The sequence below is a fragment of the Pholcus phalangioides genome, unplaced genomic scaffold (assembly GCF_987345545.1).
Source record: "Pholcus phalangioides strain wild (caught in Gottingen) unplaced genomic scaffold, Ppha-v1.0 ptg000041l_1, whole genome shotgun sequence".
Classification (NCBI taxonomy): Eukaryota; Metazoa; Arthropoda; class Arachnida; order Araneae; family Pholcidae; genus Pholcus; species Pholcus phalangioides.
In genome coordinates, this window is record NW_028301627.1 from 3,490,246 (window position 1) to 3,634,424 (window position 144,179).

Genomic DNA, 144,179 nt, shown 5'->3' on the forward strand with positions numbered 1-144,179 from the left:
GATCAATTAACGTATTTGTACGTCGTTAGAAAGCGTTGCAAACTTCGTAAATTGAAGGTGAGTTCATTTTTCTTTCCCCGATCGAAAATGTGGGGAATTGTGTTAATTTTTGTGGACGAGGTTTCTTCAACACATCCAATTCTGATATACTGCCATCTGTGAGTTAAAAAGTATGCAAACATTTGGGACTGAGTGTGAGAGATTGTTTCGATGAATGTGATAAATCGGTTATTATACATGTGGTTGGGTCGTGTCGCGAAAGTATTAAATCAAAAACATACTCATTGAATCAAATACATTCTGACTCTTGCGTTATCATGGGTGGAGATGGGGGGGGGGGGCATGGAGTCGCCTGTTCTAATGTATATATTATATGAATTGCCATCATCATCATCGCCCCCCCCCCAGACTTCCAAGTCTATCCCCGCCTATGTGCGTTATGTGCCGCTTCTATACTTTATTCAATTATTAAGCATTCAAACATATTTTTTAAGAACATCTTCAATTAAACTCATAAATCAAATGAATTTGGATTCCATTTTGCAATAATGCAATAATGGAATCCTTATGCCGTTGTGGTGGTCGAGTGGTCATAGTGACGGAATTGCATCGCGGGGACCCGGGTTCAAGCCCCCACCGTCACCACAGTGGTGGTCGGCTGAAGTTGGTTTTCTGTGGTTCCCAAATTCGAGACGCAACCGAGAGCTGATCTCCCCTAGGTTGCCACAGATATCAACAGGCGTACAAATATTCAGTCATTACACTTCATTCTCTTCTGAAATATAGATGGCAGCGCTGCAGAATCAGACGCAACACCAGATACGCACTCAGACTGTTAGGTACACACACTTCCGGTACAACTCAGTACGTAGTAAATTGCCTATGGCGAGAGAATTGGGTTGTGCTCGGTTTGAAAAAAAAAATAGCCTCCCTATAGAGAAGGCAAATGTATGACAAAAAAAACAAAAAAATAGCCCTTTCCTTCAGTTCTCGATCAGTTTCTTTCAGTTGATCAAATTTAAATTTCTTTTTCCGAGAGACTTTCTCAATTGATCCATGGAACGTATTATACAGAATACATCGTAGTTCGTAACATACATTAGACAGTTCCTTTCTAACACCTCACAATTTGGCTGAATAAAAAAAATGCAGGACTTTTACTTAAAGGGGTAAAAAAGTCCCGTTTCAGAAAAGAATGGAAAAAAGTGAAACCGATTTCGAACATTTTGTCGGAAAGAAAAAGAGTTGTTTCGTTTTTTCAATACCCGTTTATAGCATACGTCTCATTCGACAAAAACGCGGGATGTATGGTCACTTTACGTGAAAATGCGACTTTTTCGGATATAGTTGTCATTCGGTTATTGTTAACGGAAACTCCGGGTCCCGATGTCATCACATTCAGGGCCGTATTCACCGACGTGGTTTAAAGCTGTAGTTACAATTTTCGGATAAGAGGTCAACATAGATTGGTTGAAACCCTGAATTTAACCAATCTGTGTCGATCTCTTATCAAAAAATTGTGACTATAGCTTAAACCATGTCGGTGAATACCGCCCTAAGCGGCATGGAGTGTTGAATAAAAGCTGATAAAACGATAGGATAATCTCCCAAAAGCCACTCAAAATTAAAAAAAAAACAAAAAAACTGGCAACAGAGAGAGTCACCCACCATCATCCCCTGTCCTAGGGAGCCCCTTGTAGCCCCATTTAAAAGGAAATCAGGTCGGTTCGGCTTAAGAGAGCCAGCCGTACCCTAAAAGTTGCCCCCAAGCAGTGTGAAGGGTAGCATGGATCTTAGATACCCTTCAGAAAGTCGCCGAATGTTGCACCTTGCAACGTTTGTTTATTTTCTCTGTGCATGCCTGCTTCATGGGCGGAGAGACGGGGGGGGGGCACTGCAATGGGCGGAGATACTGGGGGGGGGGGCACCCCCAGCGTCAAAGGTGGAGTCGGCTGATCTAAATTACATATGTATAAATGAATTGACATCATCATCATCGTGCTCCCCGAGCAATAATGACCATGCCCCCCCCCTCAGACGTCCAAGTCTATCCCGCCCATGGCCTGCTCCAACTGGACTATACTGCTTTTTCGGCTCTGCTAGGGCTTTAAATCTGCTTAGTGAAATAACGCAGCGAAACCTGTCTAAGACGGACACTGTATGGGACGGAAACCTGTCTTAAACGGAATCAAAATATAGTCTGTTCAATGAGCCGCTGTGGTGGTCGAGTGGTCATAGTGACGGACTCGCATCGCGAGGATCCGGGTTCAAACCTCACCGTCGCCACAGTGGTGCTCAACTGAAATTGGTTTTCTGCGGTTCCCAACTTCGAGGCGCGAATGCGAGCCGATCTCCCCTTTAAAAAAGGGTCGCAGCAGAGAGCAATAGGCCTACAACGGTATAAGTTATTCAATCACTACGAGTTCAGAAAAACACGTAGTTAAAAAAATAGATTGCAGATGGCAGCACTACACATAACAAGCATTACAAAGAAACAAAATTCGCGGAAGGTTCACTATACGTGCACACACATTCCAACATGCGCCAATTCATTAGAAGTTCTGCGGAGGAATATGGACGAGGCGCATGTCTGGTTTAGTTGTAATCTGTTCAACGATTAGCGCCTTTATACAACGGAAAATTATTTCCAGGGCCCCGTCAGAGCACCATGAGCCCCTACCTGGCAAAGTCTCGAAAAACTCAACTACTTTTCATTATTCGAAGGCCCTCTTCTCTTGAGGTGCCCGGGTGGACCCATGCGTAAAGACGGCACTGATTATTTCAGTCTGTTGACGTTCCGTTTCGTACAGGTTTCACTATTAATAACGGGGGCGTTATAAAAAATTACATTTTCTTTCTGATTTAATAAAATGCGGTTCAGGTGCATCAAGTGGACAATAATAACGGCTCGAGAAGCTGGGTTCTGCTATTATGCACTGATTCACAAATATTGAAATGTTGTAGTATTTGCATTGCGATAAGCCGTAGCATTTCTTATTCGTTTTTTAAAATTATTATTTATATTCGGGGTGGGGGGCGCTGAGGGTTCATGACAAAGCAAAATCACATCTATGGTTATAGCTAGGAACTTCACAACGTTCCCCTAGTCGACGTAATAACACCACCTACAGATAGGGTGACCATACGTCCCGTATTTCCCGGGATGGTGCCGGTTTTTTCTGTCTTTTTGGCTGTCCCGACTTTTTTTTGCAAAAATGTCCCGGTTTTTCATGTAGTTTCAGCGAAGCCAACTTGATTTGTTTTTTCTTCATTTTATCCTTCTCAAACCAGCTATTAAAATTATCTTCCAAACTCAGCAACTACATAACGATAATCACGATTACGAATAAGAATATTCATCTTGAATACGTGGTTTTTTAAATTCACAGCAAATTCCAGAAGCGCTGCATTTCACGCGATTGGCTACTTTTCTGTGATTTTAGCATGATTTGGCGACTTTGCTTACTTTTGACATCAGTTTTTGCGATAATTGGCGATGAACCGCATTTTGGAAGTGTCCCGTATTTTCCTTGAGCAAATATGGTCAGCCAACCCTTATGTCTCATTTGTATATTCGCAAGCACTTATGTAAGCGATTGGGCGAAACGTTTTCTGTACTATTGCACTGTCGAACTTAGTGTCATGGTGCTGCATATTTTGCTCACAGCCGCGTTTCAGCACTGATCCCCTCCCCCTTATTATTGAAGGTGTTAAACTGCTTCTGTTGGGCCGAGGCCTAGCAACTTCGAATCCCGCGGAATTAATTTTTTTCTGTGAATTTTAATTTCGCATTTTCGCGTTTTAATTCGGTAGTATCAGTGTACAGTCCGTTCGATTCCGTGTGGATTATGGGTTATTACACGTGTGTATTAACCTCTTCGAGTACAAACTGTTGGTGTAAATAGAGCATTTTTGAAATTTTCGTGCCATAAATGCCTATTTTAACATAGTTTTAAGTTTATTAGTGAATTTCAGAGGCCATTATACGTAAAACATGGATATTTTGGGCAATCACAACTTCAAAAGAATTGCTGTTTTTTTAAAATTTTTCAACGCTCAGTATTAATATATCGTTGGTAATTATAATCGTTGGTAAAACGAATACAAATGGAAATTTTTCATGGCGCTCGCTCCGGGGTATGACCGACAAGCTTCCAAGTCGGGGGCCCTATGTTTACAGGTTTCATTTTGGGGGCCCTGGATGAATCTCATTCTTTTCTGTTGTAGAATTTGCAACAGCCGAAGCCCGAGATAAAGCCAGTCTTGGGCCCCACCAAAAGTATGCGAATTGGTGTCCCGGGTAATTGGTTGGGAGCCCTTTATTTTATTCGTTGGTAAAACGAATACAAATGAAAATTTTTCATGGCACTCGCTCCGGGGTATGACCGACAAGCTTCCAAGTCGGGGGCCCTATGTTTACAGGTTTCATTTTGGGTGCCCTGGATGAATCTCATTCTTTTCTGTTGAAGAATTTGCAACAGCCGAAGCCCGAGATAATGCCAGTCTTGGGCCCCACCAAAACTATGCGAATTGGTGTCCCGGGTAATTGGTTGGGGGCCCTGGATTTTATTCGTTGGTAAAACGAATACAAATGAAAATTTTTCATGGCACTCGCTCCGGGGGATGACCGACAAGCTTTCAAGTCGGGGGCCCCATGTTTACAGGTTTCATTTTGGGGGCCCTGGATTTTATTCGTTGGTAAAACGAATACAAATGAAAATTTTTCATGGCACTCGCTCCGGGGGATGACCGACAAGCTTCCAAGTCGGGGGGCCCCATGTTTACAGGTTTGATTGTGGGGGCCCTGGATGAATCTCATTCTTTTCTGTTGTAGAATTTGCCACAGCCGAAACCCGAGATATAGCCAGTCTGGGGCCCCACTAAAAATCTGCGTATTGTGTCCCCGCTACTGGATGTGGGGCCCTGGATTTTATTCGTTGTAAAATTGATAAAAATGAAAAATTCTCACAGGGGGGTGTCCGACAAGCTTGCAGGTCAGGGCTTCATGGAAATGTTGGCAGGTTGTAATTCGGTGCCCCTGAATGTATCTCATTGATTTTTGTGGTTTCACATTGTAAAATTTGCAACACATCGGTAGCCCAAGATATATCCAGTGTGGGGCCCCACTGAAATTCAGCGAATTGAATCTGGGGACCCCCATGGGGAAGTTTTCTGGGGATACTTGATGAATCTCATTTGTTTTTTGTTGCTTTATTATTATTTTCATTAAAATTCGCTTCTTCAGTAGGCTGGTGCTTTCACACGTCCCTTTCCCCTTTTCCATAGCACGCTGATGAAGTGGGACGAAATAAACAAGATATGTCCGGGAGAGAAGTGGGGGAGGGGGGTTGGCCGCGAAAGACGGCAGGGGGGCAGAGCCCCCCCAGTATAATATAAATATATATAAATAAACTTTAACGTTGACACACTGCAACAAGTTGCAGTGTGACAGCTCCGGCCCCATTTGTGGGATTGACTTGACTTGACTTTATTATCCAGGATTTTCAGCATCTAAGGCTGTTCCTGAAAGTTATAATTGATAAGAAATCCGCATGCCATTTTCTATTATAATTTTGCCGGAAATACGGCACAAGATTTCCAATGTCAACTGTCACAAAATTGGTGATTACGTCATAACTTTGCAAAGTCACCGATCATTGCTGGAATTCCAAAAAATTACGGAGTGGTGGGGAAATGAAGGGCTACATTAAATAAATGTAGTTTGGGGGGGGGGGGCGGGGATTTTGAGTAATACCAACATCTCTGTGAAATCGGATTCCAAATTTGATAATATTCCGGGACGGAATTTGAGTAATATTTCTTTTAATTGTATTCTAAGTGTTCTGGAACTTTGCCCAGGTCACTCATGTGATCTGTAAATATGTCATCACTCACTCGCTCTCATTTACTTACTTGTTCACTCATACGGTCAATCACTTGGTCATTCGCTTGATCACTTACTTGGTCACTCATACCGTCAACCACTCACTCATTTACTTGATCACTCAAATGGTCAGTCACTCGGTCACTCATACGGTCAATCGTTTCGCCACTCATATGGTCAATCACTCGGCCACTCATGCACTCAATCACTCACTTGGTCACTCATACGGTAAATTATTCAATCACTATCACTTAGATTACTCGTACATTCAGTTACTCTGTCACTAATATGGTCAATCACTGATCTGTAAATGTTCTTTGCGTCATTTAAGTGATCTGTAAATGTGCTTTGCCTCATTTAAGTGATCTGTAAATGTGCTTCGGCTCATTTTAGTTATCTGTAAATGTACTGCGTACCTCTTAAATGATCATCCAGTGCAAAACACAAGTTTTATGCTAGTTTTAAAAGGGTGGCCAGACGTCCCGGTTTTTAACTAATCACTGTCACGACATCTGTTTGTGTCGGTGCTTGTCACCGCCTAATCAAATCACGGCATGATGACCATATTTCGTTAGAAAAATATGAAAAACTAGAATTTTATGAATAAAAATACGGGATATCACGGGATATCGCCGCTGTAGTGGTCCAGTGGTTATAGTGACGGACTCGCGATGCAAGGATCCGGGTTCGAACCCCACAGTGGTGGTCGGCTGAAGTTGGTTTTCTGTGGTTCTCATCTTCAAGGCGCAAATGCGAGCCGATCTCCCCATTAAAAAGTCTCGCCACAGAGAGCAACAGTCCTACAACGATAAGAACGACTTATGGACAAACTGATGTAGATAAGTATTGTCCATTGGTAGAAGCTATATACTGTAATTAATGGCAATTGAGGACTACTTAAATAATTACGTATAAAGGCCGAAATATTAGTCACTCAAAACATGCCCACCAGATGGCGACTTCATAGGAAGTTTCAATACAATGTAAATATTATATTCATGCTGGATTCTATACATTATACTAGAAAATTATATCAGTTACTAGTACAAGATGGTCTTGATTTAAACCTCTAAGTACACCAGTTAAATTATATCTATCATATTTACTCACCATATTTAATCAAGATTGAGACTCATTCGTAAAAACGCAGCTCATGATCGTCATTTTTGTTTTCCGTATCGGAACCATCACCACTGGAAAGCACGAAATCTCATTTCGACCTCATTATTGCGCCACTGAAAACGAAAATCCCATCCCACACATCCACAATTTTGGAATTCTATATTTGCCGAAAGCTTATCTGTTGTTCTATAATGTTGATAAAATTCAAGAATAATATATAATGGAGGATCCTTTATTATAATGTAATGCCCGCCAAGTGTGCACTCAAACTTTTCAGGCCTATACACACTTGGCGAACAACCTAGGATTCCGTAAGAGAACCGAGCGAAGGTTTTGACCCTTGATGATCGCATCGTCATGCCATTCATCAAGCTCCTTTCTGAAATCCAATTCAATGATCGCGGCGTCCCGCAAATTCATCTAAATCTATCCAGAAATCGGTCCATAGTTCTTTCGCCTTTACCCCATTCTGAGGCAATTAGTAAAAACCGGACGAGGTCATGCCTTGGTTTCACCAGTGCGCTTTACCGGTTCTGACCCACCGCCTCATCCCAGAACCATAAAAATTCTATTTTAAGGCTAGTCTCACGACTCAGAAAAAAATGTACTGTTCTTTCATTCAAACGCTAATTTTGAAAAAGGCCGTCACTGAACAGAAAAAACATCTACACCAGGATCCGTAGCTAAGATAAACACTGTAACACGGCGTCCCGCGTCTTAATCTGTGTTTTGCTGCAAGAACACAGAAAAAAATACTGCAGGCACATATCTCTTCCCCAGTAAATATACTTTTTTTGTAGCTTAGCAAGCGACCCTATTGCTATTCCAGGGTCAATTTACTCAGACTGTATTGAGGCAGTATCACAGCTCTTATATCGCTCCACGCCGACCCGCTCCTGTACTTTACCAATCAAATTACCCTCATCCTCCTACAACAACACCATACCAGAGACATCTCATCATGGCGTTGCTGAATCCCGGTTAAGAAAATAACCAAAAAGCTTCATCTGAGATTTTCGTGGTCGAATCTCTCTTCCTTTTTTTTTCTTTAATGATACGATGATTCGCACTGTTTATATAGTGATGTTAAATCACCGACAACAATTATAACTAATAATAGAGAACAACAATGGTTTTTCGACAGAATTTCATGATTTTATTTCTTTCTGTTGGCGAACAACGAAATTCCATCAACAATGAAAGCCTCGTATGAAACTGTTTGCACTTGTTCCTGAGAATGACGGGCACTAGAACAATCTGAATTGCTTAAGCCACGTGACAGACCCCCACTCCCGAAGCAACTTTACAAAGTCACCGAGTCCTTTTTAAGGCTGTTCTTTCCCAAATTACTTCAGTTTTTCTTGAATTTGCAAATCTCTGTGAATATTCCGCTTAGAAATATGGATATTTTTATACAAAAATGGATTATTTTTGTTGACATCAGGATAGATAGGGCAATTTATTTATTAAAATGCGCATTTATTAAATTTATGTATTTTCACAGGTATTTGCTCAATCAGTAACGATTATAAAATTAATCAAATAAAAATTGGTTGATCAGAACAGTTTTGGTGTTGTCATTCTGGTATGTATATTGTTAATATATATAGAAACAATTTTGTGTTTGGAAATTAGAAGAAGGACCGTCTAAAAATTTAGAATTTTTTTGCATTACACAGTGCACACACTTTTCACTCTCAGGCACTATATTTTCACTGGTAAAGGGTAATTTTTGAACGTCTTTCGAGCATTTCTCTTAAAATTAGAATTAGGTCTCTATGACGGACGGATGGTGAGATAAAGGCCGCATTATTTGCAGGGCACCCTGTATACCAGCGGTTCTCAACAGGTGCTCCGCGGAGCCTTTGGGGCTCCTTGTGCACTCTCCAGGGACTCCGCGGCCGCTTGAGTCAAATAAAAAAACTGTAAAATTAAAAAATAGTAATTATGAATATTTTTAAACTAAAAATAAATCAGTAAATTTGATAAATAATTAAGAAATGGGCCTACGGGGCTCCGCCATAGAATTTTTTTTACTAAACAGGGCTCCGCGAGTCAAAAAGGTTGAGAACCGCTGCTGTATACTATTAGTTTACTTTCCGTGACGTATGCACTTTTATTGGGTTGAGATATTTAGCATCCATATTACTAATCATGGGCATCTCTTATCAGCCACCTCGTTGGGAAATTCACTTTTTTTCTGACCTTTGCATTTGAATAAATATCAGTAAATTTTGTTAATTTCAGAAGAATTTGATGTTATCGATGGAAAAAATAACCGAAAAATTAATATCTTAAAACCTCTCGTTAAATTGAGCGAAAATATCAACAGAATAAGAGGGGGAAAAATTAAGAATCCGAAGTAAATACAAAATTTTTCGAAAACTTCCTCGAGCTCTTAAATACAGTAATCTTCCGCAGATGGCGACATAAAAGACTTGAAGCAGGGCCGTAACTATCGGGCACAATGGTTCTCATAGAACGCGGTCCGGTTTCATTTATTTTTGTAAGTGGAAGACCCGGTCACACACATGATTAACGGAACATGAATGGGGGTAAAAGGAAAAGCAGATCAGTCGCGGCCCGGTGTGAATGATATCACGTCCCAATACCAGGCCGCAGCCCGTCGGTTGAGCAACATTGCTATAGGGGGCAAGTGCCCGGGCAGCAAAACTTAGGGGGCGGCATAAGGGAAAGCGCAAACCGAGCCGCTGAGTTTATCCATGCATAATATTCAACTGAGACATTTCAATTCACGAATTAGCAAGAATTTAATAAATACCGTCAAACCTCGTTAATGAGCCACTCTTGGGAGAGCAAAAATATGACTTAGTAAGCGGAGTGACTCGTTAAACGGAGTAAGCCATAGCTTGCCAATTCCTGCATGAGGACAATTAGGACTTCCAAAAAGTGACCAGATAAGCAGAGTGACGTGTTAACCGGGTGACGCACTAACGAGGTTTGACTGTATATATGTAAACTATCGAAACAAGCTACAGTAGAGACACGGTTATGCTGATATTGCTCCTAGGAATTTTTTTTTGTTTTTTTCATCTAAACGTTTTCATCTAAGTTTTTATTTTCAACGTTGCTCTGAGACATTTTGACAAGAAATATGCTCGTAATTTGTTCCACACTTACGCACGATGGAAGCTCAAAATTGGGAAATAAATAATTTACGAAAATTAACCCTTTCCGCTATTTTATAAAATTCACTGATCGGTATTAAAACTGGAAATGTAAACTGTCTCGTTTCTTCGGAAGGACTTTGTGTAAGTTTTTTGCATACGATAGGGCTTTCCTTTCCTCAACTCCGAGGAAGATGAATGTCGTGTTCTTTTTTCATTTGCACTCTAGTCATAATCCCGCACCGCGTTCCCACGGAAAGGAAAAAAAGCTACATTTCAAACATCGTCTCTGTCATGATAGCATCCCTCAAAGTATTAATTTGAAGTTAACATGTTCTTTATAACATCTTCCTACATTCTTTCCCACGCCTAGGATCACGGTGCATTCATTTCATTTATATTAGATATAACTCGGTCGGATTCATCAACAACATCGACTCCAATACGTGAAAGCAGCATAATCGTGACGAAAAGTCGTCGCGCCATAACATGCCTCGTTTTTCAAAACATCTCTGGCATCGGACAAAAGACGGCCGAGCTTTCGTCTTATGAATCGCTGCTGCTATCGTCACAATCCGCATTTTGGCAGTTGGAATCGAAGAAAACAACTTTTCCGTTTCTGTGATCATCCGTGATATTTATCTCTGCGTTTAGAATCAATACGTGGAATTATCGGTGAATAAAAACAGCCTTTATTAAATTATTGCAATTTTGTTATTTTCTGTCTACACTTTTATTTACTGCGAATTCATTTCTTCCGTTAAATTTGGACTTTTTTTTTTTCATTTTCCTTCCATTCGTTAATTGAATAATTTGTTAATCACTTATTTCTTTTATTAAATCCCAAATTTGTGCCGAAAACATTGACAAATTATTTTTGCCATAATTTTAAATTTTCATCGATTATGAAATTATTTTCTCCAAAAAAAAACAAAAATTACACAATTAACGATTCTCAATAATTCTGAAATTATTTCTATCAGTAGTTCTGCAGTTACCACTGATTCCGTAACTATTTTTCATTAATTATAAATTTGCGTCAATTAGGGAAATCATTATTTTTTCACAAGTTATTTCTTTCATAAACGTTTTTTTTTGTTGTTTTTTTTCAGCATTTCTATAAATTCTGTAATTATGTTCGAGTGATCAAGTTAGTCGGAAATTTACACCCGACATTTCACCTGCTTTGACTGTATGAGTGACCACATGAGTGATCAAGTGGGTGACCAAGTAATGCATAAAATTGCTGAAATTTTAGAATGAGAGCATATTTTCAGCATTTTTTCTATTAATCGCGTTATACCAACGGTTTTCATAATATGATACTTTTATCTTTTTATTCTTCGAATTTAATCAAGTTTCTTAAATTTTTTTCAACAAAATATTTTAACTATTGATTGTTTTTTGAGGTCATATTTTTAAGTATTTTCAAAAAGTGCATGTTTATGCACTTTTAAATGCATGTTTATGCACTTTTAAATGCATGTTTATGCACTTTTAAATGCATGTTTTCTTCATTTCTTGCTCATATTATTTTTTTCTCTCAGTGCATACTTCAGTGCTTTCGATACGCATATTATTATTGTTTTCCATTTATGAGCAAATAGTTTTTTTAATTTTAGTGCATATTTTTGTGCTCATTTTTCATTTTTAGGTCATGTTTCTGCATTTTTTAATGCGCGACATTTTTTCCCATTTTTTGATCATATTTTTCTATGTTTTGAAGAACTTCGGCATTTCTGAATGCATATCTGCAGGGTGATTAAAAAAAGATGGGGGAAAACTTTAAGAGATGGTAGAGTACACACAAAAACAAACGATTTTCATCAAACACTGCGTGGTCTAAAAGAAATGCAAACGTGCTACATGGCGCAACATAGTAATAATAAGCGCGCAAATGTTTGCGGATTGGGCAACCACCTGTGAGTAAAACGCTCACCGCGTACATTCATGCTGCCTCTGCGGTACTTCCGTTTTCACCTCCGTAAGCAAGTGGCCCGCGGCACATTTATAGCTTATTTAAGAGACCCGTGGCGCAGTCTTAGATCCTCACGTGGCCGGTGGTACATTTACAGATCACTCATTTCTCTGACCCACGGCACATTTACAGTCCACTCAAGTGGCTGACACGCGGTATATTTCCAGATCACTTAGAAGAAACGTAGACTACGTCAGTGAGCGACATAGTCTACGTTTCTTCTACGCGATCTGGAAATGTACCGCGGACCACGTGAGGATCTTGACCGAATGATTGACCAAGTGATTGGGTGAGCAATCTTTGTAAAGATAATTCCCCTCTTCATCCCCCCCCCATAGGTGGTTATGTAGTACTTTGATGGGCCCTAAAGATTTCGAATTGGCAGTGAAGCATGAAATAAATTTTTCCAAATTTCGTTGCTGCAAAATTTTTCTACATAAGCTGAAGTAGAACGGTCTTGAAGAAAAACATTAAAATACCCCCAAGGTACCTCCATGGTCGTGGATACGGGGGGGGGGTGAACTTATTTTATTTCAATAACTATAGTATACTGTAGAACTGACCACGCCCAGGCTCTGTCGCTTTTGTGATATAAGCTCATTGATCGTGAGATCGTGGGCGTGCTGCAAAAAACTCAAACCGGCCGGGAAAGCACATCCGGTTCGGACCAACATCCCGCCAACCCCTCAAGAAGCACAACCACACACCCAAACCCCCCATTCCCAAGGCGCATCACTGCTGGCGCGACCCCCCTCAGCCCCGACAAGACCCCACCGGCGCGGTCCACAGCGCCCCAACACGCTTCCGCACAATCTGCCATCCGTATTTTTCCATCATTTTTGAGTGCGTCCGATTAATAAAGGGGAGTGTCCGCTATTCGGGAGGTACGATATGCAGTAGAACCTCGTTTATACGACTTTCACATTTATCCGAAGGTTTTGCTTCTGTCGCAATTGTCAAAATATATGATTGAAATGTTTTTAAATATGACCACTTTTAGAAAATGCTATATATTGGTACAGTGGAAACTCTCTTAACGGCCCACGGCACATTTACAGATTATTTAAGAGGTACGCAGTACTTTTACAGATCACTAAAATAACCCGAAGCACATTTACAGATCAGTTAACTGACCCGCAGTGCAGTTTCACATCACTTGAGTGGCCCTCAGCGTAGTCCCAGATCATTTAAGTGGCCCACGACGCATTTACAGATCACTTAAGTGACTGGCGGCAATGTTCGAGATCGCATAAGTGGCCAGCTGTACTTTTTGAAATCCATTAAGTGGCCTGCAGTCCCCTAATGATTGAGCACTCTTGACTTAGGTGATCTGTAAATATTCCTGTGACGCGGATTTGAAAATGTGTCGCAGGTTGCCCTAAGTGATGTGAAACTGCACTGCGGGTCATTTGAGTGATCTGTAAACGTACTGCGTGCCACTTAAATGATCAGCACGTGTATTTTGGGTAAATTTCAACAGGAATGCCATTTTAGCGTTTGCCGAGCGGCCGCATCGAAACGAGCTACCGCTTTTGCGTTTCATGTTAGCCCTGCATTTTTTGATGACAATTGTTTGTATCGGTGTGTACTATCACCTCTTAAAGATTTCCCCATCTTTTCTGAATCAGCTTGTGTATATATATATATTTTTTTTTTTCCCCGTATATTTTTGAATATTTTCATGGAACATATTGAAAACATTTTTAGAACATGTCTTTTCAATTCCTCCATATTTCGATATTTTTAAATGCATAATTTAACAATTTTTACGGATCTTTGAGTTAATCTCGGCCCTTCGAAACTCACTTCGGGCATGGAATCAGCAGAATTTAGCCGCGACCCGTGAGAGAGAGTCTTCCCTTCTCCTGATACTTATCATTTAATAGTTGGGGGTGAGGTAGATGAAGACACACGTCTATTGAAGGTTGGTTCAGTTTCTCCTTTTCCCATCCACAGCAATTCGTAAATACATCGTCATATGGATTCCTCTTCCCTTTCCCATGTGATATGGATTCCTCTGTGTGTCTTCTTCTGTTTTATTATTATTATTAATATTATTATTATAAAGAAAGGTATAAACATAAGATTAAATAAAGTACAACGTTGAGACACTGCAACTGCAACATGTTGCAGTGTGACAGCTATAGCTCTCGTAGTGGTGAAACATGATAAGCGATTATCGAAAATGTTAAGGGAAAGAAACGGCTTTGTGTGACGTCATGGAGGTTGCTGTTATGAGCGATAAGAAATGCAATTTTTCATTACTCTCTCGCCGGGAATACGGAACGGTCGTGTACGGAACCCGCACCATGCGACCAGGGGAAGAGATTCTTTGCGAATTCTTATGTATTTCGACGATAGGGAAATCCGTAGGGGATTTATTCGCAGACGACGTGGTGAATGGATGGATGATCCATCAGCTAAGGATAAATTAACCGATTTGGAAGTTGTTTTGCGACAGTTGCGGAGAGGACGATCTAGGTGCTTGTGCCGGACCATCCGATGAGTCATCGTTCGATGATGCCTTCTTTGAACTTTCGCCAAGGGCGAACGTGCATGTTCCAGACGACCTGAGCGAGTTTATTAGATCCAAAAATTCCCGGCGAGCGGGTAAGTGGTTTTTGTTTTGTTTTGATGTCATTGACAAAGATAACGTGCTTAAAATATTTAAAGAGAGAGCATACAAGTTTGACCATGTTGTCTTATTTCAAAGACTGATAGTGTTTGGCAGTTTTGCCGTAACTGCCCCCCCCCCCAGCGGTTGTTCGATTTTAAGAAATTGTTCAAAAAAGTTGCGCGGCGTACAACAAGCAGTACGCCGTTCGTTATCCAGAGCTGGTGGCTAAATGTCGTACCTGTAAATGCGCTTCGGTTTATTTTAGTGATCTGTAAATGTACTACTTATCTCTTAAATGATCTGTAAATGTGCCGTGGGCCGTTAAGAGAGTTTCCACTGTACGAATATATAGCAGTTTCGATAAGTGGTCATATTTAAAAACGTATCATCCAGTGCAAAACAGAAGTTTTTTGCTAGTTTTATAAAAGGTGGCCAGACGTCCCGGTTTTTAACTGATCACTGTCACGACATCTGTTTGTGTTGGTTCTTGTCATCGCCTAATCCAGTGTTTCTTAACCTTTTTTTGCCCGTGGCCCCCTTCGAACCATATTTTTTTCTCGTGGCTCCCCCGTCTTACCCCCAGAGTTTTCAACGCTCATCTAGGCATGAAATTTTTAAAATAAATTGAAACACTGAACTAAAAACTTATGACGAGTCGAGAGTGAAAAATGATCTTCCCCTTTTTCAAAAATAAATTAAAAATATAAAAACCCCTTATACAAGGATAAAGTTTTATCTTTCCCCATTATTGGATCATGTAGATCACCTGAAGACGCATTAAATGGTCATGGTGCTTAAATTTATTTAGTTATTAATATTTTAAGAGAATTCGATCCGGCAAAACACATGTTAAGTATAGGGAAAAGAGCGGTTTGTTTGGGCTTACTCGTCAGCCCATAGGGTTGCCACAACGGCTTCAATTTTCGTTCCTGATGTCACCTCCTGTTATTCTTTCCTCCATGGGCGTGGAGTGTTAAATAAAAGCTGATAAAACGATAGGAAAATCTCCCAAAAGCCACTCAAAAATTAAAAAAAAACAACAGTTACTCACCATCATCCCCTGTCCTAGCGAACGCCCCGTAGCAAGAGAACTCGTGTGTATTACACATTGCATTAATTTTTAAACTAAATTTCAAATCGGATCGGTCCGGCAGAAGAGAGCCGGTCCACCCTACACTAAAAGTTTTCCCTCCCCAAGAGACGGGTGGAGTGGATTTTAGGTCCCACATCAGAGGGTTCGCGTACCAACCTCTCGGTGAGTATGAAAATAAAGCTGCCGTTCGGAATCGCGCAATAAATTGTAGGTCCTCGTCTAATTAAACCGCATCGGGTCAATTAAGCGATCTGGAAATAAGCGGCGTTTTACAGACAATTAGTTCCTTTTTTGTGACAGTTGAGAACTTTTTGGTGACAGAAGTATTTGGCGATTGTTCGTCAAAACTTTTGGCAAAAATTTGCGCCATTGGCGAGAATTGGAGATTTTGTGCCCGTATTTCAAGCAAAATTATATTGCAAATTGGCATGCATATTTCTTTATCACTTATAAACCTTCACCATCAGAGCCGTCCTCATCGCTTATCGCGTTTTACCAGAAAAGAGTCATCTTCACTACAGGGAATAGCCATAGATGCTTGAAAACCCTGTATAATAAAGTCAAGTCAAGTCAAGACCACAAATAGGGCCGGAGCACACTGCAACAAATTGCAGTTGCAGTGTCTGGACGTTAAAGATTATTTATATATATATTTATGTTATATATATATATACATAATAATAATAATATATATATATATATGTGTGTATATATGTGTGTGTGTGTATAGATATATATATACTTTTTTAAAATATAATAAATCACAAAAATCCTCATTACTAAGAGTATTGAAAATGTGGCAAACCGTTATAAAGTCATAAACTACTATTATGCATATACATTATACTAAAACAGGATTAAAGAAGAGGCAAACCATTGTAAAGGCATATGCGTATCTGAAACGCATTGCTAGGGAACCACGGAAACCAAAGTAAACGTTCGGAAAGTGATTGTTGAGGCTCAAAAACCATTGATGACCGACAGTTTTTTGCCCATTTGGGGCATTTGCCCTGCTCAGACGAAATTTTAAAATAGCCTATCGTTCAAGTCGGGTCCCATATGCAAAATTTGGTGACGATCGCTCTAAAATTGTAGATTTGTTTAGAGAACATACACACACACAGACAGGCATACACACACAGAAAAAAATCAATGTTATATACACAGAGTGACCATACGTCCCATATTTCCCGGGACAGTCCCGGTATTTTCTATTTTTTTGGCCGTCCCGACTTTTTGGCAAAAGTGTCCCGGTTTTTCCCGTATTTTACACGAAGCCTACTTGAATTTTTATTCTTTATTGAAGTCAAAGATTGAAATTATTTTTCTACTCATAAATTATTTTACGATAATTACAACTATATGTGTGAATATTAATCTCCCGCATTTGCCTTGAACGTTTGTTTTTCGTGCAATACATTTTAATTCACTGCAATTTGCAGCGATTCATCATTTCCCGCCATTGTGATTTTTCCGTAATTTCAACAATATTTGGCAACTTTGTTTGGTTTTGGCGTTGTTTTTGGCAATAATTGGCGATGTCCCGTATTTGGAATCTGAATGTCCCGTATTTCTCTCGAGAAAACATGGTCAGCCTATATATACATAGGCTTACTGGGCTTCGTATCTCTAAGCGAACTCAATATTTCGAAAATAGAGAATTTACTTTAATTATATTAAAATCATTGATGTGGTGGAAATTCCCTCTTAAAAAATTGGCAATTTTAACATTGATTTCCGTGGGGATCATTCTGTGTCCGTCTTTCAAAGTGATGATGATGGTGATTATGACGTCTATTCAAAAAGCCCCTCTTTGTTTTGGACGAAGAATTTGTTGACTGTTGGCAACACCCCGACCACAGGATTGAGACGCACGTGCGCTCCGTTTGATAGACATCTTTCGGCAGGCATCCAAATGTCGTCGTGTATCTTAGTTATATAACTTTAGTTCCTTACATCAGTTGATCGAATTGAAGCTCCTACCGATCAATTAACGTATTTGTACGTCGTTAGAAAGCGTTGCAAACTTCGTAAATTGAAGGTGAGTTCATTTTTCTTTCCCCGATCGAAAATGTGGGGAATTGTGTTAATTTTTGTGGACGAGGTTTCTTCAACACATCCAATTCTGATATACTGCCATCTGTGAGTTAAAAAGTATGCAAACATTTGGTACTGAGTGTGAGAGATTGTTTCGATGAATGTGATAAATCGCTTATTATACATGTGGTTGGGTCGTGTCGCGAAAGTATTAAATAAAAATTAAATCAAAAACATACTCATTGAATCAAATACATTCTGACTCTTGCGTTATCATGGGTGGAGATAGGGGGGGGGGGGGGCATGGAGTCGCCTGATCTAATGTATATATTATATGAATTGCCATCATCATCATCGCCCCCCCCCCAGACTTCCAAGTCTATCCCCGCCTATGTGCGTTATGTGCCGCTTCTATACTTTATTCAATTATTAAGCATTCAAACATATTTTTTAAGAACATCTTCAATTAAACTCATAAATCAAATGAATTTGGATTCCATTTTGCAACAATGCAATAATGGAATCCTTATGCCGCTGTGGTGGTCGAGTGGTCATAGTGACGGAATTGCATCGCGGGGACCCGGGTTCAAGCCCCCACCGTCACCACAGTGGTGGTCCGCTGAAGTTGGTTTTCTGTGGTTCCCAAATTCGAGACGCAACCGAGAGCTGATCTCCCCTAGGTTGCCACAGATATCAACAGGCGTACAAATATTCAGTCATTACACTTCATTCTCTTCTGAAATATAGATGGCAGCGCTGCAGAATCAGACGCAACACCAGATACGCACTCAGACTGTTAGGTACACACACTTCCGGTACAACTCAGTACGTAGTAAATTGGTGCTCGGTTTGAAAAAAAAAATAGCCTCCCTATAGAGAAGGCAAATGTATGACAAAAAAAACAAAAAAATAGCCCTTTCCTTCAGTTCTCGATCAGTTTCTTTCAGTTGATCAAATTTAAATTTATTTTTCCGAGAGACTTTCTCAATTGATCCATGGAACGTATTATACAGAATACATCGTAGTTCGTAACATACATTAGACAGTTCCTTTCTAACACCTCACAATATGGCTGAATAAAAAAAATGCAGGATTTTTACTTAAAGGGGTAAAAAAGTCCCGTTTCAGAAACGAATGGAAAAAAGTGAAACCGATTTTGAACATTTTGTCGGAAAGAAAAAGAGTTGTTTCGTTTTTTCAATACCCGTTTATAGCATACGTCTCATTCGACAAAAACGCGGGATGTATGGTCACTTTACGTGAAAATGCGACTTTTTCGGATATAGTTGTCATTCGGTTATTGTTAACGGAAACTCCGGGTCCCGATGTCATCACATTCAGGGCCGTATTCACCGACGTGGTTTAAACCTGTAGTTACAATTTTCGGATAAGAGGTCAACATAGATTGGTTGAAACCCTGAATTTAACCAATCTGTGTCGATCTCTTATCAAAAAATTGTGACTATAGCTTAAACCATGTCGGTGAATACCGCCCTAAGTGGCATAGAGTGTTGAATAAAAGCTGATAAAACGATAGGATAATCTCCCAAAAGCCACTCAAAATTAAAAAAAAAACAAAAAAAAACTGGCAACAGAGAGAGTCACCCACCATCATCCCCTGTCCTAGGGAGCCCCTTGTAGCCCCATTTAAAAGGAAATCAGGTCGGTTCGGCTTAAGAGAGCCAGCCGTACCCTAAAAGTTGCCCCCAAGCAGTGTGAAGGGTAGCATGGATCTTAGATACCCTTCAGAAAGTTGCCAAATGTTGCACCTTGCAACGTTTGTTTATTTTCTCTGTGCATGCCTGCTTCATGGGCGGAGAGACGGGGACGGGGGGGCATTGCAATGGGTGGAGATACTGGGGGGGGCACCCCCAGCGTCAAAGGTGGAGTCGGCTGATCTAAATTACATATGTATAAATGACATCATCATCGTGCTCCCCGAGCAATAATGACCATGCCCCCTCCCCACACGTCCAAGTCTATCCCGCCCATGGCCTGCTCCAACTGGACTATACTGTTTTTTTGTGCTCTGCTAGGGCTTTAAATCTGCTTAGTGAAATAATGCAGCGAAACCTGTCTAAGACGGACACTGTATGGGACGGAAACCTGTCTTAAACGAAATCAAAATATAGTCTGTTCAATGAGCCGCTGTGGTGGTCGAGTGGTCATAGTGACGGACTCGCATCGCGAGGATCCGGGTTCAAACCTCACCGTCGCCGCAGTGGTGCTCGACTGAAGTTGGTTTTCTGCGGTTCCCAACTTCGAGGCGCGAATGCGAGCCGATCTCCCCGTTAAAAAAGTTTCGCAGCAGAGAGCAATAGGCCTACAACGGTATAGTTATTCATTCATTACGAGTTCAGAAAAACACGTAGTTAAAAAAATAGATTGCTGATGGCAGCACTACACATAACAAGCATTACAAAGAAACAAACTTCGCGGAAGGTTCACTATACGTGCACACACATTCCAACATGCGCCAATTCATTAGAAGTTCTGCGGAGGAATATGGACGAGGCGCATGTCTGGTTTAGTTGTAATCTGTTCAACGATTAGCGCCTTTATACAACGGAAAATTATTTCCAGGGCCCCGTCAGAGCACCATGAGCCCCTACCTGGCAAAGTCTCGAAAAACTCAACTACTTTTCATTATTCGAAGGCCCTCTTCTCTTGAGGTGCCCGGGTGGACCCATGCGTAAAGACGGCACTGATTATTTCAGTCTGTTGACGTTCCGTTTCGTACAGGTTTCACTATTAATAACGGGGGCGTTATAAAAAATTACATTTTCTTTCTGATTTAATAAAATGCGGTTCAGGTGCATCAAGTGGACAATAATAACGGCTCGAGAAGCTGGGTTCTGCTGTTATGCACTGATTCACAAATATTGAAATGTTGTAGTATTTGCATTGCGATAAGCCGTAGCATTTCTTATTCGTTTTTTAAAATTATTATTTATATTCGGGGGGGGGGCGCTGAGGGTTCATGACAAAGCAAAATCACATCTATGGTTATAGCTAGGAACTTCACAACGTTCCCCTAGTCGACGTAATAACACCACCTACAGATAGGGTGACCATACGTCCCGTATTTCCCGGGATGGTGCCGGTTTTTTCTGTCTTTTTGGCTGTCCCGACTTTTTTTTGCAAAAATGTCCCGGTTTTTCATGTAGTTTCAGCGAAGCCAACTTGATTTGTTTTTTCTTCATTTTATCCTTCTCAAACCAGCTATTAAAATTATCTTCCAAACTCAGCAACTACATAACGATAATCACGATTACAAATAAGAATATTCATCTTAAATACGTGGCTTTTTAAATTCACAGCAAATTCCAGAAGCGCTGCATTTCACGCGATTGGCTACTTTTCTGTGATTTTAGCATGATTTGGCGACTTTGCTTACTTTTGACATCAGTTTTTGCGATAATTGGCGATGAACCGCATTTTGAAAGTGTCCCGTATTTTCCTTGAGCAAATATGGTCAGCCAACCCTTATGTCTCATTTGTATATTCGCAAGCACTTATGTAAGCGATTGGGCGAAACGTTTTCTGTACTATTGCACTGTCGAACTTAGTGTCATGGTGCTGCATATTTTGCTCACAGCCGCGTTTCAGCACTGATCCCCTCCCCCTTATTATTGAAGGTGTTAAACTGCTTCTGTTGGGCCGAGGCCTAGCAACTTCGAATCCCGCGGAATTAATTTTTTTCTGTGAATTTTAATTTCGCATTTTCGCGTTTTAATTCGGTAGTATCAGTGTACAGTCCGTTCGATTCCGTGTGGATTATGGGTTATTACACGTGTGTATTAACCTCTTCGAGTACAAACTGTTGGTGTAAATAGAGCATTTTTGAAATTTTCGTGCCATAAATGCCTATTTTAACATAGTTTTAAGTTTATTAGTGAATTTCAGAGGCCATTATACGTAAAACATGGATATTTTGGGCAATCACAACTTCAAAAGAATTGCTGTTTTTTTTAAATTTTTCAACGCTCAGTATTAATATATCATCAGAAGGCCCGCCCCGTCCCCCTCCCAACCCCATTTAGGCGCAACCAAGTGATCTGAGACATTGGTGTTGCCATGCATTGACTTTGATTTGACCAGATGTCGTTCGGTGTGAATGATTTTGCTTCAGATGAACGCAGCCCGTGTTAGAAAAGCAGAGGAAAACTAGAATTTTCTTTTTTCTCTCCACACGTTTTACATAATGTCTCGCTCAGGAGTTGTATGTGTATAGTGGGAGGATGGTTGTCCCAATAGGGTTTTAGTTCACGTTAGGGCTCACACAAGGCGGGGTAGCAGCACACAGGGTCCCGGGACACCATGTTGTTTTGATTTTTTTTGCACCATAAATTCACTGCAAATAACCGAGGCTATTTATTAAACATGCATATTTAGTATTCGATTAAATTGACAAGAGTCGCCCTCAGGGGTGTGTGACACGTGCGGCCACACAAGGCCCCGTGCTTGAAGAAATCCCGCATGCGTGGTAATACAATAAAAAAAAAAATATTTTTTTTTTTTACAAAAATAGAACAAAATAGCGCCATAGCCACATCTCAAACCCAGTTCTTCCGCGGGTTGAAACTGGGAGTACTGTGCGGGGTGTGGATCCGGCTTAAAAGTTAAGAGAATTTTCCTACTCCTGCACCATCTTCATAGGCAGGGTTTCCGATCCTTGTTACAGTCGTATAGTATATATCGGAGTGTGAAAATGCTCCGAAGTTTTGAATGTAGGCCTATGTATGAGTGAAGCCGGAAATCTGCTTGTAGTGTCTACACCATAGTTTCCCAACCGTTATTGTTCCATCAGCCCCCCTTCTCCAGAATTTTTTTTCTCCCATCGCCCCCCACCAACGCAATCTAATCCATAGAATCTTATGTTATACCCGTAGCTTCTACCCCCCCCCCCACCCCGGAGCATTCCATCGCCCACGTTGGGAATCACTGGTCTACGCCGTCTACTGTGCTGTTCAGTGCAGGTCACCCGTGCGTCGACTGTCGGAAACGGGAAATCTGCCTGAACTATGTTCGTATCGTTACGATGGTTTCGGCACTCCAAAAAGCAACGTTCCCTCCAATTTTTCCTGCGCCGATCTGTTGGTCTGTGTGAGTGAAGGCAATCTGTAATATGCACCAATAGTATGTTTAGTCGTTTCGCATGCGCTGAAAGCTTTTTCAACGTGTGAGTAACTTGTTTCTTCTAGGTGACGTAGGAGCTCTGACACGAATAAAACATTGGGGTAAAGGGAGTCTTGAGTTCCCGGGTGTCCCCATATACGACCCGCAAACGGCGTATTCAGAAAGGGTTTGCATTGGATATTCGTGAATTACAGAGGGATTCGGTGAAATCACAAAGTTGCTTGGAGAAAGTGGACTAAGATGACCTGAGGCCCTTAGTTCCGGTGTCTATGGGTGGTGTACTTTCAATTAAATTTAAATTAAAAAAATTCAATTAAATTCAGTAAGTAATTTACAATTAAACTCTTTTTTAATACAAAAATAAATTTTTTAGTAATTTTTTATCGGGTTGCTTTTTATGATGATTGAGGAGGAGTTTGTGTAGCTCCCCTCATGGTGAAGCTTAGGGGCCGTTCGAGAATTACGTAAGCAAATTTTTGGCCATTTTTGACCCCCTCCCCTGTCAGCAAAAGTAAACAAAACGCTGACACCCCCCCCCCCCCGTCAGCAAAATTTCGTCATCAGCTGTGCCCCTCTGAATCCTAACGCATATTTGTGGGATCAAAGATTTTTTTCAATTGAAATTTCGGAAAAAACTACCTTTATATGTATTATAATCAATTTCTGTTAATTTCAATGTTATTTGAAGGCCATGAACTCATAATTTATCTTTAATAAATTCATTGCCACCCACCCTCTAAGCCATATAATGATAAATCGCATAAACGCCCTTGGCCCGTGACCAAATATGGCCCTGGAGGTTATTTGATGTGGCCTGCCCTCCTCTCAAACCTAATTTTGTAAAAAATAACTAAGCGGCACATTTAGAGACCGCTTAAGTGTCCCGTGAAACAATTCCAGAGCATTTAAGCGGCCCGTGGCGCATTTTTAAGAGCACTTAAATTAACCGAGACATATATATTCGTGACACATTTGGAGATCCCTTGAGTGACATGTGACGTAGTTTTAGAGCACTTAAGTGGCCCGCAGTGCGGTTTTATATCACTCAAGTCACCCGCAGCACATTCTCAGAGTATTTAAATGATCCGCGACATATAATTACGAATCACTTGAGTGATGCGAGGCACAGTTCCAGAGCACTTAAGCGGCCCGGACACATTTCCAGATAACTTGGATCCGCGAAAAATTTAGAGATCACTAAAGTGGCTCTGTAGGGCACTTATCAATAGGGGGGGGGGGATGTTACTTCAGGTGCCCATAAACTATCGAAAGATTTTTCTCGTTTTTGGTGCACCGAGTTGTTTGAGAAAGGTTCGGCGAAAAATTTTTGGCTTCGGTGGGTGGAGGTTTTCTCTCTTATCTTTTCATTTCCCATGCGAACGGGGCTATTGAGTTGGCGTTGAGGACAAGGTGATGTCTTTTTGAGCAAGTACAGAAAATTCAAAACCCTGTAGATCAGCGCGCATTTCCCGGGCGCGTGCAACAGTGCAGTTGACCAAGTCTATCTATGCATGTTAAATAGTCAGAGGTCAATTCCAAAAAAGTTGGGAACCCATGGTCTAAAAGAAAAACCACAATTCGAGGCATTGAATAGGCGATCATTAATGTCGACAGCTCATTGCGACACCCTTGATAAAGGCTAACACTTGAGAACCACTTGTGGCGTACACTTTGAGTAACATTGCGTTATCGGATTGAGAGAATGAAAAAAAAAAAACATGTTGAATTTAGTGAAAACCACGTGACATGTGTATTTCTAAGACAAGATGAGCATGTGGCATGAGTTTATGCGTTAAGTTTTCACCTGCCAGAGGATTATCCTTCGGTAATTTTCATCCAAACCCACTTTTCATATATTCCTGAACAAATTTTCATTTATGTAAGTTGGCACGTTTACCAAAAAGCGAAGTGTCCGAGATATAACTTTGAACTGCTTGGTAGCTCTTTTTGTGATGTTTTAATTTTTCTTCCAGGCAAATGAAGATCGTTATCAAATTCTCCAGAAGAAAATTAGCAGTTCTGTGAAAGTGAATAGACCGTTACAGCATCGAGTCAAAGAATAAGATATTGTAGAAGAAAACGACATCTTCTGCTTTCGGTTTCATTCTTTTGATGAACTTTAAAACATCGATATGAATGAGTTATGTGCTGTGGCAACAACCGCAACAGATAATACGGGTGAAAACAAAACCCACTCTGAGAAGAAGCAGCAGTTCGAGTGCGTGATTTGTAATAAGAAGTTTCATGAGAAGAGTAATTTGAACCGTCACATGAAAGTTCATAGCGAAGACAGACCGTATGCGTGTGAGGTTTGCGGCAAAAGCTTCAAGCATAAGGAGAGTTTCACCACTCATAAAAGGCTCCATACTGGAGAAAAGCCATATGAATGTAAATTATGTGGCAAAAAGTTTTCGGACATGTCCAATTTGATTAATCACAAAAGAGTCCACAGTAAAGATAAGCCTTATGGGTGTGACGTATGCGATAAAAAGTTCGCGGCAAACACTTTATTACGCTTGCACAAAAGAGTTCACACCGGAGAAAAACCGTTTGAGTGCGATTTGTGTGGCAAGAGATTTGGGTTTTCGTGCACTTTAACAATTCACAAAAGACGGCACGCGGGAGAAACGCCGTATGAGTGTGAATTTTGTGGCAAGAAGTTTTCGGACGTGTCAAACTTAATTCACCACAGAAAAGTTCACACCAAAGAAAAGCCATATGAGTGTGACTTATGTGATAAGAAGTTTTCGACAAACAGTGGTGCAGGTAAGCATAGAAGAGTTCACACTGGAGAGAAACCATATGAATGTGATGTGTGTAGTAAAAGATTTGCGGCATCGCGAACTTTGAATGTTCATAAAAAAGTTCACACTGGAGAGAAGCCACATGAGTGCGATGCTTGTGGTAAAAGATTTAGACAAAAGATAGGTTTAGAAAATCACAAAAGAGTACATTCTGGAGAAAGACCATACGAATGTGAGTTTTGTGGTAAAAGATTTACAGAACACTCTGGTTTGAAGCGTCACAAAAAAGTGCACACTCGAGAAAAACCGCACAAATGCGATACTTGTGATAAAACATTCGCGGAAAAACAACAGCTAGATAATCACAGAATGGTCCACACTGGTGAAAAACCACACGAGTGTGAATTTTGCGGTAAAACTTTTAGCACCAAATCTAGTTTGAATGGTCATAAAAAAATCCATACGAGTGTAACTAGTGGTGAAAAACCATATGAGTGTGGGATTTGTGCTAAGAGATTTGCACGTATGTCTGGTCTCAACAGCCACAAAAAGGTTCATGCTATAGAAAAGCCGCACGAGTGTGAGTTTTGCGGGAAGAAATTTTCGTTCAGCTGTGTATTAAAAAACCACAGAAGAGTCCACACCGGGGAAAAGCCGTATAAGTGCGAGTTATGCTCTAAAAGGTTTTCATTTTATTGCGTTTTGAAAACTCACAAAAGAATCCACACAGGAGAACGACCGCATGAATGTGAGGTTTGCGGTAAGACGTTTTACGATATGTCTCATATAATTAGACACAGGAGAATACATACTGGAGAAAAACCCTATGAGTGTGACCATTGCGGTAGGAGATTCACATGTAAATCTGATTTAAACAGTCACGGAAAGATGCACACCGGAGAAAATCCATTCGAGTGCGAGTTTTGCCACAAGACGTTTCGTCGTAACTCCTCATTGAAATACCACGAAAGGAGTCATGGTGAAAAAAACTCACATGAATGTGCAGTTCGCAACCAACGTTTTAAGGAGAACTTTTATTTGAACAGACATAAAATAGTTCATCCTAGAGAAAAGCCCCATGCTTGTGAAGTTTGCGGTGAAACTTCCCCTTGCAAGTCTGATTCAGGTACAGGTAGACACGCAAAATTCCACACCAATGAAAATTCATACGAGTGTGACATTTGCAGAGAAAAGTTTTCGGAAAGCTCGAGTTTCAAGGACCACAAAAAAATCCACTCCATAGAAATGCCATATGCGTGTGAAAATTGCGGGAAATCGTTTTCAGTTAGCTCTAGCTTGAAAACACACATGATGATACACTGGCTTGAGAATGCCCACGAATGATTTTGTTTATTGTAAAAAGTTAGTTTCTAACTTATGTCGATTCTGAAGGAATCGTTGAACATATTTTTTGATGCAATAAATTTTGCTACGCCGAATAGTTTCCATTGCTTCGTTTGGGACGCATGGGCTCACTCAGGCCTCACAAAAATCAGATCTGGAAATTTTCGAGAGTAATTTTCCAGAGCCTCTGGGGAAAAAATCAGTTGGCTTGGGGCCCAATGATATTCTTAAGACGGTCCTGGCTACAAACGCTCTCATCTAACAACGTGTTTTTCCAAGTTCAAACATGCTACAGCAGCATTTCTCAACCTATGGTCCGCGGAGATGGTGTAGGTGGTCCGCAGGCAATTCAATTCTAACTTTACTAACTAACTCAATTAACTTTTTCAATTCTCCCAGCAATTGAAAGAAACCCGAGCAGCACCGGGTATTATAACTAGTAAGTTATAAAAACGCTGTTTATTAACGAAAAATTTAGTGAACATTATAAATTTAAAAAAACGTCATTGAAAAAACGTATGTATAAAAATATATAAAAAGAAATTCAGAACAACTAAAAACACAGAAATGCTCCGTAATACGCAAGTGGTCCGTCGAATTGTTTCAGACATTTTACCGGTCCTTGGGTTCAGAAAAGTTGAGAAAACACTGTTCTACAGTATTTATATACAAAATAACCCTTAGGTAAAAAGTTTCTTCTCAAAAAATTAGTCTGCGACGTACCACAATTTCTAAGATTTCTGAACAGCAAGCTGCAAGTTTCATGAAGTGATGTTACTCAAGTAACATAAGCTAGTAAGTAGCAGTATTTCATAATGGTAACGAATTCCTTTCAGTGTCCGTGGCTGAAGAATAAAAAGTCGAGTTGGCTTCAGTGAAAATACGTCAAAAATCGGGGCATTTTTTTTGCAAAAAAAGTTTGGGACGACCTATGCTGACCATATTTCCTCGAGAGAAATACGGGAAAATACTGGACATCGCCAATTATCGCCAAAACTGAACAAAGTTGCTAAATATTTCTGAAATTACAGGGAAAAACAATATGGCGGGAAATGCAAATTGCAGTGGATTAAAATGAATTCCACGACATAAAACGTTCACCAAGACAAATGTGGGAGAATAATGTTCTTATTTGTAGTCGTAACTATCATAATATAATTTGTGTTAAAAAATAATTTCGATCTTTGACTTCAATAAAGAATAAAAATTCAAGTAGGCTTCATGCAAAAAACGGGAAAAACCGGGACACTTATGCGAAAAAGTCGGGACGGCCAAAAAAATAGAAAATACCGGGATTGTCCCGCGAAATACGGGACGTATGGTCACGTTATACCTTAGTTGGGAAGCGCGCGCTTTCTTGCGCACACGCACTAGCAATCCAAGGGGATTTGATACAAGGATACATTAACATCGCTCGGGCGGGTTATCCCGCGGTTAGCGGTACATTAATTTTTAGCTTCCCATTAGACATCTGTGGATTGAATTGACATCATAATTAACCTGTTTATTGATAGTTTTAAGACGCTGCCAACTTCATACGTTGAAGGTGAGTCTCTTTTCCTTTTTTCTACCAAAAAACAAAAATGGTGAAATTTCTTCTTTTTCTAACATATTCCTTCGAAGCTTTCTGCTTCGCATGTGCTGCCATCTATGAATTGCCATATAAAATGGTGCTTCAAAATCATGAAGAAGTGCTTTATCGTTTTTATATAGGATTTGATGCAAATGAGGGAGAAGCGGACGACATAACTAATATTTTAATTGTTTCTGAATATTCAATGTTCCAGAAATTAGTTCTGAATCGTCGCTTATCCTAAAATTCTTGATTTCGCTAACTCTTGAATTGTTTCTGAATTTCCATTGTTACTGAAGTTATTTCTTCCATTTCCGGATTCCTCTTCCGATTATTTCTAAATTTTCATTCCCATTGTTCCTGAAATTGGTCCTTTCACTACTTAAATTGTTTCATTACTTCTTAAATTATTTGAGTTTTCATTAATAGAAAAATTGTTTATCTTCACTAATTCCGGATCTAATTTTCATTGTTTCCGGAAATGTTTCTTTCATTAATTCTGAATTTTTTTTTTTGTACTTTCATTGTTCCGGAAATTGCTTCATGAAATTTTCATTATTTCTGAAATTTTTCCTTTCACTAATTCTTAGATTGTTTTAGAATTTCTATTTTTACCGAAACCGATTGATTCATTGGTTCTGAAATTATATCTGAATTTTTCATTGTCCCTGAAATTATTTTTTCATTAATTCTCTGAAATTGTTTCTGAAGTTTCACTCTTCCCGAAATTGTTTCTTTCACTAATTCCTAAAATATTCCCGAATTTCCATTGCTTCTTTTTTTGTTTTTGTTTCATTCCACCAATTCTTTGAATATTTGTTAATTTTCATTGTTTTTGGAATTGTTTCTTTGCCTATTTTTTAAATTGTTTCCGAATTTTCATTGTTTCTATCGTGTTTGTATCACGGAAAGGGACGTATCTGGAGCTCACTGTTGGGGGGGGGGGGGTGTTTTTTCAAGGCTGGCCATACGTCCAGTATTTGCCAGGACAGTCCCAGTTTTTTCTGATTTTCTGGCTGTAACGAGTTTTTTGCAAAAATGTCCCGGTTTTTCACGTATTTTCAACGAAGCCAACTTGACTAGTTATTCTTCAAATCAACTAATAAAATTATCTTCCCAAATTCAGAAATTACATTACGATAATTACGACTACAAAAGAGTGACATTTTTGATGATTCTGTTCCTGCATTTTCCTTACAAAAAAGCAATTTCTCATAAATTTAGCATTTCTTGCATGAGGTCTGAAGGAAAAAATTGTCAAAAATTAACTACTTTATTAAAAAATTTAAAATAAATATCTTGGCAATGGACGATATTCGAGCTCAAAAAAAATTTGCAATGTTTAGAAATATTACTCCAATAAACAATTCATAACCAAAGCAATTTTGCATTACTTTCTCATTAGCAGAGGTCATATGACGAATCTAGTGACGTCACTAAAAATCTCGAAAGCGGGATTCAAAAAATCCAGTTTTATGCTCCACCTGACGGATGATGTAATTTATCTCTTCAGTGATTCGTTCCCTGTTTCATGGCCCCGCCTACAGACAACGTTGGTGAGCGTTTCTTATTCGTTCTTCGATGATGACGTCGAGCTGACAGCGCATTGAAGCCTAAGGAGAATACGGGCCACTTCATTGATTTAGAAACGTGTCGCAGGTCTGGAACAACGCCGAAGGTTACTTGAGATCTGTAAATGTATCGTAGGCTACTCGAGTGGTCTGTAAGCATGCCAAAAGTCACTTAGGTGAATTGTAATTATGCCGCTGGAACTTTGCCGAGTGACCTGCATATATGCTGTGGGTTACTCAGAGTGAGTTATGATGCTCCTTGGTGATCTGAAAATAAGTCACGGGTTACATAAGAGATTTGGGAATGGGTCGCCACACTTTAGTGATCTGAAACTGTGTGCCGCAAGTCGCTTAAATGTTATAGAACTGTGCCGTGGTGATCTTCAAATGTGCTCTGGTACACTCAAGCGATCTGAAACAGCGGCGCGAGTCACTAAATTAATCTGAAAACGAGACGCTGTCCGCTTAAGTGTTTTGAAACATTGCCGCAAGTCACTCATGTGATCTGTAAATATGCTGCGGGTCGCTCAATTGATCTTAGAATGTGTCGTAGACGACTTAAGTGATACCGAACTGCAGCGCGGGTCAGTTAAGTGATCTAGAAATGTGCAAGTTTGCTCATTTTGTGTGTAAGAATGGGAGTGACCAAAAGACAAATCTAGAAAATATGGGACCACATCTGTGAGCTATCGATCAAAAGAGTGATCTTGAGAGTGAGCGTGGGAGCGGCAAAAAGAGTGGCCTGGAGTGTGTGCAAGTATGTCAAGAACTACAAGAATGACCTAGAGAGCGAGAGACCAGGTGAATGAGCGATCAAAAGAGTGAGCATGAGAACGTGCAAAAGTATGACTTAGGAAGTAAGCATGAGAACGTCCAAAAAGAGTCACATGCTTGCCCCCGCCTTGTACAAGCATATGGGTGACCTAGAGCTCGTGTGAGCAACCGAAAGAGTGATCTGGAGCGTATGACCAGGTCAGCGACCGACTACAAGGATGGCCTAGAGAGTATAACTTAGAAGAGGTATAGGAGGAGAGAAACTTCGAGAAAGTATACTGCTAGATCTCTTCTATGGTGTGCAAGCTTGGAAGTGACCAAAAGAGTGATCTATAGAATTTGTAAACATGGTGAACGACCACAAGAGTGATCGAGAGACCATATCGGTGAGTGACCAAAAGAGTGGTCTATAGTGTATACAGTAGTCATGAAGACTTCTTTTTCCTTAGTTAACACCCCTGAGAAACGTGATTAGTTAATTTATTTATGAAATTAATTAATGAAATTACACTCTGTTAGATAATTAACATTTCAAAAACGTAAAATACGACCCAAGTACGTACTTGTTGAAAAATTATCATTGCATTGTTAGAAATATGACTTATTTGAGTATATTACAAGTAAATGAATATATCCAAGTAATCAATGCCACGAATGAATTTGTGAATTGAAAATAAATAGAAACCAACGACAGAATGATATGCAAATTATACTGAAATGCCAAGGGAACAACAACTCAGAATGCAGACATTTTACGCAGTTGACTATCATATTTTACATATATTATCAAAACAACCACGCTGTTGTAAGCATTTGAGAGCAATGGCTCGAGCGAAAGTGATTCCGGTGAATGGAACGTATCAAAATTTTAAAAAAAAACGCCAACAGCCGTGAGGTCCTTCCTAAAGTGGATAGCCCAAGTCAGCACTTCGCTAGACTATCCTCAGGCTCGTACTACTCGCATAATTCAGAATAAATGTCCGCTAACTGGGAACGCACGTTGTCAAAAATTTCGCGGTATAAAGAATTGGAAAAAATTACTCGAATATTATCGATGAAAATAACTATTAATTTCCATGAGAAAAGAACTTACTTTTGGAAAAATGACTCGACTCATTTTGTGGTCATATTCTTATTCTGTTCATACAAATCGGTGAACGTTACGGGTCATTTCGTGTTTGCCAGTGTTGAAGACGTGTTTTGTCCATGTTTTGAACCTTGATGAAAAGCATCAGTTTCTGAGGAAGATTCGCGATTCCCACCACTTTGTCAGCGAAGATGGCCACTTCCCGTTAGTAGGCACTATAAATTGCCGACTAGCTCAAGAAAGTGAATGTGTAGAGCAGAGGTCTTCAACCTTTTTATATTCACTGCCTGTACCCATCGTGAAAAGAAGAACACCCTGATAGCATGCTTTGACAAACAAATGCACGAAATTGGGATGATTTCAACCCTTGAATGCAATTGTACAATTACATTCATATCCATTGTACAAGGAGTTTAATTGGGACGTTGGTCAAGTGCTCGCAAGCACCGAATCGGACACGAGCATCGAGCCCCCTGGGTGTTTTAGTGAGCACCATGGTGCTCGCGAGCAACGGGTAGAAGATGCCTGGTGTAGAGACTCGACATTATTATGTTTTGCACATTGGCTCTCGTATCAAGCACGCGCTGGTCACGTGAAAGAATCTCAGTACATTTCGTACTGGAGCACGAGATGATCACGTGATCGGATGCCCCCTCGGATTGTCCGAGTGTTCATATGTGAGAAATACCAGATCAGCTCTAGGTCTCACACGAGAAGTACCTACATTTTCTCTCTCTCCCTCAATATCACTTTACATATGCTTAAACCACATAATTAAATGCCGTGTATGATTCGTTATTACTGAAATTCTTCAAGGTCAATGTGTTGGCATGTCTTCGTGGTAACTATAACTTTTATGGCTGGTTTAAGAGACACCCAGTCTCAAAATTCAGAAATGTAAGTGGCAACAACAACAACACCGTGATCGCCAAACGGTGACCAATTTAGTGAGTTAGCTATTTTTTTGTTTTTAAACACAAATTGCTGGTTAAATGAAAAGAAAAAAAACCCCCGATGTTTTATAGTGACTAAGCATACTGCATGTGTATTTCTAAGACAACATCAGCATTTAGCATGGATTTACGCTACAAGTTTCCACCTGCCAGAAGATTTTAATTCGAGAAATTTTTTTACTCAGTCCTCTCTTTTCTTATATTCCATACAAATTTTCATTTATGTAAGTTTCCATGTTTGACGGTTTAAACTAAAAAGACAAGCGTCTGCTTGATGGCTCTTTTCATGATGATGACTTCATTTTTTTTGCAGGCGAATAAAGATCGCCATCAAATCCTCCAGAAGAAAATTAGCAGTTTTGCGAATGTGAATGGACCGTTACAGCTCATAGAACAATATCCAGTCAATGGAAAACATATTGTGGAAGAAAACGTAATTTTCTGCTTTAAATTTCATTCTATCTTCTGATATTTTTTAAGATTTTGATATGGAAGAGTTATCTACTGTCACAACAACAGCAACAGATACTACAGATGAGGAAAAAATACATTCTGGGAGAAAGCAGTTCGAGTGCCTAATTTGTAACAAGAAGTTTGTGCAAAAGGCCAGTTTGAACCGTCACATGAAGGTTCATAGTGAAGAAAAACCGTATGAATGTGAAGTTTGTGGTAAACGCTTCAAGCATAAGGAGAGTTTTATTCCCCATAAAAGGCGCCATACTGGAGAGAAGCCATATGAGTGCGAATTTTGCAACAAAAGGTTTCCGGATGTGTCCAATTTAATTCATCACAGAATAGTCCACACCAAAGATAAGCCTTATGGGTGCCACTTATGTGATAAAAAGTTCGCGACAAGCTATTCATTACGCTTACACAAAAGAGTTCACACTGGAGAGAAACCGCATGAATGTGATTTATGTGGTAAAAGATTTGGGACTTCGGGCATTTTGAAAATTCACAAAAGAAGACACGCAGAAGAAAAGCCACATGAGTGCGAATTTTGTGGCAAAAGATTTTCGGATTTGTCCAATTTAATTAACCACAAAGTTGTCCACATGAAAGAAAAGCCACATGAATGTGATTTATGCGATAAGAAGTTTGCGAGAAAGTTTGCATTGAGCTCGCACAAACGAGTCCACACCGCAGAAAAACCGTTTGATTGTGATGTATGTGGCAAAAGATTTGGGTTTTCGCATAGTTTGACAACTCACAAAAGGGTTCACACTGGAGAAAGGCCGTATGAGTGTGATGCTTGTGATAAAAGATTTAGGCAAAAGATAGGTTTAGAAAATCACAAAAGAGTGCATACTGGAGAAAGACCATACGCATGTGAGTTTTGTGGTAAAAAGTTCACAGAACAGTCTACGTTAAAGCGTCACAAAAAAGTGCACACTCGAGAAAAACCGCACAAATGTGATTCTTGTGGTAAAACTTTCGCGGAAAAACAACATCTACTCAAACACAGATTGATCCACACTGGTGAAAAGCCACATGAGTGTGAATCTTGCGGCAAAATGTTTCGCACAAAATCTACTTTGAACTGTCATAAAAAAATCCATACAGGAGAAAAACCACACGAGTGTGTGATTTGCTCTAAGAAGTTTGGGCGTGTGTCTAGTCTGAACAGTCACAAAAAGGTTCATGCCCCAGAAAAGCCGTATGAGTGTGAGTTTTGTAGAAAAAAAATTTCGAACAGCTACGGATTAAAAAACACAGAAGAATCCACACCGGGGAAAAGCCGTATAAGTGCGAGTTGTGCAATAAAAGGTTTACATTTGATTCCGTCTTGAAAATTCATAAAAGAATCCACACAGGGGAACGGCCACATGAATGTGAGGTTTGCGGTAAAACATTTTACGATGTATCTCATATAATTAGACACAGGAGAATACACACTGGAGAAAAGCCCTATGAGTGTGACCATTGCGGTAGGAGATTCACATGTAAATCTGATTTAAACAGTCACGGAAAGATGCACACCGGAGAAAAACCATTCGAGTGCGAGTTCTGCCAGAAGACGTTTCGTCGTAACTCCTCATTGAAATGCCACGAAAGAATTCATAGTGAAAAAAAGTCGTATGAATGCGAAGTTTGCAACAAACGTTTTAAACACCACTGCAATTTGAAAAGACATGCAATGATTCACACTGGGGAAAAGCCCCATGCGTGTGAAGTGTGCGGTAAAACATTTTCCCGCAGGTCAGGTTTGAATAATCATGGAAAGTCTCACATCGAAGAAAATTCACACGAGTGTGACATTTGCAAAGAAAAGTTTACGGAAAGCTCCAGTTTCAAGGAGCACAAAAGAGTCCACTCCACAGAAATGCCATATGCGTGTAACTTTTGCGAGAAATCATTCTCAGTTAGCTCCAGCTTGAAGACGCACTTGATGGTACATTCGTTAGAGAATGTCCATGACTGAGTATGTTAATTGTGAAAAATTATTCTCGAAATAATAAAGTAGAAAACGACTTTTCAAGTGGAGCAGTGGTTCTCAACCTTTTCTGATTCGCGGAGCCCTTTTCAGTACATTATTTATATGGCGGTACCCTTTAGGCCTCTTTTTTTGTTTGTTTATCAAATTTATTGATTTATTTTATTATCCTCGCGTAGCCGCGGAGCTCCAAGGGCTTCCCGGAGCACCGGTTGAGAACCGCTGAAGTAGAGGGAGGGGGTTTTACCAGCAATTCAAAAGCCTTAACCCTTTAAACGGTTTTTAAAGTTTTCTTGATCCGAATTATAACTGCCACATTGGAAATAAAAGCGTGTTAAGACGAACACCACCTACAGAACAAGGGCTCCACATGAAGCTTGTGACGTCACTTAAGAAGGCTATTTACCTATTGCCATTGGATATAGCAGGGCGACGCATGCGATATGTTTACCTTTTTTTTGCCGTATGTCCAATGGCAATAGGAGAAATGGCCTTCTTCAGTGACGTCACAAGCATCTTAACCATGGGTCCTCAACCTCATACAGGAACGGAATATTCCCTACTTATTTATTGATTTTTCTCCCCCGCAGTAAATTTATCGTGAACAAAAAGTTTTTCCATGTATAATGTATTGTTCTGGGGGGGGGGGGCGTACTTGGCTGAAAGTAAGAGCCGAGATATATATGCTACTTAGCGGCACGAAAGCATGTTATTTTCAAGCAAATGTTTCCATTATTGATTGCTTTTGCCCGAAAGTAGCGTCCTTTTGTGCTGTCTAGTAGCATGTGTACCTCGGGCCTATCATCTTGCATACTTACATACACACTGTCGAAAATAATTACACCAGATCTCATCGTGAAGGCCCATCTGCATATAGATATGAGGCTCCCATGACAAGCTCAGATGTGCCCATGCATTAAGATTGACCGGATTTTGATTAACAGTTCTGCTGGATTCTGAAAGTAGTCACGCTTTCATCTCAACATATTTTACTTAGAAGTGCTACTTTTTCACTTTTGAAGTTTCTTTCTGTTGCTCCCTTAATCGGCTGGCGTGGCTACCTTTCAACTTCATTTTCACCCGTGGCCTTCTTAGATTATACCGGGCCATATTGGCCCCGGTTGAGACCAACTGATTTAGAACAGTTCTTAGATTAGAATAATGTTCTTCAACCGCTGGTTCGGCAGATCGGCGCCGGTCCACGGAACATTTTGTCCAGTTCTTGAAGCTGCTAAACACTTTAATTTCAGATTCATTTTACCCCCTTTACGATCAGGGTCATAATATTGCGTCCGAACGCCAGTGGGATAAATTCAATCAAGTTGACTTTCTTCCACCTCTTATAACGATAAACTGATAACGAGCAATTGAGATAACGATGGTGGTTCTCAGATATTTTCTCCACCGCATCCTCCCCACACAGGGCCGTCTTATGAGCATCATGGCCTCCGGGAGAAGTTATTTTTCTGAGGCTCTACCTGGCCAATTGTCGAAAATTTCAACCGGTTCTTGTTTTTGTGAGGCCCCTCTTTTCTTGAGGCCCCCGGGCCCAGGCGTTAAGACGAAGCTGATAATCAACAACCATTTTCAATCAACTGCTGGATGAAGGTTTCCTCTAAATTTTTTCATTCTGCTCTGTCTGATGCTTTAGCCATCCAGTTGATTGGATAGCCACTTTCTTGATCTTGTCACTCTATCTTGCGTGGGGACACCTTTTCGGACGTTTAACACCATGGGGTACCAATGTAGAATACTTGTGGTCCATTTGTTGTCCTGTCTTCTTGCAATATGTCCAGCCCATTTACATTTCAAACGTTAAATTCTTTCTATGATATCATATACCTTCCGTATTCCCGGCGAGAGAGTAATGAAAAATAGCATTCCTTATCGCTCATAACCGCGACCTTTATCAAATTTACTGATTTATTTTTACTGTTTAAAAATATTCATAATTACTATTTTTTAATTTTGCAGTTTTTTTATTTGACTCAAGCGGCCGCGGAGTCCCTGGAGAGTGCACAAGGAGCCCCAAAGGCTCCGCGGAGCACCTGTTGAGAACCGCTGGTATACAGGGTGCCCTGCAAATAATGCGGCCTTTATCTCACCATCCGTCCGTCATAGAGACATAATTCTAATTTTAAGAGAAATGCTCGAAGGACGTTCAAAAATTACCCTTTACCAGTGAAAATATAGTGCCTGAGAGTGAAAAGTGTGACACTGTGTAATGCAAACAAATTCTAAATTTTTAGACGGTCCTTCTTCTAATTTCCAAACACAAAATTGTTTCTATATATATTAACAATACACGTACCAGAATGACAACACCAAAACTGTTCTGATCAACCAATTTTTATTTGATTAATTTTATAATCGTTACTGATTGAGCAAATACCTGTGAAAATACATACATTTAATAAATGTGCATTTTTTCACAAATAAATTGCCCTATCTATCCTGATGTCAACAAAAATAATCCATGTTTCTAAGCGGAATATTCGCAGAGATTTGCAAATTCAAGAAAAACTGAGGTAATTTGGGAAAGAACAGCCTTAAAAAGGGCTCGGTGACTTTGTAAAGTTGCTTCGGGAGTGGGGGTCTGTCACGTGGCTTAAGCAATTCAGATTGTTCTAGTGCCCATCATTCTCAGGAACAAGTGCAAACAGTTTCATACGAGGCTTTCATTGTTGATGGAATTTCGTTGTTCGCCAACAGAAAGAAATAAAATCATGAAATTCTGTCGAAAAACCATTGTTGTTCTCTATTATTAGTTATAATTGTTGTCGGTGATTTAACATCACTATATAAACAGTGCGAATCATCGTATCATTAAAGAAAAAAAAAGGAAGAGAGATTCGACCACGAAAATCTCGGATGAAGCTTTTTGGTTATTTTCTTAACCGGGATTCAGCAACGCCATGATGAGATGTCTCTGGTATGGTGTTGTTGTAGGAGGATGAGGGTAATTTGATTGGTAAAGTACAGGAGCGGGTCGGCGTGGAGCGATATAAGAGCTGTGATACTGCTTCAATACAGTCTGAGTAAATTGACCCTGGAATAGCAATAGGGTCGCTTGCTAAGCTACAAAAAAAGTATATTTACTGGGGAAGAGATATGTGCCTGCAGTATTTTTTTCTGTGTTCTTGCAGCAAAACACAGATTAAGACGCGGGACGCCGTGTTACAGTGTTTATCTTAGCTACGGATCCTGGTGTAGATGTTTTTTCTGTTCAGTGACGGCCTTTTTCAAAATTAGCGTTTGAATGAAAGAACAGTACATTTTTTTCTGAGTCGTGAGACTAGCCTTAAAATAGAATTTTTATGGTTCTGGGATGAGGCGGTGGGTCAGAACCGGTAAAGCGCACTGGTGAAACCAAGGCATGACCTCGTCCGGTTTTTACTAATTGCCTCAGAATGGGGTAAAGGCGAAAGAACTATGGACCGATTTCTGGATAGATTTAGATGAATTTGCGGGACGCCGCGATCATTGAATTGGATTTCAGAAAGGAGCTTGATGAATGGCATGACGATGCAATCATCAAGGGTCAAAACCTTCGCTCGGTTCTCTTACGGAATCCTAGGTTGTTCGCCAAGTGTGTATAGGCCTGAAAAGTTTGAGTGCATACTTGGCGGGCATTACATTATAATAAAGGATCCTCCATTAGATATTATTCTTGAATTTTATCAACATTATAGAACAACAGATAAGCTTTCGGCAAATATAGAATTCCAAAATTGTGGATGTGTGGGATGGGATTTTCGTTTTCAGTGGCGCAATAATGAGGTCGAAATGAGATTTCGTGCTTTCCAGTGGTGATGGTTCCGATACGAAAAACAAAAATGACGATCATGAGCTGCGTTTTTACGAATGAGTGTCAAGAGCTTACGTCAGTTCTTCGCAACTCACTTGCGCTAATTGTAATTCATCCTTGATCAAGAAAGCAGCGGATGTACTATCTGCTCATGCTTCTTCTCGTCCCATCCGTATTTTAAGCATGGGTTCATAAGCATGACATTAAGGAGACGTTCAAGAATTACGTCAGCAAATTTTCAGCTCATTTTAACCCCCCCCCCCCTGTCAGCAATAGTCAACAAAATTCTGACCCCCTCCCCCTTGTCACAAAATTTCGTCAGCACTGCTCCCTATCTCCTAACGCATATTGGTGGGACCAGAAACTTACGCAGGTGGGGGGCATAGGGGGGCAAGTGCATCTCCGCCTACCAGACGAAAAAAAAAAATTTAATGCAAAAAATATTTTGTTAAATTAAAATTTCGAAATAAAATATCTTTATATCTTATTATAATCAATTTCTGTTAATTTCAATGTTATTTGGAGGGTAAGAAGTCAAAATTTCTGTTTAAGGAATTAATTGTGCCCCACACCCTTTAAGCAATACATGGCAAACCCTTGACCCGTGGACCAAATCTGGCCCTTAATTTTGTCTGATATGGATTACCTCCTGAAACCTTAATTTTGTAAAAATGAACTAAGCAGCACATTTTAAGATCACTGAAAGCAGAACCTCGAAGGTCACTTTCACATTCACAGTAGACGGTACTTTAAAATACCAGGTTAAATATTTAGTTTCGAACTAATTTTTCCAAAAACATCGCTGTTTTTTTTTTTTGTCTTGTAACTAACATCACCTACCGAGGGATTTACACGTGACAACTATGTAACATTATCATTACCAGTGGCGTAGCCAGATTTTGGTCAGTGGGCGGAGGGGAGCGAAATTCGAAAATGCGCCATTTTTTGTTCCTGCTTTAGGCGCAAGCTTTAAATTATGCATTAGTAGAAAGAACTTGAAACTTTTTTCAATTTAAAAAATCCAATTAAAGTTATTTTGTTTTCAGTTGATTTTTGAATTAATTGAATTAATTAATTTTCAATCGATTAATTTATTTTAATTTTCCAATTAATTAAAAAAATGCAAATTATATTTTATGTTTCGCTTTACTTTTACAAACGCAAGCACCAAAAACAACGGGGGAATCGGTGGTGGTTGAAAAAAAATGTAGATTAAAATATAAAAAATGACAGGAGGATGAAATTAATATGTACAGGGTGTTCTGTTAAAGGAGCGACAAACGCAGAGGGTTATTAGTAGACATCAAGGGCAACAAAAATTGCTAAGGAACGTGGTGTCGCGAAACACGTTGAGAGGGTGAAAAGCGCATGCAGGTTTCGACGTCACGCTGCAACGACAAAAAGTACAAAAATAACTTTTCAACGCGGCTTAATATTCAGAAAATCTATTCATTTCATGTATCTTAGAAACAAAATTATCATCCATCTTGGTTCAATTCGGGTTTCTAACCAATCTCTTATCCAAGAGTCGTGACTGAAATTTAAACCAACACCGTCCTCAACCGACCCGCGGCATATTTGCAGATCACACTTCCGGAACACTTGAGCTACAAGAACCAAAATTCCACTCAAGAGACTCGCGGAATATTTACAGATCACTAGCGTGGCCAGTTCTAGACCATAAAAGCCACCCGTGCTGTAGTTAAAAAGTGAGAGAAAATTGAATTTTTCACACAAAATAAGTGAAAGGAAGAAGCTCTAATCGGCCAAAAGATGTAATTGTACAAATATAAAAATCATTATTAACCTGCGTTTGTTTACAACATGCAGGACCGTTGATTATTTATAAGAACCCGGATTCTCGGAAAGAGAGTCCGGGTTTTAATTTATAATACATAGAATATTTTTATTTATACAGCAGGACCGTTATTTATTCACAACGGTCCGGGTTTTATTTAAACCCTGATTTCATTTTTTTTTATCCAGTTTTATTTTTTAAATACTCCACAGCTTATTTTTGTTTATGCCATTTGTTTTTACTGTTTTCTATGCTGGCGACTTTTTTTTTCTGGCGCACGTAGTGTCTGGCGGCTTTTTCTCGGGCCGTCTGACATATTTGGCGCCGGGAAAAAAAAGTCGCCGAAAATCGCCAACCTGTCCCTTATACCAAAGCTGTTCCGAAAAATTTAGGTAATGGACAGTAATCTGGAAGACCACCGATTGCTATTGAAAAAGTCGCCAAGCGCCATGTGTTATTGTTTTTGACAGTTTAAAAAGAAAAAAAAATTCATGGCTTAAATCAAAACAGGAATATTAGGCTACCGTTAACGTTATTGCAAATTCTGTTAATGATCTTGATCCCTTGTTTAGTCTAACGGGCTGGTCTTACACTATAAAATTTTGAAAAAAATTCAACCAATAAGCGCAATGATTGCATTTGATTTATTGAAAGTAATCAACCACTTGCTTTTTCAAGTTTTGTAACAGATCTTTTACAAAATTTTTACAGCGTAATCCTGGCTTTAGTCACCAATCATCAACCCCTGGCAGTACATAAGCACGGCTTGAGGAAAAAAAAATTAGGTGCTAAGCATTTTCTTTCATGAGAAAAAGCCTAAACTCATGTTCACTTTGACTTTTTCAGAACATTTTCCACGTTGGCAGACATGCTTACGTAATCACAAAAAATTCTGTGTTGTATTAGATTCTAATTAGAGAGTTATACATATCAATTTAGTCAGCAATGCCAATTTTCTTAGTCGTTAGGTGGTCTGGGATTTGTCAAACCCTGATATAAATATAAATCTTGTTTTCATAAGGAATCGTGAAACTTCATAATCTCTTGACGAGTTTTATAATAAATTTCATGATTTTTGAATTCTTCCAGATTATGACACTTTTGTAAGAATATCTTAAGGAAACTCCGATCCACACTTCCACGCTGAATGTCTAAAACTTCAAGTTTAGGACACTGATTACCGTCTAAAAAACATTTGAGTACACTGGTGAGATCGTATGGGAATCCGCGGATATTGAGATGCAACAAGTTGTGCTTCCACTTGTTCACTGCCTGTTCAAGAGTCCTCAAATTAATATGACTACTCTCGGGACATATTTCAAGGACTTTGATTTTTTTGAATTGGATCTTTGAGATATCGCTGAAAATCAAATCGTCATTATAATATAATTTTAAATGTTCCAAATTGTTTGAATTCTTTAGTAAACTGTACATGTTCAATCTACGGAAATTACAACGAATGGCGTAGAACACTGTCAGATTTTTGAACCCAGCGCAATTGTTTCCACCTGTGGTAACAATGTCACATCCAAATAGATACAGTTTCCATAATCGGGGACATCCACTCACAACTTTATAAATCGGAAACATGTTGGGCGGCCAACCGTACCACCTAAATACTTCAAGTGACGCGCATTTGGCAGCGATTTCTGTAATTAGCTGTTCACTGTCCTTTATTTTACAAAGAGAGAAGTCTAGGTGTTTCAATTTCGGTCCGCACGTGCTGAGGATCGGGTCCAGTTCTTTGAGCGTTATTGGCCTACGTCCGCCACAGCCCACAGTTCGAATACGCAAATGTTGCAGATTCGGGCAGTGTTTAGCCACGATACTCATCGTATTTGCGTCGATGCAATAGCTTGCAATTTCAAGAGTCTTTAGGTCACGGATGTTTGAGAGCACGGCCAATAGATGGTCGGGGTTGAGTAATATATCAACAGGCTTGATACCCTTTATCTTGAGGCTCTGGGTATGCCAGAGTAACCCTCTCATGGCGAGAGACAGTGCGTGGTTCAAATCTCGCACGTCGATGCTTTCCCAGAGCGAAGGTGTCGACGAAAGGTTCCACCAGGATTTGCATACTGGTACGACATTGCTTGAGAACGTCGCGTGTCTCTCGGATTCGATGTAATGCGAGAAAATCTCCACCAACAGCTCCGGAGACAAATCTTCGATGGTCGTCGTCATGATCGAATCCGGATCAACGAATATCTCGACAATAAAGATCCTTAAATACTTTTTAAAACGTGTCACAATTCCAACTGCCTCCCATCGCTGCGTTGTTTACAACATTTTCTTCTCCAATTATACAGGGCTTTATGCCTTCGGGCCATCCCCTGTTAGAGAAAAATATTCCACAAGAGCATAGAACATGTCATAAAAAAAACAAAACTTTAGTCAGAGAAACAGTAGTTTTGATCCATTTTTTGCGCACGCGCACTACAGATATGGTTGCAGCATGAATTTTACAGAGTTGCCAGTGTGTGAAATGGCTTCCCTCTGCACCATGTTGTAACCAGAAAAAATCGGATAAAATTTATTATATTTTATAATGAAATTTAATTTTAATTTTCAAATTTTTTTCAGTGCATTTAATGTACTATCATGTAAAACGTATCATTAAGGCATATTATCAGATTATTTGAAATCAAAAATTTAATGACAGTGAATAAACGCAAATAATAATAATTACGGTATTTAGCGTAAGTACAATCAAAATATAGCTAAATAAGTGCAAATAATAATAAATATGTATAAAGATTGCAACGATTGAAGATTGAAAAAAAAACACGTGAGAACGAAATGCCGCTGTGGTGGTCGAGTGGTTATAGTGCCGGACTCGTGATGCGAGGATCCGGGTTCGAAGCCCACAGTGGTGGTCGGCTGAAGTTGGTTTTCTGTGGTTCCCAACTTCAAGGCGCAAATGCGAGCCGATCTCCCCGTTAAAAAGTCTCGCCACAGAGAGCAACAGTCCTACAACGATAAATCATTCAACCATAACACTTCACTCATAGTTAGAAAAACTGGGGGTAGTTGACAGCACTACTCATAACAAGCATTACACAGAAACAAACTTTATGTAAGGTTGCACTACACGTACATTCCCGCATGTACTGATTCGTTGGGGGGTTCCGCGGGGGGGGGGGTGCACGTGTGGTGTAGCAGTAGTAGGTAGGGCCTCCAAAAAATGGCTCGGGGATCCATGATGTTCTTAAGTCAGCCACCTCGTTGGGCAATTTGCCTGTTGTGGCGTTGTATTTGTATTTGAAATAGGACGAGCCGTTAATGCCAAAAGGCACAGTGACATGATTGGCTGTTGGGGAACTGACTTATCAGTTTGTCATATTTGGCAAGAAATCATACTTTTTCATCATTGAAACAAGTCGCCAAGATGACTTTGTGTTGCTATCTTTTAAGACAGAACTCTGTCGGGAAATCTCATTACATAGAACTCTGAGAAAATTGTAAATTTCCCGTTATCACGTCATTTCTAATAAAAGTCATTTAGTGGATTTTTGTCTCTGAGAGATATTGGGTGCATTCAATACCACTCTGCTGTTGTTACATTACGCATGCTCAACCCATGGCCCGCGGGCCAATTTGGCACTCAGAGTGATCTGATGTGACCCGCGACCTCAAACTTAATTTTGTAAAAATTTACAGATCACTTGAGTAACCCGCCGTACAGTTCCTCGTACACTTAAACGGTCGGTGGCACAGCACTTAAGTGACTCGTGGGACGTTTACAGAGCACTTGAATGACTCTTGGCACAGTTTAATATCACTCAAGGGACCAGCGACATATACACAGTTCACTTGAGCAACCTACGACATAGTTCTAGAACACTAGAGTGGACCCGACATATTTCTAGATCATTTAATTATCCGCGGCACATTTTATATCACTTAAGTGATACAATTCCACAACACTCAAGTGGCCCTCGACACATTTATGAACCACTCAAGTAACCCACGACGTATTTACAGATCAAACGTGCGGCACAGTTCCAGAGTAATTAAGGGACGTGTGGCATAGTTTCAGAGCACTTGAACGGCCTTTCACATCACTCAAGTTACCCGTGGCTTAGCTCTAGATCACTCAAGTGGCCTCCGAGGCATATTTCGACATGATTTAAGTAGCTCGCGACACATTTTCAAATAAAGTGGCCCACTCTTCCCCCAAAGGTTTAGCACCATTGCATAAGGGTAATTGAAGCGAGGGGGTCCATAGAAAAATTCCAGTTGGTCCGTGTAAGCTTGGAAGTGAAAACATTTTCGTCATTATTCTTATCAGTGGTGTTTTAACAATAAAAGAGCCACTAGATCAATGGACCCCAGGGGCGAGCAGTTGGTCTGGTGCCGCGGACCAGTGGGGACGAAAATTTCATCCTTTAACCTCACCTTCAACATTATAAGGGCAATACCGTCTAGAGCAGAAGCTGCTGCCTTCTGCTCTAGAAGGTATTGATAAGGGGGTGCCCAAGCATTTAGTTGCGACTCTGCCTACGGCCGTAGCCAGAAATTAATTTCGGAGGGAGGGGGGTGACAAAAAGTAGAACAGACGATTGTACCATGTTATTACATATATATTGGCCTTTTCTTACATTTCGAGGGGGGATGGAACCAACCTCACCCCCTTCCTCGCTACGGCATTGATGGACAATTGAAGAGGCTTTTATTGATTCGCTAATTTTTTTCTCGAAAATATGCAATTTTCATAACTGCACAATTTGCAGTCCGTCTCATAAATTTTTAACTACGTATTTTTTTCCATTCGATCTAAAATTTCAACAATTGCGTTATTGGAATTAACGCTCACATTAGCTTTTAATCACGTATCTCCTCTTTTATCAATTCTGAATTTTTATAATTTTTAATTTATTTTGTATGTTTATATTTTTAATTCGAAATTTTTTTTATCACTACTGTGTATGCTTACTAATGTGCAACATTGAAAAAAAAGTGCAGAACCGCTAACATATATAAGAACAGTTCTTGGATTCAAGCCCCACAAGCAGAAGTATACGCAAGGAGGTGCTCAGAAGACCCATGCCTTCCCACCAAAAGTTATAAAAAAATTTAATATTTTGGTCAAAAACAATTTGCAAAAATATCGAAAGAAAATACCCTTTATATTATGCTTTGTGGTTTTACCACTTAAAGTATAGGAAATATTACGCAAATAAATTGTGAGCTGTTCAAAATCTTCTCTTTGCTTTCATGTTATCAGGTTTCACCTAATTTTTGTGCTTTAATCACTATAATTATTAGAGGAATGATGGCTTGGAGATGGGAAAACAATCCTCATTTTTTTTTATATTTCTATGTACTAATTATTATTTGGGAGAGTTCGTGGCCTTCATTTCATGGGTACTGTGGGTTCACCGAACACCCTGCTATAAGCACACAACGTAAGAAATATCCTTATCCATTGGCATTTCGTCAAGAACAGAACTACTACCTTGGTCCATCAGATAACTTGGATAGACCCCCTTAGACATTTTGAAAACCCAGAAAGCACAAAATTTGGTAAATTTTTTCTTGCTGTAGATATTTTTAATCTAGTGAGTTTAGCCCTCACTGTAGGTGTGTTGTTGTTGAAGTCAGGTCTGAAAGGGTAATAGCATTCTTTTTTTAATAGGCTACCATTCCTGCCAGAAAGCGATACACGAATTCCTTTGTATTTCTAAAATTCAATGTCATTTTAAATGTCTTTCCACTTCTTGAATATCATCAAAATTCAAGAACCAAGATCTGGTGAATATAAACAAATTAAAACAGTAATGAAAAATAGGCATCAGATATATGTGTAGAAGAATTTTAAAGCACTAACACTCTTATAGAAGCACCCCCCCCCCCACTCTAAATCCTAGCAAGTCTTGAGAGTTCAATAGAAATTTCACATCATTTTTGTAAATAAATTACAAAATAAATTGAAACTGAAGTATTTATTGATGAAGAAAAAAAAATATCAGCTAACGTTCATTTACAATGTATACGACTGCAGCCACTATGCACATAAAAAGGACTTTTGATCATTTTCGCTTTCTCAGCATAAAAGTGTCAAACACCTGTTGATGATGTCTTTTTTGGCGATTGTTTCCTCTCCAGAACTGAAACTAACGAATCTCTGATATCATCTAGTGTTTTGTGGAGAGAGACTTCCGCTTTCATTTTATCTGGAAAGAGAATGAAAACAATTGTAACAATTAATAACACAAATACAAACTCTACGGCCACAACAGGCAAATTGCCCAAGTGAGCTGATGCTGGGAATAGGGTTTTAACTCAAGCAAGGGTGAGCAAACAGACAGTGTTTCAAAAGAGATGGCAGAACAGGTGAAACAATCTCATTTTTCCCTTTAGCAATGCATGGAACAAAAAAAAAAAATGCTAAATGGCCAAAATTCTACTTACACAATACAGTAGACGTGGTTTATTGGAATCATGTATAATGTTATCATTTGGTATTGGTTTAACCATATCTTTTTTACCTCCCCAAATTAGCATTGTCTGCAAAACCATGTAGGAGATTAAAAAGTGTAATACTCCCCTCCCCGACAAACATTTCTGTACTCTGGATGATGATTTTTGCTTGCACATGAAACTGATAGGCTATCTGATTATTATTAGCAGTTATAATCCCTGTACGTGTGCAGCTGCTTTTGCAATTAACTTCCACCAATGGAGGCAAACAAATGTATGATCAGAAAAAGAAACTTCAGTTCCCTGTTAATTGTCCAGATTCAGTTTTTGTTTGAAAAACTTTCTCAAGGGAGCTATGGAACACACGGTACATGAATTAAACACCTGATGACTGAATTAAAAAAATTTTTTAGCTTAAAGGAAAAAAAAAATCCCAAGCATGATTTTTCCTCGAAACAGTCCTAAATAATGTTTTTCAACTTTTCAGAGACATAATGACTTCTTCTCATGTTGCAAGACACACTGCAATGAAATCAGAAAATTTTGAGTCACCCTTAGAAAAACTAAATTTAAATCCTCCTGTTTAAAATTAAAACTCCCTTTTAGCAATCACATGAATTTCAGACGGAAATACCAATTTTACAGTTGCCACGTCGACTAGGATTTATCAAGCCTTGAGCTATGGGGGAAAGCGAATTGAATCAGCTTGATTTAAATTCTGTTTTTCCTTTTCATAACTTATATTGAAGTGAAAGTAACCTAGTATATATGGTATACATGTTATTGAAATGTGAAGTTCTTGATTAAAATAAGCATAGAAGATCTTTGGGATAAAATATAGACTTAAACTTAATCCCTAGATATAGAACAGCTTTCTTTCTGCACTTTTTCTAGATTTTGTACATGGGAAAAAATTGTAGAGAAATATAGGGAGTTAAACTTAGCACTTAAAGAGTTCCCCTGATTAAAAAACAAACTATTTTTTGTATAAAGCCTTGAATTCTGCGTACTAATTGCTGATTCAAAATAATAGGTATGTTGTTCCAACATAAATACCGTTGGACTTTACATTTTAATACAAAAAGTGGAAAAGGTCTAGTGTTTGTCTATTTTTTTTACCAAAACTCATTAAATATGTGAAACAATGAAAATGTGTAAATTACTAAGCAACATCATGCAAGTTGGAAACACATCATAATAAATGCATCCATCTATAGCGGAAGAAACAATGTCTTGATCCTTTTCTTCTTTAATTTATATTTTTCTTTGATTCAAAATTGGAATCCATTCACCCAGGTTCGAATAAATATTGCAGGATCAAGACAAGGGGTTAAGCAATCCATAAGATGAAAGAAAACAACACAACACCTTCATGAGCAAGTAAATCAGAGTCAAATTTTAAGGAAAAGAAGATATTTAATTTTTAACAATAGAAAATAATGGTGTAGGTAGCTACCTTTTAACAATTAAAGAGGTTATACAGATAAATGTAAACATCTACCAAATGAAGGTTAGATTTTCCGAGACAAAAAAAAAACAACATCGCTTTACAATTATTTAAATAAAAAAAAACTTACATATTATCGTTCTGTCTATTTATGCAGACTACGGTTGAAGCTCGAAAAGGTGAACATGGAGGTTTGTCCACAATGAAGACGGAATTTATTTTCCCGCATATTCTGCAGGTCACTGGCGGCTAGGAATCCTTCCTGTTGTTAGGAACACCTTTCAGGAGCAGGTTCGTAGGAGCACTCCTGTTGTTAAGAGCACCTCTCAGGAACAGGTTGGTAGGGGCACTCACCGACTGGCTACTATCGCTAGCTGGCTACTATCGGCCTTTTGGAAGGCGAAGCCGTTCTCTTTTCCTCTATCATAGTAATTGCTGGAATGACCATTGATCCAGACCCTCCATCCATATGATTTCTGCTCTTTCGTACAATCGTTAATTAACACATAGCGGTAGACGCACGCGATTTACTCGAGAACACAGGAGTCGTGAATACTCGAGGCACATAGTAAATTCAAATCACCAGCGAGCGAACATATATAACTCGCGCAAGCTTCAATTACAAGCGAGAGCAAAAAACTCTCCTCCGACAGTAGCGTAGAATTCTAGAAACCTTGGTAGAAATCATCTCCCGAGACTGCGAGCGAATTTTCCCAGAGGGTATGTTAAAAAGGCCCCTTGGCGATCCAAAACTATATGAAAATGTACTGAGTACAGGTCCTGAAGGGAATTATTCGGCGTTTTAATTTACAGTTGGCGGAGAAGGGAGAGAGAGGGGGAATTGAGGTACAACAGAAAAAAGGGGAAAACTTAAGGGGACCGTTAAGACCTTAGGAGAAATTCTTCTCGCCAAGGACCCTTAATCACACCCCCTGAAAACAAACATTACCTTATATGGCTCGATGACCATCTCTTTCACTCTCTTACAACCCTTTGTAATTCGACCCGTGTTTCTCATCTGGGGCCCCAAGGCAGCAGTACCGTGTACAACTGTATCTTAAGGCCTAAACTTTCTATAGAATAGATTTTGCTTTCCACTATTATTATTATTATATGTACCATAATATATACAATTAAATATAGGTATAATCAAATGATTAATTATGCAAGATTCCACTGTACAAATAAAACATAAGGCAAAAATATATTCAATATAATAATCTTTTCTTTTCTCTACAATTAAAACTATTTTAAGATTGAGTAAATGTAATGTTATGATGAATTTTGACAATTCAACATACTCCCTTCGGTTTCCCCAGAATTTTCAGAATGAAAATTCCACGCGAAGAAACGCATTGCCGTTATGACGACTCGTTCATTCGAAACGCCACGTGTTTACGGAGCACCGTAACCTAGGGCAGAATGGCTCTACGTTATGACGTCATTGTAATGAGTCGTTCGCTGCGGTTTCTATGCGAGTGGGGACGTTCAACGAAATCGTAAAGAGAGAATTTTGGATCGATAGTCCTGTTCGGTTATTTCTGGGACAGACTGTAATTATATAGCGACGTCCCGTATTTTCAATCTTAATTTCCCGTATTTCTCTCGAGGAAATATGGTCAGTTTATTGATCAGGGAATTCCGTAGTGACTTTACGATCATTTTTGGAGAGCATTATGATAAAACTCGTATAAGACTTTCCTTTTACGATTCAAACTCATGGCAGGCGATGATTCAGTTTTTCGGAAGATCATGGCGCTCATGTATTTGAATTAAAAAAAAAATGGGGAAAGAAGGAGAATGTTCCGAAAATCAAGAAGAGTGATACTAAATTTTAATTGAATAAAAATATTTCAAAAGAGATGAAAATGAGAAAAAAAGCGTGAAACGGTCTGGAAATAGGATGGCGAAGTCACATGAAAGTGATTCGGACGACAACAACAACAACTACTAACTTATCTGTTGTTTACCCAATGAGTTGAGTGCAGTCACAGTCGACAATATTTATCCCGTTCTCTCATCGGCTTTATAGATGCTTTTTGTTAAATAGTTTTACACCTGAATGTGTTCAATGTATGTATAGTCCTGTATGAATGTATGCATTCATACATATATATATATATTATGGTCAGTATCTCATATGTATATCTTTCTATTATATGGTGATTTTCATCTTTTCTGCCGCATCAAATTCTTTCTCATTCTAGAAACACTGACAGTCTAAATACACCAACTTTGTATTTTTCTTTGTTTTGCTTCTTTTCTCGCGCTAGGTTGGTACAAAAGGACGCATGACATGTCAAGTTGTAAATTCTCTCGTCGATAGTCAAAAAGTGCAAGAGACACAATTAGGATTCCATCTTTCATGGATTCCTTGGACCTGATTCATTCGTTGTCAACTCTTCAACTGCAGGTCAGTAGATGCACGTGGATTCGTTGACTCCTCCCCCACCCAGCAATATTTTTTAAGGATCTCTTGAGCTAAATTATAATATAATGGTGATTCCCAGATATTTTTCATAAAGATTCCTTATTCCACACTAGGTACTGTACATAATTCTTATTACTGCTTGTCTTCTCTCTAAGAGTGCTTTGTCATCATCACGATTCCTTTCTTCTCTTGTTTTCATTTGCTTTTCGTATTAATTTCCTTCCGTTTACTTTTCTTATTGTATTTTTTGTGAAATTGATCTATTTTCGGTTTTTTATTTTTTGAGTGGCATGGCATTATTTTCTTTGGATCGAATCGGACAATGTGTTGGATATTTTTTCCTTTGGAAAGAAAAATGTCCGAAAGCATGATGAGAAGTCACCTAGAGTGAAATGCAGTCATGCTGCTTCCTGACGTCTTCTTGGTTAAAGAAACAAATTGCTGATGCACCTACAAAAAAGGATTAATAATACTATGTTAAAATTAAAATGGAGGTCAAAAACAGTAACAAAGCAACATTCTGAGACTAAATAAGGGATGACAATTAAAAATATACCTTCATAGCCATGTAATAAATAATTCAATCATCGTCCTGATACACAAATAAATATTCCCTGGAATATAAATATTATAATTGAGGATAATAATTTAATTAATAATTTGTTTACATAAATCCAGACTCTCTTTCAATACAACTGTCAGGGCAAAAAAAGCTCTCTATGTTCTATAAAAACATGATTGTGGTATATAACAGCCTGTTTGCGAAAAATCAATCGAAATAGAAATTTGAATCATGTACAACCTGGGAGAATCCAGATGTAGTTCCGAGAATAAATTCTCGGTGAAATGTATAACGAACAACAAATAAGCTCTGAAAACGTGTGTGCATGAGTTAACAGATTCAATAAGTTCAAATGCTGCGGTATAAAGCCTATTATTTACTCGAAAACTTCTAAAGGTTATGTCAAAGGTGTTCAGAGACCCCAAAGCAGAATGTTTTGCAACGAGCCCTAGGTTGAGTAGAAACGTTCTGCATTAAAAATCCCCATAATAGTGTTTTTTGCGCTTTTCCATTAAAATTCTTCCAGATTGTTCTGGAGTGGCACTGATTGATCTGTTTTGGGGTTCAGAGGATAACCAATAGCTAAAAAAAGGAAATAGTGACCCTCCCCCTAAAAAAAATAACAGTCAGAAAACAGTTTAGAAAAAGAATCGCAATAGAAATAAGGCATTGTATTATAGCTGTTTCCATCGAGACATTTCATGGTGCATTTATATGGAAAAAAATCTCCATGAAATATCTGTATTGATAGATGCCCTTGTTGGGGGCGATGATCGAGACCAGCAGTTCTCAACCAGTGCTCCACGGAGCCCTTGGGGCTCCTTGTACCCTCTCCAGGGGCTCCGTGACTAATTGAGCGAAATAAAATCCCAGTAAAATTTGAAAAATAATTATAAATATTTTTAAATAGTAAAAAAAATCAGTAACTTTAATGAATAATTAAAAAATGGACCTACGGGGCTCTGCCATAGAATTTCTTTACTAAAAAGGGGTCAGAAAATGTTAAGAACCGCTGATCTAGACTATTTCATTGGAAACTAAAATCTCTCACAATTGACAAGAACCAATCACATGCTTCATATTATTGAAAAAAAAACTGCTATTTATTGATGATAATTGTGTTTGAACTTTACTTCATTTAAATATTTTATGAATTTCTGAAAGTCCATAAAATGATTCTTCCAAATGATCTCTTTCGTTTATTAATGGAATCAGTTCCTAGAAATTTTAACAGACAAATTTCGAAGTGGAGAAAAAATATCCGTTATCTATCACTTATTTTAATCCTTAATCTTTAAATAAAAAACAATAAATTAAATAACTGCCAAGAGGTTGAAACTCAAGCCAACTTTGTTGGACATTTTGCTCTCAATCGTTCAAGCGTAAGTTTTTGTTCATGAAATGACCTTCCTAAAGTACCAAAGGATGTGCAGAGGTGTCGCGAGTTCGATACCCGGTTCGTTCTTGTCAGAAAACTTTCCTGACACGGGTACAATGAAAACGGCGACATGACCATAGAAAAAATTGCTACCGCAGGGAGTCCCCCATCGAAGGGTTAGCACACCAATCCCTCGACAAGTATAAAAAACAAACCTGCCGTTCGGAATCGGCAATAAATTGTAGGTCACGGTCTAATTAGCCCTCATGTGCAGAAAATGATTGTGGTGCGACAAAAATGATCAAATGAAATTACCTTTCTTTCAATTCGAGCACAACTCAGGTCTATTGCTATGGCCAATTTACTACCTAGTGAGTTGCGCCGGAAGTGTATGTACCTAACAGTCTAAGTGCGTTTCTAATGTTGTGTTTGATTTTTCAGTGCTACTACCTATATTTCAGAAGTGAAATGTAATAACTGAATACTTGTACTGCTTGTAGGCCTGTTGCTCTCTGTGGCGAAACTTTTTTGGGGAGATCGGCTCGAATTTATGCCTCAAAATTGGGAACCACAGAAAACCAACTTTACAGCCGATCACCACTGTGGCGATGGTGGGACTTGAACACGTCATGAAACGACCCGTAAATCTAAAATATATATATATTTATGATCATTGTTTTTCTACAGCTAATAACTTTTATCAGTTGTCAAATATCAACATTGGCCTTAATAATGTTGCAGACATTATTAATGGAAACTTTAAACTTTTGAAGGGTATAGACAGGATAGACCATGAAATATTCTCATATAAAAACAAACAAGTTATGGAATAACACCAAAAAACAAAGTTGGGAGATAAAAAAACAGAGTTGGGGCCAAAAGTCTTCAAGATACGGCCATTTGTGGCCCGCTGAGCTTCCTGATAACGTGTATAGCATAGCTTAGTGGCGTCTAAGCTTCATTAAAACATTGAATGTGATCTGCAGTGTGTCAGCAGTTGAGAGCCAATGGGCTAGCTTGTGGTGGTGTTTCCCAACGTGGGCATTAACACCCTCTGGAGCGCAGTGGAATGGTACAGGAGACCAGTAGAGGTTATACGTATAACATAGGATCCTGTGGGTTAACTTGCATTTGGGGGTGGGCGATGGGAGAGAGGAATTTCTGAAGAAGGGGGCAAAAAGAATGTACAGAAAAGGTTGGGAGTCATTGTTGTAGTGCAATAAGTGGTTTCGCTAAATCAGGGTGGTCAGTGATTGGAACTGCTTGCCACCTGGGGTCATAGTTAATATTTTATTTTCAATAAATACAACCAAAACAAAGTATGATAGTTGCGTCCAACAGGAAAATCTTAATGTAGCACATGACTGTGGAGTACTTTTCTTCAAGTCATATATAGAGATGTAAAATTCTCGAGAATAATCTTTAGGAGAATATTCTTTGGAAAGACTATTGTAAATAACTTGAGAATATTCTTATTATTCTTAATCAGAATATTCTCCTGTTATCAATATATAATAACAGAATATTCTCTGAAAGGACTACTTTTATAAATTACTGGGGGAAATATTCTTATCGAAAATAATATTAGAATTATTCTCAATTTTTTTAATAGTACTTCCAGAGAATGTTCTCAAATATTTTCCTCAATGCAAATATTCTCCAGTTATTTATAATATTAGTCTTTCCAGAGAGTATTCAAGAATATTTGTTACTAGCAAAAATACCCGGCGCATCCCGGGTTTTCTTCAATTACTGGGAGGATTGAAAAAGGGACAAACTATTACACAAAGGAATAAACTGTTATAATATCAGCATTAAAGATGTGACAAACCATTGTAAAGGCATATATATATATATATATATATATATATATATGTCTGAACTGCATTGTTAGGGAACCACGGTAACTGATGTAAACATTTAGAAAGTGATTGTTGGGCCCAGGAACCATTGTTGCCTGACGGTTTTTTGCCCAGATCTGATGAACTTTTAAAGTAGCCTATGGTTCAGTCATAGTCCTGTTTGGTATATATGCAAAATTTGGCAATGATCGGTCTAAGACTGTAGATTTGTATAAAGAACAGACATACATACAGACATACTTTCACATTTATATATAAGATAACATGTATTATAATAAAAAATCTCTATGGATAACTTGAGAGTAATTCTTATTCTCGATAAGAATATTCTCTAGTAATTTATAATAGTAGTCTTTTGTTAGAGAATATTCTCAAGAGTATTCTTTGTCTCTGTCTCTCTCCTCGTTAAGAAGATGGGGAATATTGGAGTTTGTAGCCCACAATGTTAAAGTTTAAAAGCAATAAAATGAAACCAACATGGCTGAATTGCATAACATTCAAAGAAATATAAGTAATACAGAATTTAATGCATGTATATTGAAGAAAACAACAGTTGTGTATCTTCTTAGAATGAAGGTGATTATATAAGAGCTTCCTTTATCAATCAACTTTCATCTAATTTTTTTTGTTTTGAACTTATTTCAAAAAAATTATCTAATTTTAAAATAATTTTTTAAGGTTTTAATCTTAAGGCTTCTAAAATCTTCGTAACCACAAACTTTTAAAACCCCTCATCGTGACCAAGAGAATATTCTGAAAATATTCTCTTGGTCATGAATGAATGATGTGAAGGAGTGGTTATGCCAAAAATTGTTTTGTTTTAAATGTTTCAGGCGATGAAAATAGATCTATATTTCGTAATACAAACAAAAGTAGTAAAAAATTTCATTATTTAACAGAAAAATGAATATTCTCAATTATTCTCCAATTTTTACATCGAATCAAATTTATTCATTTTAAACATATAATTAGTTTAGATTAGTTTTTAAAACATATTTATAACATCCAAGAGACTATTCTCACCTGACATCTCTATGCAGATGATTTGGTACTATTGTATTCTTCAAACGACGTTAATACATTAACAGCTGGGATCAACCAAGACCTTCGTTATATTAGAAAATGGTGTCTTGCAAATGATCTAACTCTAAACCTTGCTGAAACCAAATGTATTTTAATTCAATTAACTATGAAATTAATCATAACTTCCACAGTCCATTCTGTTCCATAAACCCTAATTGCTCTTGTAAAATACTTAAAGCCGAAGTAATATTAAATACCTGAGTCTCCACATCAATCAGAATTTAAAATTCAAAACACATGCTGATGAAGTATAAAAAAAAACTCAGTTTCATTATTTATAATTTTTTTTTCGGCTTAAACACAAAGTTACAACAAAATTCTTGAATGATTTACATTATGCACTGTTTTATTCTGCTTTAAACTATGGCATAATAATCTTGGATGGGGACTATGAAACAAATTTGCAATCAATAGTGTCAATTCAAAATAGTTGTTTTAGAACCATGAATACTGTTAGTCCTCCTCATACTCCAATATACAGAGCATTATTACCTTTTAGGTATATAATGTTATGTACCAAATTCTTCTCACTCTATATCAGAATAAATCATCATGTGCTATAAATAATAATATACCATTGCAACGACCAACTGAAATTTTTACTATACCCCACTGTGTTGAAAAGAAATTCTCTGGAAACATTTTTACTACTTGGCTCCTAAACTTTACAATGCATTACCTTTAGAAATTCAACATATAACTACATACACATAATTACAAAAAGTAATTTTTTCAAATCAATCTTATCAATAGACGATATTGACATATATTTTTATATATAATATCAAAATTCTTATTACTATTATGCCTGTGTGTGCAATAATTCTCTCTAACGCAACATCAGATATGAAATTTATTTGAATATATTATATGACAATGTATTTGAATACAATGAATGTATTTGTAATTGTATATAATTATGAATGTGTGTATATTTATAATTATTATTTGTACTGTTTGATGTATGGATGTATTTTCTTTAACACATTTAGCATATACTCATTCCTTTTACTTATTCGTTTGATCATAAAAAATTGTCTTCGGTCGACTGTACAGGCCCCGGCCTCTTGATGACCAATAATATATTGTACTTTGTAATTTATGACATATCTTGAACTGGAATAAGATTGAATTTAAATTGAAAAAAAAAAATTTAAAATCACCACCCAGGGGTACTCCTGACAAAGGTTGAAGGCGCACAGTTTGAGAACCCCTAGGCAAATGTATATTAAGGTTTTTTTTTTTCTGGAATTATTTTTTTCAAATTTCTTTTGTTTCTTCCTTGTTTCTGTTTTGGGTCGTTGTAATCATAAAGAACATGCATAGTCATCTGTCAGCCACCTCGTTGGATAATTTGCCTGTTGTGTCTATGCATTTCTGTTTGTGTATGGGACAGGTTTAGGGCAGCAAGTTTTTAAATACAGAATACATGAAAAAAAAGACCCATTCGCATGTTAAAAACTGTGCGAAATCATAGACAGTCGATCTCAAAATTACTCGAAAACTGTCCAAGATCTCAAAGTAACAAATATGATGTACAAAACAGTAAGCTTTCTCTTAACTGATGCTATCACATAAAAGAAACCACAAATACTAAAAACTATTTAAATCTAAAAAATCTGTCAGAAAATTTTAAACTTTCTCAAAGTTTTGTGTTCTTGAAATGTTAGTCATAGTGGGTTCTTCACAAAATGAATTCTTAAAGATATAATACATTTAATAATTTAATGCTTATAATGAAAGAAGCACAAAAAACACACAGACGTTAACTTGTTGGCAGGGTTGGAAAAAAAAACCAGGTTTTTTTGTTTAAATAGCATTAAAATTAAAAACCATAACATTTCTGAAAGTCATTCAAACTTCTAATAATTAATTGAAATAAAATGTTTATTAATGTAATTAAACACTATTCCCATATCAATTAATCTATAAATATTTCTTACATTTCAACAGAAACTCACTTTTGCAATTTAATTATTTTTTTCCTAATGAATTACTTTTGTGTTTGAAAATTCTTAACGCTATTAATCACATAATTTGAATGTTTTCTCCAGTTACTTTCAGTATACTTAACTAGAAAGCTATTTTACAAAAACTGATAAAAATTAGGTGAATATAATGTATTTAATGAACAGCAGATTAATGAATGAATAATGCAGGTTAATTAGCAATGATTTATGATATACAGAGTGATTATAACTAAAGTTCTGATTTAAAACACTGTAGAAGAAGACCCATTGTCAAAATGACTTGAAAATTTATATGAATATTCCTGAAGCAATGGAGTTTTATATGACAAAGAGGAAAAAAATACTTAAAAATTGGAAATTAATGACACTGTACTCATCCAACTCAAATTAGCTAGCAGAATGAGGATGATGGCCATTCAGGGCAAAATGATAACTTAATTAACATGGCACAATTTCATAATTCATAGAAACATCACAAAAATGAAGTAATTAAACAAATAACTACAACTTACTCAAGAAATGTTAAATATGTTGTCCACCGTAAAATGGCAATGAGGTGAAAGCACAAAAATGCTTGTTCAACAACAGATCATAGTATGCCATGGCCGTGATGTGGATTGCTTGCAATTCATCAAAGGGTGTAATCCAACCTCTGTTCATACCATCAGAATATACCCCAAGAATATAAAATGTGATAAGAATAAAACATTGGTTAATAATAAACCAATATGATATTGTGCAAGGAAAAAAATTATATTTAGGCCACTTTTATGTGATTTTTTGAAAGAAAACCACTTGGTTAAAACCAATGTGGGTTAAACCAAACAACCGTGCTTGGTGGCTACATGATTGTGAATGAATTGAGAAAGAGACACACAGAGAGAAACACAGCAATATTAAATCGCTTTAATATTGTAAACAAGCACAGAATAGAACTGATATCAATAATAATGAAATTGATCACAACCGAAAGTGTCAATTGGTTTTTGTGTTTGGGATTTTCTCAGTGCTTCTGTCACGTTAGTGGTTTTGAGCTGAAAAATGTATAATAAATTAATATCAGTCGTATAATTGTTTGCAACAAGTGTTTTGGATTTCGTAGTTTTTTATTTGGTTTTAGGCATTATCTTTACTTGGTTTGGATGGTAAGGTAAGGGTATATACCATGGCTTTTATGGTATTGCCTTTCCAATCTTGATTATATTAAATTTAGATTTTGTGATAATGAAACTTTTTCTTTTGCAGATAATCAAAGCTTCCCATCATAATTTGCAAGACAAAACAACCAAACCTCTACATAAGGATGTGCAGAGAAAAGTTTTCAAAGAACTAACTTCACAATAAACCTAGAAACGATTACACATTCGTCTACTCACATCTTAAACAGTATGGGTGGATAGTCCACAAGATCACAAAGAAGAACATAATGTAGATGAAGTTGATGCCAGTTTTCTTTAAATTCAGACACAATACATACTTTCTGATGGATTTCTTTGTTAAGAGAACTCACATAAGTGTCAGTGCTGCCAAAGAACATTAGAAAGGGAAGGATTTATACTAGTTTCTCTGAAAATACTAGACTTAAATCTCCATACTGTAAAAAACACAGTGTGATGTGTGTGTGTGCTAAAACATTTTCTCGACTTGAGAATTTAAAATTATACTACAGGGTTCATACTGGATGAACTTGAGGCGAGAGTGAAATCTGTTGTAAAACTCTAGCAACAGCAATCTGAATATGCACAAAAGAGTCTACATGGAAGAGAAGCCACATGCTTGCAAAATTTGTGGTAAAACATTCTCTCAACTAAGCAGTTTAAAGTTACATAACACCGTCCATAGTGGAGAAAGGCCACACAAGTGTGATATCTGTAGTAAAATGTTTTCTCGGTTAGTTCATTTAAAATCACACTTCAAAGTTCACTCTGGAGAGAAGCCACATGAGTGTGATATCTGTCATAAAGCGTTTTCTCACCTTGGCAGTCTTAAACGACACAAAATTGTACACATGGGAGAAAAGCCACACCAGTGTGAAATCTGTGGTAAAACATTTAATCAACTGACTGCATTAAAATCACACCTCAGAATTCACACTGGAGAGAAGCCATATGAGTGTGATATCTGTAGTAAAACGTTTTCTAGTAACAGCAGTTTGAACACTCACAAAAGAGTGCACACTGGGGAGAAGCCACATGAATGTGATATCTGTGGTAAAAAATTCTCTCAACTAGGCGGTTTAAAGTCACATAACAGGGTTCACAAGCGAGAAATGCCACACAAGTGTGATATCTGTCATAAAACATTTTCTCAAAGCAGCGGTTTCAGCCAACACAAGTGTGTGCACACGGGAGAGAAGCCCCATGAATGTGAGATTTGTTACCGGAGGTTTTGGACCAGTTTGTATCTGAAGAAGCACAAGTTGGTTCATTTCGAAGGGAGATCAAATGAAATTGTTAGCGTCAAGCAAGAGAGTGTCTCAGTATGAGAGTATGTGTTACCATGCCATCTCACTGGAAGAACCTACACCTCTTCAAAGTGATAGAGAGGGTGTTAGAAGTAAGGCGGCCTTCTCAGCAATGAAGACTCTCAAGAGAAACTTCATGTTTATTGCCACAACAACAAAAGAACAAAATTAACTATGAGAACATGTTAGCTGAAAAGGAAAAGCGTGCGAGTTACAATATTTGTTACAAATTAATACTTGAGAAAACACGATATGAATATTACTTCAGCACCACCAATTTGCATGAGTTCACGTCTGTTGCCACATCACTTCCCTCAGGAGTTTCAGGGTTGGCAGATCCTCAAACGCACAGTTCTACCACTCCGCGTGACGTAACTTGAAGACTGTCCAGTTCTGAAAATGTAGTTTGGCTCGGATGAGCTTTGCATTGTAGGAACCTGAGGTGAATCATTGAGAGAGTCACTTTGCAAGAACGCAGGCTAAAGCCGGTTCAGGGCACCTATTTCTTTCTCGTTGAAATCTGCAGCAGGAGCATCTTCGAACGCGTTTGAGCACCTTGTAGGGCCCATCGTATGGAGGCTGTAGGCTTTTGCGTACAGCATCGTTCCAGGCGAACACATGGGTGCACTTGTCCAGTTTTTCGGAATGTACACCACCTGCTTGGCATGCCATTTAGATGGCTGTGGGCGGATTTCGCTGAATGCCTTGCGTAGATGACCTTGTCTTGTGGCTGATTGATGTCATGAGAAACGGCAAAGAATTCACCGGGCAGTCTTATCGTCTGACCATACAGAAGCTCTGCGGAAATATGATTCCATTCTTCTCTCACATCAGTCCCGAGACCTAAAAGTATTGAAGGCAAAGCATCAACCCATGATTCATTTTCATAGCACATCAATAAAGCCTTTGATGCTCTATGAACTCTTTCAATAAAGCCATCAGCTTTAGGATTATATGCGCTGTACGGCAGATATCAATACCTAAAATTTTTAACAATTTTGTGAATGTGAATGACATAAATTGTGTTCCTTGATCACAAGAAATACGAATAGGAGCACCAAACCTAGCTACAGTGATGGATGGAACGCTGTGGCATCCATCACTGGTACTACTTCGCAACCCATCTTGTGTATCTATCAATTAATGTCAGACAATATCGAAAATTTGAAATGGTCAGTAGAGGACCAATTAAATCTAAGTGAACTTGCTGAAATCTACCATTCGGCACATACCAGTGCCGAATGATAGATTCGTCACATGCTGATGTCATCACATCGAGTTTAGCCTTTTGACAAGCAATAAAAGTCTGGCACTATTCGGTCACGTTTTTCCTAACACAAAGCCAAACATTTTTACTTATCTGATTTATTTTGGATCTTGTAACAACATTCGCTGAATTATGAACAGAAAAAAAAAAATTGCTTAACACTTTAGGTACAAATAAACGTGCAAATTTACTAGAAATATCACAATACACTTGTTCACCAAAATTAAGTAAATCTGCAAGTTTCAAATTTGAATTAGATTGACTAGAATTTTCTAGGAGAGAATTCAATTTGGCATCAGCCCACTGTTGTGCTACAAAATTTTCAAACTCAATATTTACAAAAAATTCAACACTGTCAATCCTTGACAATGCATCTGCCACCAGATTTTCCCAATCAGATACATGACATGACGCACGTCAGTAGTGAATTGAGAAATAAATTCAAGATGACGCAAGCGTCTGGGTGAACAGTTTTCGAAATTCTGACCAAACGCATACTACAATGATTTTTGATCAGTGTACACACAAAAATTTCTTCCTTCTAACATATTCCTAAAATGAATAATTGCAAGTAATTCTTTATCAAAAGCAGAATATTGACACTGAGCATTATCGAGTTTCTTACAAAAAATGACAAGGGTACGAAACTCATTTTAGTGACTTTGTGTAAAGCACCAGCTACTGTAATGTCGCTAGCATCTGTAAACAAAGCTAATCTACATTCAGGCTCCGGATGGGCCAATTGCATAGCTGCCGAATCTCCCGAATTTTTACAAAAATCCCTAATTGTCCCTAAAAATTCCCTATTTCATTTAAAAAGAATCCCCGCTTCTTTCCAAAAAGTGACCACATAAGCGGAGTGACGTGTTAACCGGGTGACGCACTAACGAGGTTTGACTGTATATATTTAAACTATCGGAACAAGCTACAGTAGAAACATGGTTATGCTGATATTGTTTTAATACAGCGCCATCTGTGATTCATTATATTAAAAAAAGTATACTTAATCACTTAACACAAAAATTTGATTAGGGGCCATTCAAGTATTACGTAAGCAGATTTTCAGCCATTTTTGACCCCCTCCCCCCCCCCGCTTGTCAGCAAAAGTCAGCAAACCACTGACCCTCCCCCGTCAGAAAAATTTCGTTAGCAGCTTAGAATATTTCATATCTTCAAAAAGTGGTGGTTGATGACGTAAGCAACCTCAAAACCCCCCTCCCCCATTATCAAAAGTCAGCAAATCCGAAAAACCCCTCGCCCTCGATGATAACGTAATACTTGAACGACCCCCCTCAATATCACTCTATTAAAAGTGTTACATAAGAAATCATGCTCTTACGTAGTTCCTGAACGTGTTCGTATCTCGAGATGCGTGGTTCCCTAATTGATAAACCCAGCGAAGGTACCTGCGGAGCTTCTTGAATCTAAGAAAATTAACGGATTTACCATCAACACTTGACGAGAATAGACACCGAGCACAAACATACTCTGCTCAGAGAAACGACGTCATTTCTCATACAAGGTATTAATCAATAATTGTATACCTACCGGAGATGAATTTTCGAGGTAAATTTCTTCATTTACCTCTGCAGGGAATCGAACCACCGTCTCTTAGCCTGCCCTTGCGAGTGCACGAACCATTATACTACAGATGAATGATATTATTTAAACGGAACTGTGTGTGTGTGTGTGTATTTCTTCCGACGCCGGTGCATCCGACCCGTAATAGTATGGGCTATATTTACACCCATCAGTTCAGGTTCCAGTCTCTCACCTCCACGCAATTTACCAACATGCAATTCAACGACTATAGCTAGATCATGAGCGAGTCAGTGAGCACTCCCTGCGAACTGATTTGCTCAATTACTCACTCCCATTCGCACTTACTTACTCAATTGGCACTATTATGCTCACTTACTCACCAATTTTCTCATTTACTCATTCCTATGCTCACTTGCTCATTCACAACTCCTGCAATCTTTTCCTCAATATGCTCACCTGCTCTTTGCTTTGGCCACTTGATGTCTCATTTGAATGAGCAAATCAGTGAGCAAGTTACCAACACTGAATCAGCAAGTTAGTGAGCATAGGCATGATTCAATGACAAATCAGTGAGCAAGTGAGCGTAGGAATGGCGATTGAGTAAATAAATCAGCTAGAGAGATTAGGAATGGCGATGGAGCAAATAAATGAGCAAGGGAAAATAGGAGAAGCGATAAAGGAAATAAGTGCGTAAGTGAGCACAGAAGCAGTGACAAAATACTTAAGCCCGTCCCTGTGTAGACGGCACTGGATGCATGGTAATTAGCTGAGCTGAATATAAAGGAATTCTTTAGTTTTGTGTTTTTTAAATAAAAATGAATTTCTTGTTTAGAAGTTTTTATTTTCGAGAATCTCTCGCGGCCCCCACGTTTGTAGAATGAAGCAATCCTTATGAACAGTCGACTTCCGAGGGAGTCAAGAGACGTCACCATGTGACGTCACGCGAGTTCCCATTGTCCCAAGCGCGCCCGCGCGTACGTTCAGATTCGGTGAAAGCCGTCGCCATTGACATCTTTCCGACGCCCAATCCAACCCCCCACCACCATTTGTGTTTACTTTGACTCTCGCTTCTTTATCACAACATCGGTGGGATTGAACTGAAATTCCTCATCGATCAATCAATAATTTGACTGTCGTTTGAAGACGTTGCAAACTGCATAAATTACAGGTGAGTCTCATTTGCATCATCGCAGATGGTAATCGTGAATTTTCTTTGCCAGTAGACAAAGCCGCTTGAAAGGTAAGCGGCTCTTAATGCAGCTTTGCCAGTAGATGATTTCTCTCTCTTCGATATGCTGCCATCTATGAGTAAAAAAAAGTACTTCCACGATTTGGGACTTCATTGATGTTACCAACCGTCCTCCTTTTTGATGTCATTTCAAGCTTTCCCGTTTTTTACGTTTTGGGAAAAAAAAAATCGCCCTTTTTCGTGTTTTCTGTGTGTGTGTGGTTTCCGGAATTTTTTTTTCTCCACTCTGAAACATATATTTCATATGGGTCATTCAAGTATTACGTCAGCATCGATGGAGGGGGGGTTTCCGATTTGCTGACTTTTTGATGACGGGGGGGGGGGGGGTTCGGATGATGTTTGCGTCATCAACCACCCTTCATCAAACTATATTGCATCTTACTCGGTGCGCTGAAAACTGGAAAAACCTTTTGCTAGTTTGTGGGCACCTACACTAACGTTCTCCCTAATGATCATGGCTCCTCAATTAGGGAGATGTGATGTCATTAGACCATGATCATTAAGGCCCCCGTTTCTTGTTTTTTTTCACGCTGTAAATTCAACATAAAGGGGGCCCGTGAAAGTCTGGTTGGGGGCCCCGCGTAAGATACTGGCCTGGGGCCCTGCTCCAGGATGTGGGGGACCATGCTAATGATAAATCACAGAGCCACTTCAGCAATCTCTAAATGTCTCGCGGATCCAAGTGATCAGGAAACATGCCCGGGCGCTTAAGTGTTCTAGAATTGTGCCACGCATGATTTAAGTGATTCGTGATTGTGCCGCGGATCACTTAAGTAATCTGGGAATGTGCCGCTGGTAACTTGAGTGATGTAGAACCGCACCGGCAGCTGCTTAAGAGCTCTAAAACTGTGGCACGTGTCACTCAAGGCATCTCTATATGTGCCACGGATCGCTTAAGTGTTCTGGACCGGTGTCGCGGGTCACTCAAGTGAACTGTGAATGTGCCGCTTAATGCATTTTCACAAAATTAGGTTTGAGGGGGCCAGGCCACATCAGATAATCCCAGGGCCACATTTGGTCTGCCGGCCACGGGTTTAGCACATATGGCTTGGAAGGTGTGTATTAGCAATTATCAAAATTTTAATTAAAAAAAAAATTTTTGCATTTAAAAAAAAAAATTTCGCATTTAAAAAATAAATTTTTGATCATCTGGGGAGGGGGAGTCACAGAGGGGAGTTTTGATGACGGGGGGGGGGGGGTCAAAAATAGCAAAAAATTTGCTCCCCCCCCAACACGCATTCACCAATATATAGTCGTCGAAATTCCTAGAATTTTGTTCTGCTTTTGCTTTTTTTAGCGGTTCTGACACCGCGGTTTATTTTAGAGTTCGGAAAAATTATTGTTGTGACCGTTTTTATTGGTCGGAATAGTGGCGCCACCTATCAGGAAAATTGGGGTAAGTTACGTCACTGAGGGTGCGGGTGCCCGCTTTTCTTTCTCGGTTTGTACACCTAGTAACCCTAGACTTCATGGAAATGAGAGAGGGATAGAATAGGATCCTTCTTTTTTTATTAGGCTGACTATATTTCTTCGAAAGAAAACGGAAATTGGGATTCCGAATACGGGACATCGCCAAAAATGGTACCAAAAGTAAACAAAAGTTGTCAAATATTGCTGAAAATCATGTGAGAAATAACAATGGCGGGAAATGGGGCATTGCTGCAAATTGCAGTGCATTCATATATAATTGCATAAAATAAAACGTTCACCGAGACAAATACATAAGATAAATGTTCTTTTTTATAGTTGTCATTATCATAATATAATTTATGAGTTGGAAAGTGATTTCGACCTTACCCTTCAATAAATTCAAATAGGCTTTGTGCAAAAAAACGGGAAAAGAAGGACATTTATGACAACAAAAGTCGGGATGGTCAGAAAAAACAAGAAAACCGGGACGTATGGTCACAATATTCTTCATAGATACCGAATTTCAATTAAGAAGCTAACAATCAATGATTTTACATAGTGCCGTGAGTTATAAAAAGCTTATTAATTGATGTGTTTTCTCATTTGGGGAGCGCAATTTTTCTGAATTTTTATTATTCCCGAAATTGTTTCTGAATTTTCATTGTTCTTGAAATTATCCATACGTCATCATTCGAACTGAGAATAAATGTTTACGCTTCGAATACAGTGAACGCTGCAATATAACACACCATGGAAAAGACTGCTTCTTTTTCACACATGTATGGTCAGAAAGGTATACCGAGATCATACGAAGGTGAAGGGGTCTGTTGCTACCAGAGACATACATATATGTATGTAAACGTGTATATATGTATTACGGTAAAAAACCAGTAAAACCTACCTTTTACCAAGGCGAATTGGTAAAAGTTCGAAATACGGTTGTAAATGTTTTCATTTCTGACTTTTACCAAGTCAAAGCCTGTTTTTAATGAATAAATTAACCATCGTGAACTTATTGCCATTTATTATTTGATTAATAAGTATAATTATTTTAATGGTTATAAATAATAATTAACAAATATACTGATTGCCATGAATTAATAAGTTCCTGACACCAATTAATTAACTATTACAATTAATTAATTTACTCCTGACGCTGAAAGCAGTTATTAATTATAATCAAAAATGTAATAATTAATCTATACTCCGACTATAAATAAGCATCATGGCCATCAATCGATGGTCAATTGATTCATTAAAAACGGGTTTTAACTAATCGGAGTAAAGTAGTTCGGTTATTCACGGCCACCCCCGGAACGTAACCCCCGCGAATACGGGCGGGGGGCGACTGTACTCCACATCAAATTTTCATTATGTAAGTTGTCATGTTTGGCAGTTTATGCTAAAAAGATAAGTGACTGGGTTGGCGGCTCTTTTTGTGATCATCTTTTAATTTTTCTTGCAGGTAAATGGAGATCGTCATCAAATTCTGCAGAAGAAAATTAGCAATTCTGTGAAAGTGAATCGACTGCTAAAGCTTATAGGAACAATATCGAGTGAAAGAATAACACAATTGGGGGGGAAATTTTCCGTTTTCACTTCCACTTGATCTTTCGATTTGTTTTAAGACATTGGTATGGATGAGTTATCTTGCGTGACAACAACCGCAACAGACACTATAAGTGAAAATAATTCGAATGACACTTTTCCAATTAAATCATCGAAGAAAGCCTCTTCCGCTGGTGAAGTTATTACAAAACAATCAAGCGCCTTCGCAATGAGTCACATGAACGACGTTGATGAGAAGCTGTCACGAATGCCAAAATTAGAAAAACATGAGGGGATTGATATACTGGAAATGCCACCGGAATGTGATGTTTGCAACGAGTGCTTCCAGTTGAACTTTCCGACAAATGAACTCAAAAACGGACAAGAAGACGCTCAAGACAACATTAACATCAATAAAAAGTGTAGTTATTGTAGTAAGAAGATTCCGAGTAGGTCTAAGATATTTAGCAAGAAAAGAGAACACGCTGGAGCAAAACCATACGAGTGTGAACTTTGTGGTAGGAGGTTTATGCGCGCGTGCAGTTTGACCCTACATAAAAAAATCCACTCCAAAGAAAAGTCACAAGATTGTGAACGTAGCAGTGAAAAATTTACGGGTTCACGTAGCTTGACCCGTCATGAAAAAATCCACTCTGAAAAAAACCAACTGGAGTGCGTGTTTTGCAATAAGAAGTTTTATGAAAAGGTTAATTTGAATCGTCACATGAAGGTTCATGACGAAGAGAGGCCGTATGAGTGCGAGGTTTGCGGTAAACGCTTTAAGCATAAAGCGAGTTTTATTCCTCATAAAAGGCGCCATACTGGAGAGAAGCCATATGAGTGTGAATTTTGCGACAAAAGGTTTCCGGATTTGTCCAATTTAATTCACCACAAAATTGTTCACACCAAAGAAAAGCCACATGCGTGCGACTTATGCGATAAGAAGTTCCGGACAAGCACTTTATTACGCTCGCACAGAAGAGTCCACACTGGAGAGAAACCGCATGAATGTGATTTATGTGGTAAACGATTTGGATCGTCGTGTGAATTGAAGATTCACAAAAGAAGGCACACAGGAGAGAAGCCGTATGAGTGCGAATTTTGTGGCAAAAGATTTTCGGACTTGTCTAATTTAATAAACCACAAAGTGGTCCACACCAAAGAAAAACCACATGAATGTGACTTATGCGATAAGAAGTTTTCGAGAAAGTTTGAATTGGGTATGCACAAAAGAGTTCACACTGGAGAAAAACCGTATGACTGTGATGTATGTGGTAAAAGATTTGGGTTTTTGAACAGTTTGACAAGTCACAAAAGGGTTCACACTGGAGAAAGGCCGTATGAGTGTGATGCTTGCGGTAAAAGATTTAGAGAAAAGATAGGTTTAGAAAATCACAAAAGAGTGCACACTGGAGAAAGACCATACGCGTGTGAGTTTTGTGGTAAAAAGTTCAGAGAACAGTCTAGTTTAAGGCGTCACAAAAAAGTGCACACTCGGGAAAAACCACATGAATGTGATTCTTGTGGTAAAACTTTCGCGGAAAAACAACATCTACTCAGACACAGCTTGATCCACACTGGTGAAAAACCATATGAGTGTGAATCTTGCGGCAAAATGTTTCGCACAAAATCAACTTTGAACGGTCATAAAAAAACCCATACAGGAGAAAAACCACATGAGTGCGTGATTTGCGCTAAGAAGTTTGGGCGTGTGTCTAGTCTGAACAGTCACAAAAAAATTCATGCCGCAGAAAAGCCGTATGAGTGTGAGCTTTGTAGAAAGACATTCTCAGATAGCCGTGGATTAAGAATGCACAGCAGAGTCCACACCGGAGAAAAACCGTATGCGTGCGAGTTTTGTAGTAAAAAGTTTTCATTATGTTCCAGTTTGAAAGTACACAGAAGAATTCACACGGGAGAGCGGCCACATAAATGTGAGGTTTGCGATAAAACGTTTTACGATCTCTCTCATATAATTAAACATAGGAGACTCCACACTGGAGAAAAACCCTATGAGTGTGACGAATGCGGTAAGAAATTTACATGCAGTTCGAGCTTAACAAGACACACGAAGCTTCACACTGGAGAAAAACCATATAAGTGCGAACTTTGTGGTAAAACATTTACGTCTAGTTCTAATTTAAATAGGCATACAAAGGTGCACACAGGAAAGAAACCATTTGAATGCGAGTTGTGCCACAAGAGGTTTCGTCATAGCTCCTCATTAAAATGCCACAAAAGGTCACACAGTGAGAAACTCTCATATGAATGCGACGTTTGCCACAAAAATTTTAAGGAATACTCTGATTTAAGCAGACACAAAAAGGTTCACAATGGCGAAAATCCGCACGCTTGTGAAGTTTGCGGTGAAACATTTTCTCGCAAGTCTCGTTTAAAAAACCATGCAAAGTCCCACAACGAAGAAAATCCATACGAGTGTGACATTTACAAAGAAAAGTTTATGGAAAGCTCCAGTGTCAAGGACCACAAAAAAATCCACTCCATAGAAATGCCATATGTGTGTGAAAATTGCGGCAAATCGTTTGCAGTTAGTTCCAGCTTGAAAACACACACGATGATACACTCGCTTGAGAATGTCCATGACTGAGTAGGTTAACTGTGAAAGATTTTTCAAAACATTGTAGTTTTGAAGGAACATTTGTAAATGGGTCTTTGAGAACATTTTCGGATGTAACGACGGGATTACACTATAAAAGTTTGATAAAATCCCTTTTATAAAACTTAAAAAATCCAGCCAATAAAACTCATAGGTTACATTCGAGCAAATGCAACCGGTAATCTTATTGGTTGAATTTTTCAAGTTTTATAAAAGGACTGCACAACAGGCAAACTGCCCAACGAGGTGGCTGACTTAAGAACATCATGGATCCCCGAGCCATTTTTTGGAGGCCCTACCTACTACTGCTACACCACACATGCACCCCGCCCACAACCCCCAACTAATCGGTACATGCGGTACAGCAGCTTTTGCCGTTTCATTTCATGAAATTACTGAAAATCCTACTAGACACAATACTTTGAAACTAATAAACAATAAACTAATAATAAATCCAACATATACGTACTGAGAGCCATATTTATTGAGGAAAAAACAGACATATTATTGTGAATTTTTTTCCATTGAAATCACTGAAAGCGAATGAAATTATAATAAAAAAATATATAATTTAATATTTTATTGTCAAAAAAATTGTTCCGTATAGTACGGGCTGTATGGTCAAGGTTCGGCGGAGCCTTTCGGTATTTATTTAGTATTTTTGGAGCAGTGTAACTAAAACTTTTTTTGTGTGTGAATAAAGTTTCAGTTGTTTTTTGGCACTTGATGTTCGATACTTAATCTATTCGAAGATCTGTTTCGATTCTTCATTCGCTATAACAAATTTTATTGTTCTGTCCATATAGTTTTTTCATTATGGACTCGGTTTTGTTTTCGTGAGTGGGAATCGAGCGGGAAGTGGTTTCTGTTTTGTTTTAATGTCATTGACAAAGATAACGACGTGCTTAAAATATTTAAAGAGAGAGAGCGTACAATTTTGACCATGTTGTCTTATTTCAAAGACTGATAGTGTTTGGCTGTTTTGCCGTAACTGCCCCCCAGCGGTTGTTCGATTTTAAGAAATTGTTCGAAAAAAGTTGCGCGGCGTACAACATCCAGTACGCCGTTGGTTATCCAGAGCTGAATGTCGCACCATAGGGGACTTGCAATGGGAAGAAGGAGATGTCCCGAAAGAAATAACCAAAAGAAGCGCGTGACGATATAATAATAATAAAGATGTTTCTTTTGGCCCTCTGGCGGAGAGAATTTCCACGGGAAGAGCACCCGAGCCAGCTGTACTTTTTGAAATCCATTAAGTGCCTTCAGTCCCCTAATGATTGAGCACTTTTGACTTAGGTGATCTGTAAATATACCTGTGTCGGTCAAACAACTGATCTGTGAATGTGACGCGGATTTGAAAATATGTCGCGGGTTGCCCTAAGTGATGTGAAACTGCACTGCGGGTCATTTAAGTGATCTGTAAACGTACTGCGTGCCACTAAAATGATCAGCACATGTATTTTTGGTCATTTGATGATATGTAAATGTGCTTCGGGTCATTGTAGTAATAAAAATAAAATAAATAAAAAAGTTCATATAAAAGATTTCTGATTAAATGCGAGCGTGACGCTATTATTTTTGGAGTTTTATAGTTTTCTGATATAATTTTCTAGTATAATGTATAGAATCCAGCATGAATATAATATTTACATTGTATTGAAACTTCCTATGAAGTCGCCATCTGGTGGGCATGTTTTGAGCGACTAACATTTCTGCCTTTATACGTAATTATTTAAGTAGTCCTCAATTGCCATTAATTACAGTATATAACTTCTACCAATGGACAATAACCTTACTGATCTACATCAGTTTGTCCATAAGTCGTTCTTATCGTTGTAGGACTGTTGCTCTCTGTGGCGAGACTTTTTAACGGGGAGATCTGCTCGCATTTGCGCCTTGAAGTTGGGAACCACAGAAAACCAACTTCAGCCGACCACCACTGTGGGATTCGAACCCGTATCCTCGCATCGCGAGTCCGTCACTATAACCACTCGACCACCACAGCGGCGATATCCCGTATTTTTATTCATAAAATTCTAGTTTTTCATATTTTTCTAACGGAATATGGTCATCATGCCGTGATTTGAATAGGCGATGACAAGAACCGACACAAACAGATGTCGTGACAGTGATTAGTTAAAAACCGGGACGTCTGGCCACCCTTTAAAAAACTAGCAAAAAACTTGTGTTTTGCACTGGATGATCATTTAAGAGGTACGCAGTACATTCACAGACAACTAAAATGACCCGAAGCACATTTACAGATCACTTAAATGAGGCAAAGCACATTTACAGATCACTTTAATGACGCAAAGAACATTCACAGATCAGTGATTGACCATATGAGTGACAGAGTAGCTGAATGTAAGAGTGACGTAAGTGATAGGGATTGAAGAATTTACCGTATGAGTGACCAAGTGAGTGATTGAGTGCATGAGTGGCCGAGTGATTGACCATATGAGTGGCGAAACGATTGACCGTATGAGTGAACAAGTAAGTAAATGAGAGCGAGTGAATGATGACATATTTACAGATCACATGAGTGACCTGGACAAAGTTCCAGAACACTTAGAATACAATTAAATTATTAAATATTACTCAAATTCCTTCCCGGAATATTATCCAATTTGGAATCCAATTTCACAGAGATGTTGGTATTACTCAAAATCCCCCCCCCCCCCAATGTAGCCCTTCATTTCCCCACCACTCCGTAATTTTTTGGAATTTCAGCAATGATCGGTGACTTTGCAAAGTTATGACGTAATCACCAATTTTGTGACAGTTGGCATTGGAAATCTTGTGCCGTATTTCCGACAAAATTATAATAGAAAATGGCATGCGTATTTCTTATCACTTATAACTTTCACCGTTAGGCGTCCTATCGCTTATCGCGTTTCGCCAGAAAGAGTCGTCTTCACTACAGGGAATAGCCTTAGATGCTGAAAATCCTGGATAATAAAGTCAAGTCAAGTCATTACCACAAATAGGGCCGGAGCTGTCACACCGCAACTTGTTGCAGTTGCAGTGTCTCAACGTTAAAGTTTATTTATATATATTTATATTATATATATATATATATATATATATATATACATACATACATACATACATATATATATATATATATAATATTTTATTCACACTTTTTTTAATATAATGAATCACAGATGGCGCTGTATTAAGACAATATCAACATAACCATGTCTCTACTGTATCTTGTTTCGATAATTTTACATATATATATATATATATATATATATATATATATATATATTAATTATTTATATATATATAATATTATATATTATTACATAGATATATGTTGCCGGAAAACGCTTGTAAACAAATACATTTCTGACTTTCACCACGCACTTTGGTAAATGCTGTGAGTTTTCTGATTTTTTATAAATTTTTAAATCTTAACATTCTTTAATCACAACGATCCTGATGCTAATTAAAATCATAATCGATTAACTAATTAGTCATTCAAGTTCGTGAAAATTATTAGAATTGAGAATTTAGTAGCATGTGTATCATGGGCCATATGTGAGATGAATATTCCTATTTGATAGTCGTAATTATCGTATTATGGGTTGGGAAGAGGTAGTTGTAATACTTGATTTCAAAATGAAGAACGAAAGTTGATTGAGATTTCGTAGAAAAAAAAGGGACATTTTCCAAAAAGTCACAGGATGGCCAAAATGACGTGAAAATACAGGATGTTCCGAGAAATACAAGACGTATGGTCATCCTTAATATAACAACATAGTAGCATTAATTGGAAAATTAATTTTAAAATTGCAATAAATGTATTTAAAGCCACTTATGACAACCGTGTGGAAATGCCATTGAAAATATAAATCAGCGTGTTTTTCATCTTTTCAGGAAAAGTAATCAATTTGCAGGAAAAGGATCAATTTGCATCCATAAAACAAGGTGTGCAGGAGGCACTCTCGGTATGGGAGTAGATCCAATCCGAATATGCTGCCACATTGACGTACACTGCAGTTCTTTCTCCACAAGGCTTTCCTAAATGGAATGAAGTGACACCTACTTGAATGTATTCCTTGGTCACAGGATGACGTAAAAGAATGGGACCTCCTGAATCTCCCTGAAAAAAATAAATGGATTTTTTTTATAATTTTCTTTAAAGACAAAAGATAAAGTGAGAATCGAACGATATTTCGGGAAATATTCAAGACAACTGTATAATCGTTCCCTCTTACAATAATTAATTATGTAATTAGGATGCGTTCCAAACGGAACTAAAAAAGTATCATGTAACATCATCAAAGCAACTATTCGCGTGTCTTGCGGCGAGATATTTGCAGGTAAAAAAAACGATTGGGAAGGAAAAGTAAGGTGAGAATTTCATGCTCCTAGAATGCTTTTACAAAGCGATCGAAACCGAATCATGGAGTGAGAAAATACATTATAATTTGATCGAACGGCATTCTGCGTACCCTTTGCCATATGTTTGCCACAGTCAATCCATTCTAATTCTCTATTATTTGTTTTTGACAATTTTTAATATTCTTTGCATCAAGGCTTTTGCTCTGAAAAGATCTTAATGTAACCCATTTATTTCAAGTGCGACCATTTATGCAAAAATTGGCACAGATTGGATGAAAATTGTGAATTTTTTCGAGATTTGAGGCAAAGACAACTGGGAAATAACCCACGTGAAAGCGATGGACATTTTTAACGCCAATTTTATTTTTTTTTTGCATTCATGATTGATTTTTGAGCGTCATGACATATAGGACTTGAAATCAAAATATCTTCTAGACAAAATGTCCGAAAAGGCAATGGCCGAAATATCCCATTGGAAAACGAAACTTCTATGTTTTCAGTGATGGGAGCTTGATATAATATAATCAGTTGACATATATAAGTTGGCAAACAAGAAGTAATAAAACTGTCTTGCCACACACATAGAAAACTTGTCTATTTTGTGACCTCGGTGTGTTGTCACTTAATGTGAGGTGTCCTTTCAACCACCAATAATCGTATTGGTTACATTCCAGCGAATGAAACCGATACGTTTACTAGTTGCATTTTTCAAGTTTTATGAAAGAAATTTTCTAAATATTTTATAGTGTTATCCCGTCAGACCAGACGCGACCCAGGCTCTGTCCCTCCCGGGATATAAGCCTTTTACCCGTGTGGGTTGGGTCGTGCTGGGGAATATAGTGTTATCCCGGCATATTTTTTCACATTGATGTATGTGACGAAACGTTTAAATTTATCTAGCTTATCGGTGTGCGTTGTACCATATAAATCAACGCGAGCAAAACAATGAGAAAGCTTATCTAAAGCTGTTTTGTCTAGTCGTGTCCAACCGGTGTGCACCCAGTCTTAGGGTATGCGCATAGTGCACGCATGTTTCCGATTCCCGCTTTGTTTCTGATTGGTTAAAAACTCGAAAATTTCATCAGTGCAGAGTGTTTCGGCCTTTAGACTGTTATTTAATTCAATTGTCCATCCCGGAGTATTTTTATTACACGTCGTGCAAAGCGTGGTTTAATTGATTGTGAAATAATTTCCATCAGTATTTGAGAAAATTTCTCTCTCGTTGATTTATATACACAGTATATGTTATATTTTCAATAATTCTCTCTGAAATTATTTGTTTAAAAAATTTAAAAATTATTTCTTTCAGAGTTATTCTGAATATTCATTAATTCTGAAATTAATTCATTTATAACTTTTGAGTTTTCATCAACTTTTTCGAAAATTATTTCTTTCATTTATTCTAGAATTATTTTTTTTCAGTATAATTCCGAAATTATTTTTTTCATTAAATCTGAAATTATTTTTTTCATTAAATCTGAAATTATTTTTTTCATTAAATCTGAAATTATTTCTTTCTTTTATTCTGGAATTAATCGTTTTTCAATTGTTTTTTGAAAATCATTGGCGGCTCTTCAAAAGAAATTCGAGGACCAAATGTGGTCCGCGGGCCATGTGTTGAGAAGCTCCCTCCTCCCTACTTTAGGCGAACGCTAAGAGAACTGTTAAGAATGAAACAGAGCATTCTATCCGATTTTTTGTGTTCAGTAAACCTAAGCCATTCGTCAATGAGAATTCCCAATTCGGTGACTAGTTCCATGTGGGATAGCAATCCCATTACACTGGTAAGTGAAGCCTAGATAGTTCGAACCAAAATGAGTGACTACACCACTTACCAATACTAAGAGTCATGATCCATTCAGCAGACCATGCTGCAATCAGTGCCATCGGACTAGCCATTCCTGTGCAAGAATTTGCATTTAGGTCCCTTCTGCTTCTTTCTTGGGCACAGAAGGCCCATTCAGCCCCATTCTGGACCCCCTTTCCAAGTGGGCCCTGTGTGGGTGCACCTGCCTAGTTACGGCACTGGCTGCAATCCTATTGTCGCGGATAATTTTCCACAAGACTTCGGGATTGCAAAACAAGAAGCGGTTCGACGGACAAACACAAATTTATTTACAGAACAGCAATTTACACGTATTTACAGATTATTCAGAGAGCTAACAACTTTCTCGCAAAGTTTAAACACAAGTGACTGAATCTCCTTGTGCCTGTCTAGCCTGCCATCTTGTGAGCGCCGCACTATTTGTAACCCCGACAGAAACTTCGAGAAATAGAACATTCCACAAAATTCTATCTTACAGTTTCCTAGTCGGCGGCGCTACGGTACGGAGGGGTTGGACCACTGTCTGGAGAGGCGGGGCTTTCTAGAATGTTCCCGCCAATTCTGCGCCAATCGCATGCCCATGTGCTAGACCGAAACCGGTACCAACTGAATTCGACATTTTCAGAGCCATCAGAAGAAATCGCGCCATCTATCGTCGATAGTTCGTAACAATATTCAAGTTTGTCTGAAGAAATTTCCCCATCGCTTGTGATGCGGCTATAACATAATTTTACTTGATAATCACGCAAAGAGCATTCGCGCCGGGGCACATACAGTAATTTGGCGTAATACCGAATACTGTTGACGAGAAACAGAAAAACTATGTGCGCATATAATTTTTCTCTCAATTTATACGGGGTAAAAAATTATTTTCGACAATTTATGGGGTAAAAAATTATTTGAAACGAAACATCGTTATCACCCCGCGTGATGAGAAAATAATGATAAATTCCAAAATTGAAGCGGACTCGCATCGCCGTCGTATCGGGAAACCCTCTCATATACAGTTCTCGTGCGGTAAACACTGATACAACTTACCAGTGAAAACATGGATCATAATGACGTCGCTAAATAAATCACACGCAAAGCATTGTGGGTAAGAGATGAGGGTTTCCCTCTCAGCGTTTAAAGTAGTAGTTTCAAGAATTCACACACACATACTGAAAGTACACTGCCGATTCTTGAAAACGCGTGTCGTCAAGTCGAGAGGTATTTGTCATTTTTAAAAACACAATTAATGTAGTCATATGAAAATCATAAAAACTGGTGGGGAGGGAGACGGTTAACTAAAATTTTATTGAAAGTAATTTAAAATCGGTGATCGGTTTCTTTCAACGGCATGACGACACACGGAACAAAGGATTATTTACTGAAGATAAATTTCTCTGGAAAAACGTGTCTAAAGTTGTATTGTGCTGTATAGATGGCGGTGCATTGCTTATCGAAATCAAAGTGGGAAACCTGCAATTGACTATTTGCAGGCATTTGCAGTGCTTCGGGAATATTTTACTTGACGAATTAAAGATGATGTGACGAGTAGTTATATTCATTGGAGGAGGAGGGGGCGTGGAGTTGGACACCGTAGGCGTCGGGGAGCAAAGCCCCCCAGTTTACAATATATTTACAGAGACATTGTTTGGAGCGTCATTATAGTTCGTGCCATGGGAGGTCTCAGATTTGTTTGGGACCCCTGTATTTCCTTAGTTCTTCAGTGTCATAGTTTACAGTGTCCTGTATATTTTGGTGCTGAGACCCGACCATCTTATCGCTCCCTCTCATGTCGCGAAAAAAGTTTCACTTCAAATAAATTCGTGCTTCATTGCAATATAAATTTTCAAACATGTTAATAATCAGTTTTTTGTTGTTTTTTCACTGCGTTCACGCGAACTTGCTAAGAAAAACTAGCAACACCCTTCTCATAAGGTGATACTATGGCTCAGCATACCCCCAATTTTTTTTTTTTTTATAATCTATTCCCAGTCACTTTCTTTTAGCAAGTTGTTTAGTTGTATAAAAAGGTTTTTGTTCGTATTGCCTGAACGTTTTGTGCTATCTATGATATTAGCAGTAAGCAGATTATATTTTGTTGCAGTAGTCTACTCACAGAGCAAGTACCATAGTTCAATATTTCTCCGGCGCAAAATCTTATCGTTTTGTTTTCCTCTGCCCCAAACAATTCATCGCACCGTTCGGGTGGAATCACTGGAAGGTGAACGTATCGCAAAATGTCTAGCGGTTTTGAATCTGAAAAAATAAATGTCAGACATCCCGAAAAAAGGATTTAACTCAAAGAAAGCCACATAAAATAAAAAGTGTGTTTTTAAATCAATCAATTGAAAAAGAAATCAGTCGCACACAAAAGTATCTTGATAAATTTCAGCCAAAATGAATTCATATGAATTTCGATGAGAGTATTTATCTCATTAAACTATAAATCTCATTAATATATATTTGGATACATTATGAAAGCATCTGAAATTACGGTCATTAAAGAAAAAGTTTTACCGTTTGTGAATCGGCGACCCCAACCAACTGCAGTTAGCCATGTTCCAGGTTGCAGCGCAAAGTTTTTTGTTGGTAACTTGGCCGTTGTGACGGGGATTGCACGGGACCGATAGTATCCAAAGTCGACGGGTGTGTCAAGCTCGATCAGTGCGAGGTCGTTATTAGCTGTTGTTCTATTAAAATCCGGATGGATAACGTATTTAGCTGGACAACTTGTTAGCCTCTCGATTTCGTCCAATATATTTACTTCGCCGATGGTCAAAGTGATACAATGTTCTCCTTCGGAACTGACATTGCGTTTGAATGAAATTGTACAATTAGATCATATATATACCGAGATACCGGTGCAGCATTTTATATAAGAATTCAACACACTGATAGGAACACAGTGTCTGACGTTTGCAGTCTCATTAAGACCATCAGGATGAGAGTCTCGAATATAGCGTCATTGTATAATTTCAAGTCTGCTCGTATTGTAATTTCTTTGAATAGGAAGTAATTTGGAAGATTAGTTGTGTATTGAACATTTTCATCATACACAACTTTCAATTCTATTTCTTTGTTTCTTTCTTAATTTTTTGTACATTTTCATTAAGTTTTTGTTCGGACGCGATGAGACCATGACGACATTCAGACTCCCATCATGTGACCTGGGTCAAAACGTTCGTCTCGGTGATCGAATCTGAAGCTGCAGAAATCAGACGCTGCGGACATTCCACACATAAAGACATGGAATGCTAATCGTAAGCTGCGCGCTTACATGATCGCGCTCACGAAATGACCATATGCACCATTACTGTATGCCATGGTTAACTAACTGCCCTGTGCGCTTTAAAAATGCTTCGATACTCGAAAGGAAAAATGCCGCTGCTTATAATATGAGGCTGACTTTTATAATCTGTGTAATAGGAAAATGAATGTGCAGAAAACAAATATTTTTTGCACTGGCGGGGAGGAAAGGGTCCCTACAATTCCTTCGAATATTTTTATGCATATCTATATGAGTTGGATCAGTGACGATTTTTTCAAAACTTTTTTAAGACGTTACCCATGAACCATTTTCTTGTGAGTTGCAAAATATCTAAGCTCAGCATTACGTATAGTAGATGTAAAATGTAGAGTAAAGGTGGCTACACACACACACACGCGCTACTCTAATGAGACGTAGTCCCACGTCACGACAGATTAGTCTGTAGGCACTACCTTAAAAGCTGAAACACACTACACTGACGTGACGCTATTATCACGTCACGTCAGAAAATTTGTGAACGCTAATTCGCGAAAATTCTGTGACGTTGAATTCATATGACGTGAAATTCCCACGTCACAAAATTTGTACGAATCAGAATTTACGACATCTCTGAAATTACGCCGAGTCACGTCACGTCAGTGTATTGTGTTTCAGCCTTAAGGCTCGTAAAAACGTGGCGGTCACCTTTGGTTACCTAACTCAAGCGTTTTAAAGATAACAGAAATGGTGGTTGAGAAACATATTTTCTTTTATGTGTCAACTCACAGAATTATACTAAATTATAAATTACTATTATCCCCCATTGCAGTCAATTATTAGAATTGAAAATTAAATTAAGATGAGATAGTTTTTCACATCATCTTAACTCACGTGTTAACTGGACGCGTAAACACTTTCTTTTTCTTCCTCCGATCACACATTCTTCTTGTAGGCGCATGCGCGTTTTTGGACGCATCACACTTTTCGGTCATAAATCACTAGCCGCCGCACAGAGGTTTCACTATTTCTTCCAGCGTTTCTCGAAATTTCTGTGCCAAAGCGACACTAATAAGTTAAAAAAATTCGACGGATCAATGATTTACAACATGAGTATAGTGACTATAAGTGACATTTTCACTTATATTGGGCCGCTTTTGGCTTTCTTTATATTATTCCCCAGTTCTTCAACGAACCGCGTTGGAATTTGTAGTCTTTACTAAAATAGTGAATGCAGATGATTTTCATAACTTATAAATTTTTTATGATATAATTATGGTTATAATTTAAAAGAGTACATACTCATCGCACATATTGGCATTGTTCAATATTTTCCCCCTGAACTACATTTCGATTAACGGCAATTTAATGTAATTTCCCCCATCACTTCGTAATTTTTGCAATTTTAGCAATGATTGGTGACTTTTCCAAGTTATGACGTAATCACCAATTTGGTGACAGTTGGCAATGTTTTTTTAAAGATCCCCCCCATCTATATTCACAATTTCTTCCAATGAAACATGGCCGCCTCGTGATGACGAACTTTTTTATTCCTTAAAATGCGTTTTTTAGCCCTTTTTTCCCCTGCGCTTTAGCACTTTTGGCATAATTTTTTTTTCCAAAAAAAAAACATTTTCCCGCTGCAATTGGTATTTGGGATCGTAATTTGCAGCATTTTTCTCGATGGGATACGGTGAACCTTCGTATATGAAAGTGAATTTTTTTTTTATTCGGAACCGATAAGCACAAAGAGTATTCATTCTTACGGACAATGCGGGCCAATTAAAGTTTTCAACGCTGTCCGCGGGCTACCAAGTGATACCGTTTATTAAACAGATTTCTCCAAGTTATTGAACACTTTTATTCACTCAAATTATTTCTTTCACTAAATTTTGACTTTTATTTATTTTGGAACAGCTTCTTTCACCATTTCTACATGTTTTATTAATCGTTTCTTTTCTTAATTCTGGAATTTGTTCGGATAATTCTGAAATTATTTTCGAATCAATTTTAAATTTTCATCAAGATTATGAAATTATTATTTTTTCCACAAATACTGCAATCATTCATCTCAGTAGTTCTGCAATTATCCGTATCTTACAGCCATTCTGTAACTTCTTTTCGTTAATTTACATTTTTCATCATCAATTATGAAATTATTTTACTTAATTATTGTAAAATTATTTCATTCATCAGGGTGTTTTTCAGCATTTCAGTTTTCTCTAATCATGCCAGAATTCAGGATGCTGAATTTTGCCTATTGAAATATTAGGAAATCATAGTCCTAAGTGTGGCCTCGGGTCTCACGAATTCATTACGACGACCCTTTTGATGCGCACACCGTTAGTACTGAACCTGGTAAGTATCTCACAGTTCTACATACAGCAGTACAGATTTCATTGGCCAGTGCTATTTAAAGTATTTTTTGGTTTTAATTTATTCGTTTTTCTCTGTGAAGATACTGTTTTCTGAAAATGGTCTGCGGGCCACTTCAAAAAGCCCCGAGAGCCACATTTAACCCACGGGTCATAGATTGAAGATCATTGTTATTAGCTATTGTAATACCTGCGACAAAAGAGTCAAAGAGTATGACTACTGTCATAGTCCACTGTAGTGACATAGTCTAGTATTGACTACTGTCTGCGGTCGTCACGGATCTTGAGATAGTCCATGGTTGCAGAAACGCTGATTTATTCGATTTGATCAAGGGTGGAGGTTCACAACTTTCAGCTCACATGTCTGACATTGAATCACGCTTGTATTTAATTTATATACTTACGAAAATACACAGTGAGCAGCCGTCAACACGTGTCTGTCCGTGAGTAATGTCCCAGTACAATCATTACCTCCAGCGTGATTTTTCGATGTTGTTCCTTCGACTGTATCCGATTGAACGTAGACCTTGTGATAATGAAATTTACATAGTTATTCACTCGGATAAATTTTATCGCCGTTACAAAATTCAAAATAATGCTCGTCAAATTATATGGAAGTTATACCTCGACAATTTATAGCTTGCACTGATATCGACGATCAAATGCGTCACCTTTTCGATTTTTCACGTCATACATGACCCAAAATATCAATTGAATGAATAATAACTGACAGATATTTTGATTCCTGGATTATTGTTAAAGAAACTTAGAATACAGCACAAACTCACAGCAAAAGGGAACATCCCTTGAGGAGCGACTTTTCCACCGACGATTTGTTGTGGTTCTGCGAGGGAACAATGGCAAAATGGTCCTGCAATAGCAACGAAATGAATTCATGCACTGTTTCATAAAGACGCGTTCACATGTGAGTGAACGAAAACCAAAACTGGAATATCACTTAACACAAAAATTTGATTAGGGGCCATTCAAGTATTACGTAAGCAGATTTTCAGCCATTTTTGACCCCCTCCCCCCCCCCGCTTGTCAGCAAAAGTCAGCAAACCACTGACCCTCCCCCGTCAGAAAAATTTCGTTAGCAGCTTAGAATATTTCATATCTTCAAAAAGTGGTGGTTGATGACGTAAGCAACCTCAAAACCCCCCTCCCCCATTATCAAAAGTCAGCAAATCCGAAAAACCCCTCGCCCTCGATGATAACGTAATACTTGAACGACCCCCCTCAATATCACTCTATTAAAAGTGTTACATAAGAAATCATGCTCTTACGTAGTTCCTGAACGTGTTCGTATCTCGAGATGCGTGGTTCCCTAATTGATAAACCCAGCGAAGGTACCTGCGGAGCTTCTTGAATCTAAGAAAATTAACGGATTTACCATCAACACTTGACGAGAATAGACACCGAGCACAAACATACTCTGCTCAGAGAAACGACGTCATTTCTCATACAAGGTATTAATCAATAATTGTATACCTACCGGAGATGAATTTTCGAGGTAAATTTCTTCATTTACCTCTGCAGGGAATCGAACCACCGTCTCTTAGCCTGCCCTTGCGAGTGCACGAACCATTATACTACAGATGAATGATATTATTTAAACGGAACTGTGTGTGTGTGTGTGTATTTCTTCCGACGCCGGTGCATCCGACCCGTAATAGTATGGGCTATATTTACACCCATCAGTTCAGGTTCCAGTCTCTCACCTCCACGCAATTTACCAACATGCAATTCAACGACTATAGCTAGATCATGAGCGAGTCAGTGAGCACTCCCTGCGAACTGATTTGCTCAATTACTCACTCCCATTCGCACTTACTTACTCAATTGGCACTATTATGCTCACTTACTCACCAATTTTCTCATTTACTCATTCCTATGCTCACTTGCTCATTCACAACTCCTGCAATCTTTTCCTCAATATGCTCACCTGCTCTTTGCTTTGGCCACTTGATGTCTCATTTGAATGAGCAAATCAGTGAGCAAGTTACCAACACTGAATCAGCAAGTTAGTGAGCATAGGCATGATTCAATGACAAATCAGTGAGCAAGTGAGCGTAGGAATGGCGATTGAGTAAATAAATCAGCTAGAGAGATTAGGAATGGCGATGGAGCAAATAAATGAGCAAGGGAAAATAGGAGAAGCGATAAAGGAAATAAGTGCGTAAGTGAGCACAGAAGCAGTGAATGAGCAAGTTAGTGAGCAAAAATAAATATATAAAATACAAGAAACAAAAGAGAAAAATAACAATAAATAACAATAAATAAAAATTTACACTTTTTGCTAGTGATGCGGAAATAAAGCGCAGCAAAACTTGCAATAAAACTGCGAGCTTGAAGTGTCCTGATGCCATTTCTGCGGTGGAATACGCCAAAATGTTGCTTCGCTAAATTAATGTTGTGGAATATGCAAAATGAAGTAAGACTTTCTTAGAAAGTAATGACTTTAAAGAAAGAGACTATAAATTGATAGAAGAGCGAACACGGGATTGGTGAATTACTGAAGAATCAATGTTCAGTAACGCAATTTATAGACTAATGACAATCGTTTCTGTGACGATTATATTCATTTTCAACAGGTGCCTATAAACGATTTCTCCACTCGGCAATTTTCACCAAAAAACCCGCAATATTTCTTAATTCTTTCCGAAACAAAGCACAATTGTCATTCGGAAATCTTTACTACATATTCATTGAATTGAATCGATTGACGCACACAAATGTACCAATCATGAAACTTTCTTTTCATGAATTAAATATTATATACTTTGATATAACAACTATACTAAACTTTCAACAATTCTGAATATGTTTCATAATTTCTAAATTACTCGCAATAATTTCATTCAGTTATTTTGTAGATATTTTTACACACACACACACGTTATAGACTTCCATAAATTATGAAATTTTTTCTCAATAATTCTAAAATTATTTCTGAGGTGTTTTTTAATATTTCCTTAAATTCTGTAATCGTGTATACCTTTTAGATGCCGAATTGGACCTCTGGAAATATGTAGCCTATATATGAAAACAGACCTCAAAATGTTTTTTGGCTCCCCGTGCCCCTAATACGTTACAATAGGACTTTTTATTCCTGTGCCGGTCAAAAACAAGTGATCTGTGAATGTGCCGCGGATTTGAAATTGTGTCGCGGGCTGCCTAACTGATGTGAAACTGCACTGCGGGTCACTAAAGTGATCTGTAAATGTGCTTTGCGTCATTTAAGTGATCTGTAAATGTGCTTTGCCTCATTTATGTGATCTGTAAATGCGCTTCGGGTCATTTTAGTTATCTGTAAATGTACCGCGTACCTCTTGAATGATCATCCAGTGCAAAACACAAGTTTTTTGCTAGTTTTATAAAAGGTGGCCAGACGTCCCGGTTTTTAACTAATCACTGTCACGACATCTGTTTGTGTCGGTTCTTGTCATCGCCTATTCAAATCACGGCATGATGACCATATTTCGTTAGAAAAATATGGAAGACTAGAATTTTATGAATAAAAATACGGGATATCACTGAGAATGTTGGCAAAATTACAAACTGTGTTAAAATTTCTGAAAAAGGGGCGAGAAATCACGGGACAGTGGAAATCGTGGTGAATTGAACTGTAATTAACCGAAAAAATTTTGAGCGTGTGGCAAACACGCGGGATGAGAACTTAATAATTATAGTCACGTAATTATCAAAATATTTTATGATTTATAAAAAATCACCTTCATTTACGATTTCAGTAAACATTTTAAATTCAAATTATAGCGATTCGCGTTGTAATAAACATTAAAATTTTATTATTGAAGTCGGGACAATCAAATTTACGTGAAAGCACGAGAATGTCCCGTAAAATACGGGACATGTGGTTACCCTACTGACAATATGCCGTGAATTGGTGGTCCGTCGAATTCTTTCAAACATTTTACTTTCCCTGAAAAGATGAAAAACCCGCTGATTTATATTTTCAATGGCATTTCCACACGTTTGTCATAAGTGGCTTTAAATACATTTATTGCAATTTTAAAATTATTTTTCAATTAATGCTACTATGCTGTTATATTAAGGATGACCATAAACATACAGTGAATGAATGCGTGTAATCAAAGATCCCTGGTTGTTTTGTAGAAGAAGAATATAGGATCTATATATTCTTATATTTAGTATATTTCCCACTCGAGGGAAAAAAAACTCGCTTCTATGGTACAGCATCACCAATGCTCCCCCACACAAAGGTAGGGCCGAAACCCCAGCCCTGGGGCCCGAAACGATTAACAATTTTTTTTGTTTTCATACTAGAAATTCACCAGAGGAGACCTTGAAAAGTCTGGTTGGGGGGGGGGATGGAACGAAAGATCCCGGCCCTGCTCCAGGATGGGGGGGGGGGCATATCAATACTTACTATGAAACTATGGTGTGTTGCAATTTTCTTTCAACTCAACTTTGTCCGTAATCCAACTGCATATAGAATGGGATTTTTTATTGCCGTACACGAGTGCAACTATTTTTTTGTCTCATAGATAATAATCACAAAGTTGCACTAGTGGAATGATGAAAACAAGGTCTCTCCACAGGAGTAGGGTCGGGAGGGCCCAGGAAATATTTTAATGTATTTGTTTTTTCACACTATAAATTGCAAACCTCGTTAATGAGTCACTCTTGGGAGAGCAAAAATGTGATTTAGTAAGCGGAGTGACTCGTTAAACGGAGTAAGCCATAGCTTGCCAATTCCTGCATGAGGACAATTGGGACTTCCAAAAAGTGACCACATAAGCGGAGTAACGTGTTAACCGGGTGACGCACTCACGAGGTTTGACTGTATATATGTAAACTATCGGAACAAGCTACAATAGAGACATGGTTATGTTGATATTGTCTTAACACAGCGCCATCTGTGATTCATTATATTAAAAAAAGTGTGAATAAAATATTATATATATATATATGTGTGTGTGTATGTATATATATATATATATATATATATATAATATAAATATATATAAATAAACTTTAACGTTGAGACACTGCAACAAGTTGCAGTGTGACAGCTCCGGCCCTATTTGTGGGATTGACTTGACGTGACTTTATTATCCAGGATTTTTAGCATCTAAGGCTTAAAGAGTTATCTCCTGTAGTGGAGATAACTCTTTCTGGTGAAACGCGATAAGCGATAGGACGCCTAACGGTGAAAGTTATAAGTGATAAGAAATACGCATGCCATTTTCTATTATAATTTTGCCGGAAATACGGCACAAGATTTCCAATGCCAACTGTCACGAAATTGGTGATTACGTCATAACTTTGCAAAGTCACCGATCATTGCTGAAATTACAAAAAATTACGGAGTGGTGGGGAAATGAAGGGCTACATTAAATAAATGTAGTTTGTGTGGGGGGGGGGTTGAGTAATACCAACATCTCTGTGAAATCCGATTCCAAATTTGATAATATTCCGGGACGGAATTTGAGTAATATTTCTTTTAATTGTATTCTAAGTATTCTGTAACTTTGTCCAGTTCACTCATGTGATCTGTAATCATTGATTCAGTCAATGAAGGTAGAAAATGAAAAATTCAATTATTTTTTTTATCCATTTTTTTAAAATCAAAATTCATTTAAAGGAATAGGCGCCAATGTTGGCAAAATTTTGATTGGGGGGAGCAATCGCTCTCCCTGCTTCCCTTCTCGCCACTGGCAACAATTTCCTAATTGAGTTTTGAGGCGCACGGGGACTGTATAGAAACTTAATATTTTTATTTTCATAATTTAACAACCCCTTGAAACATGAATGACATATCTGAGTACTAAACGTTATTTGGATACCTTTTTTTAATTGCAAGTATACTTCTAGGATCAACGGTTACCCAGTAAAATGCCATGCTCCCTGTTTGCTAGGCACCCTGCTTGTATATTTCGATGCCAGTACCCACTCCCAAGTCTAGGTATTTTTTTCCCATGTTTTGACTTCAGAATGTATTTACCATTAATTTCAAAAGTTTTATCCAAAAATAAATAAATAAAAATAGATAAATAGTGGTTGATGCATATTTACATGTGTCGTGTGAATCGTAATATTCCAGTAAAAACCTAAACCTTAGTTTTAATGAAAAATAATCACCCGGTACATTGAATACCATTACAACTTAACTTGACTGAACTACTTACAATTTAGTTTGAATTCATTAGAGATTTGTTCTGCACAAATATTCAATTTCTCGAATAGTTTCAAGAACATTTTTGAAATACAGTAGATGAAGGATGAGCATCTAGAATAGAGAACTACAAAGCAACGCATGCGAAATCTCTGCTAATATTCTTTTAATATGATTAGTTACAGAGGTGATACATTAGCATGTAATCACAAAGCACTCAACTAATATCATCCAATAAGAAAACAGTTTCGAACATATGAAATATTTGCTTGTGATACAACAATTAGAAAAGCCTCTCAATAATAATTCTGAAGTCATCAATTACGAAATGTTTCATCTGTACTTTTAATTATTAATCACAGACTCACAAAGACGTACTATAACTATAGCTATTGACAATAACCTGTGAAGACAGAAACTTTATTAAAAAAATTTACACAAGTTAGTTGTGTTGAACATTATTTCAGACACTTTTTGAATTCCTCCTTCAATTTATTTCGGGCAACTTGGCACTATCACAAAAAATAAAGAATATGGTAGAAAAAGCTTTTATCATGCGAAATATTTAGCGTTAATACTTTCAACAAGAGACGTTTAGCATGTTCATGTGGGATACTGAAAAAAAAACCCCAATAAACATCGGTTTAGTGCACATCGAGAAAGTTTCATTGATAACTTAGTCTCTCCATGCCAATCAATAAAAATTACGCAGAAAACTACTCAACCTCGTTAATTGGCGAAAACCCTGCACACTTTCTGCCAAAATAAAACATTCACTTTCTTTTTAAAACAGATTTTGCAAGATTATTTATTGGGCTCTTTCATTTACTCATTTTTCCTGCTAACACTCATCATCATCACTTTAAAGAGGTTCTGGTTCTGCTACTGAGATGGCGATGAGACATATTCTCCTCCGTATCTGCTGTTTCCAAATATTTTTTTGCGTGATACTGCCGATTCTATTTTCTTACTTGCAGTTCCAAAAAACTTGTTTCTGCCTCAAGACCCTGGTTAAGGAGACATCGGTAGGAGCCTATAGACGGGATTCCAGAGACTTTTTCCTGAAGAAACATCCAGATATATGTAACCATTGATTTGAATAAACATTCGAAAATTTAAAAGTTGGCTCGTTCTCGTTACTGCTATCATATACAATTATCGTAGAAACACTTGGATATTGTAACGTGTAAGAAATCATCAAAACATGAACTTAAATGAAAGTTTTTCAACTAACGTGAAGTTGAAAAATATGGAAATAGAAATTTTATTAGTGCGAAGAAAAGGGAGCAATTAGGGAATATTCCGAGAAAAGTCCCGTATTTTAACGTGTATAAGGAACACCCTGATTTTTTGGGCTTAAAATTTGGAAAAAAAAAGTTGAAAATATATATCTATAATGCAATTGCCTCCATGTATAAGAGACCCCTATTTTTGGAACCCAAGTATTGGCGAAAAGGGTTCCTTATACATATTAAAATGCGGTAATTGTATACGTATATGAAAGTGTATGGGAACAAATGTCGAAGAATTATGTTTTCCTCTTCATGTAAACAGATATAAATGTTATAGTAAATGCGAAATATCGGTTATACAGCTAGCCATAATTCCCGGGTTATCTTTTCAATTACTAAACAGGATTGCAACATGGGCAAATGAATGGAGCATGACGTTTAGCGTTGACAAGTGCATGGTTGCTCAGTTTGGTTCGAACAACCCACGGTTCTCTTACGAATTGAATGGTTGAATCCCGGATGCAACTAGGGTCACCGATTTGGGAATTCTCATTGACGAGGAATAATAATACTGGCGGCATCAAAGATGTGATAAACCATTGTAAAGGCATATGCATGTCTGAAACGCATTGTTTGAGAACTGCTGTAACCAAAGTAAACGTTCCGAGAGTGCTTGTTGGGGCTCAGAAACCATTGTTGTCCGAACATTTTCCCAGCTCTGAGAAACTTTTAAAGTAGCCTATATCGTTCAATTCCGGTCTTGCACTGAAAGCGCTTTTTTTTAATTAAAATTTTTGAAAATACCCTTTCCTTGTGAGGAGTTGCATAGCTGTAGCTCTTTTTGTTTGCAAGTCATTTCAGGTTCAAGAGACTTTCCCATACACCCTGTATATTCATTAAACACGGGAATAAAATGAGCATAATAGAATCTGAATACCACAACGGTAGTCAAAGCAATAGACTTGAGACACTACGTTTCATCGCTGATTTCAGACGAATCTCAACCCTTTGAGTGGCATTGACAAGATATCTAACCTTCTTATTTTAACATCAGCAAGCCCAAATATTTTGTGAAGTTAATCCCTCTCAGTGGAACACTTTTCCCTATACCAATATGGTACACAAACTTTTGTCAACCACGACTCCCTTGCCTAATTCATGATTCGTCCGCGGCTCTTCAGGATAGATTAATAGCTATTTTCCCGTATAAAAGAACTTCTTGGAAGCATAAATAGGCGCACAAATCAATATCGCAAGTTCGCCGCGACACCCCACATAAAGGTTGGCGATGCTTCTAGAAACAGCGATGCATTGCTTTTTCATTACTTTATACTCATTTACTGCTGAAAATCATAAGGAAGCTTATTGCTATTATGCCGTGTAAAAAAATTAAAAAACATCAATGAATAGTCTCATCGATGTACTTAAAAAGTGCAAGAAAAAAGTCGCTGAGAGAAAATAAAACTTGTAAAATAGAATAAACAAAATAACAATAAATGCAATAATGAGAGACAGCTTTGTTACCTGAAGTTTATAGCGCAAAAAAAAAATCAGACTACAGAATCGTTTATTCCAGCGCTATTACCAAAATTACAATTCAAAGGGTCAACATTAATATAAACAAACACACAGAGACACAGAAACATGTATTTAAAAGAAACATCGTAGTAAAATGAGATGCTGTATATTGAGATTCAAAGGGAAAGGTAAAATGGTTCGACGTTTGTTTTTCAATTTTTCACGACTTCTGTGAGGGAGAATTTATAAAAAAAATTCATAAATGACTTTTAATAAAAAAGAAAAGGTACACAACGTTTTAATTATCACTAGGAAGTTATCGTCGAAAACACCAGGAAACCTCTCCGCTACTACTTCCAGAACGCACGTGAATAATCATTTCAGCATTCTATATTTACAGAAGACAAATCTCAATGATGATTCTTGCGCATGAAAGAAAATATGATTCGATAAATGACAATAATTATGACAACATAAATAATCTTACCATGGCCCACTTAAATATACGTAGTTTAGGTGCAAATTTTGACATCTTTTTAGCATATTTAGATGAGCTTGATATAAAACCCTCAGTAACAATACTCGGTGATATCTGGATCTCTGAATGCGAAACTTCGTTTTACAAGATACATGGGTACAGAAGTTTATTTAAATGTGGAAACATAAATCGCTCTGGTGGTATGGCACTATTTTTTTCTGAAAGTATAATTTTTAATAAGTTGCATTTAAATGAGATGACGTGCGTTGATTCGCAGTTCGTCGATTGCACTTACGGGAAATACAAATTTATTGTGTATTCTATTGATACATTCATAAACGAAATTAATTATTTGCTTGATTATAAACGAGATAAAGATATGTATTTGATCGGTGACTTGAACATTGTTATTTTAAGATCGATTTGAAGACTTAAATATTTTTTCTTATGTGAATTTGATGTCAAGATCTGGATTTGAATCGTTAATTAATTCTGCAACTAGAGAAACCGATGAAACGTCAACTTGCATAGATCGTATTTTTTGTAGATCCAGGAATTTAAATTCAAAAACAGCTGTACTTCTAGATTTGTGCGTAACTGATCATAAAATGGCTTTATTTTATTTAGAAACAGATCATGACAGCAATGACTCGAATTATGAAACAAGGTGCTTTACCTATCTTGATAAAAATCAATTGATTGATCTTGTAAAAATGGTTACGTGTGACACTGTTTACAGTTGGGAATCTGCAAACACTGCAATGAATACTTTCTTGGATTTAATTAAGAATTGTGTTGATGCTTCTACTAGAGTAAAGTATAATAAAAGGATAAGAGAAAACCCTGGATTACGAAAAAAATTTATGAAAATAAAAGGTGGCCAGACGTCCCGGTTTTTAACTAATCACTGTCACGGCATCTGTTTGTGTCGGTTCTTTTCATCGCCTATTCAAATCACGGCACGATGACCATATTTCGTTAGAAAAATATGGAAGACTAGAATTTTATAAAGAAAAATACGGGATATCACTGAGAATGTTGGCAAAATTACAAACTGTGTTAAAATTTCTGAAAAAGGGGCGAGAAATAACGGGACAGTGGAAATCGCGGTGAATTCAACTGTAATTAACCGAAAAAATGCTGAGCATGGGGCAAACACGCGATATGACAATTTAATAATTATTATAGTCGTAATTATCAAACTATTTTTTACGATTTATAAAAATCACCTTCATTTACGGTTTCAGTAAAATTTTCAAATTCGAATTAGCTTCGTTGTAATGAACATGAAAACTGCATAAATGAAGTCGGGACAATAAAATTTACGTGAAAGCACGAGAATGTCCCGTAAAATACGGGACATGTGGTCACCCTACTGATAATATGCTGTGAAATTTGGTGGTTCCCGTCGAATTGTTTCAAACATTATACTTTTCCTGAAAAGATGAAAAACACGCTGATTTATATTTTCAATGGCATTTCCACACGGTTGTCATAAGTGGCTTTAAATACATTTATTGCAATTTTAAAATTAATTTTCCAATTAATACTACTATGCTGATATATTAAGGATGACCATACGTCATCCTCTTTTTTTTCTACGAAATCTCAATCAACTTTTATTCTTCATTTTGAAATCACAAGTATTAAAACTATCTCTTCAAAAACTCATAAACCATAATACGATAATTACGACTATCAAATAGGAATATTCATCTCACATATGGCCCATGATACACATGCTACTAAATTCGCAATTCTAATAACTTTCACGGATATGAATCACTAATTAGTTAATCGATTATGATTTCAATTAGCTTCAGGATGAAAAATTTATAAATATCAGAAAATTCGCAATTTTACTAATTTTCACGAATTTCAATGACTAATTAATTAACTAATTATGATTTTAATTAGCATCGGGATCGTTGTGATTAAAGAATGTTAAGATTTAAAAATTTATAAAAAATCAGAAAACTCACAGCATTTACCAAAGTGCGTGGTCAAAGTCCGAAATGTATTTGTTTACAAGCGTTTTCCGGCGTTTTACCGTAACATATATCTATATAATTATATATAATATTAATATACATATATATATATAAATAATTAATTAATAAATATATATATATGTAAAATTATCCGAACAAACTACAGTAAAGACATGGTTATGTTGATATTGTCTTAATACAGCGCCATCTGTGATTCATTATATTAAAAAAAAGTGTGAATATTATATAATATATATATATATAATGTATGTATGTATGTATGCATGTATATGTATATATATATAATATAAATATATATAAATAAACTTTAACGTCGAGACACTGCAACTGCAACAAGTTGCGGTGTGACAGCTCCGGCCCTTTTTGTGGTTGACTTGACTGTATTATCCAGGATTTTCAGCATCTAAGGCTATTCCTGAAAGTTATAAGTGATAAGAAATACGCATGCCATTTCCCATTATAATTTTGCGGAAATACGGCACAAGATTGGTGATTACGTCATAACTTTGCAAAGTCACCGATCATTGCTGAAATTCCAAAAAATTACGGAGTGGTGGGGAAATGAAGGGCTACATTAAATAAATGTAGTTTGGGGCGGGGGGGGGGGTTTGAGTAATACCAACATCTCTGTGAAATCGGATTCCAAATTTGATAATATTCCGGGACGGAATTTGAGTAATATTTCTTTTAATTGTATTCTAAGTGTTCTGGAACTTTGTCCAGGTCACTCATGTGATCTGTAAATATGTCATCACTCACTCGCTCTCATTTACTTACTTGTTCACTCATACGGTCAATCACATGGTCATTCGCTTGATCACTTACTTGGTCACTCATACCGTCAACCACTCACTCATTTACTTGGTCACTCATATGGTCAGTCACTCGTCACTCATACGGTCAAACGTTTCGCCACTCATATGGTCAATCACTCACTTGGTCACTCATACGGTAAATTATTCAATCACTATCACTTAGATTACTCGTACATTCAGTTACTCTGTCACTCATATGGTCAATCACTGATCTGTAAATGTTCTTTGCGTCATTCAAGTGATCTGTAAATCTGCTTTGCGTCATTTAAGTGATCTGTAAATGTGCTTTGCCTCATTTAAGTGATCTGTAAATGTGCTTCGGGTCATTTTAGTTATCTGTAAATGTACTGCGTACCTCTTAAATGATCATCAAGTGCAAAACACAAGTTTTTTGCTAGTTTTATAAAAGGTGGCCAGACGTCCCGGTTTTTAACTAATCACTGTCACGACATCTGTTTGTGTCGGTTCTTGTCATCGCCTATTCAAATCACGGCATGATGACCATATTTCGTTAGAAAAATATGAAAAACTAGAATTTTATGCATAAAAATACGGGATATCACGGGATATCGCCGCTGTGGTGGTCGAGCGGTTATAGTGACGGACTCGCGATGCGAGGATACGGGTTCGAACCCCACAGTGGTGGTCGGCTGAAGTTGGTTTTCTGTGGTTCCCAACTTCAAGGCGCAAATGCGAGCCGATCTCCCCGTTAAAAAGTCTCGCCACAGAGAGCAACAGTCCTACAACGATAAATCATTCAACCATAACACTTCACTCATAGTTAGAAAAACTGGGGGCAGATGACAGCACTACACATAACAAGCATTACACCGAAAACAAACGTTACGTCAGGTTGCACTACACGTACACTCACATTCCCGCATGTACCGATTCGTTGGGGGTTCCGCGGGGAGGGGTGCATGTGTGGTGTAGCAGTAGTAGGTAGGGCTCGGGGATCCATGATGTTCTTAAGTCAGCCACCTCGTTGGGCAATTTGCCTGTTGTGGCGTTGTATTTGTATAGTACACACCAATACAAACAATTGTCATCAAATAATGCATGGTCTAACAGGAAACACAAACGCGTCAGAACGTTTCGAAACGGCCAGCAGCAAACGTTAAAACTGCATTCGTGATGAAATTTACCGGGAGGAAAAAGAACACCATGTGCAGTTTCACATCACTTAGGACAGCCCGCGACACATTTTCAAATCCACGACACATTCACGGATCACTTGTTTGATCGACACAGAAATATTTACAGATAAGTAACGTCAAGAGTGCTCAATCATTAGGGGACTGCGGGCCACTTAATGGATTTCAAAAAGTACAGCTGGACACTTATGCGATATCGAACATTGCCCCGAGTCACTTAAGTGATCTTTAAATGCATCGTGGGCCACTTAAATGATCTGGGACTATGCTGAGGGCCACTTAAATGATCTGGGTCTATGCTGAGGGCCACTTAAATGATCTGGGACTATGCTGAGGGCCACTCAAGTGATGTGAAACAGCACTGCGGGTCACTTAAGTGATCTGTAAATGTGCTTCGGTCATTTTAGTGATCTGTAAATGTACTGCATACCTCTTAAATGATCTGTAAATGTGGCGTGGGCCGTTAAGAGAGGTTCCACTGTACCAATATATAGCATTTTCGATAAGTGGTCATATTTAAAAACATTTCAATCAATATTTTGACATTTGCGACAGAAGCAAAACCTTCGGATAAATGTGAAAGTCGTATAAACGAGGTTCTACAGTATATCGTACCTCCCGAATAGCGGTCACTCCCCTTTATCGATCGGACGCACTCAAAAATGATGGAAAAATACGGATTGCAGATTGTGTGTGGAACTGGCAACTCACTTCAATGGTTGTTTGGACGCAATATTACGTCCGCGATCGTGAAGGGCTTAAAAAACGTCACCGCATTAAATGACGAATGTTTTTAAATCTATTCATTAAATCACACAAGAATTGGTTTTTATGCGTGTTTACAAGTTCAAAATCACTGACCGCATTCTATAGGAAGAGAAAGCTTTTCCGACTTCTTCGTCCCTGTATATTTAACGGGGAATGGGGGCGATGGGGAAGATCACCACAATGACCAAGTAACTGACCGCATGAGTGACCAGGTGAGTAATAGAATAGTTGACAGTATGAGTGACCATGTGAGTGATTGACCGTATTAGTGACCACGTGAGTGATTGACCGTATGAGTGACCACGTGAGTGATTGACCGTATGAGTGACCACGTGAGTGACTGACTATATGAGTCACCAAGTGATTGTATGTAAGAGTGACCGAGTGGTTGACTGTATGAGTGACCATATGAGTGATTGAATGTGTGAGTGACCACATGATTTACTAAGAGAGTTATCATATGGTTAACCGAGTTATTACATCCGGGAGCTCTTACTAATTTGTTTATGCTCCTGGGAGCGACAAACAGAAGGACCAAAAAAAGTCGTCTGCTCTCTCTGGTGGCGGGAAATTTCAAGCCTTTCGATTGGTTTTGAGTCTAATCCGGGGATTTTGAAACTTTGTTTATACCGAAGAGCGAGAGAAGGGGGAAGAGGCGGAGAAAGTCACGTGGGGTGGGGGGAGAAGAGGCTCAACACAGAAACATTTCATGAAACATTGAAATCATTTGAGATCCTTTTTTAAATTTCTGCAAATTAATTGCACGGAGAAAATTTAAAACCTATTTTTTGTAAAACCTATGCATTTGCATGTCTTTCTTCATGTTAATGTTATTTAAATGGGGGGGGGGGGGGTTTACGGAAAAGATATTCTATGCATTTCGTTTGAAATTAAATTTTTTTGTCACTCTTTTCACAAATTTGTTCGTGCGGTCCCTTTTGCAAGATTTTCATCCGTGGCCCCCTGGAATATCCTAAGGCCCTTCCCTCCCCCGCCTCCGGTTGAGAACCACTGCTATACAGGACGCATAGCAAACAGGAGGTATGGTATTTTCCTGGCGAACCGTTGATCGTAGAGGTATGCTTCCAGTTAGAAAATGTTTCCAAATAACGTGTATTGTACTCACATAGAACCGCCCACAACCACGGACGGATGCAGAGGAACTTACTTCCGTTACTTCAAAAGAGGCAGGCCACCGGGCCGGTTACATGATGATGTTGTGCGGTTACAAATACAAATACAACGTTTCAACAGATCACTTAAGTGACCCGCAGTGCGGTTTCACATCACTTACGCAGCCCGCGGCACATTCACAGATCTTTTGTCTTTGACCGGCGCAGGAATATATACAGATCACTCAAGTCAAGTGTGCTCAACTATGAGGGGACTGCAGGCCACTTAATGGATTTGAAAAAGTACAGCTGGCGACTTGTGTGATCTCGAACAGTGCCGCGATTCACTCAAGTGGTCTGTAAATGCGTTGTGGGCCACCTAAATGATGTGGGACTACGCTGAGGGCCACTCAAGTGATGTGAAACTGCACTGTGGGTCACTTAAGTGATCTGTAAATGTGTTTAGGGTCATTTTAGTGATATGTAAATGTAAAAGTGGAAACTTGAGGATATTTTTGTGAAAAGAGAGAAAGAAATATTATTCTTGTTAATTTATTTTTTATATGCTCGCGCACAAAAACGTTGTAGCGATTCGATAACAGTGAAGAGACGTGGGGTTACGTGCCCTACGTGGGTATCAATGAAAAAACACCACAAAAAACCCCTCAAGACGTTATACCGGAGTCACTTTTAGTGGATTCTTGCATAAGGGAGGAAACAAATGTACACATTCTATTGAAAGAAGGATCGACAGCAAAACATTAAAGAGGTTAAGGAGAGAAGTAACAGTTCCTTTGATAACGTATACAGTGCAATCTCCCCATAACGGACACCAATGAGATCATAATTTAACGTTTATAAACATACACGAAAAATACAGCATCTTTCGCAGCAGAGGAAAACGTCAACTCTACCTCACATTTATATTTTCCTTCTGGAATAAACATTACTTACTTGGAATAAAGGGCCTTCAACTCACTCACAGTAAAATGTCGTCTCAAGCAACAGTATCAAAAAAATTGCAGATCACCGTAATGACATCAAGAAATTGACGTGCACGATTTGACACTCACAGCAATGAAATCACCACTCGAAACACTGGGACCGATTAGAAACGTAATACTTGAATCACTGGAACGAATCTAAAACATCTCGCCATGCCCCAGTCGAAGATAGGGCCAGTGAGAATATTCAAATCTCATGGCCCTCCACATCCTGGAGCAAGGCTCCTAGGTGATATGGGGCCCCCAACGTCAAAGGTTGATTCGACTGGTCTAATCTATATACACGCAATATACTTTGCAAAAACCTGCGAATAAGACATTTTTGAAAAATTATAAACACTAGAAGAATAAAAACATTTTTTTTTACCCTTAAAATTAAGAGGTACGCAGTACATTTATAGATCACTAAAATGATCTGAAGCCCATTTACAGATTACTAAAATAACCCGGAGCACACTTACAGCTCACTTAAATGGCACAAAGCACATTTAGAGATCACTTAAGTGACCCGCAGTGCAGTTTCACTATTTTAATGAATTGAATCCATTATTATCTTACGGACTGATGTAACATTTTTTTTTCTTTTTGGTAATGACTACCTTGTGTAATTTTTTGTAAAATATGTTATCGAAGATTGTTCAAGAAACTTTTTTTGTTCTTCTATTTGATCGCATGTAATCACGAAATGGATAATTTTTATAATCTTTGTAATACTTTGTTATCTTCTCAAACCGCAACATTGTACATTATTGTGAAAACGCCTTCTATGAAAAAGCAAGGAATAAAATCCAGGGTCCCCAACCAATTACCTGGGACACCAATTCGCATACTTTTAGTGAGGACCCCAGATTGGTTTTATCTTGTGCTTTCGTCTAAAGGAGAAAAAAGATTAAATAATTTATTTCATTAATACTGGAATAATTTCTTTTACCAATTGAATTTTCCTTCATCCATTCTGGATTTACCTCCATTAATTCTGGAATTTTCCCTCATTATTTCTTGAATTGTCTTTCATTAATTCTTGAAATTATTTTCTTTCATTACTTCTTGAAATTATTTTCTTTCATTAATTCCGGAAATTATTTCCTTTATTAATTATTATTTCTTTCATTACTTCTGGAATAATTGCTTCCATTAATTCTGGATTTGTTTCTTTCATTAATGCTGAAATTATTTCTTTCATTGATTCTGAAATTATTTCTTTCATTGATTCTGAAATTATTTTTTTTATTAATGCTGGAATTATTTCTTTTATTAATGCTGGAATTATATCTCATTGATTCTGAAATTATATCTCATTGATTCTGAACTCATTGATTCTGAAATTATATCTCATTGATTCTGAACTCATTGATTCTGAAATTATATCTTCGAATCAACTAACGTGAAGTTGAAAAATATGGGAATAGAAATTTTATTAGTGCGAAGAAAAGGGAGCAATTAGGGAATATTCCGAGACCAGTCCCGTATTTTAACGTGTATAAGGAACACCCTGATTTTTTGGGCTTAAAATTTGGAAAAAAAAGTTGAAAATATATATCTATAATGCAATTGCTCTAACCATGTATAAGAGACCCCTCCTATTTTTGGAACCCAAGTTTTGCCAAAACTTGGGTTCCAAAAATAGGAGGGGTCTTTATACATGGAGTCAATTGCATTATAGATATATATTTTCAACTTTTTTTTCCAAATTTTAAGCACAAAAAATCAGGGTGTTCCTTATACACGTTAAAATACGGGACTGGTCTCGGAATATTCCCTAATTGCTCCCTTTTCTTCGCACTAATAAAATTTCTATTTCGATGTTTTTCAACTTCACGTTAGTTGAAAAACTTTCATTTAAGTTCATGTTTTGATGATTTCTTACACGTTACAATATCCAAGTGTTTCTACGATAATTGTATATGATAGCAGTAACGAGAACGAGGCAACTTTTAAATTTTCACGTGTTTATTCAAATCAATGGTTACATATATCTGGATGTTTCTTCAGGAAAAAGTCTATGGAATCCCGTCTATAGGCTCCTACCGATGTCTCCTTAACCAGGGTCCTGAGGCAGAAACAAGTTTTTTGGAACTGCAAGTAAGAAAATAGAATCGGCAGTATCACGCAAAAAAATAATTTGGAAACAGCAGATACGGAGTAGCGAAAATTTAATTAAAATTATTAGTTTTGAATTTATTATTATTAGTTTTTAATCATGTAAAGTATCGAAGCTTTTAGCATCTTAAATGATTTTAATGAGGGATTTAGCTCCAAAAATTTGATAGATTTTAGTATTATTAGCATCTTAGTTATTTCATACATAGTTTTTTAGAGTTTGCAAACTATACAAACGAGAGATTTCCCTCCTAAAAATATTTTCAGTTTAAAATGTTAGTAGTGTGATTATGGCATTTTAACGACAGTTTTAGAACCGTTAAAATAACAATTTGAATTATTTACTTGATATTACTGGTTTTATACGAGGGAAATTATTTTTCTCCGTTGCATCTTATGGCCTATAGTTCTTTTGCTTTTTCTGCACTTTGGCGTCCACACAGATACTGCCAACGCATTCCAAAGGCAAAGTTTTCAGCAACGCTCGCCTACTCGCTTGCCAGTGGAATAATGCTTCCAGAAATCTATGTGTGGGAAGCCTGTACAACATGGCTAAGACCCATACATATACAACAACCTCCCCATACCCTGTTCGTAAAGTTTTCTGCAACGCTCGCCTACTCGTTTACCAACAGGGTAGAAGCCGTGCCTTACATAGAAATCTAAACAGTTGAAACCTGCATTACATTAGTGATAGGCTTGAATAATATTATGAATAAATTGTTAGAAATTTAATCGCTCCTCTATGAAAGATTATTCTATGTCGAAAGAAGTTTTTAGTGATTTTGTACTAGTGTTTTCCCAAAGTGGGCAATACCAACCCCCCCCGGGGGCCGATGGTAGTTGCAGGAGGGTGGTAGAAGCTTCGGGTTTAACATAGGATCCTATGGTTTGGTGTGAGTTGGGGGGGTAATGAGTCTTTTTTTTTTTTTCATGAAGACGGAACGAAAATTTTGGTACAATTTAATTTCATATGAATACCCTTTAATTTTTCGACTTGAGATTTGTAATTTGCCGGATAAAAATTTACCATTTATAGGATCAAGCTGTACGTTTTCTCTGTGGGTCATTTGTACGTTCTTTACAAATTTTTGTATCGAATTTTTTTGTGTATTTTTATCATTAAAAACAATTTTATTGTATTTTAATTCACGTCTACGAATTATGTTGATCAAATTAGAAATACTTTGATTTGATGATCCCGAGGACGAAAGAAATATAATTTTCTGCAATAAGCAAACTTTTATTCTATACGAAAATGTTGATTTTTTTTTCATTTTACAATGTATATTTTTAGTTATTAAAAAATTAAGCTCAATTTATAAAGCTGGGAACAGTTCGTAATGCATTTCTTTTATAGATTTTAGATCCAAATATGTTATAGTGTAATTTAAATATGTATCGTTCCGCATTAATGTATTCTGAAAATTAACTAGTATTACTTTTATAGTTAGTTTCTAGTCATGGATCTTATTTTCTGCACTTTAGCGTCCACGTAGATGCTTTCGACGCATTTCAAAGGCAAATTTTTCAGCAACGCTCACCTACTTGTTTGCCATTGCAATGAGACCACAGGGCATCTACGTGTGAGAAACGTACATGGCTGAATATGCATGTACATCTTCCTCATACTCTCTTTGGAAAGCTTTCTGCAACGCTCACTTACTCATTTTACCAACAGGGTAGACGCCGCGCCTTGTTGGAAACTGAAACTTTTTTCAAAAATATTTTCTTAAATTTAAGTCTTGTTTCGTTTCGTGTTGAATCGATTATATTCTTTCGTGGCATTTATTTACGAGGAAAAATTTCTTAAAATTTTATCTCTCAAAATATTTATGATTATGTAAAGATGATTAATTTGCTCTAATTTACAGTTTGTGAGTATCTTCTTCTATAAATTATATTCCTTAGAAGAAGTTACGGATCCTTAATTTCGCATTAATTATGAAGTTATATATAAAATTATTTTGTTTCATAAAATTTCTCAGTTATGTGCAATCTGTTGAAAAATAGTTTATAATTTTCTCAATGTTATCTCTAATCTGTATCCAATGAAGGTTATAGAATTTATGAGAAAATCTTGAAGAAAATATTTATTTTTGGATATTTAAGTCATTAATAATTAAGTAATTTTTTAATTTATGTTAAGTATGTGTGTGTGATAAATATTTAATGATATATTAGAAAAAATAATTGAACGTGATTCGTCGTAAAGATTAATATTATAATTATTTATTACAGGATTAAAATGCGTTATACTTACCGATTGTCGATAAGTATTTTATCTTTGGTAATTCGTGTTACGATTAAAAATTAATAATCGGAGTTTTATCAATATAATTGGTACATTGTTCCTTATGGAATAGTTTAAAGTTATCCGTTACAGTAATTAAATTATTTTTTTTTAAGTTTAAGTATGCGTGATAATTATGGTTTACGCCTATTTATTTCCAATCAGTTGATATCGTTGTCCATTGTTTGTAAATTGCGCACTTTTCTGTTGAGTCAGTTTAGTTCCAGATTTGGTTAATGTGTCCGGATTATTTAATTATTTCACTTTTATTTCAACAAAATTGTCCATGACTATTACTGTATTATAGGATAGTCCAGTCAAGTCACAATGGAGGCAGTTTGTTTATTTTCGTGCTCCGTTAAAAATTTTGTTTTAAAATGTGAATATTAGGTTATGGCAGGCAGTAAATGCGTAACTATTGTTTATTTAGTGTAGGAGTGGGGGTTCACATATGTGGAGTTGTGTGGTGGTGTGATGTAGGAAAAAATTTGGATATTGTTAATGCCACACGTGCTATATCGGTGCAGTCGCGATCAACGGGCGACGGTTTCCATCTTCCGCTATCAATGACTGGAAATTTTCAGTGACAATCGGTGTAAATTTTTCATTTGATTTGTCGGCGGGAATGTCTGTTTCAAAACGGTATGAAGATCATTCAAACATTCCAAGTAGTTCGAAGTGAATGGTATGATTACAAACTCCGGATATAAACTTCAGTGGTTTTCAAGCGGTGAAGGTGAACTACATTTAAGGACAGTCTGGACATGATAGGGGTGAGTGATTTTTGAAACTTGATAGCAGAGATCATTAACCAGAACATTTGCTATAATTCAACCTGTTAATCGTTGCCATAACTCTTATAAGTGGTGAGATATGATTTTGTAAAAAGAATCTAATGTTGTGTGTATGACTCGCCATTTTTGAACCAGGTGACAAGTTTTATTATACATGTAAATGATTTTTGGACTTTCCACTGCATTTTGTCATGTTTGGTGTTTGAAGTCCTGAATTGTTTCTTTAACTGATTTTCTTTTGCCATGGTAAAAGTTTTTTGACGAACATTATACTATAATATTTTGTGAACGAATTTCATTTGGTGACCATTTAATCGGGTCACACGTTTCTCATGCATTGGTGTTCATAATTCGTAGTGGTGTTAATAGTTTTGTGCTGAATTTTCATTTCTGAACATTTTGAACATTTTACTATAATTTTTTGTGAACGATTTTCATTTGGCGACCATTCAGTCGGGTCGCATACATGTTTCTCATGTGTGGTTATTCGTCATAATTGGTAATGGTGTTAATAGTTTTGGACTGAATTTTCATTTTTGAACATTTTACTATAATTTTTGTGAACGGTTTGATTTTGTGACCATTCAGTCAGGTTACGCATACGTTTCTCATGTGCTAATATTCTTCATAATTGGTATTATAAGTTTATTATTATGTTTTTTATATTTATATGTTTCTCATGGTGTTAATAGTTTTGTACTGAATTTACATTTTTGAACATTTTACTTTAATTTTTGTGAACGGGTTTGATTTGGTGACCATTCAGTCAGGTCACGCATACGTTTCTCATGTGCTAATATTCTTCATAATTGGTAGTGCCGTTAATAGTTTTGTACTGACTATGGATAAGTCAAATAAGACACCTGTAGGGATCCCAGCTTTTGATTCAAACATGGACAAAAAAGATACCCTTGTGGGAACTTCAAATCAACCAGACTGTACAGATCACCCATTCCATACGGACATGAACATGTCAAATCCAATACTAGATCTTGAGAGAAGTGAGCACAATGAACGGGATAAAAAGAAAAAAGACCAGAGAGATCATCCAATCAAGAAGAAAGCCTCCAAAATTCACCAAGTTTTTAAAAATTTGGCCAGGTCTTTCAATGAAACCTTCAATATTAGCTCCCGTTTAGTAACATCGGAAAACTCAGATGTCTCAATCTCGTCGTCAAACTCATCGATTGGCTCCCTCTCATCTTCGTCGTCAACGTCAGACGTGGTCTACAAACTGAATTCCTGCAACTCACAAACATTAACTTCGAATAAAGCAGAGCTGATAAAATGGAAACATAAAATGGGTATTGTTGTATTTTTAAGAAATAGTGGAGCCGAAAACGGAATTGTATTGATCAGCCTATTGTAGGAAATTAGCTAACTTTAATGTGACAAAAATAACTATTAGATAACATGATTAAATGTGGTTATACGGAGCGGCAAAAACATCGTGGCCCGGGAAGCAGAAAAGGGAAAAAGGTAAACAACAGAAGGAGGACGGCATTGACCACAGTTTTTAGTTCGTAGTAGTTGTAGTTTTCACAACATTCCTCCCCTCACAATGGAATGAATCTCTCGACCGGTGTTCTCTTACGAGTCGACCTACGAAGAACAGAAGAGGGTTGACTCGAAATCGGTGCAGAGCATTCAGGATGTCCAACTGAAGTATTGGCAGTAACCGCAGAACCACCATCAGCAGGTTTGGGAGCAGTCAAGCACCTTGAATCGTTAGTAGAAGGAGGCAGCAATATTTGATAGTCCATACAGCACTCAGAAGATGGCATTGTAGGATGTTTCTCTGAAGAATGATCTTTTCTCATTTGGTTCTGATGACGTTTCCATTTCCCACGATTCGTCTGAACCAAATACATCATTTTGCCAAGATGTTTGAGAACTTTGGCATTAACCCACTTAGGACCATTCGAATAGTTCTTACAAAAAACTCTGCTGCTAATACTGAACTTGTGGGTAGTACTGTCTTGTGAAAATGTAATGTTTTTATCCTTTGGAGGGAATAAGAGGGAGAGCAGATTTCTAGGCTGTCTGCCATGCAAGAGTTCTGCAGGAGACTTATCACAACCAGGTTTCGGTGTTATCCTGTATGTTATCAGAAGCTTTTGGAGTGCTTCTGACTTGTGGTCTCCTCCCCACACAGCTTTTTTCATAGCTTCTTTAAATGTCCTGACGAAACGTTCTGCTTCGCCATTAGAGGCGGGATGAAATGGAGCAGTAGTAAGATGCTCGATACCATTCAATTTGCAAAAGTCCTCAAACACTTTGCTAGTAAATTGTGTACCATTGTCTGACACAAGTGTGATCGGTAAACCTTCAATGATAAATACTTTCTTTAGAGCTTCAATAGTCGCTTCTGAAGCAGTAGATTTCATCTCGATCACGTAAGGAAATTTTGAATATGCATCAACAATGATAAGCCACATGGAATTTTGGAAGGGACCCGCAAAGTCTATATGAATTCTGTGCCAAGGATCCTCTGGTTTTGGCCAGTCCTGGAACATTGCTTTTGGACAAGCTTTCTCACGTTGACATGATTGACATTGGTTTGCGGCGTTTTCAATCTGCTGCTCGATCTGTGGAAACCAGCAATATCTTCGAGCCATCTGTTTCATTCGAACCATTCCCCAATGACCAATGTGAAGAGTCTTGAGAACTGAACTTTGCAAAGTCTTTGGAATGATTACACGAAGACATTCAGTTTGGAGTAGCAAGATACCTCGGTTGACAGAGAGTGAATTTTTTCTTAGAAAGTATGGTTTTACATCCTCATTGTTCTCCGGCAAGTCTTTCGGCCAACCATTCTGAATATAATGGAGAACTTTTTTCAAAGTTTTGTCCTTAGCAGTTGCTTCTTGAATTTCTTTGTAGTCAACTGGATAATGAGATATGTATTCATCCACCTGTACATCAATATTATGGCATGCATTCTCTGATTCATCAAATTCTACATCTGAACCAACTGGAAGTCTTGAAAGGGCATCAGCATTTCCATGCTGCATTGTTGGTCTATATTTGATATCGTACATATATCCCATAAGAATAATTGCCCAACGTTGAAGTCTCTGAGCAGTCATTACGGGAAGTTGCTTGTTGGGATGGAATATGGATACCAGGGGTTGGTGATCCGTGAGGAGTTCGAATTTTCTGCCATACAAATACTGATGAAATTTTTTCACACCATAAATAATGGATAAAGCCTCTTTTTCAATTTGACTGTAGGCTTTTTGTGTATCAGTCAATGTCTTGGAAGCAAAAGCAATCGGTTTTTCTGAACCATCGGAATATCTGTGAGAAATCACAGCACCTATGCCATAAGATGATGCATCAGTTGCCAAAATCAGTGGAAATTCTGAGTTGTAATGCACTAGTCTGGTAGCTTTAACAATGTTTTCTTTCAATTTCTGGAATGCTTCCTCTTGTTCTTGCTTCCACTTGAATTTGACATTTTTTCTTCGCAGTTTGTTCAAAGGACCTGCCAGCTGAGAAAAACCAGGAATGAACTTGTTATAGTAGTTGATTTTTCCAATAAATGAATGCAGTTCCTGGATATTTTTAGGTTTGGGTAAGTCTTTCACTGCTGCAATATTAGAATCTGATGGTCGCACCCCATCTGCATTGACTATGTACCCCAAGTACTCAACTTCGGACTGGAATAATTTGCATTTTGGCTTGCTACAGCGAAGACCATTGCTTTCTAGTCGATGGAAGAGTTCATCGAGAGCTTTGCAGTGTTCCTTGTCATTAGGAGCTGTGACAATAATGTCATCCAGGTAATTAGCACAACCAGGAATACCAGCTATGAGCTGCTCAAGGAAGCACTGGAATATGGCTGGTGCACTAGCCACTCCGAAAGGAAGTCTTTGGCACTCGAACAATCCATAGGGTGTATTAACAACTAACAGTCTCTTTGAATCGTCATCCAACTCAAGTTGAAGATAGGCATCGGAAAGATCTATCTTGGAAAACCTTTGCCCATTTTTGAGTTTCTGGAATAATTCTTCAGGTCTTGGAATAGGGTACTGATTTACATCAATTTGAGAGTTCACTGCAACTTTGTAGTCACCGCAAATGCGAATAGAACCATTCGGTTTATTTACAACAACTATAGGAGCTGCCCATTGACTTGTAGTACATGGTTTCCAAATGCCTGCAGAAGTGAGACGATCAATTTCTGCTTTGACAGCAATCTCCTGAGAAAATGGAATGGGACGTGCTTTGCAGAACTTCGGTCGAGCATTTGGCTTCAGAAAAACACTAGCCTTGTAAGAATTACACTTCCCAAGTTCATTTCGAAATACATTTTCATGCCTCTGGAAAACTTGTGCAGACAATTTTTCATGAAGAGTAGTTGTTGCCAATGTAATCACTCGCTGAACAGAGTCATCAATGTGAAAATCAAACGCTTTGAACCAGTCTAGTCCAAAAATGTTACATCCTTCTGCAGTATCCGTAACAAGAAGAGGAAGGTCCATGATTTTACCCTTATATTTTACTGTGACCAGAATTTTTCCTTTTAGCGGAACTTCAACACAGCCATATCCTTTCAGCTTTGTAGTAGATGGACTGCACGGTGGTGACCCAAGAGCTTTGTATCCACTGGTCCCAACTAAGGAACATGAAGCACCCGTATCTAATTGAAAAGGCATCTCTTGGTTATTAACCATCAATGAAATGAGTAATTTGTTATCTGTACAGTCCACGCCAGCATTCACAGTTTCTGTAATCTGAAAAGAGGTATTAGCGCGCTGATGTTTCTGATTTGGAGAATTTTTCTTTGCATTAGATTTTTTTCTTGAATAGCAAATGGCAGAAATATGGCCTACTTTTTTGCAAAAATTACAAGTGGCCTCACGAAATTTACACTCGGACCTCAGGTGTCTGCCGCCACAGCCATAACAGGTACCAGGTACATCACCAGGTTTTTTCGAAGACTGAATTTCACTTCTCTTGGAATTCTTCGACCGCGACTTTGAGTATGAATTTTTCATTTGCAGAACTTCACACTGCGGAAGATTATTGAAAGTTGATGGACCATCAGGATTCTCTTTCAGAGTCCGCACGGTGCGCTGGGTAGCTTCAAAAGCTTCCGCAATTTTGAGGACATCTTCAAGACTGGGGTTCGTATGCTGGAGAGCCGCAGAGCGAACTTGATCGTGAGGAGTATGAAGAACTATGGCATCACGAATTAGAGAGTCCACAAAAGATTGGGAACATCCATCACGACTACATACAAATCTACAGTCCCTTGCAATTCCTCGTAAGTCAGCGACCCATTCCGCGTACGTCTGACCTGATTGCATATGACATCTGAGAAATTCACATCTAGCAGCAAGCACATGGGTTTTAGATTCGAAATAAGAAGTAAGTTTCTGTACAATGTCCGCATACGAACGAGTTGCGACATCGGCTTCCGCGAACAGTTTCTGAAGTAATTCAAAAGTTTCAACACCGACCCATGACAAGAAATATGCACGTTTCTGCTCGTCTTCGGTGATGCCGTGGGCTTCGAAATGTTGATTCAGGCAGCACAGGTACGTGCTCCAACGGTCGTGGATCCTATCGAAATGCAGAGACGCTTACCTTCGGTGATCCGGCTCGTCGTCCAAGAATTTGCTCCAGCAGTGCCTGTTGGTTTCGTTGCTGAGCTGCCAACAAATTTTCCATCCATTGCTGCTGTTGAAGTAGCACCTGATGAATATCCGCGGCACTGGGATTAGTTTTCGCCATCGTTCGGAAAAAGATACCAACATTCAAACTTTCCTCGTCGCCATATTTGTTGTATTTTTAACCTTTTAACGGCCAATGTTCCCAATTGGGAACATACTTTTGATTAATTCAAAAAAAATATTTCTCTTCAACGAAAATAGCTGATTTTTTTTCCCTGAACATATAAGGTTCTGAACTTAATTTAGAAAAGACAAAAGTTATTCGATTCAGCTTTTATCATATCAATTTATTATTCTAAAATCACCCATTTTCAAGGGAAATTATCTGTAAGTTTATGTTTTAATTATTAAAATAGTTTTTGTAAACATACATGCATCTCAATTTTTTTTTTAATTGTAGAATATTGCCAAGAATGATAAGAAATGCTCAATGAGAGAGAAAAAAAATTTGTTTGAATTCCAGGGAACTTTTCCTACGATTGTTCCCAATTGGGAACATTGGCCACTACTGACTATTCTAAAGTGCAATGCAGGGGAGTGGCATTCCGAAAAAACAATTTATTGCTTTTTCCTTCTCTCTGGTGTGTCTCAAAAGGAAGGAAAAGTATCAAATTTCGCATTCCGATGTTTACATGCAGCACCCCCTTTTTTCTGTGACTGACTTTGCCCTCCCCCCCCCCCTTCAACCTTCCCTCTACGTTTTGAGTAATTTTGTTGGTACGTTGGTCTTTCAGTTCTCAGTTGATATCTGGTCTTGTGACTTTCTACACTTCTTTTTCCCATCTTTTTTGTTATACTAGTAGCTTATTAGACTGAGTTTGAGAGATTCTGATATATCACATCTCTCTGATGAAGAATTCGAAATGTGCCAGCTACTGCCTGATGAAAATGAGCGGGCTACAGATGAGGAAAATATCGATGACAACATGCTTGGCCCGGTCGTTCCTGCAGATGTTTGTGGATATCTGTGTTTTAAAATCACCACGTAGTTCATTTGTGGGTGAATTTGTAGATCCTATCAACATGCCTTCTACATCAAAATTGCCTTTCAAAGATCAGATAATTACCCAGTCAAAAAATAAGAAAACATCATGTGTCAAGTGCCAAAAGACTAAAATTCATGCAACCGAAGTGGAAAAAAAAGTACTGCATTCGACAAAAATATAAGTGAACCTACTGGAGCAATCAGTCATAAGTTTCCTGAGATAAGTGCAAGCCGACTCGATTGATATTTTTTTTCAAATTTTTACCGCAAGAGTACCTCAGTTACTTGGCTGAGATGACAAATATTTATGTCGCACAACATGGATCGAATTTGAAAATTGAGTGTAAAAAAATCGCAAAGTTTTTTGGATTGGTTTTGCTAAGTGGTATCACAGAATACCAAGTGAAAATGATTACTGGGGTACTTTCAGTAGACACAGCAGTACCGATTGTCCCCACTGTTATGCCGAGAAATAACTTTAGAGACATAAAAAATAACTTCCATTTGATGGATAACTCTTTGTTACAACCCGGTGATAAGTTGGCTATCTATGATGAATTAAATGAAAAATTCACACACATTCGGTTTGGGTTGTTCCATGATAAACTAAGCATCGATGAATCAATAGTACCGTATTACGCTCATCATTCAAGTAAGATGTTTATATGGGGAAAACCGATTCGCTTTGGATTTAAAATTTGGATGATTTGCTCAAACAATGTGGTTTCCCATATAAAATGGAAGTATATGCTAGTAAGCAGTCATCGGAGCCTGTGCCTTTAGGTACCAGAGTTGTAAATAATATTTTCTCTCTCTTTATATTTTTAAATAATATCTTTTAACTTATCAAGGGATCCATACAAAAACCTAAATCCGTATGTATGTATTCTTTTGTGAATTTTAGACCAGCATATCAGCTCATCATAAGCTCTTTATTATAATACAGATATACATGCCTTTTGAGTGTATTCGAGAGAAGTTTATTTCCATCATTTTTAAAATTCTATATGTATATTCTTTAATTTTTAAAATAAATTTATTAAATGATGACGAATTTTGCATCATCCTGTAAGATGGCTTCACTGCGAAAATTATGTTTAGTCAGATCCGGCCAATGTTCCCAATTGGGAACATTCAAGAAAACGCATAGGGAAATTTTTTTTCTTCAATTTCTCGATTGATATCTCTTAACTAAAAAATCAGAAGGAGAAATTAACAAAAAAAATAATGAAAATCACTTGGAATCTGAATTCGGCCGGTAAAAGGTTAAGAAATAGTGGAGCCGAAAACGGAATTGTATTGATCAGCCTATTGTAGGAAATTAGCTAACTTTAATGTGACAAAAATAACTATTAGATAACATGATTAAATGTGGTTATACGGAGCGGCAAAAACATCGTGGCCCGGGAAGCAGAAAAGGGAAAAAGGTAAACAACAGAAGGAGGACGGCATTGACCACAGTTTTTAGTTCGTAGTAGTTGTAGTTTTCACAACAGGTATTTTCAACATACAGAAAACATCTTCATTTGTGCATAATGAACAACTAGAAAAGCAAGACTCGCACAAGTTCAGCATAGAAGATTCAGAATGTCAGAGGAGAGTTTTTCGAGCAACTGATGCCTCTAATGAACCGATTACATTTACAAGTCAAGTAGCAGTGAAAATCCCATTGACAGAAAAGACACAAAACATAGATCTTGAAACAACGGAAACGAAAACTGAACCCTCAATGGTATTGAATAATAACACTCTACATGATCTACAGACTTCCTCTGTAGAAGAAATGGCGAGTAATTCCGGGGAACAGGGCAGTGAATCAAAGACACTCCTCTCTGCTGATGATCTCAATTACAATGATTCCCAAAGTCAGTTGGGTGTTTCAAACACACCACCTTCTTGTCGGCGCAAACAGCTTGGTAAACTAAATACTGACATATCTTGTGACCCTGAATCTCACTCGAAAGAAACTTCTCTCTCACTAAATACATCGACGGTCCAACAACCCAATCACTTTCCTTCGAAAATAATGGACTCATCAGTTGAATCATGGGATGAAGGCAGTTATATGGATTCGCTACCAGAGGGAATTGATTACACCGGGAACGACAAGGAACTTCAGACAATGCTTGACTTTTTAGACTTCAAGAAAGAGAAACTTGATAAAAGCCACTTTCTCTTACAAGAGAAGTCAGCAGAAATACAGAACCTCACTTCACATAAAAATTCCAAAAGTTATAAGAGTGGAAAAAAAAAGAAAAGGTCTGGTAAACAAAATGTCAAGTCTCAAGTTAAGAAAAGGAGTGAGGAGAACAATGCTGCCAATATGAACATTTCCCAAGAAACAGAAAGTTTAAAAACCTCCAAGGGAAAAAAAGAGAACCTTGAGATAAGGGTGAAAAAACAAACTCAATATGAAGACAAACTTTGCTCTCAGATCAATAATACCAAAAAAACTTCTCGTCGGTTAGAAACACCCAACTCAGCTGAAAAACCTGTCAGACGAAGTTCATCAAGACTTAAGGAAAAAGACAAGAACCTTGCCATATCTAGGGGTCAAGGAGGTTCTGAGGATCTCCTCAAGCCCAGTTTGATAACAGAAATGCAATCCAGTGATAATTTGAGTAAAAATAATTCTGTAACCTTACCTTCTCAACAAGCATCATCTGAAGTCATATCCAAACTCAACGGTCAACAAGTTTATGCACAAAAAACGATGGGTGCCACTACTTCAATCTCAAGTAATTTTTCAGCACATAAGACACTCCAACCAAATGTACACGTACTCCTGGAGGAGCTTCGGGAAATTTTGAACTCCTATACAAGTGATAAAGCCAGAGGAAATGTAGGGTTCTGCATTCCCGCTAAACAACGTAAAAGAAGCAATAAAATAATTGATGCAATCAATATCTGGGCAGACAACATCCTCAAATCTACTAGGGACAACTTCTGCCAAACAGAAATATCTTCTCCTCAGGAACAAACGCTCACTTCGACTACACCACATTGTTTTACTCAGTCGCACCAAGACCGTCTCTCAGCTCAACCACAGATCGAGAAACTTCTCCAACAGAAGATTAGCAATATGGGTGAGATGCGCAACAGAGCACCACAACAACCTCCAAAACCACAAAGAGATGTCGCTAAAGAAACTCACAGAGAGGCTGGAGTCAACACCAACATTCCAGAAGTATCGCATGATCTGCCACAATCAGAGAAAGTTACATTATCTCCATCTGCAACCACATCAATTAACACTGCAACTAGTATTAAATCTGTCAACACCTACATCTCTGGAGTTGGAACTCGGGCAAGACTTGAACAGTGGTTAAGCAATAATTACAACCTCCCTGCAGCGTCACTGGAAAAAACCAACTCTATGATAGATTCTATTGTGGAATGGATTGAGGAGACTATAAAACAAGAACTCAGTGGTTTGACACAAACAGACTCCCCATCACCACAAGGGCAATGCCTTGAAAAACAACATGGAACTGCGAGAAAATCGGCAGAGAAGAATTTGCCCATTGTGACTAATTCTGAAAAAATCACACAGATATCAGTTCCCATACCTTCCCCTCCTCAACAAAAGGACTCTGTAATATCAAATCACGTAGATGAATTGAATGACAGTTCATCTTCATATTTCATACTTGACGAGATCTCTTCCAATACGGAAAATCCTTACCAAGAAGTCAGCTACAGGAAGAAGCAGAGGAAAAACAAGAATCGGCAAATCTATTCAGTGCTGTTATACAAGAACAGATTGGCTCAACCACATCAAAGTAACAGTAACAACCAAATTATTATCAAAAAATTTGAGAAAAAAATTCACAACATCAGACATATTAGAAATGGTACGGCAGTTGATTGTTACACTAAAGAAGACTGTAAAAACATCCAAAGATTTATACTCAACAACCGAAGCCTCCGGCAGTATATATATGTTGTGTGCCCAGGGACCGATGATTTTAAACAGCACCGACCTCAACCGCAAACATATGCAGGGGTTAAAACTTCAAATAACAAGAACTTTGGACGTACTTTCAATAATAAAACAACAGCAATGTATCAGAAAAATCCAAACCTCTTGGGTGATATTGTCTATGAATCCGAGGAACAGAATTATAAGAGAGAGGCCTCTTCGGCATTCAGATTTGGATCCGGCTTGGTTTTCTACAATCGTTGTCATCTTAAGAATCATAGTGAAATTCGAAGCAGTCGTACTACATATGCAGGAATCTCTTGTGCTAACCAGAGAAATCTAACCTCAAGAGCTTGTAATACCGTGCATAAGTATGCCGATATCAATGAATCTAAACTGACATTAAACGCTATTGACCAAAAGGACATCAAGCAAGTTATGAATGACTTAGAAGAACAGTTAAAATACAGCAATCTACAGGAGCTCATTGCTACTGCTAGAATAGATGAACATAGAGGTCAAATCACTTTGATATGTACAGACTCGTCGGCTGCAAAGGTGATAAGTTCGGTAGTCGCGAACAATTTCAAGTTGAAGTTACACTTGAAAAATTGATAACAAGATAACACATCGTTTTCCTACACATATAAGTCAGGTAGCTTATTATATATAACTATTTTTATATTACATTTTTGATATACAATGCCTCAAGATAGCATCAAGGACGCAATAGCCAACTCCCGGATAACAGGTCAAAATAGCGGACGGGAAAAACACCCAAGATTATGTCGACAAGAGCAAATTCAATGCTCTTCAACGACACCATCTCCAATGGGCAATCTCAAAATACTACAAATAAATGTAGATCGAACTAGAGCGGCAATAAACTTGCTTGTAGATACAGCAATCAAGGATAAGATTGACATAATTGCCTTGCAGGAGCCAGGAATATCAGGGAAGCCACTGCGCGGATTTCCGAAAAGATGGAAAAGATGGATGTCCAGAAATGGGAAAGCGGCAATCCTGGTGCTCAATCCAGACATTCACCCTATGACATATCATACGAGCAACAACATCACATCGATTAGAATCTCACAGCCTCAACATGATCTAATATTAGCTAGTGCGTACTCTTCACCAAAAGATTGTGTTGAGAATGTTCTTAAAGAAATGGACCAACTATTGAAACTGTCCACACAAGCGAACTTATTGTTGTGCGGCGACCTCAATAGTCATCACCCGCTCTGGGGAGACCATAGAACAGATACTAGAGGAAATAAGCTCATTGATTTTTCTAATAGGAACAATTTATATTTTCTCAACCATAGTAATTCTCCTCCCACCTTCGAGACGGATTATGGGAAAGGATGGCCGGATGTGACTATTACGAACTCGCATGCAACACTACTGAATACATCTTGGAAAGTGGATGAGAAAGTGACTCTCAGCGGACATAAATACATTTATATACAAACGAATGTGACTATTTGCCAAAAGCCACAGAGACGATATAAAATAACAGCGAGGAAGCTAAAGGTTTTCATCTTGAAAACAAAAAGCGTAATTGAAACAATACAATACAATTTGAGGAAATGTCAAGACAACAAAACCCTCCAACAAATATGCCAGGAACTAATGACATATATTACTAACATGTGTGAGCAGACATTTCCAAAAGTGAAACCTTCACCAATTCAAAACCTCGCATGGTGGAATGATGAACTAACGTTAGAAAGGAAACGTCTGCGAGCACTAAAGAGGAGGTGTGAAAGAGAAAATGATAAAGACACTCAAATAAGGCTAAAACAATTATATCGAAAAGAAATTGCATTATACAAAAAGAAAATCAACAGGGCAAAAAAAGAAGGCTGGATGAGATTTTGTGAAAAAGCGACGGAGCCTTTTGGGAAAGCATACAAGACCGTCACAAATACAAACTCATTTCTTCCCCAAACATTCCTCGTAAATCCTGATCATCCAACAACATCTTTGCAAGCTGCCCAAAACATTTTAGAAGAAATTTTCCCCAAAAATAATGAGGAAAATGAAAATACTGTAATGCAGTCAAGAAATAAGCAGAATACTGATACCAGAAACGATCCACCTTTCTCAATTCAAGAAATTAATAGAATAATTGATAAACTAAATGTGAAAAAAGCTCCCGGTCCTGATGGAATAACAAATGCATTGATTAAAAGTATACATGCTTTCCACAAGTTCTTTTTCCCGACTCTCTTCAATAAATGCCTCAGCTTCAATATTTTCCCTACAGCATTCAAGAAAGGTCAACTGATACTTTTTCTAAAACCAGGAAAAGATCCGAACAATATCAGTTCATACCGTCCAATAATTCTTCTAAACACAGTGGGCAAAATTCTCGAAAAGTTGCTGACACAAAGAATCAACTATTACATCGAGAAAACGAAGTGGATCAGCGATAAACAACATGGATTCAGAAAAGGGTTCTCGACGGAGACAGCACTATCAAAGATTCATGACAGCATACAAACATTTAAGAGCCAAAAACAAGATGTTGCCCTAATATCAATAGATATTAAGGGAGCTTTCAATAACATTTCACATAAAACAATAGTAAGGCAACTTCTCAACATCTCAATGCCGGACAATGTGAGAAGAACAATGATTGATGCAATCAGAGAAAGACAGATATCCCTTTTTACGGATGAAGGTGAGGCCACTATAATTCAAACAAAAGGGTGCCCTCAAGGTTCCTGTAGTGGGCCTATGCTGTGGAACCTTGTCATAAATGATTTACTTACGAAAAACTGGCCAGAAAATATAAAGATTCAAGTGTATGCGGATGCTATTGCTATGGTAATTGGTGATTCAACAATCCGCAAGGTCACCGAGCACGCAAAAACAGCAATGGTATTGTTGGATACATGGCTCACAAAAAATAAATTAGAAATCGAATTCTCCAAATCCAATTACTTATGGATTTGTCACAAAAAGGGAAGACCAACCATTAGACTGCGAAACAATCCAATAAGACACAATATGAACATCAGATATTTAGGAATAATGTTTGATAGAAACCTGACATGGTTCAAACATGTGAATTATCTGATCACGAAAACCCAGAAATGTTTACAAAATTTTAAAAGAATGGCTGGTCCTGCATGGGGCATTAATACGAAAATTAGAAATACGCTTTATAAAGTTGTCGCCATCCGCATTATAGCATATGGTGTTATCGCATGGTTCGGTGATCCCAAACAACAACTAAGAACAAAAGTAGACTCTCTTCAAAGGAAATTCCTGCTATTCATCACTGGAGCCTATTCCACAACACCAAACAGTGCGTTACAAGTATTAACTAACAATCCTCCTCTACATATACTTTTGGAAAACGAAGTACAGAAAGCAAATTTAAGGCTAAAGCGCGAGATTAATATAAACAATGTAACATATCTTCCTACAGATGTAGAGCATAAACATACACCATGGACGTATCACCCGGTGAAAGATATTTTGCCAACACAGGTCTTGACCACAGATGTAGAAGAATCAACAAATCGAATTATTTTCACAGACGGTTCAAAGACCGTGGATGGCGTAGGGTCCGCCTGCATCAGTATATACATGGGTGAAGTAACAGACAAATGGAACTGCCGATTGCTAAATAACAACACTGTATTTCAAGCAGAGTTATACGCAATCTGGATGGCGGTCAGTTATGCAAAAAAATTGTGCAGAAAAATCAACTATAAAGACAGACAGCATGTCATGTATACAGGCAATACGAGACGTAGAATCCCCTTACAGCCTAGTGCATGACATTAGAAAAACACTAATGGACCACAGGAAGATTACAATACGATGGGTGAAAGCTCATGTAGGCATTGAGGGGAATGAAATGGCGGATAAATTCGCAAAAGAGGCTACAAAACATCAGCATGAAAACCACCTAATGAAATTACCGGCATCCTACATTAAAAATCTGCTCTCGCAAGAAGCGTCAGAGAAATGGCAACACCATTGGCAAATATGCACAACTGGAAGAAAAGTCTTCGACGTAATACCAAAAGTGGGTAAAATGAAAGAAGTCATGCCGAGAGAAATAGTAATGTTCCTCACAGAACACGGTCCATTCGGTGAATACATGCGGAGGTTCGGAATCAGCCGGACCAGTACGTGTAGATGCGGCCATCCGGGAAGCGTGATACACTATGTGACACAGTGTGAGTACACAAAGGGATACCATTTACAGGCTTCACCGAACGGACGAGAGATCTTGTGGAAACGGAAAATTATTTTACAAAGATCTGCAACGAGGAAACTACAACAAGTCTTGGGCTATCTGATAAATTATAAAGAAACTATTTTGATAATAACTGGAAGTAGTGAACAATCCACTAGTGATTCGGAAGTGGAATCTGAAACGGATGCGGGTTCCACATAGAGGGGCGCATTTGGGCTCCTAAACCATAACATTTGAGTAATACACCCTGTATACAATTTCATAGTATGATGGTGGTTTAGTAACCTTGAATATTGTATGAGCTCATTATGGCATTTGTTGTGAATATGTGACGTACCTAGTAATGTTTATGTGTATCAACAATTATTATAAAAAGGGAAATTTATATTATGTAATTAGCGTATATTATATAAATATATTATGTAAATATGTGTGGGTAATTCAAATGTGATCGCTGCCACCCAGCACTGTGAACGGGGGCTGTGTTTGATTGCTCCCGCCGCACTTTTATAGTATGATAGTAATTTTGTAACCTTGAATATATATGTATGAGCTCATGGTGATATTTGTGCCCAATACTACCTTCATAGAGTAATGTTTTTGTGCATTCCCAATGGTATAAAAAAGGGAAATTTTTGTAAAGTAAATAATATATGCATGTAATTCAAATGTGAATGCCCAGCACTGTCAACGGAGGCTCTGTTTGATTATTCCCGTTGCAGTGCAGGCTCTGTGTGAATTCTGTGTGTGTATGTATATTGCATATTCTGCAATTGGACAGGGAAAACTGCTCAGCACTGTGGACGGAGGCTTTGTTTCTTCGTTTCCCGTCACAGTCGAGGCGCTGTATATATGTAATTTGTATACATTGTGTATTGTGTATTTTGATCATTCTCAAAGCTCTCTCACTTCAACTTGCCAGCTTCTTCCTCTTCTTTCTTGCCCACAAGTCTTTTCCACATTTCTTTCGGAATCCCAGGCTGTGGTCTCCGGCCCTTATGTGCCACTGGGCGCACGTGCAATTTTTCTCCCTAGTCATTGGATTCAGTCCCCCATTTTTGTCAGATGGCTTGTATGTTGCATTGGTTGATGGCTGTCTTCCTGGGGAGAACGACGCGAGTAATTCGAAACTTGCGGGCACGGGGCAAGGGGAGCCACTACTATAAATCTTTGCTAACTTTTCCGACACAACTTTGCCTCTTTTGAGGGAACGGAAGTAAGGTGCTTTGCATCAGTCCGGGGTTGTGAGCGGTTCTATCTATCTATCTACTGTATTATAGTTTCTTATCCACCATCGGGACTCTTCAGCACTCGTGTGACTTATTTCGCCAATTTTTTTTTTACTTTTGTCTATAGAGTTTGTATCTTAGCCTACGCGCGAACTCGTTAGTATTACAATTAGCATTTCTCTTATTGAACGTAATATAATTTGGCAATTTTGGTGAATCTATTGAACTGTCCCTCTTTTTTACTAATTGATATTAATAATCTGATTTAAGAAAAATCAAGTTGACTCAAACCCTGAATCAGTAATTGGTAAATTTATTGGGGCAATATTAGCCTATAGTAGAGTTTCCCGGATTTCTCGTTACATCGCCCCTTTTTTGAGAAATTGTTTTCTTTTATCAGCCCAACTCAAACTTACCCACATCCACCCACCTGTCATTCCATTCCTCCCACAGGGCGGCATTTGCCCACTTTTGGAAACACCGATTTATACCTATAATTTTTTTTTAAGTATCGCTACACCATATTATAAATAGTGATAATGTAAATATACATGGATTGAGCTCACCCTGTTTGTAAAGTATCCGAGCAAGATGGAGTCTCTTCTTCAATACCATCCCTCAGCAAGATGGAGCCTTTCCTTCGATACCATCCCTCAGCGAGGATGTCGCAAAAGAAGACGACAGCACGGGAAATCTATTGTAATATGATGTAACTAATTATCATCTATTAAATACATTTTGATGATTCAATGCGATAGAGAATCTATTTACCCACCCCCAGTGTTTTCAGGCCAAAAATAATAAAACTATTTGTTTTTATGTACAGTATATATCCCATATTCCTCCGTATTAGCCGACATGCCGCTAAACAGCGAGGGAGACGAGCATGCCAGGAATACCCGTATTTTTCGGCATTGCGGGACATTCGGGTAACAGATTTTGTAAAAATTCTTGAAATATTTTATTCTTAAAATCCATTGTACACCTTCGTCTTAATTATTTCAATTGTTAAAATTAAATATTTTTCAATTTGAAACTTTGACTGATTGTTATTTCACTGAAGTGTTGTGTTGTTCTCTCTTCATTTTAGGGAATGGTTAACCCCTTGTCTCGGTCCTATAATATTTATTCGAATATAATATTTATTCGGCAAACTTGCTAGGTAGTCTCGGTGACGTTACAGATGAACTTGGCAACCCGTGCGGAGTTCTTCTATCTCTAGGAGGTGCTGAGTCAACACGTATCTGTGACGTCACTATATTAGGTGGGTTCTTCATCACTAGGGGAACCTCTGTAAGTTTTTTTTTTCTTTCTTTGCTTTATACAAGCGTTTTGGGGAACATGGTTTCCTTTTCTTATCAATTCGGATTCGTAATTGATATATTCGTCAGCGGTTTATCACAACTGATTGGAAATTTTATTATGTAATTTTCAAAATAAAAGCAAATGTATTTCTGAGAAATTGAATTTCCCTCATCTTATGCCGAAACTAATATTTGGAAAGAAAAGTGATTTGTCTCCTCCGGGAATCGAACCCGGTCTCCTTGCATACCGGGCAAGTGCGCAAACCCATACGCCAGACCACACATTTTAATTCCTTACAACACACATTAGGAGCGTTAATCGCTGAGTGGAGACAACAGAATCCCCCCTTAACTACTTTACTCACTTTTCTTTCCAAATATTAGTTTCGGCACAACATTTAGAAAATTCAATTTCTCGGTATATTTCGGGCCGAAAAAAACCATCTCTCGAAACAAAATTTATTTCATTATGAAATTTGGTCTGATTTCTTGTTCTCTGGTGACGCTTCTATTTATGCGAGTGCTGCTTTCACCGACAAGACAATTTCTCCAACAACTTGTTTCAATTTTTTTTCAGACTTCATTTTGATAGAATTTCACCCAACCCTTATTTTTTTAACATGCGAGAGAATGAATGACTCGGGTTCGAATCCTTCAAAAATTAAAATAGATACCAGCCTTTGTGTTTCTCTTTTAATATTAATGGCCCACAATATTTAAATATTGTTAACAATTTCAAATCGAATTTTTTAAATTTCAGTGAAAAAATGAATTTTTCTGAAATTTTTTTATTCTGTAATTAAATATCCAATGAATGCCTGGAAAACAGATTTTTTTACTTTTCTACAAAAACATTGAGCATTGAACCTTGTCAAACAATGTTTTGGACACTAACATTGATCTCTATCTCGAAATAAGCATTTCTGTTTCTTCACAATGAATAAAATAACAAATGGCACATAATGGAAACTGAATTCACAAAATTGGTGATTACGTCATAACTTTGCAAAGTCACCGATCATTGCTGAAATTCCAAAAAATTACGGAGTGGTGGGCAAATGAAGGGCTACATTAAATAAATGTAGTTTGGGGCGGGGGGGGGGGTTTGAGTAATACCAACATCTCTGTGAAATCGGATTCCGAATTTGATAATATTCCGGGACGGAATTTGAGTAATATTTCTTTTAATTGTATTCTAAGTGTTCTGGAACATTGTACAGGTCACTCATGTGATCTGTAAATATGTCATCACTCATTCGCTCTCATTTACTTACTTGTTCACTCATACGGTCAATCACTTGGTCATTCGCTTGCTCACTTACTCGGTCACTCATACCGTCAACCACTCACTCATTTACATGATCACTCATATGGTCAATCACTCGGCCACTCATACGGTAAATTATTCAATCACTATCACTTAGATTACTCGTACACTCAGTTACTCTGACACTCATATGGTCAATCACTGATCTGTAAATGTTCTTTGCGTCATTCAAGTGATCTGTAAATGTGCTTTGCCTCATTTAAGTGATCTGTAAATGTGCTTCCGGTCATTTTAGTTATCTGTAAATGTACTGCTTAAATGATCATCCAGTGCAAAACACAAGTTTTTCGCTAGTTTTATAAAAGGTGGCCAGCCGTCCCGGTTTTTAAGTAATCACTGTCACGACATCTGTTTGTGTCGGTTCTTGTCATCGCCTAATCAAATCACGGCACGATGACCATATTTCGTTAGAAAAATATGAAAAACTAGAATTTTATGAATAAAAATACGGGATATCACGGGATATCGCCGCTGTGCTGGTCGAGTGGTTATAGTGACGGACTCGCGATGCGGGGATCCGGGTTCGAACCCCACAGTGGTGGTCGGCTGAAGTTGGTTTTCTGTGGTTCCCAACTTCAAGGCGCAAATGCGAGCCGATCTCCCCGTTAAAAAGTCTCGCCACAGAGAGCAACAGTCCTACAACGATAAGAACGACTTATGGACAAACTGATGTAGATAAGTAAGGTTATTGTCCGTTGGTAGAAGTTATATACTGTAATTAATGGCAATTGAGGACTACTTAAATAATTACGTATAAAGGCAGAAATGCTAGTCACTCAAAACATGCCCACCAGATGGCGACTTCATAGGAAGTTTCAATACAATGTAAATATTATATTCATGCTGGATTCTATACATTATACTATAAAATTATATCAGTTACTAGTACAAGATGTCTTGATTTAAACCTCTAAGGACTACTGTACACCAGTTAAATTATATCTATCATATTTACTCACCATATTTAATCAAGATTGAGACTCATTCGTAAAAACGCAGCTCATGATCGTCATTTTTGTTTTCCGTATCGGAACCATCACCACTGGAAAGCACGAAATCTCATTTCGACCTCATTATTGCGCCACTGAAAACGAAAATCCCATCCCACACATCCACAATTTTGGAATTCTATATTTGCCGAAAGCTTAGCTGTTGTTCTATAATGTTGATAAAATTCAAGAATAATATCTAATGGAGGATCTTTTATTATAATGTAATGCCCGCCAAGTGTGCACTCAAACTTTTCAGGCCTATACACACTTGGCGAACAACCTAGGATTCCGTAAGAGAACCGAGCGAAGGTTTTGACCCTTGATGATTGCATCGTCATGCCATTCATCAAGCTCCTTTCTGAAATCCAATTCAATGATCGCGGCGTCCCGCAAATTCATCTAAATCTATCCAGAAATCGGTCCATTGTTCTTTCGCCTTTACCCCATTCTGAGGCAATTAGTAAAAACCGGACGAGGTCATGCCTTGGTTTCACCAGTGCGCTTTACCGGTTCTGACCCACCGCCTCATCCCAGAACCATAAAAATTCTATTTTAAGGCTAGTCTCACGACTCAGAAAAAAATGTACTGTTCTTTCATTCAAACGCTAATTTTGAAAAAGGCCGTCACTGAACAGAAAAAACATCTACACCAGGATCCGTAGCTAAGATAAACACTGTAACACGGCGTCCCGCGTCTTAATCTGTGTTTTGCTGCAAGAACACAGAAAAAAATACTGCAGGCACATATCTCTTCCCCAGTAAATATACTTTTTTTGTAGCTTAGCAAGCGACCCTGTTGCTATTCCAGGGTCAATTTACTCAGACTGTATTGAAGCAGTATCACAGCTCTTATATCGCTCCACGCCGACCCGCTCCTGTACTTTACCAATCAAATTACCCTCATCCTCCTACAACAACACCATACCAGAGACATCTCATCATGGCGTTGCTGAATCCCGGTTAAGAAAATAACCAAAAAGCTTCATCTGAGATTTTCGTGGTCGAATCTCTTTTTTTCTCTTTAATGATACGATGATTCGCACTGTTTATATAGTGATGTTAAATCACCGACAACAATTATAACTAATAATAGAGAACAACAATGGTTTTTCGACAGAATTTCATGATTTTATTTCTTTCTGTTGGCGAACAACGAAATTCCATCAACAATGAAAGCCTCGTATGAAACTGTTTGGACTTGTTCCCGAGAATGATGGGCACTAGAACAAGCTGAATTGCTTAAGCCACGTGACAGACCCCCACTCCCGAAGCAACTTTACAAAGTCACCGAGTATTTTTTAAGGCTGTTCTTTCCCAAATTACCTCAGTTTTTCTTGAATTTGCAAATCTCTGTGAATATTCCGCTTAGAAACATGGATTATTTTTGTTGACATCAGGATAGATAGGGCAATTTATTTGTGAAAAAATGCACATTTATTAAATTTATGTATTTTCACAGGTATTTGCTCAATCAGTAACGATTATAAAATTAATCAAATAAAAATTGGTTGATCAGAACAGTTTTGGTGTTGTCATTCTGGTATGTATATTGTTAATATACGTATATAGAAACAATTTTGTGTTTGGAAATTAGAAGAAGGACCGTCTAAACATTTAGAATTTTTTTGCATTACACAGTGTCACACTTTTCACTCTCAGGCACTATATTTTCACTGGTAAAGGGTAATTTTTGAACGTCTTTCGAGCATTTCTCTTAAAATTAGAATTATGTCTCTATGACGGACGGATGGTGAGATAAAGGCCGCATTATTTGCAGGGCACCCTGTATACCAGCGGTTCTCAACAGGTGCTCCGCGGAGCCTTTGGGGCTCCTTGTGCACTCTCCAGGGAGTCCGCGGCCGCTTGAGTCAAATAAAAAAACTGTAAAATTAAAAAATAGTAATTATGAATATTTTTAAACAGTAAAAATAAATCAGTAAATTTGATAAATAATTAAGAAATGGGCCTACGGGGCTCCGCCATAGAATTTTTTTTACTAAACAGGGCTCCGCGAGTCAAAAAGGTTGAGAACCGCTGCTGTATACTATTAGTTTACTTTCCGTGACGTATGCACTTTTATTGGGTTGAGATATTTAGCATCCATATTACTAATCATGGGCATCTCTTATGAGCCACCTCGTTGGGAAATTCACTTTTTTTTGTGGCCTTTGCATTTGAATAAATATCAGTAAATTTTGTTAATTTCAGAAGAATTTTGTTTCTCATATTGTAAGGAAAAACATTCTTGAGTGAGGGCTGTAGGAATCTGGGAAAAATATTTGGGATTTTTTGAAATGATAAATTTATTTATGCAAAAGTACCACGATATTTATCACTTGTTTTTGACAGGCACAAGAATATTTACAGATCACTTAAGTCAAGCGTGCTCAACCATTAGGGGACTGTAGGCCACTTAATGGGTTTGACAAAGTACAGCTGGCCACTTATGTGATCTCGAGGAAGTTGGCAAACATGTTAATTTTTACTTCCAGACAAGTACGGGCTCATTCGCCTCTGAAACGGACGGAGGATCCCGTGAAGCCGGGTTTTCTCAGAAGCAGTTTTCCTGTGCTGCGCACAACGTGATTCGCCCAGCGCGCACGCCGTCCATTTCTGTGAAGTCTTGTGCATCTCCAAACGATATTTCGTCGAAAAACATCGATAGCAAACGTCGCACTCACCGGTGTGGACTCGTTTGTGACGGGTTAAATTCTTAATTTGCGTAAACCTCTTACCATAAACATCACATTTATTTGGCTTTCCTTCAGTATGAGTTCGTGAGTGGATTTCCAAGTCTTGGTCCAATTTTTCCAAGAAAATTCAAGCATTTCCATCTTTACTTCAGAAAATGAACGACAGATGGCAGCATGAACATTAATTGTACGCACTTTCAATCAAGCCAACTCTGGAACTTTTATTCTTCATTGGGGGACGCGACGAGCCCCCAGCCTGTATGGGGAATATATGACCCGCATAAGGGCCAGGCATCCCCTTAAAATTTTTATTCTGGTTCTGGTTCTGGTATTCTTCATTGAAATCAAATATTAAAACTATTTCCACCCGTGCTGTAGTTAAAAAGTGAGAGAAAATTGAATTTTTCACACAAAATAAGTGAAAGGAAGAAGCTCTAATCGGCCAAAAAATGTAATTGTACAAATACAAAAATCATTATTAACCTGCGTTTGTTTTTGTCCCACACACTGCAATGTACGTAGAAGAAGCAAACTTTACAGAAGCGAGATGTCAAAATTGAAACATATTTTTCTCAAGTTCTCAATGAAATCAGCATTCGTACAATTTTCTCAATCAGATCTCGTAATGATTTCGAAATTAAGCATGCAAATCGGTAAGCAATCGTTTGGGTGGGGGAAGTTTTTAGCGATAATTGGCGATGTCCCGTATTTGAAATCAAAATTTCCCGTATTTCTCTCGAGGAGATATGGTCAGCTTAAGAAAGAGTCATCTTCCTCACTACATGAAATAGCCTTAGATGCTGAAAACCCTGTGTAATAAAGTCACGTCAAGTCAAGACCAAAAAGGGCCGGAGCTGTCACACTGCAACAAGTTGCAATTTCTCAACGTTAAAGTTTATTTATATATATTTATATTATATATATATATAATTTATGCATGTATATATGTGTGCGTATATATATATATATATATATATATATATATATACATTTTTTAAATATAATAAATCACAGATGGCGCTGTATCACGACAGTATAGCCATAACCATGTCTAGTGTGTGTAGCTTGTTTCGATAGTTTTATGTATTTATTAATTAATTATCACTTATATCTGTATATATTAATATTTTATATAATTTATATATATATGTGTGTGCGTGTGTTACTGTGAAAGGCCGAAAAATGCTTCTTAACGAATACATTTCGGACTTTCACCAAGCACTTTGGTAAATGCTGAAATTTAGCAACTTTCATGAAAATTTGTAAAATTCTGAATTTTCGCGTTTTCATAAATTTGAAAGGTTGTCATTTATTGATCATAACGATCCTGAGGCAAATTAAAATCATAATTAATTAACTAATTAGTCATTCAAATTCGTGAAATCTTTCCAACCATTTCAGGATCAGGGTTAATCCTCTTCCACTTCACTTTGTTTACACGAAAGAATCCCATTTTCGGGAATAAATAGCAAATAAATGATCCTAAAAAAAGCCATTTCTTTTAAAAGAAATTCCGCTGAAGCTTCGAGTCGGAATAAATTTGATTGAATTTAATTTCTGGCTTCTGCAAACATAATTTAATAAACTAATACACGACACAAGGATGACGTCACTCTCCGCTACCATACGAAGGTTTTAACAAGTGGCTGTTGCGAAGATATATTTTGGAAAGAGAGAAAATTCAGCTGCCTAGTGTAATTCAGCATTCTGTAGTCTAGTGGTCAAGGGCGTTCACCCGGAAAGTGAAAGGACGTGGTTTCGATTCCCCGCAGGGGCCGCTGAATTTTCTCTCTTTCCAAAATATATCTTCGCAACAGCCAGTTGTTAAAACCTTCGTAATACACTACATTCCTCATAATTTTTATCCATGAAGCTTTGCAGCAAATGGCTTGCACAGGGGCGCCGCTATCAGACACGGGGTCATGTGCATCTCAAAAATTTCGAGGCATCAAAAATGTTTAGGGCCCCGATTTTATATATTTTGTGGGGAGGGGGGATCATCAGCTATTATTTCAGAATATGCAGGAATGCTGAGAAATATCCTAACAAAAAATTTTGAATACACAATAAAATGTAAATAAAAAAAATTAATGATAATTCAGTACTTAATTGCTCAAAAAAGAACTTTCAATGCAAGAAATGAAATAAATATTAAAGAAAAAAAAGGTTTTTTATAAATAATTTTGTTGTATATAAGAGCGGGCTGAGAATGTCTTTTAAATGGTTGCGAGATAATTATGATACTGTGTAATACAACGCAGGAATTACGTGTAAACTTTTATCACGTTTGGAATCATATGCTCTGTACAGCATTGTTTTTCAATGGACCCCAATGTGTCTGTGGGACCATTATTTAAAGTCCCATTCAGTGTTTTGAAATTGTAATTTACTACTTCAATTTTTTATGATATGTTAATTATAAAAAGAAACACATTTTGGATTTCGTGGGGGAGACAGCGGGGAAATTGTCCTTCGCTCGCTAGAGGGAGCTGCTCTTACCCTAACTGGGGAGGGGTCCACTCCATCAAAAAGGTTGCAAATGCAGAACAGTATATAGTGAACAAAGCTTAAACCTATAAAAACGTAGGACAAGTTGCTAAAGAAATTATTTAAACTTTTATATTTCACTGATCATTGATAAATGATTACACACAAATGTTAAAAGGTAATATTGTAATGTAATATTAATGTATTATTTTTAAATTAGGCCAGACAGTACGGAGGCCGGATAGTCGAGCTCTACTGTAACGTTACAATGGATCCACTTGTAACGTTTTCCAAAAAACCGTCATGGGAAAAATGTTTTCAAGAGGGAAAACGTTTTAAACGGGAAATTCTGATGAGAATTAGTTGGAACTGAGACCACAAGCGGGGAAACGTTCTAAGTGGGAACGTAATAAGCTAAACAAAAAAAATTTAGCCGGTATTGTAGCAGGGGTCTATTTCTCATTTGCCCCGATTCTTCGATGATGACGCTATGAAGGCCTCATGCTGATGCTTAAGCCTCTCGATTATCTATAAATACGTGACGAGCCACTTTATTGATCTGGGAAGAGGGCGAGGAATATTTCAGTCGTTGGGATTAGGATCACTCAAGTAATCTGAAAATATAGTGCTCCGCCTGAGTGAGCTTGAAGTGCTCGCGGTGATCTTCAAATGTGTAGCGGGTCACTTAAGTGATCTGAGAATGTGCCGTGAATGGTCACTTGAGTGATCTGAGAATCTGCTTCCGTAATACTTGAATGGCCCCTAAATCGCAAACGCAGTGTAATTTGGAAACTCTCTTAACGGCCCACGGCACATTTACAGATCATTTAAAAGATACGTAGTACATTTACAGATCACTAAAATGACCCGAAGCACATTTACAGATCATTTGAGAGATACGCAGTACATTTACAGATCACTAAAATGACCCGAAGCACATTAACAGATCATTTGAGAGAAACGCAGTACATTTACAGATCACTAAAATAACCCGAAGCACATTTACAGATCACTGAAATAACCCGAAGCACATTTACAGATCACCCAAATGACCCGAAGCACTTTCACAGATCACTAAAATGACACGAAGCACATTTACAGATCACCCAAATGACCCGAAGCACATTCACATATCACTAAAATGACCCAAAGCACATTTACAGATCACTAAAATGACCCGAAGCACATTTGCAGGTGCGACATTTAGCCACCAGCTCTGGATAACGAACGGCGTACTGGATGTTGTACGCCGCGCAACTTTTTTCGAACAATTTCTTAAAATCGAACAACACAACCGCTGGGGAGCAGTTACGGCAAAACAGCCAAACATTATCAGTCTTTGAAATAAGACAACATGGTCAAAATTGTACGCTCTCTCTCTTTAAATATTTTAAGCACGTTATCTTTGTCAATGACATTAAAACAAAACAAAAACCACTTACCCGCTCGCCGGGAATTTTTGAATCTAATAAACTCACTCAGGTCGTCTGGAACATGCACGTTCGCCCTTGGCGAAAGTTCAAAGAAGGCATCATCGAACGGTGTTTGATTATATGACTCATCGGATGGCCCGGCACAAGCACCTAGATCGTCCTCTCCGCAACTGTCGCAAAACAACTTCCAAATCGGTTAATTTATCCTTAGCCGATGGATCATCCACCCATTCACCACGCCGTCTGCGAATATATCCCCTACGGATTTCCCTATCGTCGAAATACATAAGAATTCGCAAAGAATCTCTTCGCATGGTGCGGGTTCCGTACACGACCGTTCCGTATTCCCGGCGAGAGAGTAATGAAAAATTGCATTTCTTATCGCTCATAACCGCGACCTCCATGACGTCACACAAAGCCGTTTCTTTTCCTTAACATTTTCGATAATCGCTTATCATGTTTCACCACTACGAGAGCTATAGCTGTCACACTGCAACATGTTGCAGTTCCAGTGTTTCAACGTTGTACTTTCTTTAATCTTATGTTTATATCTTTCTTTATAATAATAATAATAATAATAATAATAATAATAATAATAATAATAAAACAGAAGAAGACACACAGAGGAATCCATATCACATGGGAAAGGGAAGAGGAATCCATATGACGATGTATTTACGAATTGCTGTGGATGGGAAAAAAGAGAAACTGAACCAACCTTCAATAGACGTGTGTCTTCATCTAGCTCACCCCCAACTATTAAATGATAAGTATCAGGAGAAGGGAAGACTCTCTCTCACGGGTCGCGGCTAAATTCTGCTAAATTCCATGCCCCAAGTGAATTTCGAAGGGCCGAGATAAACGCAAAGATCCATAGAAATTGTTAAATTATGCGTTTAAAAATATCGAAATATGGAGGAATTGAAAAGATATGTTCTAAAAATGTTTTCAATATGTTCCATGAAAATATTCAAAAATATACGGGGAAAAAAAAAAATATATATATATACACAAGCTGATTCAGAAAAGATGGGGAAATCTTTAAGAGGTGATAGTACACGCCGATACAAACAATTGTCATCAAAAAATGCAGGGCTAACATGAAACGCAAAAGCGGTAGCTCGTTTCGATGCGGCCGCTCGGCAAACGTTAAAATGGCATTCCTGTTGAAATTTACCCAAAATACACGTGCTGATCATTTAAGTGGCACGCAGTACGTTTACAGATCACTCAAATGACCCGCAGTTCAGTTTCAAATCACTTAGGGCAACCCGCGACGCATTTTCAAATCCGCGTCACATTCACAGATCACTTGTTTGACCGACGCAGGAATATTTACAGATCACCTAAGTCGAGAGCGCTCAATCATTAGGGGACTGCAGGCCACTTAATGGATTTCAAAAAGTACAGCTGTCCACTTATGCGATCTCGAACGGTGACGCGAGTCACTTAAGTGATCTGTAAATGCGTCGTGGGCCACTTAAATGATCTGGGACTACGCTGAGGGCCACTCAAGTGACGTGAAACTGCACTGCGGATCATTTAACTGATTTGTAAATGTGCTTCGGGTCATTTTAGTGATCTGTAAAAGTATTGCGTACCTCTTAAATAATCTGTAAATATGCCGTGGGCCGTTAAGAGAGTTTCCACTGTGCCAATATATAGCATAGAACGGCAAATCATTTATACAAAATGATAATCCGTCCATCACTTCTGTATGCAGCACCTGTCTGGATGTACCGTAAGAGATCCAACCTCATAATGATCGAGCGACAACAAAACAAATACCTCAGGAAGGTCACGAAGGCCCCTTGGTTCGTACGAAACCATAACATTCGATCTGACATCAAAGTCCTCACGATCTGCGAATACGTCAAGAGCCTCGCAAAGCGCTTTTTTGAAAGGTTAGAGAGCTCGGACTTCGACCACCTCAGAGCGATTTCAGCGTACAGTGCCACCGAATTTAGAGCACTGCCTAGACCTAAGAACGTTCTCTTGATGGTTAGACCCCCTATACAGGGATTGTAAATACACTTTTTTTTTCTTTTTTTTTTCTTTGTTTGTAAATAATATTAACTACAATCGTAGATCATATCTTTTTTACCTTATACCATCACTTAATCATCTCATTTAACATCATCCTTGGTTGTGGAAAACATTCATCATTTTCGATAAGGGACCCATGCCTCATCCCCCCTTATCCTCCCCTCAGGAGAATAATATAAGAGAACGTTCTTACGTCATACACAAACAACCCTTATCCGTTTAGGATACAGCCTAGGAAAATTGGCTCTCTCTTTTCCCCCTTCTTCTACCCTCTGTACCGCCACCAGGTGGCGCCCAGCAGCCTAAGAGCTGCATAAATCTAACGCCCCTTACACCAACCATGGCAAAATTTGCACATCTGTGACTACAATTGGCAGAACAATGATGAAGTGGTTATATTGTGCCATAATGGCACCGAGGCACCACGTCTGACAAATTATGGCTTTGGCTTTGTATTTTGATTGTTGCTATTTCACGGGGTTTGGAAACATCTCGAGCCCTCTATCGAGCTGAGTTTACGGTGTATTATCTCAATGAAAAAGTAACCAACCCTTTTCCGGATAACTTCGCTGCAACGAAACGACAGTAGATGATTAATGCCTCTGTAATATTTGGAACAGATGCAGTATGGTCCGTGGCGACTTTTTTTATGCCCCGATCTTTTTATTATTAAAAAATTGGGCCAGGTGTAATTTTTTTGAACTGATATTTTTTTCGATTTTTATGCTTGGTGGTTTCTATTATGTTTTGCACGCTGATGTTTTTTTTCGGCGTCCGTTGTGTCTGACGGCCTTGGCGACTCTTCGTCGGGCCATCAGACATGTGTGGCGCCAAATAATCGCCAAGTGGCGGACCATACGACAGCTGTTCCCCTACACACACACACAATGATACAATTATTCAATCATTACACTTCACTCATAGTTAGAAAAAACTGGTGGCAGATGGCAGCACTACACATAACAAGCATTACACCGAAACAAACTTCACGCCAGGTTTTAAAAACCTTCGCATGGCTCCTATATCTGATGTCTTACTCATTTTTGCGCCTCTGTGTAGCCGTACTGCGACAATATTTTCGTAGTAGATTGTTAGTTTGCAATTTTACACTGTAATTCCTACGAAATGAGAGTTTTGAAAATGCCCGGTTTTTATCCACGATTTCTGAAATTAGTCCCGGTTTTGCAAGCAACTCATCTAGTCACCCTATACAGGAGCATAAACGGTACAGAGGGGGGAGGGACAGTGATCCACCATCCACGAAAAATTGTATCATCAGCATGAGCATTAGCGGGGAGGGGGCGACATTCGACACTTTTCCCCCCATCACCTCTCGGTGAATTACATCCACTCCTGTTCGAAGAGCATGTTTCCTAGGTTGTGTCCAGCAGGCATCTTCAACCCGTTACTCGCGAGCACCATGGTGCTCCCTTGAGCGCCCTGAGTGCTCGATGTTGTGTTCGATTTCGTGCTCGCGAGCACTAGATCAATGTCTCAAGTAAACAACTTGCACAAATTGCATTGAAGGAAAATGGAAATCATCCCGATTTCATGCATTGGTATGCCACACTTGTTGTTAGGGTGCTCCTCTTTTAATGATGCAGTGCTCGTGACAAGAAAAAGGTTGAAGATCTCTGCTCAAGTACAACGCATGTGCCACGCTGAGCGGATACAAAGAAGTTTTGCCGCCCCCCCCCCTCTCCTCTAGAAGGGTATTCTCTGCTTTTTAAATTGAGACCGAACAAGAGGGGCGGTCTGTATAGGCCTACTAGAGCAGGGTTTCTCAACCGGTGTTCCACGAGAGTATTTTTGGGGTTCCGCGGAATCAAAAGTGTCGGAACCCCAAAAATCCCGGAACTCTGACAGCTCAAAACATTTCTTATTACTGTTGCACCTGAGGCAATTTTTTATTTTGACTTTTGTTGAGAACGTGCACTCAAACAATAGGAGACAAACAATATTCACATTGGCTTCTTTCTTCCCATTCTCACACGCAAGTCCCTTAGACAACCGAGCCAAGACTTCCTGGAAATTGGTATTCCCGAAACTCAAGACCTAGATGCGGACCCCCACCAGAGTCTTCCTCCTAGGATGCCGAACTTTTGAATTGTCTCTTTGCATTCTGTGTCCGCCCCCCCCCCATCCCCGGTCTCTCTTCCTTTTAGGATTGCCAATTAAGCTTCGTGGTGTCAGATTCTTATCATTTTCTGAACAGAGCAAATCCTAAAAAGCAATCAAAAACAGAGAAAAGGAAAGCTTCTCTTTCTATCGTGCCTGTGGTTATTTTTCCCATTCTACAGATTTTTTACCACAAAATAGAACCGCTTTTATGCGACGTTCAAGGAACCACGTCGTATAAGGGCGGAAATTGTGCAACTGAAACTGCTCTTAAAAATGCCCCCCCCCCCCCTAGACCTAAGAGAAAAAAATCACAAAAATTCAATGGTTTTAATTGCATTTTGTTTATTGTATAATAATCATTCTTCAGATAAATTACCCACAACATAATAAATATTTTTCAACATCATTTAATAGATTACTTAACTAACTGTAATTCGCATTACATCACAGTTGCTTAAATCTTGAGTATTCTTATATTGTTCTCCTGAAGATTTGAAAGGAAAAACACGTAATTTTTTACTTTTTTGTAAAAGTGTTTTGTTTTCCATATCTAAGCAAAGCAGATAATGCAGCGAGACCAGCTCTTTAAGCCGTTTTCTGAAAGAAAAGAACCGAAATACTTCAACAGTGTGTCTCAAACCATGTGTCGCGGCTCTCAGCGGGCATCGCCAACTTTTGTTAAAGGCGTCGCGGCAAGCTTTCGACATTGCCGATTGCCTGTTTAGTGCGTTGAAAGAGTGTTTTTGAAACTATTCTGGGCGGAGAAGCTGTGTGGATTACAACTAGAGAAGTCTGGTGATACGGGCGTGGGACCAGGGTTGGGGCACAGAATTCACCCTTTGACCTCACCTCCAACATTGAAAAGAGTGCCAAAATGCATGCTTGCCCCTGCTAAGTATCGTGTCCGACATCGCCCAGCCCCTTAACCGGGGAAATGGCTGAAGTTAGCATTTGTCGATAGAGCGTGGGCGGTGAACGGCCTAAAATGAAAAAAAAAAAGACTAAGTATGGAGTAGCGGCCTTGATATCATACCCCTGTCAGCAATCAGTCAATTAGTCTATCATCCAAGTTTAGGGCTTTTTGGGTGATAATATGCAATGGAAAACTATTATAGCGACACATTTTCGTAATCCCCAGTAATTACATAGATTGAATGTATAGAAATGATCATTTTTCAAACATTTGGAGTTCGAGTTGAGGTGAAAACGTCGAGTAATTGAAGTTTTTGCCACTCATAAATGTCCTGTTGTCCCCCTTTTTTATCCCCGTCCTGGCCTGTGAGGGTCTCGGGTCATTTGAACCACACGAGAAGCGCTCGAGAAAGGCATTGTCGCGAATCAGTGTATGAGTGTATGTGCGTGGGAGAGAGAAGATGTTTTTCTCATATATTTTGTGGTGTCAGATTTGACCCAGACGATTGTGACGTCATTAACGAAACCCCTCTCCCTCTGTGTTTTGTTTTTGCTTTTTTTTGCTCTCTCTGTCTGTAGTGTACAAGATATAGTTGAAACGATGCTTTCGGCTCGAATGGAAGCAGTCTTTTTTCGAATGTGCTAGAGAATTTGTACAGTATGTATCATGTGTATTAAATAATATTTTAATCAAGTTCATCCTTCGTGTCAAAAGACAACTGCGTTTGTTTCTCGGGTAGAGATGCACAGTTGAAAGAAATTTCGAATGAACCCTTCATAACATTTTTTGGCGCCCGGACAGGGACACGAAGGACATCGTGAACTTACGAACACAGATACATAGTGCTTTCTTTTTTTTTATTTTGAGTTTCGCTGAGCCGACCATGGAAGCACTGAAAGTAAAAAGAAAATCTCTTCGCACGTCGCTGACGGTAGCAATGAACGCTATTGCAGAAGAGCTGCAAAAAGACACTTGTGATTCAGAAAATCTTCAAGTTCTTCTCAATCAGATGTGCGATAAATTTGAGAGATTGGATTCCGTCCAAACAAGCATTTCTGAACTGTTTGAGGAAGAAGAATTTGAAAGAGACTTCCTTCAAGCTGAAACCTACCGTGATCGATTTCTAGCTCTCAAATTGAGACTAGAAAACAAGGTTTTTTCACAAGGAGCGAAATCGCAAGTCGATGACGATAGCGTGGTGAGTGTAGCTGCTTTTACAACAAAGCGAAAGTTCAAGCTTCCGAAACTGGAACTAAAAAAGTTTTCTGGGGATGCCAGAGAATATCTTGGATTCTGGAGCCAGTTTGAAAAAATTCACGAAGATCCAGATATCGCTACGGAAGACAAGTTTCACTATCTCTCGCAGTGTATGGTTCCGAATTCTCGAGCTTCGCAGGTCATCAACAGTTTTCCAATGACAGCGGAGAACTACGAAAAGGCTATTACGCAAATGAAGAATCGCTTCGGTCGTGAGGATACACTAATCCAAGTTTATGTGCGCGATCTTCTTCATCTTGTCTTGAGCAACAACAGTGGTTCCAGGAAGGAGTTCAAGCTCGCAAATCTATACGACAGCCTGGAGACAAAATTACGATCATTAGAGACTCTAGGTGTCACTGAGGATAAATTTGCAAGTATTCTTTTTCCACTAGTTGAATCATGCCTTCCTGTGGATATCTTGAGAGTTTGGGAAAGAGAGCGAGGAAAGATAGAAGGTAAGAGTGACTTGGATTCTATCTTAGAATTTTTGAGAAACGAAGTGATATCGGAAGAGCGAGTTGCTTTGGCTCATGCCGGACTTGGCTTTGAAAAAACCAAGAGACCAAACAAGCTCGTCGCTGAAGAGCTTTGTATTGCCACAGCTAATGATTTAATGGTCCATCATAAGATTGATAAACAACGCATGCTTAAAAAGACTGACGAATCTTGTATATTTTGTGGTAAATTTCATTCGTCAGATAAGTGTTTTAAGACAAGCTCACTATCATACGATGAAAAGCGAAATTTGATTATGAAAAGGGGAGCTTGTTTTGCATGCCTTAAGAGAAATCATATCTCGCGAAACTGTAGAGCCAAAGTCAGATGTTCTAATTGCAATAGAAGACATTTGTCAGTAATGTGTCAAGGAGACTTTCCCACTGAGGTTAAAAATGTAGAATTAGAAAGTACTAAATTAGAGAAGGGAGATAACGTACTGACAAATCAAGCAACCGATTCTGATGTTTTATTGCAGACTCTGATAGTTAGAGTAAAGCATGGTGATCGAGAGAAATCTATTAGAGCCATCATTGATACCGGGTCCGAGAGAACATATTTGAAAAAAGATGTCATTGATTTTTTGAAACTTGACAGTTGTGACGAGATTAAATTGGTCCATAAACTGTTTGGTGGTGTTGAGACAAAAGAAAAATTACACCATAAATACAAAGTTCATGTTAAGAGTCTTAACAACCAATGGAGTTGCAATATGTTCTGTTTAGATCAGACAAAAATATGTTCCGATATCAGGAGTATATCAAACGGTCCATGGATCAGTGAATTGACCAAATGTGGTATTCATATCACTGACATGGAAAATCTATCATATCGCGTTGAACCCGATATCAAATTGCTTATAGGTGCAGATATAGCTGGTAAATTGCTAACGGGAAATATTAAATCATTGAAAAGTGGTCCAGTTGCTGTACAAACCCATCTGGGATGGACTCTAATGGGAAAAATGCCCAGAGTAATTGAGAAAAACACTCCAAATCATGCTTTGTTAACAACATCGTTATTTCTCAATGCTTCCTGTACAGAATTATGGAGATTGGACACTTTAGGCATCACTGATCCCGTTGAGTCACAAACAACATCTGAAATCCATGAGCAGACAATACAATATTTCAAAAATACCTTAAATGTTGATTGTGATGGAAGGTATGAAGTTGCATTGCCGTGGATATTGGATAATTCGCATTTGCCCACAAACAAAGGCTTGGCAGAGAAACGACTTTCAACTACTTATAAGAAACTAATTGTTTCGAATAAAACTGATATCTATCAGGAAGTTTTTGATTCGTGGTTGAAAGAGCAAATTATCGAAAGGGTGACTGACGAAAAACAAATGCAGGTTCATTTTCTCCCGCATAGACCAGTATTCAAGGAATCGAGTGAGACTACAAAAGTGAGACCTGTTTTTGACGCATCAGCTCACGTTACTGGGTCTCCTTCACTGAACGACTGCTTATGTAAGGGTCCAAATTTAATCGAGATAATTCCAACGTTATTGAATCGTTTCCGGAAATTTCCTATTGCAGTAACCTCTGACATTGAAAAAGCTTTTCTACAGATTAGTGTTAGAGAAAAAGATAGAGATTATTTGCGATTTTTGTGGAAAAGGGATAAAGATCAGATAGTTGTGTACAGGCATAAGCGTGTAGTGTTCGGAGTCAATTGCAGTCCTTTCTTATTAGCTGCTACACTGAATCATCATCTTGACAAGGCTCCTGATGGCCTATCCACTACAGCTAGAACTCTGAAAGAATCTTTTTACGTAGACAACTGTGTGTGCAGCCTGAACTCAGTTGATGATGCGAATAAGTTTATAATAGAATCGCAACTACTTCTTTCATCCGCAAAATTCAATCTAAGAGACTGGAGGTCCAATCATTCTCTTGGTATTATCACTACATCACATAGTACGGATCCCGTTCCAGTTCTTGGCCTAAACTGGGATTCAGAGAATGACCTACTTTCCTGCAGAGTCGAGCTACCGGAAGAAGAGAAAATTGTAGCTACGAAACGAGTTTTGCTTTCATTGGCAAATAGAGTATTCGATCCCATTGGATTTACTTCACCGGTCACTTTGCTTCCTAAGTTAATTTTACAAGAGTGCTGGAAGCTAGAGTTGAAGTGGGATGAAAATTTACCCGACCATTTGGCCAAACAATTTTGGAAATGGGTAAAAGGCATACGATTGATTCCTACTATTAGTATACCGAGATGGGTGAATCTAGGTCGATTTACTGATAAGAAAGTCAGTATTCACATATTTTGTGACGCAAGCAAATATGCTTATTCTACTTGCATTTTTTTGAGAATCGAAACAACGGACTGTGTTTCAGTGAATTTCGTTCAATCACGTACCAGAGTTGCTCCGTTGAAGAGCATAACAATTCCTCGCTTAGAACTTTTAGCATGTTGTATTGGGGCGAGATTAGGCAGCACCGTTATTTCTGACATGGACATACCGGAACTGAAGGTTTACTATTGGAGTGACTCGACAACTGCTTTAAGTTGGATCCAAAGAGATGTACACTGGGGTGTATTCGTTTATAATCGTGTACTTGAAATAAGAAAGTTAACTCATATAAACGAATGGAGGCATATCGCTGGAAAACAAAATCCTGCTGACCTTCCCTCAAGAGGTTGTTCGGTTGAACATCTATTAAATCTAAGATGGTGGGAGGGACCAGCATGGTTGAGTGAGCCCGAGTCTACTTGGCAACGGGTTGTCGAATTGCCAGATGAAGAAGTTGTCAATTCTGAAAAGCGAAAAGGTGTATTGATTGCACATAATGAAAGTTCGAAACCAGATAACTGGTATTACAGGTATTTTTCATCGTACTTGAAAATAGTACGAATGCTGGCTTGGATCCTAAGGTTCATCAATAATTTGAAAAAATTGGATGTTTCGAAAGAGTTGGACATCAACTGTTTTGAAATACAGCGCGCAGAAAGAATGCTTGTTATACTGATTCAGAAGGAAGCATTCAAGGGTTTCGATGATGAAAAAATACGAGTATTGAGGCCAGTCGTTGATGAATTTGGTATAATCAGAATAAAAACGCCAGTTATGTACAGAAAAGACACCAAAAACTTCAGATATCCAGTCCTTCTGCCTTCGGATCATCCAGTTGTACATACCCTGATTTCGTGGAAACATAAGGAACTTCTACATGCCGGAGTTTCTCTCTTGATGAGCAGTTTACGTGAAGAATATTGGATCATAAAAGCAAGGAAAACGGTTCGGTTTGTTGTTCAACGTTGTGTGACATGTAAGAGGTTCAATGCACGTAAAGTAGAGTCTGTTCCTATAGCCTTGCCGGAAAACAGAGTGCAAGACGCAGCAGTATTTCAGATAGTGGGAGTTGATCTGGCCGGTCCATTGTATCTGAAAGAGGGCCAGAAATCATGGATCGTGTTATATACATGTGCGGTGTACCGAGCTGTACACTTAGAGCTTGTGACATCACTATCAACTGAAGCCTTTCTCCAAAGCTTGCGACGTTTCATTGCTAGGAGGGGAAGACCATCCACAATCTATTCGGACAATGGAACAAATTTCGTTGGAGCGAATAAGGCATTCTCAAGCATTAACTGGGATGAGATCTCTGCTGCAGTGGCTATTCAAAGGATTAGTTGGAAATTTAATCCTTCTACTGCTGCTTGGTGGGGAGGATGGTGGGAGCGGTTGATCCAAATGGTAAAACGCATCCTAAGAAGAGTATTAGGACGAGCATCTCTATCCTACGAAGAGCTGATCACAGCACTCTGTGATTGTGAGTCTGTTGTCAATGACAGACCTCTTACGTATGTGACAGAAGATGTTGAAGATCTGGCACCGTTGACACCATCGATGTTCCTGATGGAGATACGATCATCAAGCGTTGCGGACCTGGATGCTGTGAATACCAAAGAGTTGAATAAAAGAGCCTTATACCGACAGAAGTTGCGAGATTTGCTAAGACAAAGATTTCGTTCAGAATATCTGGGACAGTTGCGTCAACAAACGTTCCGTAGAGGAAAAGTCAAGTCTCTCTCTGTTGGTGATGTTGTTCTCGTAGAAAGTGACAGAAAACGTTCATACTGGTCCTTGGCTCGTGTGATAGATCTGATTCCAGGGAAAGATGGTCACACTAGACTTGTTCGAGTAAAAACGGACACTGGTGAACTTCTGAGACCGATTCAGAGGCTTTACCATATGGAGATCGAACATAAACTGGAAGAACAATCGCCCCCGGATCCAGTTTTGCGAACAAAAAGCGGAAGAAAAGTGACTGTTCCTGAACGTTGGAGTTATAGTTAAATTTTATTGCGTACTTTGTGATGATTTTTTTTTTAATGATTTCGATATTTTAATATGCTATTCGGAATTTTTTACATTTTTTTGAGAGTTCATGTCATTATGCTTCGAGAAAACTCATAATCATTTATTTTGGTAAGTATTGTGATATATCTGAATATTTTTGTGAAAATTTTATGCAATTAGTATAATGTTTATTTTGATCTGAGAATATTGAGTTTGATTGGCATAAACTCAAGGTGGGAGGATGTCGCGAATCAGTGTATGAGTGTATGTGCGTGGGAGAGAGAAGATGTTTTTCTCATATATTTTGTGGTGTCAGATTTGACCCAGACGATTGTGACGTCATTAACGAAACCCCTCTCCCTCTGTGTTTTGTTTTTGCTTTTTTTTGCTCTCTCTGTCTGTAGTGTACAAGATATAGTTGAAACGATGCTTTCGGCTCGAATGGAAGCAGTCTTTTTTCGAATGTGCTAGAGAATTTGTACAGTATGTATCATGTGTATTAAATAATATTTTAATCAAGTTCATCCTTCGTGTCAAAAGACAACTGCGTTTGTTTCTCGGGTAGAGATGCACAGTTGAAAGAAATTTCGAATGAACCCTTCATAACAGGCATTGACATTGAACTGCATTTTTTCTTCTTCCAGCTAGTCTTTTGTTTAATGTTGAATAAAAAGCGTAAGGGGAATTTGCCATCATTGTATGTGGGTGAATTCACCGAAAATTTCAAGATTCCGCACCCCAGTAACAAATAATCTCTCTCAATGTCCAATCATTGCTTCTCATGTAACATCACGTGAGAAACATTTGGCATGTTCCAGGGAAAAAAAACCTACACGGGGACAATTACTAAAAACTTCTTTTTCATTTCATGCTTACGTTTTTTGCTCAAGTTGGAATTTTTCGTTCCTCTGAGACCACGATTTCAGTTTGTGCTGAATAATTTAATCTTCATATTTACTATAGCTGGTGGTGGTTTGGCACACTGGACCAGGGAGCAAGTGCGCGCAAGAGTAGCGTGATGGTAAGATGCTCGTCTACCACCGTGAAGGTTGCTGTAACGTCCTATTGTGCGGAAAATGAAGGTGATGGAGAAAAAAAAATTAAATGAGCATGGTTTTTGTTACTCTGAAGCGGTGTGGATAACTATTAGGATGACCAAATGAAAAAAAACGGATGTTTTCATAGATGTAGGGCCTACAGCTCATGTTGAAACATCGAATTCACGATTTAAAAATTTTGAAGTGAGAAAAAAAGTGCTAAATCGCGGGGGGGGGGGGGAGCACTAAAAAACGCATTTTATGGAATAAAAAAGTTCACCATCACGAGGCGGCCATGTTTCATTGAAAGAAATTGTGAAAACAGATAGGGGGGGGGGGGGGTCTTTGATCTTTTTTTGAAAAAACATTGCCGACTGTCACCAAATTGGTGATTACGTCATAACTTTGCAAAGTCACCAATCACTGCTAAAATTACAAAAAATTACGGAGTGGTGGGAAAATGAATGGCTACATTAAATTGTCGTTAATCGAAATGTAGTTAAGGGGGAAAACATTGAGCAATACCAATATGTGCAATGAGTATGTACTTTTAAATTGTAACCATAATTATCATAAAAAATTTATAACTTATGAAAATTATCTACATTCACTATTTTAGTAAAGACTACAAATTCCAACATGATTCGTTGAAAAACTAGACAATAATATAAAGAAAGACAAAAACGGCTCAATATAAGGGAAAATTCGAAAATGTCACTTATAGTCACTATGCTCAGACTTATTACTGTTGTCTTGGCACAGAAATTTGAAGAAATAGTGAAAACTCTGCGGCGGCTAGTGATTTATGACCGAAAAGTGTGATGCGTCCAAAATTCATTCAAAAAAATTAATTTTAAATATTTATATTTTGAACGCCAATGAAGGCCCAGAATGAATTTTCCAATTTCTCTGAATTTTTTTTTCTTCGAGTATCGAAGCATTTTTAAAGCGCACCGGGTAGTTAGTTAGCCATGGCACACCGTTGGTGCATATGGTAATTTCATGAACGCGATCATGAATATTACGATGAATATTGAATGTCTTTATGTGTGGAACGTCCGCAGCGTCTAATTTCTGCAGCTTCAGATTCGATCACCAAGAAGAATGTTTTGACTCAGGTAACACGATGGCAATCTGAATGTCGTTGTGGTCTCATCGCGTCCGAACAATAGCTCAATGAAAATGTACAAAAATGCAAAAAAGAAACAAAGAAATTGAATTGAAAGGCGTGTATGATGAAAATTTTCAATACACAACTAATCTTCCAAATTACTTCCCATTCGAAGAAATTGCAATACAGCCACACTTGAAATTATACAATGACGCTATATTCGAGACGCTCGTCCTGATGGTTTTAATGAGAATGCAAACGTCAGACAATGTGTACCTCTATCAGTGCGTTCAATTCTTATATAAAATGCTGCACCTCTATCTCAGTATATATGATCTAATTGTACAATTTCATTCAAATGCAATGTCAGTTCCGAAGGAGAGCGTTGTTTCACTTTGACCCAAATAATTTTTTAATGAACTAGCAATTTTTTTTCCCCCTCATCTTTCTGTTTTTTCAACTTTCTCTTTGCAGAGCCAGATAAATAAGTTCGAGAGGACATAATTAAACTTAAAATATTGAAGTTACCATTGAGCTATAAAATGCTAAACATGCTGAAAACAAACATTGTTTGCTTTCCTCTGTTATGGATTGTGATGCCTTTACAACGGCTAGCATCGCAGCACCGGTGCTTCTTCTCATCTGAGATTTAACTTTTTTTGGTATCAACAGAAAATTCCCTGAACCGACCAATCGGAACTCATTTTTCCTTTATTAGAAAAAGTAGTATTACAGTTGAATAATAGAAGTTCAATTTCTCTCCCAATAACTGTAAAAATATTTTATTGTAAAAAAAAAATTATATTTATATTTTCTATTCTTTAAAAAGTTTAGATGCATTACAAAAACGAAATTCTTTTTTTTCTAAGTATTTAAGTTTTACTTAAAAAAAACAACTTTTCGGACTTTATTATTATAGATTTGGGGGCCCCCTTCAAGCTGGGGGCCCTGTGCAAAGTCCCGATTTGCCCATGCGATAATATGGCCCTGGCTTGCTTGTGTATTGTATTCGTTTAATTGTGCTTGTTTATTTGGTTTGTC

The 144,179-nt window shown here is 38.0% G+C and overlaps 6 protein-coding genes across 7 annotated transcripts; 5 read left to right on the forward strand and 1 right to left on the reverse strand.

The window, feature by feature from the left end:
• The first annotated feature begins 24,990 nt into the window (after positions 1-24,990).
• Positions 24,991-27,173, forward strand: LOC149065076 (uncharacterized). The gene has a single exon (XM_089254332.1). It carries the CDS (start codon positions 25,131-25,133, stop codon positions 27,084-27,086), a length of 1,956 nt encoding a protein of 651 aa, XP_089110458.1. The 5' UTR covers positions 24,991-25,130; the 3' UTR covers positions 27,087-27,173.
• Positions 27,174-33,449: 6,276 nt separating this feature from the next.
• Positions 33,450-34,951, forward strand: LOC149065077 (uncharacterized). The gene has a single exon (XM_089254333.1). The coding sequence runs from the start codon at positions 33,533-33,535 to the stop codon at positions 34,832-34,834; it is 1,302 nt and encodes a 433-aa protein (XP_089110459.1). The 5' UTR covers positions 33,450-33,532; the 3' UTR covers positions 34,835-34,951.
• On the forward strand, positions 34,897-60,858 carry LOC149065078 (uncharacterized). The gene is made up of 2 exons (XM_089254284.1): positions 34,897-35,464; positions 59,956-60,858. The coding sequence occupies exons 1-2, from the start codon at positions 35,017-35,019 to the stop codon at positions 60,723-60,725; spliced, it is 1,218 nt and encodes a 405-aa protein (XP_089110410.1). The 5' UTR covers positions 34,897-35,016; the 3' UTR covers positions 60,726-60,858.
• A 3,599-nt stretch (positions 60,859-64,457) lies between these two features.
• On the forward strand, positions 64,458-74,355 carry LOC149065079 (uncharacterized). 2 transcript variants are annotated; one of them, XM_089254453.1, is made up of 3 exons: positions 64,458-64,681; positions 67,638-70,328; positions 74,223-74,355. In XM_089254453.1, exon 2 carries the CDS (start codon positions 67,809-67,811, stop codon positions 70,326-70,328), a length of 2,520 nt encoding a protein of 839 aa, XP_089110579.1. In that variant the 5' UTR covers positions 64,458-64,681; positions 67,638-67,808; the 3' UTR covers positions 74,223-74,355. The 2 variants fall into 2 exon arrangements, with proteins under 2 accessions (XP_089110579.1, XP_089110578.1); XM_089254452.1 differs by lacking the exon at positions 74,223-74,355 and having other exon boundaries at positions 64,459-64,681; positions 67,638-71,862.
• LOC149065080 (granzyme D-like) lies at positions 73,671-84,614 on the reverse strand. The gene is made up of 7 exons (XM_089254454.1): positions 84,414-84,614; positions 83,409-83,493; positions 82,911-82,993; positions 82,527-82,648; positions 79,021-79,307; positions 78,620-78,759; positions 73,671-74,448 (listed from the first exon to the last, which is right to left on the reverse strand). Exons 1-7 carry the CDS (start codon positions 84,489-84,491, stop codon positions 74,251-74,253), a joined length of 993 nt encoding a protein of 330 aa, XP_089110580.1. The 5' UTR covers positions 84,492-84,614; the 3' UTR covers positions 73,671-74,250.
• Positions 84,615-135,700: 51,086 nt separating this feature from the next.
• On the forward strand, positions 135,701-141,581 carry LOC149065081 (uncharacterized). The gene has a single exon (XM_089254381.1). It carries the CDS (start codon positions 135,801-135,803, stop codon positions 140,985-140,987), a length of 5,187 nt encoding a protein of 1,728 aa, XP_089110507.1. The 5' UTR covers positions 135,701-135,800; the 3' UTR covers positions 140,988-141,581.
• Positions 141,582-144,179: the final 2,598 nt, after the last annotated feature.

Excerpts from the sequence above, each read along its gene's own strand:
- LOC149065076 (XM_089254332.1), top strand. The coding sequence starts at position 25,131 with ATGAATGAGTTATGTGCTGTGGCAACAACCGCAACAGATAATACGGGT.
- LOC149065077 (XM_089254333.1), top strand. The coding sequence starts at position 33,533 with ATGGAAGAGTTATCTACTGTCACAACAACAGCAACAGATACTACAGAT.
- LOC149065078 (XM_089254284.1), top strand. The coding sequence starts at position 35,017 with ATGCACACCGGAGAAAAACCATTCGAGTGCGAGTTCTGCCAGAAGACG. Across the intron at positions 35,465-59,955 it reads GTTAGAGAATGTCCATGACT|ACTCTAGCAACAGCAATCTG; the intron begins GAGTATGTTAAT and ends ATCTGTTGTAAA.
- LOC149065079 (XM_089254453.1), top strand. The coding sequence starts at position 67,809 with ATGGATGAGTTATCTTGCGTGACAACAACCGCAACAGACACTATAAGT.
- LOC149065080 (XM_089254454.1), bottom strand. The coding sequence starts at position 84,491 with ATGGCATCAGGACACTTCAAGCTCGCAGTTTTATTGCAAGTTTTGCTG. Across the intron at positions 82,994-83,408 it reads CGAACACGTTCAGGAACTAC|GACCATTTTGCCATTGTTCC; the intron begins GTAAGAGCATGA and ends TTGCTATTGCAG. Across the intron at positions 79,308-82,526 it reads GCTGCTCACTGTGTATTTTC|TTCCGAAGGAGAACATTGTA; the intron begins GTAAGTATATAA and ends ACGCAATGTCAG.
- LOC149065081 (XM_089254381.1), top strand. The coding sequence starts at position 135,801 with ATGGAAGCACTGAAAGTAAAAAGAAAATCTCTTCGCACGTCGCTGACG.